A 110,360-nucleotide genomic window follows, 5' to 3' on the forward strand; every position below is an offset into this window, starting at 1 on the left:
TCAGCTGGGGGCCTCTGTTCTGCATTGCTGTGGTGGGGCTTGATCCTGTGCTCTGGATGGCATTGGACTCCTCAGCAGAGGTGATTAAAGTGGAAGAGGCTGTCGCTAGCTGTTGTTTAGGTGGTCTGGGTGTTGCAGTGACAGCCAAAACATAAGCGTTTGTCTGCAGTGTGTTAGTCTTACTGTTTGTTGTCAGTCCAAGAGTTGTCTTTGAAATGTTTGTTTTTTCAAGCAACGAATCTGCTGTCGTTACCTCAGCGGGATCCACTTTTTCTGCCGTGAGTGTCCTGTTGATTTCTGCTGTTGTGTTTGTTTTCGTTGCTGTTGTTGCGTCACTGACCACTGATGTAGTTGACACTTCTGTGACTGTGCTGATCCTGGGCTTTGTTGTGGTTACGTCTGGAGTTGCCATGGTGGAACTCATATCCAGTGAGGAAGTCAGCGTTGATGCAGCGAAGACATGACGGATGCAAAGACCCACAGAAAGCAGCAACCAAATCATTGTCTGTGCCTGTGTAGGTTTGGAGCAGAGATGAAGGGAGAACCAAACGTAAGCACACAAAAGGCAGGTTCAGTTTTTTGTTTCGGTTTCTGAATTGCTAAACACATACCATTTTTCAACTACAATCGTAGCTTTTTGTAAATGAGAAGGTTCATTCCCATCAAAATCCTCTTTGGGAAACCTCTATATACTAATACTGTGAGCTAGGCGAGGTGTTGAGTAAAAACAACAGTAAAATAACTTACCATACCTGATCTCTCAGCCTTTCATCTCGCATTGTCTTCCACTGTCTACAGAACTTCTGCTTGCGCAGATACTGCTCTAGCCTTCCGGGAACCACTGGCACTGGGGACCAATCATAGCTCAGAGATGACACAAATCAACTTCCCATTTGATTGTCATGGTGACAGCCAATCACATGGTCGGAGGGTAAAACAGGATGTGGGTTGTCCAAACTCATCGCAAATATCGCATCATAGCATCCGGTTGACTCAATTCAAAACAGTGGATTTCCAAATGTGTTACTGGAACAGTGACCTTTTTCACAATTCTGCTGAACAGGGTGAATTGTTGCATCATGAAAGATGTGCAATCTGCACCTTATAGAATGGCAGAACAAAAGGTGAAAAGTTTCTCACTGATGTTATGTTAATGGGGATTTAAAATCTCATTCACTCCGCTGTCAGTCCAGTTATGTCTGCATTCTTTACTCACACCCTGACTAATCTCTTTTTTATGTTTTGTCCCTGACGTGTTGCCATAGGCTGCTGCGTCTGTATTTAATTGAGGATTGTCTTGGATTAGTGGCCTCAGCTTCAACTAATCTGTTTTAGGCAATGACACCCAGAGTGTGTGGTGTGTGCACCATCTGTAAGGTCGAGGGAAAGGAAGAGAGAGGAAGAGAGGTAAATAAAAGGACAGCAGTATTCCTGAAGCACAGAAATGGAGAGCCAAAATGACAAGGAACTAGAGAGTGAAGAGGAAGAATGGGAATCACCTCCACTAGAAGCTGAGCTAGGGCCAGGGACAGAGATGGAGATGGATGGACAGGGGGCAGGTGAGAGTGACATGGTGGACTGGAGTGTGTTCCTCACAGGGGAGGCGGTGGCCGAGGCACAGGGGGATTTAGGGCCCGACTGGGATCCCAATGAACCCGTGACACCGCAGCAGGTCCTGAGACTAGCAGGATACACACAGGGTGAGTCTACGGTTGCCATAACGATTGTGCTGATGTCAATTAAGAGTACCCTCAACTGTCATAGGTTCTACATAGGTTCAATCTGTAATAAAATCTTCTCAAGAACGTATTACTGTAAAGTACTCACTACTCTAAAAGTAGGTGTTTGACTTTCTGGACTCTGCTTTTGGACACACAATCACTTCTGTAGAGACAGGTGTTTAGAACTGCAGTTTGTGCTGTTGTGAAACAGTACAAATATAGCTGATATGCAAACAGTATGGAAGCATGGTTTTATAAAGTACAGCTCATAGTTTGTAGTTGAAGACTAGACTACAGCCAAACATAGCAGCACATTAAGAGAGAGAGCTGTGTGTATCCTTCATCCCAGCATGCAGATTCCTCCAGCTGAAAAAACTGCATGGAATGAATATAGTCTTACAATTATTTACTATAAAGGTTACTGCTAGATTTTCTCAAATTAATTTGGCTCTGTAATGTGTCATCCAGCCCTGTGAGGATTTCTCTGCGTAGACACATAGCACCTCGCTTACTTATCAGGGACTGAAAGCTACCACAAAAAGTGCATTCACTCAGCCGATGGTACTAATGTAACGTAAACGTAAAGGTTGCAGACATGAAGGTAAAAGACTTGCAGACTAGCATGAGAATATTTTATTGCTCACATACATATGATACAGAAGTCATTTAGAGCTACATATAGTTCCAAAATATGTTGGCGTTTTCTCCTTTGCCTGGAGAACCTTTCAGTAGCCGACCAACTGCGTGATTGATGATTCAGCACAGACAAGCCACTTCCCTAAACCATGCCCTCTAGTGGTGCAGTCTTGAGCTTCATGCAGAAGTGTACTTGTTTTAAAGTGCAGGTTTTAAACCCCATGAATGATCATTGTCTGACTAATGTGGAAGTGATATTTGGTATGCCTGCAGGTTGTCAGTGCCCTCATGGGATCAGGCATAACATCATTAATGCAGCAATTGCCCAGTGATGAGCTGATGTGCTAACGTATGTGTATGTTTTTTTTTTGTGTTTGTCATTATGGACAGACTACTTGTGTTGTCCTGAGGAGAATATTTACAACATCAGCTTTTCACGGTTCAAAATCAGGGACATGGAGAGTAGCGCCGTCATTCTTGACTTTCAAAAACACTGTCCAACAGGTATGTGTGTGCACAAACTCAACCACAAACACGTAAGTTTGTGTTTGTGTTTGCAGTGTATGTGGTTGTGTCATCATGATTTGCTTTCCTTCATGAGATAACCCAAATATTTTGGAAAAAGATCCCTTTTTCTCTTCGTACGAACTGTCCAGTGTGTATGTATATTCTCTATGTGTAACCTCTATGTTTACAGGTATTTTTAAAAGGATTCCTCTGTCTGGAAACAAATGAAAGATCACCCAAGTCTACAAGTTATATAATATATACACGATTTGTTTTTCTAAAGAGGTGACTTTACATATGACTGAAGTCTGTGTGTTTAGGTTCCAAAACAGATGATGATGTTGATGATGATGAGATGAAGAAAAGAGATACACTTAAAATGGCAAACTGTAGTCATTGTAATCATTAGCAGTTCTAATGTGGTCATCTGGTTCTAATGTGCCCTCTATCCTCCCTGTAAGAGATCAGTGCCGAGCAGCAGCAGCAGCCGCCCAGGAGATTTATTCAGTATCACTTTTCCCCTGCTTTCCTCAGCCTCAGGGAGATCGGAGCCACGTAAGTTGATATGGTATATTAATACAGGAGACTAATCTCTGTGTGTGTGTGTGTGTGTGTGTGTGTGTGTGTGTGTGTGTGTGTGTGTCCCTCTTGTCCTCTCAAATGCACTTACATTTTTACACAAATATACTTTTGCAGTCTATGAGACCATCAATGAAACATCTTTAGATGGACAAATCAACTACCTTCTAAGATTCTACTCATCTATCTCTTCAACTTCCCAAATGAGTCTCGCCCAGCCTTTTATAAGGAATCCTGAAGCACCGTGTTCATCTTCTTCTTCCTTTCTTACTCCCTCCCCCTCTCTCTTATGCAGGTTGGAGTTCACAGTGGGAACTAAGGCCGTAAACAAATTCCGGCTCATTGAGAGGCATTACTTCCGTAACCTGCTGCTTAAATCCTTTGACTTTGAGATTGGGTACTGCATCCCGGACACCCGGAACACCTGTGAGCACATCTACAGTTTGCCTGCGCTGGAGCCAGAGATGGGTAGGTCTTTAAAAAGTCAGAAGAAAGTAAATGTTCTAATACTTTGTTCAATGTTTTGTTCTTTGTTAGATGTCAAGACACAGATGTGTGTTTTGTGTGTGTGTGTGTGTGTGTGTGTGTGTGTGTGTGTGTGTGTGTGTGTGTGTGTGTGTGTGTGTGTGTGTGTGTGTGTGTGTGTGTGTGTGCTTTGTTCCTAGTTGGAGAGATGATAGCAAGCCCTTTTGAAACACGGTCGGACAGCTTCTACTTCGCCAATGACAAACTGATCATGCACCACAAAGCCGAATACTCCTTCTGCCCGAAGCAAGACGGCATTATAACAGAATAGTACTTCCTGGCAATGGAAGCAAGACGGCATCATAATAGAGTAACTACTTCCTGGCGATGGTTTGAAGGGTCTGAGAAGGGAGTCAGAGACACGAGAGAATTGAGAATGGCGAACACGCTCCTTGATGTTGTATTCTCCAACATAAGCATCTAAAAACATTTGAGCTTTCCTGGTATGGGTGAATAACATTGGTGTTGCTTATGTAGAAATTTCATTTCAAGACCACCTGTGCAAAAAAAGTTTTTTGTTGTAACTGGTCTTGTGGCTTTAATGTATTCATCATATTAGATTAAAATACTAGTTGATCCACATGATCTGTTCCTCCTACTCAAGTACAATGTCAAGTTTTTAATATGAATTCTACATTATTAACTATCTACATAGCCTGATGCATCGTTTCATACCTCTGTATTGTTGACCGCTGGGTGTCCGTTAGGTCAATCTCACTTCACCTATGCGTAGGTGTGTGTATGTGTGTGTTTACAGATACATAACTCCAAATCGGAATGTGTTTTTTGTTGTTGCGTATTTTAGTTTATTTTTAATCCCACAAAGGGAGGGGTAGAATCTTGTGTCATCAAGTGGGGGTATTACTCTCATCCTCTGCGGTTGCAACGCCCATGATCTTTACCACCACTGTATGTCTGCCTGCAGCCTGATGTGTATTCTCCAACAAAAGCATCTATAAACATTTGAGCTTTCCTGGTATGGATAAAATCAACATTGGTGATGCTTATGTACAAATTTCATTCATGAATTATCTCAATAAGACCACCTGTACAAATAAAGGAATGATTCAAAAAAAGTTTCATTTAAGTTTCATTATTTTGTTGTAACTGGTGTTGTGGCTTTGATGTATTCATCTTAGATTCAAATGCTAGTTTATCCACATGATCTGTTCCTCCTACTCATCTCCACTGCCTGTTTCCTGAGAGTTTGATTGCCTATATGGTAATGGCATTTTGGCCTTCATTAAATGCTCTTCACCACTGTTTGATTACACAAACTAAATATTCTAAACCCACACACTTGTTTAAAGATGGAGAGTGTTCTAATATTGCCCTGAAAAGTAACTGTCAGGTTCACTATACTTGTGTACATGCACTTGTGTTCATGTATGTGTGTAGATGTACTTGTTTACATACTTGTGTAAATATTTGTGTACATATACTTGTGTACATACTTACATGTACTTGTGTACATACTTGTCTACATGTACTTGTGTAAATACTTGTGTACATACTTACATGTACTTGTGTACATGCTTGTGTACATACTTGTGTGCATCTAATTATTAACCACTATCTGGACAGCATGGACATCCATTGACTCCTCTCCCCCTACAATAAGTAATCATTCTCATTATCAGCGAGTCAGATGAAAAACATCAGATCTCTCAAACATACTGTATAATATATACAGTGTACAGTACTGTATATGATGGGATGGCTACAATTTCCAACAGTGCTAAGATTATAAAGAAGCTCTTACTGCACAGAAAGCGGGAAGGCAAGGTCAGTTTGCAGTAACCTTTTCTACCGAGCAACCATCTGTGTTTTGATTTACTTGTAGAGGAAGCTCATTGAGTCCCACTGTGCAGTATAAAAAAAGAACACGCGCAGAAAAGAGGGGTAATTCGCCCTCTTCTTTTTAATCCTGTCTGCTTCCCTCTCCCATCCTCTTATACAAATATGCATAAACATCCTTTCTCGGATCAGACACACACATTCATTCTCTTCAGGGGGTTGTATCCTGGTAACGACACAGAAAAACACAGACACTTACTCACACATACAGGGACTGATCACCCTATCTCACCCTGGACTGACTGCCTCAATTCAATGGAGAAAAGAAACAGTTTCTGACCCAGCCTCTCTCTCCTCTCCTCTTCTCTTGTCTTCTCTTGTTTCCCATCCCCCAGGCTTCCTCTCCACATATGCTACTCTTCTCTTGTCTTTCGTCTCATAACCTCCTTCATCTCTCATTAGTCAAGTAAAGATACTCATCTTCTTGTTCCTCTCCCTCTTTCTGGACATAATGGAGGAGTTGTAACAGACTCTCTGGTGTTTATGACTCATAAAGTACTCCAGCTGCTTGTGTTTCAGAGTGGTTTATCTCTGTGTCTTTTCATCATGCACAGTCTGTCCATTCAATAGATTGATAGAGTGTGGGGGCTGTGTGCGTCTGTGTGTGTGTGTGTGTGTGTGTGTGTGTGTGTGTGTGTGTGTGTGTGTGTGTGTGTGTGTGTGTGTGTGTGTGTGTGTGTGCCTAAGTAGTGTAGGATACATCTCTTCACCAGCGGAGAATCGACCGTTTTAAAAGTAGGGGATTCTGGGAGAGGGAAGTAAGTCATTTTCCCTCGCAAAAATTTCAAATCATAATGAAGTTACTACATTAATTTCCTTAAAAACAAGAGTATGTAAATAATATCAAGTTTTTAATATTAATTCTACATTATTAACTATCTATATAGCCTGATGCATCGTTTCATACCTCTATATTGTTGACTGCTCTTCTTTTAATGCAGGTAACATTAGTTACTTGTACGGACTTTGAATTTGTTTTCTTTTCACTGACTATGCATAGGTGTGTGTATGTGCGTATGAACTTCAAATCGGAATGTGTTTTTTGATGTTGTGTATTTTAGTTTATTTGGTAATCCCACACAAATAAGGGGGAGGGGGACGAGGGGTAGAATCTTGTGTCAGCAAGTGGGGGAATTACTCTCATCCTCTGCGGTTGCAACGCCCATGATCTTTACTACCACTGTATGTCTGCCTGCAGCCTGATGTGTGAGTGTGTGAGGGTTTAATGTGTTCCTCTGTATACATGTAGAATATGAATTTGTGAATATGAAACGGTAAGAGTGTACCAACTAGTCAGCATTAGCAATCACAACCCATAAACAGAAGTGATTTTCAACAGAATCATTCCAAAACTAAACCTGTCTGTGGCTGTGTGTAGGAGAGAGAGAGAGAGAGAGAGAGAGAGAGAGAGAGGGACCTGAGGGACAGCCAGTAAAGCCACAGAATGCCAAACTAACTGTATGTTTGTTGTTATTTTTGGAATATTCTTTTGTTGATTTGTTGATTATTTTTGTTCAACTCTGTTTTTTATTTTTGTCCTTCTGTATGTGTTTGTAATATGTATGTGTTGAATCAGCTTTGGCAATAGTGTTAAAAAACATTCATGCTAATAAATGCTTTGAGTTGAATTGAGAGAGAGAGAGAGAAGGAGAGAGAGAGAGAGAGAGTAAGAGGGAAGGAAGAGAGCAAGACAGAGGGAGGGAGAAGTAGAGCCAACCACTTTGCTGCCAGGAATCCATACAGCCTGAGGAGAAAGCCAGTGCATCCCCGTTACTGGAGGTCTTATATGAGTATTGATCTGGGCCCTGCCTAGTCTCCTGGGGCAAAACGCAAATGGAAAACAGAATCCTATAGCGTCTGCTGAGAATTTGTTGCTGAGAATTGTCGCCTATCTTTCTGCAAAATCGGAACTCTTCAAATATAAATTATGCTGTAACTGGGGAAATGTCCTTTACCGTGCCAAATATCATTGGTGATGTGCGCATTGTGTTGGCCAAACGCAACTATTTCTCTTCATAAGGAGTTTTCGTGACAAATCGGATGTAGCCTACTTCTCTATAATTATTTGACTACCCTTTCCCACAAAATGATCCAGTGCGCGCTTTCTGTAGTCGGACTAATGCTTCTCAGCATCTCCGCGGCGATCCCTGCCCCAACTACGGACAAGTACTCCCGTGGAGTAGTGAGTATACACACCCGCTTGCCTAAAAAACAGCTGATTGTACACGAACCTGAACCATTCTGTGGGAATCGATGATTATGGTGTTGTATAGGCTGGCTTTGTATTCATGTTGTAGTCTATAGTCGAACTCCTACAATAGATACATTAAAGAACAGTAAGCTTTAAAAAAAAAAAACTTTGATCAAGAAAGTATGAAGCTTTTCACCCAACTAAGTTATTTTTCTATTATTTTCACCGTAAAATATTCATTTTTTTGGAACAGAACGACATTCTGCAGAGGTAATCAAAGTAATGTGTGTGATGATAACCGTAGGAGTATAAGTGTTCTTTGCCCTACAAATAGCATTATCTATTTCGAAATATCAAGCACAGACACACCTCAGTAGCCAATGTTGACAAAATAATTTGTACAGCAAAAGTCTATTTCGTGCAATGCTGAAAGTTATAGGCCTAGTTTACTGCATGCGGTATGTTTTCAATGTTTTTCATGTCAACCAGCTGCCAGAAAATTGGGATTTACTGAAGTTAGACACTGTCGTGCTCTTAGTATGGAAATACAGGCCTACCCAATGAGAAAAAGATTCCATTGTTTCATGGTAGTTTTACATCATTTGTTTGTAACTTTATAAAGAAATTAGTGGAGGTTTGCAAGTTGATCAGTTTTAAGTCTCCCACACTTTAAATAACCGCCACTCTGAATGAAGTATACTGGCCCATTATAAGATTAGGCTGTTTGAATTTTGAATTTTAATTGTAACATTCATCTATTCAAATGCATTATAGAGCTTAACATCAACTGAGCTTCTTGTATACGTTGTGGGCAAGCAGTTTGGCAAAATAGAGAGAGAGAGAATGACCTGTGTGTATCATTGTTACCTAATCATGTAGTGACTGCATGACTTCATCCCTGACAGTAAACCATAGCAAAGCATGAGGTAAAGGAGATCTCCGAAATCATTTTATTGATTGGTCTGGCTCTTGCCCTCTTTGGATGTGACGGCACCCAAACAATGCCACATGAATGCCCCAAACACATGAAATGAAGTCCGTTGAGAGAACTCTGATTTCTCAAGTGATTTCTGCTGGGCACTGGGGACAGTGACAGTGACTGAACCAGCAGCCTTGTAAGGAGATCCACTTACATGAGGTCATAGATGTATGTGGTCTGGCCTATATTTCATGCCAAACATGGCACAGCAACATCCTACGTTCTCCTATTCTATGATCTATTTTTCTGTTTGTAGGACTGGTTGAGCCGCTATGGCTACTTGCCCCCTCCAGATGTACGGTCAGGGAGACTCCACACCAAGGACACCATTGAGAGAGCTCTCCGAGAGATGCAGCGCTTTGCTGGGCTGGAGGAAACAGGAACTCTGGGTAACTGAAATGACCTGCTCAGAGGTCTGGGACAAGGAGGCATTGATTAGCACCATAGGCCCGCACCTGGATCAGGGGTGTCATGTTAAATCATTGATTAGCACCATAGGCCCATACCTGGATCAGGACGTCATGTTAAATCATTAATTAGCACCGTAGGCCCACACCTGGATCAGGGACCTTATGTTAAATAATTGATTAGCACCGTAGGCCCATACCTGGATCAGGACATCATGTTAAATAATTTGAATCAGAGCAGAAAGGAAAACGTATCAGATTTCTCCTTCCGTTCTGTTTCCAGTTTTAAGTCCCATGAAATCGTCTTCCAATGATGACATTCATGTGTGCGTTCTTCTTAAAGTCAGTTGTGAAGATGATGCTCTCTGTCCACATCTGATCTCAGACAGGGCCACCTCTGCTCTCATGGACAAACCTCGCTGTTCTTTACCGGACATCATTGGCACTGAAGACCTGCTGCGGAGAAGAAGGAGAAGGAAGAGGAAGAAGAGATATAGTCTGACAGGCCTCAGTTGGCCTAAAACAGAAATTACATGGAGGTGTGTGTAACTGCCTCTGCAAAGTATATATGCAAGAAGAACCTGGTTTTGGGTGTAACTGTCAACTTGGATTGGAATCACTAGCAAGTAAAAATATTGTTTCGGGAATTGTCCCGTATACATAGGCAAGCCAACATAATACATTAGTGAAGGATATTCTGTTTCATACCATTTGTCAGGGTGTAAACTAGGACCTTTACTGTGTTGTATGAGATTTAACGTAAATCTATCAAAAGGGTGACAATTTACACCACAAAATGAATTATTGTGTTGTTTGAATCTGTATATCAATGTAAGAGCAAGGAAAAACCACAAAGACATCAATTCCACTCAAGCAAGCAAGCATTTTTGTAACTTAATAACTATTATTCACAAACGGTGCATTGTTTTTCACTCCATGTCTCACTCTCATCTTCTCTGTTCACAGTGTGCTGAACTTCCCGTCCCCCTCTCGCTCCCCCTGGCTGCGTCCAGAGCATGTGGAGATAATCCTGACATATGCCCTGCGAGCCTGGGGTGACCACATACCCCTGCGCTTCTACCTGCTCCACCCAATACCGAGTGGCTCGCGCCAGGATGTGGACATCGAGGTGTCCTTCCCGCGCGGCTACCATGATGACGGATACCCCTTCGACGGCCGTGGGGGAACGCTGGCACATGCCTTCTTCCCTGGGACAGGGGACATGGCGGGGAACACACACTTTGATGATGGGGAACACTGGAGCTATGGAGGTAACTATGAGTCTCATAGACTTGCATGTACCAACTGTGGATAATGTCATAAATCGACACACGTTGCATATTTTCCTAAATATCCTTATCCCTCATCACTTATAAGCTATATGGTTGATCTCCACCTCCTCCCTCTGTCAGATGTTAATGGAACCACGGACCTGTTTGCGGTGGCCGTCCATGAGTTTGGCCATGCATTGGGTCTCTCCCACTCTTTCACCGTCCCCTCCATCATGAGGCCTTACTATCAGGGCTCAGTAGGGGACTTCCGCAGCTACACACTACCCAGAGATGACCAGCTGGGGATCCAGGCTGTCTATGGTACATACACGCATACACACACGTGCGCTAATGTGTCTGTGTTCCCTTGTGTAGAAACAAACGCCTACACACATGCAGCCACTCACATAGTACACACACATGTATACAGTTGTATTTATTGAGGACGGCATTCAGTCTATTGTAACAGTAACGCTGGTTTGTGTTGAAAGGAATTGGATATGACATGAGTTGAATTGTCTTTGAAGGAAGAAGTGTTTTTACACTGCCTACACCTGTGATGCCAAAGCTGCCACCCATTCCCAGTCTTCTGCCTCCGAGACCATCTGATCAGTAAGGATGAAACTCGCCACCTCATTACACAAACAGAGGACGATGATTATTGTGATACAATTGAAAGTTGAAAGAGATAATAATGGCCATGCTGATAATCTCCCCAGTCCAGTGCCTGCCCTACCTGATCGCTGTGAGGGAGGTTATGATGCCATCGCCAATATCAGAGGAGAGGTCTTCTTTTTCAGGGGTAAACTTAAGTTTATTTAACTGGCTCAATCAATGCAAACACATTTGAACACCTACACACAAATACATCTATACACACACATACTCAAAGGAATACATCATATTATTCTTTCGTGGTTTTCTCTCTCTTTTCTTTCTATCCCTCCCTCCCTCTGGTTATCTCTCTCTCTCTTACTTTCTTTCTCTCTCAGGTAAATTCTTCTGGCGGGTCCAGCACTCAGGCTCTCTGTTGTCCTTCATCCCTGCATTGATTGAAAACTTCTGGATTGGTCTTCCTCCCACTATGGAGAGAATTGACACTGTCTATGAGAGGGCCAATGGACACATTGTTTTTTTCATCGGTAAGGAAAAAACAGGAAGTTCCTTTACCATACGTACAGTTTGTACTTTAAACCATGTGTGAACCTAAACATGTGTGTTCAAACTTACCCAACACATGTATGTGTTTGTAAACTGTGTAAACATGCGTTTTCTGCCTCTCTCAGGCGATCAGTACTGGGTGTTCAAGGACAGGACAGCCCTCCCTGACTACCCCCGTCCCCTGGCTGACTGGGGCATGTGGAACACGGCAGGGCATCTCCCGACCAAACTGGAGGCTGCATTCGTGTGGGCCCACAATGGGAAAACCTACCTGTTCAGTGGTGGGGAGTTCTGGAGGTTTGACGAGGGGGGTACAGGTATGAGACAGGAGGTGGGGTACCCCAGATCAGCTTCACTTTGGAAAGGGGTGCCTGCAGATCCGGATGACATCATCAGCTGGGGGGATGGTAAGACTGCTCCCATAGGTAGTGAAGTTCTATATGCTGGGGAAGGGCAGGTGGGGGATCAGGGAATGAAAAAATGTGCACTACCAAAATAATCATTATTGGTCAAACTTCCTGAAGCTGGTATCGATATTATTATTAATATTCTAGCCTTTTGACTTCTTCACACCCCATAATGTTTTTCCATTGTGTTTTAGGAGACACATATTTCTTCAAGGGCTCCTCCTACTGGGTGCTTAAAAGAGGAGGATTGGATGAAGGACACATCAAGGCTAAATCCACTGCAGCTGATTGGATGAGATGTGACCCTCCAGTTACAGAGCTCACCCCCACAACCAAGGTGTCTGTGCCCTGCTGCTGTTCCAGAGGCCTGGCTCGCACCACCACAGCCCTGCACTGGATCACCACACTGCCCCTGGCTCTCATCTGCCATATTGTACTATCTGGATTTTAAGCAAGACAATCAAGACAAGCAGACCTATATATCTTCTAATTCAAATGTAAACAATGATATTGCGGACTGTTGAATACAGACACCAGCAGATATGAGACAATAACGACCATTTTAGGATGACAAATATCCAATAAAATACCACCTCATATTCCAACTGCGAGAATCTGCACACTTAAGTTTGTCCATTAGATTAGTTTAGATTCAACTTTATTGTCTTTGTACAGAGAACAGGTACAAACCCAATGACATGCAGTTAGCATCTAACCAGAAATACAAAAATACAGTATTATTTACAGAGAAGTGCAGAAGAAGAAAAGCCATTTATTCGAGCCAGTGTTTTGGTTTGTCCGTTCTGGGCTACTGTAGAAACATGGCGGTGCAACATGGTGCACTCTGTGGAAGAGGACCTGCTCCCTATGTAGATACGAAGGGCTCATTCTAGGCTAACGAAAACACTACGATTCATGTTTTCAGGTAATAATACAGTACACTAATAAAAACATAATTATGAATACTATATTCCATTTCTTAAAATGGATGCCACTAAAAACGACATACTATACTTTTAAATATGCAGAGTATGAACAACGTATATACAGCTGGTTATATGTAAAGTAATATTATTTCAACAGTGTTGGTGGTTCAGACTGTGCAAAATATAGCATAAGTGAAGAATACATAGTTGTTAAAGTAGAGTATACAGTGCAGTCATGAGTGTAATGATGCTATTAGAGTGCTAGTGTGGAGTTCAGCAGGGTCAAAGCCTCTGGAAATAAGCTCTTCCTGCTTCCTATTGGTGCGGGAGCGGAGGCTCATGTAATGTCCACCAGAAGGGAGGAGGGTTGCAACATGACTAATTCAATGGTTAGGATGAGAGACATCCTTGACGATGTTTCTCGCCCTGCCAAGGCAGCTCTTGTGATTAATGTTCTCAATAGTGGGTGACTGCGTGCCTGTGATGTTTTGGGCAGTTATCACCACTCGCTGGAGTGCTTTATGGTCTGTTATGGAGCAGTTGCCATACCACACTGAGATGCAGTTTGTGAGTAAGCTCGCAACAGCAGTAGATGTCCACCAGAATCCTGGGACACAGATGAGCTTTCTTAAGGCTCTGTAGGAAGTAAAAGGGCTGTTGTGCCTTTTTGACCAAGATGGAGGGCTTTCGGTGAGACACGCTCTACTACAGCTTTGTTGATGTAGATGTTGGTGTGCGCACGGCTCAGAGCCTGCCTGAAGTCCATGACGATCTCCTTGGTCTTCTGAGTGTTAAGCACCAGGTTGTTGTCAGCACATTATGCAGCCAGTGGCTGAACTCATCCCCGTAGGCCGTCTCGTTGTCGTCTCTGATCCGACCTACCACCTAGTGAACAGGGAGTACAGAAGAGGGCTCAGCACGCAGACTTGTGGCACCCCAGTGTTCATGACAATAGCGGAGGAGGAGATATTGTTCAACTTACCAGACTGGGTCTGTCAGAAAGTTGTCAGAAAGTTGCAGACCATGACTGCTAAATGACTAAATCGAATCTAAATCTAAAGTCAAGTTGCAGAGGGAGTCCAGTCATAGTGGGCTGTGCTGATACTAAGGTGACTGCACTTGCAGATTAGCTTGGAAGGGATCAAACTGAGCTCAATGAGCAGCATTGTTATGTACAATGTATAAGTGTCCTGGAGAGTCAGACCAAAATGGTGTGCTGATGGTGATACTGACAACATTATATGAGACAATTAAACCCATTTATATGGTGCTATCATGTCCTTGACTGGCTGCATCCCTTATGCAAAGACCCCCTCATAAATACTTGACCGTCCTCGACAGCCTGCACCTGTAGACATAAACTGCACTCCCGGGAGGATTTCCAAAAACCGACCTTTCTGCTTGACCCTACTGGACACTCGTCTCTGCACACAGGTCTTTCTGCCTGACCTTACATGACACTTGTTTTTGCCAAACTGCTCCATGTTCACCACACCACAGTATTACAACCATTGTATTTTTCTACAGAGCACTTCATTCATTGGCCACAAAATTACTGTTAAACTATTGGCACATTCAAATAAGTCATGTTGTGACATCCACCAGAGTTCCACACTTGGACAAATTAATGATTGATGAATGATTAACTGACTGACTATTCCCTGACATGGGGTTGTTGAAGGATACACATGTCTTGAGTAATTATAAGAAAGAAAAAAGAAAACATTCATTAGATTTCCAATGCATCTTCACACACGCATACAATACTGATAATATTATCTTACTATCAAATTCATATCATCGCAATGGAGTTGGGTAACATTGATTTATACGACATACAGCCGCGGAAAAAATTAAGAGACCACTTCAAAATGATCAGTTTCTCTGGTTTTACTGTTTATTGGTATGTGTTAAAGTAAAATGTACATTTTAGTTTTATTCTATAACCTACTGGCAACATTCCTACCAAATTTCAAATAAAAATATTGTCATTTAGATCATTTATTTGCAGAAAAATGACAATTGGTCAAAATAGCAAAAAAGATGCAGTGTCTTCAGATCTCGAATAATGCAAAGAAAACAAGCTCATATTCATTTTTAAACTACACAATACTAATGCTTTAACTTAGGAAGAGTTCAGAAATCAATATTTGGTGGAATAACCTTGATTTAAAATCACAACTTTCATGTGTCTTGGCATGCTCTCCACCAGTCTTTCACATTGCCGTTGGGTGACTTTATGCTACTCCTGGCGCAAGAATTCAAGCAGCTCGGCTTCTTTTCATGGCTTGTGACCATCCATCTTCCTCTTGATCACATTTCAGAGTTTTTTTTATGGGATTCAGGTCTCGAAATTGGGCTGGCCATGACAGGGTCCTGATCTGGTGATACTCCATCCACACCTTTACTGGCCTGGCTGTGTGGCATGGAGCATTGCCCTGCTGGAAAAAACACTTCTCAGAGTTGGGGAACATTGTCAGAGCAAAAGGAAGCAAGTTTTTCTTCCGGGACAACGTTGTACTTTGCCTGGCTGAGGTTTGTAAAAGACCATAAGGATTGAACCAAAGCCGACTGGAGGGTCTCCTAGTTCGCCTTCTCTGATGAGTCCAATTTCACAGTAGGTGCAAGACTCTGTGGCTTGTAGGCCTCTCCAGGTCTCTGTCTAACCATCAGACGACCATGTGTTGGGCAAAGCTGAAAATTGGACTCATCAGAGAAGACGAACTAGGAGACCCTCCAGTCCATTTTGGTTCAATCCTTATGGTCTTTTACAAACCTCAGCCAGGCAAAGTACAACGTTGTCCCGGAAGAAAAACTTGCTTCCTTTTGCTCTGACAATGTTCCCCAACTCTGAGAAGTGTTTTTTCCAGCAGGGCAATGCTCCTACCACACAGCCAGGCCAGTAAAGGTGTGGATGGAGTATCACCAGATCAGGACCCTGTCATGGCCAGCCCAATTTCGAGACCTGAATCCCATAAAAAAACCTCTGAAATGTGATCAAGAGGAAGATGGATGGTCACAAGCCATGAAAAGAAGCCGAGCTGCTTGAATTCTTGCGCCAGGAGTAGCATAAAGTCACCCAACGGCAATGTGAAAGACTGGTGGAGAGCATGCCAAGACACATGAAAGTTGTGATTTTAAATCAAGGTTATTCCACCAAATATTGATTTCTGAACTCTTCCTAAGTTAAAGCATTAGTATTGTGTAGTTTAAAAATGAATATGAGCTTGTTTTCTTTGCATTATTCGAGATCTGAAGACACTGCATCTTTTTTGCTATTTTGACCAATTGTCATTTTTCTGCAAATAAATGATCTAAATGACAATATTTTTATTTGAAATTTGGTAGGAATGTTGCCAGTAGGTTATAGAATAAAACTAAAATGTACATTTTACTTTAACACATACCAATAAACAGTAAAACCAGAGAAACTGATAATTTTGAAGTGGTCTCTTAATTTTTTTCCGCGGCTGTATATTGTTTTATCAACTTCAAGGTTGCAATATCGACACCGGTGTTCCTTTGTCAGTTTAGTTAAGGCTAGAGGATAGACCAGCAAGGCATACCAAGTTTCAAAATAGAATCAGGTTGTACAAATATCTTAATTTACTACATTCTGTGATGGCTAAATACATACCAGAAAAATAAACAAAATCTAAGTGCTCCCAAAGTTATGCACAACTTCGGTGCCGTTGTAACATCATGAACACCCCATAGACTTGTAGTCCAAGCGCATTGCCTTGTGGGTCATTTCATGGCTTTCCTATGGAGGTATGTTTGTCTTCATTTTACGGTGGTGCGGCCACGATTAGGGACCATGCTGCTATTGGTCAATCTGCGATTTCGACTTCCGGCTCCAAAAAATATGCGCATTTTCAGCGCTTGCATGTCAAGAAACACAATTACTAGGTTTCACTCGATTCACTCGATAAAATGGTACACAATTAGCATTTTCAGCGCTTGCATGTCAAGAAACACAATTGGTATGTTTCACTCGATAAAATGGTACACAATTAGCAGTTAGGTTTCAGTCGATAAAATAATAATAAACTTTTTTTCATTTAGGAGACAAACTGCCACACAACTAGTAGGGAAGTTTCAGTCTTGCTTCAGCAGGGAGACGAACCTACAATCTTCTCGTTTCTAGACTGCTTCTAATTACTAAACTGCTTCTCTACCTCCTAGACCACTGTCGGTTGATAGTGAAGGGATTATTTATTTGGTATTTGTGCGGCCCATAAAATTAATTATTATTTATTATTATTAGTTAAGGCACTGGTAATATTGGCATGGCCCATACATACACGTACCAGTTTAGGCAATGTACAGCTAATATTGGCATGGCCCTTACATGAACGGACCAGTTTAGGCACTGTACAGCTAATATTGGCATGGCCCTTACATGTACCGACCAGTTTAGGCACTGTACAGCTAATATTGGCATGGCCCTTACATGTACCGACCAGTTTAGGCACTGTACAGCTAATATTGGCATGGCCCTTACATAAACGGACCAGTTTAAGCACTGTACAGCTAATATTGGCATGGCCCTTACATATAGGGAGCAGTTAAGGCACTGTACAGCTAATATTGGCATGGCCCTTGTATAGACGGACCAGTTTAGGCACTGTACAGCTAATATTGGCATGGCCCTTACATTTAGGGAGCAGTTAAGGCACTGTACAGGTTATATTGACATGGCCCTAGTTAGCAGGTAGATTTCAATCGATAAAATAATAAGTAAGAATCATTCGTTGACATTTACATATTGATATAGCAGACGCATCAGCAGGGACACTAATTGACACACAAGTAGTAGTGGAGTCTTAGGCATCGTAGCAGATGCTTCAGCAGGGAGACAAACCTACAACCTTCTCATTACTAGACTGCTTCTTATCACTAAACTGTTTCTCTACCTCCTGGACCACTGTCAGTTGATAGTGACAGAATCATTTATTAGGAATTTGTGACGCCCATAAAATTAATTATTATTTATTATTATTAGTTAAGGCACTGTACAGCTAATATTGGCATGGCCCTTACATGAACGGACCAGTTTAGGCACTGTACAGCTAATATTGGCATGGCCCTTACATACACGGACCAGTTTAGGCACTGTACAGCTAATATTGGCATGGCCCTTATATATAGGGAGCAGTTAAGGCACTCTACAGCTAATATTGGCATGGCCCTTACATATAGGGAGCAGTTAAGGCACTGTACAGGTTATATTGACATGGTCCTAGTTAGCAGGTAGATTTCAATCGATAAAATAATAAGTAAGAATCAGTCGTTGACATTTACATATTGATTTAGCAGACGCATCAGCAGGGACACTAATTGACACACCTGTACAGTGCCTAAACTGGTCCGTACATGTAAGGGCCATGCCAATATTAGCTGTAGAGTGCCTTAACTGCTCCCTATATATAAGGGCCATGCCAATATTAGCTGTACAGTGCCTAAACTGGTCCGTGTATGTAAGGGCCATGCCAATATTAGCTGTACAGTGCCTAAACTGGTCCGTTCATGTAAGGGCCATGCCAATATTAGCTGTACAGTGCCTTAACTAATAATAATAAATAATAATTAATTTTATGGGCGTCACAAATTCCTAATAAATGATTCTGTCACTATCAACTGACAGTGGTCCAGGAGGTAGAGAAACAGTTTAGTGATAAGAAGCAGTCTAGTAATGAAAAGGTTGTAGGTTCGTCTCCCTGCTGAGGCATCTGCTTCTACACCTAAAACTACACTACTACTTGTGTGTCAATTATTGTCCCTGCTGATGCGTCTGCTAAATCAATATGTAAATGTCAACGACTGATTCTTACTTATTATTTTATCGATTGAAATCTACCTGCTAACTAGGACCATGTCAATATAACCTGTACAGTGCCTTAACTGCTCCCTAAATGTAAGGGCCATGCCAATATTAGCTGTACAGTGCCTAAACTGGTCCGTGTATGTAAGGGCCATGCCAATATTAGCTGTACAGTGCCTTAACTGCTCCCTATATGTAAGGGCCATGCCAATATTAGCTGTACAGTGCCTAAACTGGTCCGTGTATGTAAGGGCCATGCCAATATTAGCTGTACAGTGCCTAAATTGGTCCGTTCATGTAAGGGCCATGCCAATATTAGCTGTACAGTGCCTAAACTGGTCCGTGTATGTAAGGGCCATGCCAATATTAGCTGTAGAGTGCCTTAACTGCTCCCTATATGTAAGGGCCATGCCAATATTAGCTGTACAGTGCCTAAACTGGTCCGTGTATGTAAGGGCCATGCCAATATTAGCTGTACAGTGCCTAAATTGGTCCGTTCATGTAAGGGCCATGCCAATATTAGCTGTACAGTGCCTTAAGTAATAATAATAAATAATAATTAATTTTATGGGCGTCACAAATTCCTAATAAATGATTCTGTCACTATCAATTGACAGTGGTCCAGGAGGTAGAGAAACAGTTTAGTGATAAGAAGCCGTCTAGTAATGAGAAGGTTGTAGGTTCGTCTCCCTGCTGAAGCATCTGCTTCGATGCCTAAGACTCCACTATTACTTGTGTGTCAATTAGTGTCCCTGCTGATGCGTCTGCTATATCAATATGTAAATGTCAACGAATGCTTCTTACTTATTATTATATCGATTGAAATCTACCTGCTAACTAGGGCCATGTCAATATAACCTGTACAGTGCCTTAACTGCTCCCTAAATGTAAGGGCCATGCCAATATTAGCTGTACAGTGCCTAAACTGGTCCGTGTATGTAAGGGCCATGCCAATATTAGCTGTACAGTGCCTTAACTGCTCCCTATATGTAAGGGCCATGCCAATATTAGCTGTACAGTGCTTAAACTGGTCCGTTTATGTAAGGGCCATGCCAACATTAGCTGTACAGTGCCTAAACTGGTTGGTACATGTAAGGGCCATGCCAATATTAGCTGGACAGTGCCTAAACTGGTCGGTACATGTAAGGGCCATGCCAATATTAGCTGTACAGTGCCTAAACTGGTCGGTACATGTAAGGGCCATGCCAATATTAGCTGTACAGTGCCTAAACTGGTCCGTGTATGTAAGGGCCATGCCAATATTAGCTGTACAGTGCCTAAACTGGTCCGTTCATGTAAGGGCCATGCCAATATTAGCTGTACATTGCCTAAACTGGTACGTGTATGTATGGGCCATGCCAATATTACCAGTGCCTTAACTAATAATAATAAATAATAATTAATTTTATGGGCCGCACAAATACCAAATAAATAATCCCTTCACTATCAACCGACAGTGGTCTAGGAGGTAGAGAAGCAGTTTAGTAATTAGAAGCAGTCTAGAAACGAGAAGATTGTAGGTTCGTCTCCCTGCTGAAGCAAGACTGAAACTTCCCTACTAGTTGTGTGGCAGTTTGTCTCCTAAATGAAAAAAAGTTTATTTATTATTTTATCGACTGAAACCTAACTGCTAATTGTGTACCATTTTATCGAGTGAAACATACCAATTGTGTTTCTTGACATGCAAGCGCTGAAAATGCTAATTGTGTACCATTTTATCGAGTGAATCGAGTGAAACCTAGTAATTGTGTTTCTTGACATGCAAGCGCTGAAAATGCGCATATTTTTTGGAGCCGGAAGTCGAAATCGCAGATTGACCAATGGCAGCATGGTCCCTAATCGTGGCCGCACCACCGTAAAATGAAGACAAACATACCTCTCCTATGACGTTCAAGTTAGCCGCGCGCGTACACCGTAGCTAGCAACGTGTTTGATAATTACATTTCTTGTTTTTAGTTGTGGCCCTTCTGTATTATCGGGAACAACATCGTTAAGTTAGTGAGCGAAGAGCCACCCTTCATTCTCTCTCTTTGTAAAACAAAAGAGGTAAGTTTGCTAAGGTGCGTTTCCAACGTTACTCGTTGATTTTCAGTTGCATTTTACTGAAGTTACTAGCTAGCTATCCTAGTTTGCCAGCTAGCTAGTAAATTGCGTTGCGATCTTGCCAGTCCAGGTAAAAGGCATTTATGTTTTCTTATATATAATATAGTTCTAATAAAATTCAGAATTAATGAATCCATGGGTGATCGTTTAATTCCGTTTAAAACTCTTGTGACAGAGGACAATGAATAGCACCACACACTATCGTTAGCTATCCGCTATAGCTACATTAGTGGATAGCCAAGAATCGGCCATGTTATTCCTATTTTCTTCTCAGTGCTTTTGTTTCGCAGGTAATTGTTGTTTGTATGGTATATTAACAATTTGGCGTCCATCTGATTATTGAGGCCATCGCTGTTAATTTGGACAAGTAAATATATCAGATGATGCATATATGAGTTACCAGCTAGCTCATGTCAGCTAACTTCTCTAGTTCTTCTAATAAATCGGCGACAGGCTTCTTAGCTAGCGATTTAACAAATGCCACCTACAAATCTCAGAAGTAGAAGATGGATAGCTAAGTGAACTTGCTAGCTTTGCGTGCCATATGACGAAGTTATTTGAGGTTACCAGGCCTATTTTCATTGTAAGCCACAAACTAGCTAATATGTTGGCAGATACTTATTAGCATTAATATTAGCTATCGAGTTAGTTCATGTTATAACGTTACTGAGTCGGCTTCTGAACATGTAAGTGAGCTAGCAAATCGACAGGTTGGCTATGTCGGCCGTGGTCATATAAGTGTCTATGGCTCGATGCGATGTATTAATTCAATAATGTATCAGTAAATTACTTGTTTACGTTGGATGACGCGTGTCACAATGATGTGCGTCTAGCAATATCTAAAATTGCCGATCGGCCTTTTTGTTTTTTATTTTCTCAATTCGAGGTTTGTGTCGTCGACAACGACTGTTCATAAGCGTACTGGATCGGTACCTTGGGATAAGTTATCATCAGTGGCTGCCTGATTAACTTTAGACAGCAGTCATCTAGGCCTATGGAAGACTAATCTAGGTGTTGTAGGACATTTTAGGTTTGATTTGAGTGAAGGTGGTATTCGTAGTTTTGTAATTGGGATATCCATTTGACAGGGGTGTGTTTTTCATGCTAATGCCATTTGGCTGAGAGGTGATTTATACCAACAGCATGCACCTTGAGTCCATGTGGTATTTCACTTCCAGGACTAATCAGGGGGAGTTAAAAAAATGCAAAAAACTTTGACCATTTCAAGAACCTTGACTGGGCAGGTTTACAATGGCTAAATACAACTCCTGGCAAAAAGGGGAAATATATCTGTATGGTTTTGGCTACCCAACAAATGCCTATCGCGATTTCAAAAGATAAACTACGGCAATCATTGCGTAAGAAATAAAGCAACTTTATTGTAATTTAGGCTGCATGTTAATGTTCATGAAATATGAAACCTATAAACTAGTCTGTGCATCCACGCTTTTTCATAAAACATTTATGTGAAATTTCTTTAAATGTTTCAATTGAAATCAAAATATACATTAATATTTGTTAAATAGACTGTGCCAAACAGTTGCAACTTGTAGCATAAAGTGCTCCAAATGACAATTGTCATTTCCTTGCTTCCTCTTTTTCTTCTCTCTTCTTAGTTACTGGTTGTGCTCCTAAACTTCTCCTCTTCTTCTTTCCCCTGGTCTTCCAGAGCAGAAATGTATAACGGGATTGGCCTTACCACTCCACGTGGTAGTGGAACCAATGGCTACGTGCAGCGGAACCTGTCAACCGTGCGTGCCAAGCGCCCACGTGAGGACCGCGCGTCGGACGAGAAGGACCGCGAGCGCCTGGACTGCCAGCTGAACCGCCAGCCAAACGCTGACATTCTGGAGCACCAGAGGAAGAGGCAGCTTGAGGTCAAGTGTGCTGAGTTGCAGGACATGATGGAGGAGCAAGGGTGAGGTGTAGTGCTAGCAATGCCAGATTCAAATCTCATGGAGCGATATCAATCTTCTATATCACATGTTGCACTGACCCTTTAAATGACTATATCCCTCTTCAGAATGTAATGGGACCTAACCTTGTCCATACTGATGCTTCTAAAATAAGACGCCAGAGGCTACACTGTTGGATTATTATGATAGAGTTTATTTAGTATTACTTTTATTTGTTATTAAAATTAAGAGAAAATCTATGGAGTCATGTAGAGATTGGGTGTCTCGTACCAGTGAGCAAAGGGCATCGCATAGCGTTGACGCTGACCTGTACTTCTTCCCTCAGGTACTCTGCTGAAGAGATCGAGGAGAAAGTGAGCAGTTTCCGCATGATGTTGCAGGAGAAACTGGAGCCTGCTCCCTCTCCCACAGAGCGTCCCAAGTAAGTCCTCTGCTTCAGACACACATCTCAGTAGCTCTCCAAGTTTAAATCTATACAGATAGTCAAGAAGCCTTCTCTAAATGTCCTGTCTATTCTCTGATTGTCTTTTGTGTCTGTTGTCCTCCCTCTAGTGTGACAGAGACTCATGCACTGGCTGCTGCCAACCAGCAGAAGAACGACCGGCTGAGGCAGGCCTTTGGCATTGGCTCCGACTATGTGGACGGGTCCTCCTTCCATCCCGATCGCAAGGAGCGGGAGAAGGAGAAGAGGGAGCAGGAGAAGGAGAAGAAGGAGCTGGAGAGACTGGAGAGGGAGAAGCAGCAGAAGCAGAAGTACCAGTGAGTGAATGAATGAAAGTGTGGGGTGGGGATAGGGAATGAATGAAAGCACACACAGAGTTCTTCTTATGGTTTATGTCTCTCACTCCATGCCTTATTATATCTATGTATTGCTTTGAATGATTTTGATATTCTTTCTTAATTCTGTCTTTTCTAGACTGATAGAGCCATCAGACGAGTCAGACTCCTCCCCTGAACGCAAACAAAGTCATAAGAAGAAGAAAAAGAGAAACAAACACAGAGAAAGGTGAGAGTGGTGAATACATGGAGGATAGTGTGCTTGCTTTGGCTGTTTTGACTTGCCTGACCTTTGTTTTGCCATGTCTTTTACTGTTTCAGCTCAGGGAGTCCCTCCCCATCTCCCCAACGTGGGAAGAAGAAATCTCAAAAGAAGAAGAAGAAGAAAAGGTTTCTTTTTGTAGTCCATGTTTAGTTTCTTTTGTTCTTTTGACTGCAGTTGCCTTGTGTAGTTAACCCGTGTTTATCTGTGAGACAAACCACAATTATTTCAGGAACAGAAACTGACCGGCCAACAATTATCCACTTTAAATGACACCTGCTCATAGATATTACGTTGCATTTTTTTAACCAAAACATACTGTTAGCTTGGCACTGATGAAATATATTATTGTTTACTCAGCCAACCTCTTTATTGTGTCGTAGGGCGGAATCTGAACAGGAACACAGTAACAGGTAAGAGACCTGTGCCGGACACCTTCTTGAGCTGTTGGAACAGCTGTGCTTTGGGAGTTTCCATTCCTGCACTTTTTATTTCTTATTTAAAATAGTATTTATTGTTACACTAGGTCTCTATTGCTCGTAGCTTGATTGTTCTCTCCTTTGTACGTCACTTTGGATAAAAGCATCTGGTAAATTACTGAATGGTCATTTTGCATTGCTTTGTTTGCCATTCTTTCCCTTCAGTTCTTCTGATGAGAAGGAAACTTCAAAGAAGACGAGAAAGAGGAAGACAAGTGAAAACGAGACTCAACCTCCTCAAAAGAATCGTAAACGGCGCAGTGCGTCATCCAGCCCTGCTCACAGGTAGCACAGCTCTCTTATGCAGACTTAGTTCTTAAGTCACAGACCTTTTCATACCAGCAACAGCCATAGTGCTCAACATAGGTTCAGCAATTAAGTGTTTCTCATTCAACGTCTTTCACAGAAAGAATTTGTGAATGACCTGTAGCTGTGCTTTTGAAATGTATTTTTCTTCATCTTTACCTCATGAAACATGAACCTTATCACCTGTCACTGCCATTAATGTATAATGAGTAGTTCTTCCTATCGAACCCTCAACTCCATTAGTGTATAATGAATAGTTCCTATAGAACCCTGAACTCCAGGGTATTTTCCACCACATATTCTAGAATGTACGTCTTTCTGTTTCTGTAACTAGCCCGTCTCCTGCTCCACTGAGAGAGCGACAGCAGAACCAGTCGGGCAGAAGAGGTGAGGAGGGGCGCAAGGAACGTTCCCCTGACAAGATGGGGAGGGGCCGCAGTGAGGGGACTCCCCCAAGAAGAGCTGGGCGAGAGGTAGGGTCATCGGTGTTGTGTCTGGACATGCATGTTGTCATCTATGGCAGCCATATCTAGCACTTCATGAGACATGCTGGATAATCATGACCGCTTGTGTCCTTTTTTTAATTCTCTCTTTGCTTTCTTCTCCCAGAAACCACCCAGGCACTTCAGTCCCTCTGATGGAGAGAGGAGAGAGAAAGAAAGAGGAGGGGACCAGGAAAGAGGAAAGGAGAAAAAGACCAGGCACGACTCCTCCTCTCCTTCCCGGGGCAGAGATGGAGCTCAGCGATCCAGGAGTGGGGAGAGGTTGAGAGGACGGGACAAGGAGCAGGAGAAGCAGGAAAGAAAGAGAAATGACAACTCCTCCTCCTCTTCCCTCTCTCCGTCTCCAAGACAACAGAAAGGCAAGAGCCGCGATGAGGAGCGTAAGAGAGAGGAGGAGAACAAGAAGAAGGACAAGCCCCAGAGGCGACGTGAGGACTTGTCTCCTTCCCCGGAAAGGGAGCCTACCAGGAGAGGGCGGAGCAGAGAGAGGGAGCGAGGGAGTGGAAGAGACAAGGAGCCATCTCCCAAGGCCCCATCTGACCGTGAAAAAGATAGGGAGCGGGGCAGGCAGAGAGATGGGGCGAGGGGGAGGGAGAAGGAGAGCTCTCCGCTGCCCAGAGGGCGAGAGGGTGACCGAGAGAGGGAGGGACGGAGGGAACGTCACAGCCACTCTGCCACCCCCCCAAGACGCTCTCCCCTGGCAAATGGGAGACCACGAGAAAGGGATCGGGAAGATGAGCGAAAGAATGAGAGGGCCAGGGAAAGGGACACTCCCAAAGAGCGGGAGCGAGAGAGTGACCGAGAGAAAGAGAGGGGGAGGGAGAAGGAGAAGGAAGACTCCGGCCACAGCAAGAATCGTCCCCAGGAGAGCGCTGCAGACAGGGACAGCACAGCAGGGGCAAGGAAGGAGAGAGCTGTAGACGAACGGGGCAGAAAAGAAAAAGAAGCGAATGAGAAGAACCGAGAGAAGGTGAAGAGGAAGAGTCCTGAGAAGGCCAAAGCCAAGCAGAAGCCAGGGAAGAAGGGCAAAGCCAAAGAGAGCAGCAGTAGCAGCAGTAGCAGCAGCAGCAGCAGCAGCAGCAGTAGCAGCAGCAGTGATAGCAGCAGCAGCAGCGATGACAGCGACAGCTCATCTTCCTCTTCATCTTCCTCCTCATCTTCTGCCTCCTCCTCTGACGGCAAGAAGAAGAAAAATGCAGCAGAGAAGAAGAAGAGTGGCCCCTCGTCGGCCCTAGCTCCCTCCGTGCCACCAGCTCAACATGAGAACGGGACCAGGGACCGAGGGAGGGAGAGGGAACATCCACACATGCCTACTCGAAAGGGCAGCCCATCTCCTCCGGCCCACACGCGCGATCAGAGAGAGGAACCCAGGGACAGGAGAGGCTCTCCCTCTCCTCCCCGTGCTTCACAGGACAGGGCAGGAGTTAGGCGGCCCGGCCGAGAGGGGGCCCAGGAGCGAGGCACCGCAACAGAGCTGGACAACCACAGCAGGGACAGACAGAAGGGGAGAGAGAGAGAGAGAGACCGGGGGAAGGAGAGGTACTCACCCTCAGAGATGGAGAGTGGAAGCCCCCCACCTCCAGCTCCACCCGCAGTCCAGAGAGGGCGCTACTCTCCCACCGAGCCAACCAGAGACGCGGCCAAAGCCCAGAGCAGAGGGCGAGTGGAGGGCTCCGACAGGGACGCGCACCGCCCCGCCGCTGGGGAGAGGGAAGGGGACCGAGACAGGAGGAGGAGAGTGTCTCCTGAAGTGCGCACCCCACCTCGGCAGTACCAGGATCCCTCACGCGTCCGCTCACCCAAGAGAGTTTCTCCTGCTCGCTCACCGCGCAGAGAACGCAGCAGAGAGAGAGGGGGAGATCGGGAGAGGGATAGGGACAGAGAGAGAGACCGGGAGAGGGAGAGAGACAGGGAAAGGCAGAGGGACAGAGAACGAGATAGAGACCAACACAGGGAAAGAATGAGAGAACAAGAAAGAGAGAGGGATAGAGACAGAGACAGGGACAGAGAACGAGATACTGACCGTAGCAGAGATAGGCCAGTGGCCAGGAAGAGCAGTAGGTCTCGAAGCCCAAGGAAGCCCAACAGCCCCCCATACAGGTGAGTTGGTTGACACCAACAGTACCTTGGGTAGAGATCTATGATTTACACAATGTGGTAAACACATGTTAAATTAATTAAGTAAAACAAAACAAAATCACAGGAGTCATGCGAATTTGTCACATATTGGAGAGAAATACATTTGATGGCATTATAGGCACCATTTTCGCCCATGTGAGTGGCTATGGTAGCTGTGTCTAAGAGCATTTTGATTTGCCTGTGCCAAAATTGATAAAACAACAACTCTGTAAATCTCATATCAACACCTCCTGTTTAGCTGTTTTAAAGTAAATACAGTTTGCAAACATTGAAGTGATGCATCCCTGTGCATTGTGAAACAAACTGAAAATAAGGTCCCTCGTTGTAGACAGGAGACACAAACTGGTCATTGGAGCAAAACCTAGGATAACCATAAAACCAAAAAGGCGCAGTAGCCTATATACTTTGTAAATTTTGTGATTGCACAGGAGATTTAATGGTCATGAAATCGATCAAACCTAAACTACAGAAAAGAATAAGAAAAAAACTGAAATCCTGCAAAGAATGGAATATTTAGTCCATATTTCACCACGGTAGTCTCCAGCCATGTGAGGCTACCCCTTCACAGGCAGTGGCAAAGGATGGCTGACTTGGAGCCAATGATGTTGGCAGCTATACACTTTTTCATATGGAGTGGTTGCTGTTATAAAACCCAAATCTTGAGCACCTTGATGAGGGTGCTGTGGGCTTTCCTATACAGCATAAGAATCAAGATTATACAGAGGGAATTTTTCCAGATTAATGATCTGTTTGTTTGAGTGTTTTCCTTCTTCTTTTTAAGGTCCCGTCGTTCTCCATCTCCTCGGTACCGGCGTAGAAGCAGTCGCTCGCTATCAAGAGAGCGGGAACAAGCGAGGACCCGAGAGCAAGAGAGGGAGAAGAGAGGACGTCCCCAGGCCAAAGCACCCTCCCCACCCATTCGCACCGGGTCAGCCTCGTCTTCATCGTCCTCCTCATCCGACTCTGACTCCGACTCTGCTGCCTCCGAGGGTGGAACAGGGAAGGCTGGAAAGGAACAAACCCTGAAACCTGACTCCGAGAGGGAGATGGGAAAGACTAAGGAGAAGGAGAGGGATCAGGACCGAGAGACTGATGAGAGGACAAGGTCCAGTTCTCAGGAGAGACGAGCTCCCTCCAGCCAATCAGATCACAAGGCACAAGGCAAAGAGTTGCCCTCTCCAGCCCCAGCCCCGTCCCCGGCAGAGAGCAGGGATTCCAGAGGAGGACGCAGGGGCCAATCAGCAGTAGCGCCGTTCCCCCAGCAGACCGCGGCGGAGCAGCCAATCACGGCGAAGAATCCTGTGAACGGCCAGCCAGGGATCGAGGAGAAGCTGAAGAAGAGCTGGCAGGGGAGCTCAAGCTCGTCGTCGTCTTCATCTTCGTCCTCGTCATCAGCCTCCTCGTCATCGGACAGCTCAGACTCCGAGTCGGAGAAAGGAAAAGGGTAAGGGCTTTGCCATATGTGTCTCAGGAGCTGAAATGATTTTCTCACACCCTGTTCATTTTTACGTTTTTTTTTATCCCCACTTTCAGAGCTGCTGCCGCTGCACCACGCAGGAAGTCTGCCTCCTCGTCTTCATCAGCCAGTGAGAAAGAGGCCAAAAAAAGGTAAAATTGATTTGCACCCGCAATCTCCATTCTCTCTGTGGAACCAAACCATGTCTAGCCTCTAAAAGAATGTCTACAAGTAACAACTGCCAGCCCCTGTAAGCAGCACCTCAAGTCCAGTCTACTTCCTAAATAACCAGAGCCTGAGTCTGGGTATCATGAACGAGACTCCTGCAGGCACGTCTGTAAACATCCACCCACCCTCATTCAGCACCTTGTGATTGTACCCTGGGCTCAGAAATGAACATGCAGTTCATTCAGTGAAAGTTTATGTAATCGATAAGTCTCCAGATCATCAGTTTACTATCAAAGTCTGCATATCTAGAATACGCATGATCTTGCAATTGTTAACCACATTTTTGAGTAGTTGAGAATTGTATTGAGAGTATCGAATATACAAGCCAGACGCAAAATTGCATGAAAACAGACATTTGTCTTAGAGATGTTCCTGTGTTTATTCCCTCAGCCCTAATCGACCAGAAAGGGTGCCAGCTGATTCGCTGCGAGACTCCCGCTCACTCAGCTATTCTCCTCCAATGAGAATGCGCCGAGGTGGCCCTTCACCTCCCCCCCGCAGGTCAGAAGCCCATTTAACCTTCTGTGTTTGACGTTGTGTTCGAGTGCCACACCCATTTCTGACTCCTTCGTCTCTCTTCTCTTCTCTTTATCAGGAGTGGAGGCAGGAGGTCAAGGAGCCGGTCCCCCAGTAGTAAACGGAGAAGATGAGTCCAGTCCTACCAGTCATCCCCTCACTCCTGTCCCGTTTCATGCTTCTGGAAGCTCTTGATGTGCTAAACTGGACTGTGCCGCCTAGCCGTTTTGGGGTTGAGAATGGGTGGCTAATAACGACATTAGGGAATTTCCTTAGTGATCTGTGATGGTTCAATTCACTTTTGTATTATGGTGACACATGTGAACAGTGCGAATCAAAACTTGGACGCACGCACACACAAACACACACACAGATATTTTTTTTTCCTCTGACCTTTCATTGTTATGAATGTAGATATGACTTCTGTAATTTGGCTTTCACTGAATGGACATTGTGCTGTACCCATGACTGAGTAGACCTGGCAACCCTTTCTGTTCTCTTTGTGAAGAATAATGATTATTAAGTAATAAAGATTCTTGTGTCTCTTACATGTTTCTTTTCATGTAGTTTGATTTGTAATTTCTTACTAAGTCCAAGGACATAGCTGTTGGGAATATGATGAGGTTGATTACACTAAGGAAAGCTTATTTGCCCAGATAAATGTGGAGTATGGATGCCTCAAATTCTGCAACATTGAATAAAATGTGCAACTTCAAAACGATTTCAAAACATTAAAATGCCTAGACTTTTAACATCAATGTCATTCTGAAGGTATGATCAAAATTTGGATTTAGAAATAATTTGTTTTAGTTTTTTTAATACTTCTAATTTGTTGTATTTGTCCTGTGTCAAATGGTCCTGTTAAAAAAAATGTGGACTGGCACATATTAAAGATTCTTAGTGTTACTATTATTATAGCATTATTCGTTTTAAGTATATTCGGCAAAAAGTGAAAGGGATCCTTGTTCCATCCATCCACTCAAGCTTCTTGAAGGTCTCTAATTTACTTTCGGGAACTGACGAAGACATCAAATCCCACAATTCAAAGCAGCCACTTCCGTTTGCCTCCGTACAATTTGTGCGACGGTGTTTGAATGGAGTCGAGCGTCCATACTAAAAACAAAAGCAACTCTAACTGCAACAATGGGGCCTATTGAGGTACATTTTCATTTTAAGATATTTTAAGGTTGCTAGTTAGTTATTACAATCATGCAATCCTTTTGGAAGGAGATCATTTGTCGATGGAACAGTACTGTTATCTGACTAACGATGAATGCTAGCTGATAAATGTCGCTTTTTACAATCTTTGCAAATGTAACTTTTAAATGATGGATATTCGCTGTGTGCTAAATATAAAGTGTACATAACGAAGTGGTTACGTTGATGTGTCTAGAAACTATGGTGAAATGCTACCGACTGACCGTGGCCATTCTCTCCAACCTATAGGCTACTGACCAATACAACCCTTTTGTGATTATAGCTTCTCCACGTGACGGTGTATTCCCAGAGCTTCTCTCCCTGTGGACGTTACTTAGCAGTAGGGAACAACTATGGAAATATTGCAGTGTTCAGGTACTGTGATGACTCCAAAAGTAAAATAAAATAAGCTTCACCGGCTTTGAAATCTCTTTTGTGAACTTCCATGCTGCAAGTCGTTATGCCTTTGTAATAGAACTAGTCAGTCAATGTCAGTCGGGACCTAATGAAAGCTTGTATTGACTCTTTGATTTTTTGAAATGTAGTCTAACAGCTGCCCTCAGTCCAGAAGCAACAGAGCTCAGTCAGAAACCAGTCCTCACTTTCACAGGTGAGTTTCCAATCTCCTGTCACCATGTCAGCATTCTACTGCAGAAGCTGTATCAGTGCATGTCCTTTTGTCGTATCCATTATACAATCACTTCACACAATCTCCATCCTGTGGTCTTCTCTTTGTTTCAGCTCATGAGGGCCCAGTGTTTTCTCTGCTGTCCACGGATAGCCAGCTTCTGAGTGCAGGGAATGGCGAGGTCAGCGCCTGGAACTGGTCTGAACTTATCAAAAGGGTAAGGCTGGAGCAGTGTTTTTATCTTCATAGTAATGTTGAGAGAGAGAGAACACGGAGCACAAATGTATGTCCATGTGAAATGGCTCTTAAATGCAATTGTACATGTTTTCGGAGTTTGCACGCCATGTTTTGTACTTGATCTGCGTTGAGTTAGTTTTCTTACAAAATGTCTGTCTGTTTCAGAAGGGAGCACATATCAGACAAAGATACTTTAATGTCATGATTTTTGCACAAAAACAAAACTGTATTTGCATCTTCCCTTAGTGCAACCTAGTCAATGCTTAGGCCAACGCCAGTCTGTCTGGAGTAGAATTTGATTTGCATCATTTCAGAGTCAGACGTATTTAGTTCCACCATCAGTATGAGAATTGAAAAATGTGTAAGCACTGTTTAACTGAATGATATTCAGAAGCTCTCCCAGTTATCTTGTCTTTCAATGATGGATGCTCTCAGTGAGTCACCATCAAATGATGTTACAGTTGCCTCAAACCAGACCAGCAATAGCTGGAAGAAGGTTGCCCTAACATTTCTCTCTTTCTCCCTCCCTCTCTCTCTCTCTCTCTCTCTCTCTCTCTCTCTCTCTCTCTAGAACTCAAAAGCTGTTTGGACAAGAAGGCCTAACTACAAGTAAGACAATGCTTAATGTAGTTGTGCAGAAAGTTGTGTATACAATGTACTAGATTACTTCTGCTGTAAATAGCTTGTATAGAATATTTACATTTTTTATGAAAGTTTATAGTTTATGAAATGGTGTATACTATTTAAAAAAATAATGTATATGTTTCACCATGCTGTCATATGAGTTATTGAGCTTTCTTTTTTCCAGAACCAGTCTAGAGATTCCTGAAATAAATGCCATGGCACTCGGTCCTAAAGTGAGTTTTTCATAGCATAATCGGTTGTGGGTTGCCGTGTGTTGAATTAAAAATTAAAGTGTAAGTTCAGCCCCAGCGCTGAGCTTCTCTCTGACCACTGCATAATTTAGAAAATGATAAAAAGTGAACAAGCGGCTGAGGGTGGGGTGCTAAACCCCTGTGAATGATGAGCTAAAATGAGACTCACGAGTGGGGGGGGGGGGGGGGGGGGGGTCAATATTAACACTACAATTGATGTCATCACAGTTCAGTAATATATTTAAGTTTTTTTTGTGCACGTACATTTTAAATAGCCTTACATTTATCAAGTAGCATTCTATGGAGAAAGTAATGTGCCTGTTATTTACCATGTCCAACTTTGGATTGGTATGGAAGTGTCAGGTTTTAAAGAAAACAATGCCTTCTGTCTCTCTCCTCTTTGTCCCTTTCTCACTCTCTCCCCCTCTATCTCTCTGACTCCTTGCTTCTCGCTTTTCAGGACAACAGCTTGATTGTTGGTGGTGGAGACAATAACATTCACATCATGGACCTAGAGAGTGGCATCTTTAAGGTCTGAATGCAAAGTCTCTCCTCTAGTATTCACTGAGACCCACTCCTACCTGTGCACACCCACACTGTGTCTGTCCCTGCCTTGCTCATACACACACTTATGATTCTGATTGTGTTCATATCTCAGCTGTCCATGCACATCACAAGTAACTTGCCATCTCACTGATTCTGATTCTGATTCTCCCACCCCTTCCTTCTGTCCAGTCAGTCTTGCAGGGCCACAGTGACTACATCCATTGCCTGACGGTGAGGGAGAGGGAGGGAGAGATTCTGTCTGGAGGGGAGGATGGTGCAGTGCGGATATGGGGTGATTTATCAGCCTTCTGACTTATCAAGTGGTTCTGACTTCTTTTTTAATTTTTTAAGCATCTTATGTCAGCTGACTAGTGCACACTATTCACTAACCAATACCACCTCCTCTTAGATTCTAGGACGGCACAGTCCGTACACTGCATCGAAGTTCACAAATATCAGGTACGATTACTTGTTGGATCATTGGATGATGTTGCGGTTGAGGAGTCTGACGATAACCATATTTAATGACTTGTAGGTTGAAGATTAACCATAGATGATTGTTGATGTCTCGTGTGTTTTGGAATTGTAACAATGCCAGAGAAACAAACGTCACTAGAGAACAGAGACTAACTTTGTCCCCCTCCCCATCTTGGCCTGTATGTTATGACAGGAATGTGCCCGCCCCCAGCTTGGCAGATGGATCAGCTGCCTGACCACAGACTCCGACTGGATGGTGAGAAAAGGGGGGGATGGGGGGTTTGTTCGCTGTGTCCATGACAGACAGGCTCTGTTCATGGGATGGGGGATAGAGGAGATGTGTGTGTGTGGGGGGGAGATTAATAAAATCTTAAAGAATATTTTCACTGAAACCATAAACACCCCCCCCCCCCCCCCCCCATTTATTTATATCTCTGTCTGTCTGTCTGTCTCTCTCTCTCTGTCTGTCTCTCTCTCTCTCTCCCTCCCTCTCTCTCTCTCCTTCCTCGCCTCTTAAGCTCTGCGGAGGAGGCCCATCCCTATCTCTCTGGCACCTGCGCTCCATGTCTCCTACGTCAGTCTTCCCCATCGCCGGTTGCCAACGTGATGCCATGTTTTACCAGGACATGGTGAGGATGTATCTGCATACTATTTAAAACCAGTACAAACTATGCCATACCATTAGCTTAATTTAGCCTCTTACTATTTGTATGCATTCTGATGGAGGATATTGTTTTTTTTTGCCCTATATGTTTTATGTGTTGATGCCGGGATGTATCTAAGCCTTTTCCCCTTTATTTTTCTAGATCTTATCAGTGGGTGAAGGGCCGTATCTGTACCATTGTTTCTTGGGAGGGCAAGTCAAAGCTCAGATTCCCTGCACCTCCCCGTCCCTGAACACTCTGGCTCTGAACGTCCACCCCTCTGAATCCCGGGTGAGTTTGTATGTCTATGTCAACATCAGACTGCTTTTTGTAATCACTTCATGGCTCATGACTGAAATCTCATATCTCATTACAGGTTATGACACTGGGGGGCAGCAGTGACCATATTGATGTTTTCACCAACTTGTCCTACAGAGCTTTCTCCTTGTCTTTCTAGAATCTTGTCATTCCCCTCATACATGACCGTCAATTTGGGAAGTCACAGTACCCTATTTTTATATGTAATAAAATACATTTGTTTCCAGAGTCTTGTTTGGCACTACATATCTGTGCACACGCATAAAGCTTGATTTCTGGTCAAAGAAATCAATAGGCTGCTAAGTAATTTTGTATTTATTCTTGTTAATGACCATCTAGTAATTATATTAGATTCCCTTCTTCCTGCGAACAGAGACAACATGTATCCTCTTATGGGACCTTCTCTACAGCCTCCTGTTTGAAAGACTGCCATTTAACATGTTTGATAGCCTATTACGAATACATGAACAAACCCAATCCTTAGGAGGTTGAAGCCGAATCAAGACCACAGTTTATGTAAGGAAATTTGAGACCACTAGTAGAGTTCGCAATCGGGAATTCTGGAGGAGTAGGAGGGTGCATTTCCGGCCGTCAACGACTTAATCCCGGGTGGTATTCCAAGTACGTGGTTTAGTGAGGCAAACCTGGGTGAGTTAAATCAGAGTAAGTGGTAAGGCTCCTCATAGAAGAGCCCATTGGCTTTGTTTTGCTAGGAGAATATAGCCATAGGGCTCTTCTATTAGAAGGTTTACCCCTTTGAGTTGATTTACCCAGGTTTGTCACTAAACCGCCTACTTGAAGTACCCCCCTGATGGATTGATGGTAAAGCAAGTTCAACCTGATGAATAGATTAGAGATTAGGCTACACAATATGTTAATCAAAGAAGATTGTCTAATAATCTGTGCTTCACACATATAGGACACAGCAAGGGAAAAAATGAAGTTTGCTAGTCCTATGTAAACTGTCTGCAACAGGAGACGGTTGAGAAACAACAGGGGAGGAGTTGAGAACCCATGAAGATGATAGTGACTCAACACTCAGGTGCGGCGGCCAGAGGCGGTGCCCGGTGAACCGTCTGGTCTTTCCAAGACTGCGTACTTTCCGAAGACTAGATCCCAGGAGCCCAGTCGTTCTCGTGGTCGGTAGGAAAACAAGATCAGCGACTTTACAGATCCCGGTCACTTGGAACCACGACGCCCTTCAAGTACGTGGTTTGTTATCGGTTTATAATTGCTGGCCTGTTACAATGTTGTTTATTGTGATTCAGCATTCTTTCTTCATAGGTTGTTCGGCTCGTGCTGTCATACTAGTTTACTGAAATACTTAGCTGCCGATTTACGAGTCTGACTACAAAGGTAAGATGACCGTTGCCGCTGGAAAGCAAAAAATGACCAGGCCGTTAGTAGACATTTGAACAAACAGCAACGTTAGGTTGTAGATAAAGTGATAACACCGCTAACGCTCGATAGAGTACTTGTCTACTTCAGTTGAAAATCAAAACAAAACGTAGCTCGCAGTGGCTAGCAATACCCCGGCCTAGGTTGGCAAGCACTTTACTGATACAATGAAATTACTTTACGGTAAGCTAATATCGCAAGTCATTTCATCAGGTTTCTATAAGTAGGTAGGCTACACTTACTAACCCACTGGTAACGAGTAAAGAATAATTGTGCTGTTTACAAGTCTTCTTTTAATTACAAAACTGTTTTAGCTGTGTGTGACTTATGAGTCTTTTGCCGTAGCCTACGTAACTGTCGTTGGTTTCACTTCCAGTATTTTTTTTAAGCAATCGGGCGTAGTTCATCCCAGCCTCACTTTTGGAGACTTCCTCTTGCAAGTTCGGAAACACCAATGTTTTTACAGTAGTGTTTTTCTCATTCTGTCTTGTGTTCGATGTGTTTTCCACCGATTGACCGGAAGTAACAATACTTTCGTATCTGTTGTGAAAGGTTTGTGTCCAACTCTTGGTTTTGGCAATGCATCCTCGCGTGTGGTGTGCGTTTCTTAATTTTGACTGTATGTTCAAGTCCAGAGACGGTAGCCTTCCACGGTCAATATCATACCGCTTACCTATCATGCCTGTGCATTCAGTCGTTAAATGTGTTAGGTGTGGTCCGTTTGCCTTCAGCTATATTTAATGATTGAAGGAAGGGAGAGGGTGCACGCAGCGCTCCCAGCGATGGAAAAGTTTAATTTAGTAGCGCAGCTGTTGTTCAGGGGGACAGCGCACAGGCACCGAGGACCATAGGACAGCATTCAACAACGAAAGTATTAAAAAGCCGAGGCCTCTTAGTTTAAAAATAAATTGCGGATAGCTCAACGGATCATTCCTTAACCTGCTTGGAGTTCATGTTGTTAACTCTCACCTCTACAGGTTTGATTTTCGGCAAGGACGCCAGCCTGACTGTTCACCTCCTATGAAGGACATAGGGCAGGGACCTGGAACCTGTTGAGGAGCTGCCCACCAATAAACACCATGAAGAGGATGTTTGCTCTTGTGACTCAATTCCACATGTCAGAGATGGCAAGATGAGATTTGGTGAGAGAGAGAGAAACAGGCAGTGAAACTGGCAGTATTGGTGTCTACAGCACTACAGATTTGTTGTCCAACTGAGTCTTCAGAAGAACATACTGAATATTGCCCTGCCCTGTAAGCATAAGTGAATAAACACAAGCTGTCACTGCTGCCCGCTTGTCAGTGACCTCAGTTCAACTCATTTTGCATCCATAACTCAGTTGCTGGTCAAGAACCCCCTGTCAGTCTGATGCTGAATGTGAACACACAGCAACTTAGGATCACTAACTCTTGTCTGGAAAGGCTGTATTTCCACATCAGATTAAGGGGAGACATTCAACCTGGAGCAAGCTGGAACATGCCTGCGTGAGATTGGATTCCTACTAATGTGGGAAAGAACTGCTGCGCAAGACTTCAGTATTATCTGCAGATTTGTAGAAGATGATATCTGAATGAACTTAAAAAAACCCGCTTATTGTCGGTCATTTGTCACTGGATGGATGTTTAAACTGGAATTTGACAGGAGCTGGTGTTCTGGGTTTAGCAGAGAGGATGAGCCACCCTTTTCTACAGTTGAGCTCTGATGGAGCAACCCGTCCATCACATTGAGGTCATAGGGAAAAGGACATAGAGACACAAGGGGAACTTGGCTGGGCTGCTACGTCGCTTTTAACAAGGAAGGACAGCACTGCACAATGGCTGGGAAGGACTATCATCATCTCTTCAAACTGCTCATCATTGGAGACTCCAGTTAGTAGTGTTTTTGTTCCATGATTTGTCTCTGTTCTGTTAGTTTTACATGTCCATATACAAAATGGTTCTGCTTCTGAACCTGGCACAAGGTATTTACTTCTGGAATACTATAGATGGTGTGGTTAGATCCATGTAGTAACAAGATTTGGGGGTCTTCTAACGCAAGATGTCCAAAGACATTTGGATTTATTCCATGTGTTTGCCTCTCTGTCAGTAACCTCTGTATCTAGTCATAAGGGGTGGGTCAGGTCAATGCTACCATGTAGTGGTAGCCTTCGCTTTTGTCCTATCTGTCATGAGTAGTTCATAGGAAATTGGTCCAGAGCGTGTTTTTCTTTTACACAAGTCCCACTGGAAACTCAGTCATGCAAAGAGGAAGTCGAAAGGGCTGCAATGAGGCCAGCGATCCCATTTGCTCCGCTTTCGCAGCTCTGTTTCCGGTCCGAAAACTGGTGGGAGCCATTTTCCTTTATATACGGCTAAAATGTGAGAGGAATTGGCTCACACTTTCTCTTTCCAGTAAATTAACTATGACCTAATGTTCTCCTTTAAGTGTTTGTGCAGTTGGTAGAAGGCTTTTGTTGACAACTACTTCTAGGCCATACAAAACAGAATATGATGCTGCATGTCATTTCAAATATAATTTCGTCCTGGCCCATGTCTTATGACTTTATTTGGACTAGTTTCCATCAGCTGTCTCCCTCATGTTTACCTATCTGGTTAGAACATTTTCACTTTCGTTTTAATGCACGGATACAGTAGTTCTCAGGAAGAATGCAAATGTACCAAAAGCGCTTCTATGCAAGATGAAATAGCGCTAACTCTCATCCACTCTTCCTTCACATCCATTTCTCTTGGTCTCAGATGTTGGGAAGAGCAGTCTGCTTCTGCGCTTTGCTGACAACTCCTTCTCGGGTAAGCAAACCCTGTGTGTGTGTGTGTGTGTGTGTTTGTGCGTGTGTGCGTGTTAGTAATGGGAGTGTGCTGTGACTGATGAGTGTACAGGGTGTGGTTATAAAGTTTCTTGGATAGAAAACCCTGTTTCTCGAGTAACAATACAAATTATGTTTTAAGTCTAGTTTTAAGATTGAATCACGTAAATGTTCATTGTCTGTGTTTACTTGAATCTAGTAGACACTTTTCCCCAAACTATCTCTAGTAAAACACATTGAAGGTAGTCTGGGAAATGGCAACCCATTCTGCTTTTGTAACTTAAGCGTAGTAAGCCCTGAAGACATCCTCCTGTGTAGGAAAGAAATGGTACAGTGGTGCCTTCAAAATGGTTTGGGATGGAAGCAAATGATGGGAGAAATAGGAAAGTATTTTGTTTTACTTTGTCCTGTGGTAGATCATGCTGCTCCCTTAGGCATGAAGATCTAGGAGTATTTTTTAAGATCCAGGAGTATTGTTTAAGATCTAGGAGTATTGTTTAAGATGCCCTGTTAAACTGTAATTCCCTGTGAAACTACATTTTGAATGCTGATACTGTGAAGGGGCCTAAAGCAGTATTACATGAAGGTGCTCCATCAGCGTACATATACTTTATCCTGTAACATCAGACAGGATGGAGCAGTTTGGTAGTTGAGTTCACAAATCCATTCAGGAGCACCTATTGCAGTTTACTGTAGGTGATCATGTCCGTCACTGCTGCAGCCTGCTGGATTGGTGCTTGGGAAGGTTAGCTCTGTCCTCTCACACCACAGCTGTGGCCACATGTGTAGCTCTGTCCTCTGAGACTACAGCTCTGTCCTCTGAGACTACAGCTCTGGCCACATGTGTTTCTCTGTCCTCTGAAACTACAGCTGTCATCACATGTGTAGCACTGTCCTCTGAGACTACAGCTGTCATCACATGTGTAACTTTGTCCTCTGAGACTACAGCTGTCATCACATGTGTATCTCTGTCCTCTGAAACTACAGCTGTCATCACATGTGTATCTCTGTCCTCTGAAACTACAGCTGTCATCACATGTGTATCTCTGACCTCTAAGACTACAGCTGTCATCACATGTGTATCTCTGTCCTCTGAGACTACAGCTGTCATCACATGTGTAACTCTGTCCTCTGAGACTATAGCTGTCATCACATGTGTATCTCTGACCTCTGAGACTATAGCTGTCATCACATGTGTATCTCTGACCTCTAAGACTACAGCTGTGGCCACATGTGTAACTCTGTCCTCTGAGACTACAACTGTGTCCACAGGGCCAATGGGCAGTGGCAAGTAAACAGTTGGAAGGGCTTGTGTCACACCGTGAGTGTTCCCTGTTCATGCATACTTAGTATAATTTGATCAGGTCAAGGTGAAGTAATGGGCCAAATGTGCAAAGATAGACGTATGCTGAATGAGATGTCTGCTGGTCTTCCCCTTGATTTCTGCAGGCAGCTACATCACTACGATCGGAGTGGACTTTAAGATCCGCACTGTAGAAATCGACGGGGAACGAGTCAAGTTACAGATCTGGGATACAGCTGGACAAGAGCGATTTCGGACCATCACCTCCACGTAATCAATCAAATGCTAACCCCTCAAGTAGTTAACTGTTGCCAAGGCAGGTGCTGACATACTGATGAGAGTTACTAACGCTATAGAAAGACAGCACTCTTGCAAGTCATATTTCCAACACATCCCTCCTTACACGGTGGAAGTAAAGTAGAAGTGTTACCATAGAGTAAATAAAGTATTGCTGGGGCCAGTAGTAGACTTTAGTTACTGGCAGGTGATTTTTGTAGACCTCTCCCAGGATGTGCATACATGGGTGTGTTGATATTACTAATGCCTTCATCCTGTTCCTTTTTTTCTGTTGACCCCCCCCCTCTCTCTCTCTCCCTCCCCCTCGCTCTCTCTCCCAGGTATTACAGGAACACCCATGGTGTTATTATTGTGTATGATGTTACAAATCCTGAATCATTTGTAAATGTCAAGAGGTGGCTGAACGAGATCTCCCAAAACTGTGATAATGTTTGCAAGATCATGGGTAAGTCTGTGTATGTACTGCACAATGTCCATAAACTGCCGCCACCCTCCCCCACCCACAACCCACAAAGCTCTCTGAATGCCATGTGAGCTCCATTGGTGGCTGGTTGCCAAGGCAGGGTATCATATTATACTTGTACAAGATAGCTCTTTGACGTTAATAGGTCCCTATGGTACACACTATGAGAACATGTATTTACCCAACTGTAATTTTGAGGAACACTATACCAATGTGTTCAGAAACTCACTTCTTGTTTAAAGGACAACATGACTGCTGGAGTGGAGATAAGAACAATAGGAACCTTAAACATGTTCTACAGGTGTCAGAGCAGCTATAATCCCAACTTGGTTCTTGCTGTGTCCATAAAGCGGGCTCACAGTGAACTGTTTCTGCTTCTGGAAATGGAGGGGGAACTCTAACAATCGTATTGTGAACTCTTTGGGGCCGCCTGGTGTTGTGTTAAATCCGTACCTCTTCTTGATCTCCTCAGTCGGGAACAAGAGCGACGACCCCTCCAAGAGGCAGGTGGAGACTGGGGATGCACTGCGCTTTGGAGAGTCTGTGGGGGTCAGGGTGTTTGAGACCAGTGCCAAGGAGAACATTAATGTAGAGGAGGTGAGTGTCATAAGAGGACAGACATGCTTGCATTGGTCCTGATGAAAATGCATTCAGCCAGTCATTATTGGCCAGTGTTTAGCATGTAATAACCACGTACCTGTGTTTGCGCATCCAGTGTACACCCTGTTTAGCACACTTCTATTTATAGATAGTTACTTTTAAAATGCCACTTTAGTTCCCAGTTTAACCGCAAGGTCAGTTCCTTATTATTTACATTGTTCTGTTACATAAAACAAATGTTTTCTTCTATCTCGTGATGCGTCTGTGCCTCTGTGTGTGTGCCTCTGTGTGTGATGTGTTCTCTTGGCTGTTTCACTTTGCAGATGTTCATGGCTTTCACTCACATGGTCCTGCGGGCCAAGAAGCAGAGCCAGAGCCGGGCGGAGAGAGAGAGGGAGCGAGAGAAGGACACGGTCAACATTAACTCCCACCGGGACCGGGAGCGAAGGAAGAGAGGGAAGAAGTGCTGCTGAAGGAGTGGGGGAGAGCTGCAGCGTTCTATGGCCCAGTATGAATGACAAACCCATAACATTGCACTGACCGAGGTATCGGAGGGGGAAAACTACTGCTAAGTGCCGAAATGTCACTCTGGTGTTTTGCTTTTTATGTCTGTCTTTCTTGTCTTTTTTTTAACTGAAAGGGAACCGTGTCCCATTATGTTTCATCGTTATTAAATTTGTCTAATCAGCGATGTCTGTTAACATGTGTTAAGTGTTCTGCTGTGATAACCTAGTGAGTTGTCAGTTTTATTTTGTAATAAATAAAAACTGTCAATTTGACTGTTCGTCAATTGAAATGAGATGTCAAGTAACGCATTAGCAATAAAGGAGTCTTCTAACTTGGTCTCCCATTACATCTTCCTTTTGTGCTTCTAAGAGTTGTTGTCATCTGTAAACTAAAACACTGATTTTGATTCAGACAGACCCGTGTCTCTGTATGGTCTCATCTGAATCCTGTCAAATATCCGGGTGCTTCCCCAGGTCAATCAGTACATAACCAGTTGAGTGTAGATATATGTTTGTATTTTGCTAAAGGCAAATCAATACCTGACAAAGGCAGGAGATTAATATGTTGCATTTTAGTTCCCTTGTAGGACATATTGTAAGGGATTGAGTTAGGTAATGCCTCAAATCAGACCTTTATAATGCACTGCAGATCATCCACCATCAGGCTCACCACTGACCACTACAGAGAGAAAAGGATTATCTGTAAATTGTTTAAGAGTTGAGCTGGTATTTTTCTTTAAGTTATTAGGTGGCATTACATCAGGTGGTCATTTGGCATCTTGGGAAATATTCTCTTAGCTCATAATGGCGCATAAAGTTCAAGATGGGTCTGAAGACACCTTGTACGGTAGAAATGAAGGATACCCGAACCAACAAAATAATTCATGTGCAATTTTATTGGATGCAAGCCTGATCAAATACAAGCAGGGAGGAACATGCTTCTCTGTGTGTATTCCTCCCCTTGGCCTTGGTCAGAGTACAGGCGCCTCAGGTCCGCTATCCATTCTCCGCTGGTGAGAATCACGTGGGGTTCCCCGGTAAGGCCCGCCGCCCCGGTAGGGCCCGCCACCCCGGTTCTGATGACTACCACCTCCTCTTCCTCTCCCTCTATATCCTCTGTGATGATACGTGCCTGTTGAGGGGTCTCTTTGTTCCACCTCTCGGAAATTTCTATCTTGCCATTGGCCACCCTGTTGCCCCTCATGATGTGGGCCTCTCCTCCTGCCTGGCTGCCAATGACCACGGCCATGTAGCCTTTCCGGGGACGATGTCCGCCTCTGGGCCTTGACATCATCTGCGGTGGACTCAGTCAGTTGTAGTGCTTGGTCTCTGGTAAGAACTGCTTCGGCAGTAGATTCCTGACTTTTCACAGCAATAAACTCGCCAGCTTCAACTGTTTTCACTTCCTGTTCCCTTGAGTCACCACAAGTACCTGTATCCACACATGTTCCATTCAAAGCTATTGCGTCACCCTTCACACTGTTACTCCTCTCAGAAGCAAGGGAGAGCTTAGTGAAATCTTGCGTGGCTTCAGGTATCCCAGCATGCACCCGACCACCTCTTCCCCTCCTGCCTCCTGTGTTATGACCCCGCCCTCTCCTGCCAGAGTTGCCCCTCCCCTTCCAGTGGCTGTGAACCTGCGGGGCGTGAGGGACGCTGTGCTGAATGATGGATGGTTGGGTTTCCAGGGGGCTGGGAGGAAGTTCAGAGGTGCTGCTGGCAGCATCGCTGGGCTCAGAGGGACCCTGTGGTAGATGACAGAAATACTGAGTATTGCTTGCTATATGGTGGAAGAGGAAAACATTTAAGACTGTAAACAATGGTTGGAGCCTCACCTCATTAATATGAATCAGGAATCTGTTGGACTCCACCTCTGGGTCAATGATCCCACCCCTCCGACGCTGACGTTCCAAAATCCTCTGAAGTTTCACCCATTTCTGCCGAAACTCTACTGCTACAACCTCTTTTGCTATCTGCATTTGAAAGAGAAAATAAAGACACACCAAGTTGTACATGTCACTTGACTCATCAGAGGTTATATATTGTGAGGTGACCAGTACAGATAAAAATCAGCCAGACAGACTAATATCTGCCTTCCACAATTATGATGGTTATTAAAAGATTGGTTTACTCCAGTCTCAAGCTAAGCAGGAGATCAGTCATGCTGCCTGAAGCTATTTATGGAGGCTAAAGCAGATATACTTCATTTTAATGCACTTATGAATTGTTCTCATTTTTCCTAGCCACAGGATGATTCCTAAACAGCTCCTTGTGGTTGCAAACACGCCCATCTGCTAACAGTGCCACCATGTGGCTGAAAAACTGCTGCACGAGAAGGACAACTCATGTATAATTTGAACTTTCACCTCTGGAGATGCTGGCGCAGGAGCCGACAAAAGGGAATCTACGTCACAGGCTAGTGGCTCACGGCACACAGGACATACCACTGCCAGCTCCTAAAAGAGCAAGGACAGAGAGAGAGAGAGAGAGAGAGAAAGGGAGAGAGAGGGACATGATGTGATGAAGTGTTAAGGAATGTATCCATCTGACTGGCATTTGGCCGACCATGGGCACCATCTCTAAGTAAAAGCTGAATTTTAACTGCCCAGTAATTCCAGGTATGTGTGACCTCGGTCAGAATGGATGACTCACTTTCTTGTGACACTGTGTGCGAGTGCACATTTTTAACTATTAAAAGAAGAACTTTCTAGACTCATGGTCACCGCTCACCTCCCCATCCATCCTTCCCTGACTTTTGTCTTCCTCAATCTCCTTCTCCCTCTCCCTCAGCTCCATCTCGGAGTGGCTGACGTAACGGCCCAAGCAGTGGGAGTGGAAGTAGTGATAGCAGGAGGTCTTTGAAAAAGCCTCTCCATCCTGTGAGACAAATACAGAGTTATTGATTAGAGGAGGAGGAGAGAGAGGGTATACACATGTTTGCCAGGAGCTGATGTAAGGTGTGGTGTGGTGTGTGGGAGAGAGAGAGAGACTAAAGAAATCATAATACTGGACCGTAAATCCATAAAGACAGATGACACAATTCCCATGGGGAATATTACTCTCCGTCAGGATCTCTTTGGCTTTCTGTGGGGTGCGAGGAGAACACAGGTGGTCTTTAAATCCCAATGGGAGGATAATCTAAGGGCGGACAAACTGTAAAGTATGGAGAAAGGCAAATCTGACAAAAGTTTGAGAGAGGACTGACCTCAATGACCTGGTACAGTACTGGTGCACCTGGGCAGGACTCTGCCTCCGTCTGCAGGCATTTCTGCACACTGACACAACCACAGAGGAAACATATTTACTCACAAACCTGCTCCTCAGAGAGCACACACACTGACATTACAACAGAGGAAACATAATTACTCACAAAATTGCTCCTCAGAGAACACACACACTGTTTAACATTTCAGACATCAAGAAGTTCTAGTCAGCTGATTTTGAAGAATGAAGTTTACCTGAGCAGCTTGTCATCTGACAGTCCTCGAGGGTTGTGTATGCTTATAACTGGAGCAATATGAGGGTACTGCAAAAGAGGGAGATATACACATTTTTGTATGTTCACAGTTATGAAAGATTCTCATATAAACGAAAGGGACAAGTTTACAAGTAAACAAAGAGTAGATTATAGACAGAGAGAGATAAAAAAAATCTTTGAAAAAGCAGACACAAAAAAAACTATATGGACATTTAATCAGACTACATTAACACCCCTTTCACAGACGTATAATGCCAGTATACATAAGAATGCAAGTGGAGAAAAGAAATGAAGAGAGAATGTACAGACAGACTAAAGACACATGGGGACTGTGCCAGTATACATAAGAATGCAACTGAGAAATGTGCACAGTGGCAAAAAAAAAGCGAGCAGGATACCTGAGGAGCGAGAGTGAGGGTAAGCGTGAGGCGGACAAACTGAGAGACAGCATCCTCTGCAGTGGAAGGGTAGAGGACCAAACTCACCTCCCACCCTCTAACGAAGACAGAAATGTGCAGTTCATTAGGGCCACACACACACTCACACAAAAATACATACACATAAACAATGAACAATTTATATGGTGCAATCGTTTTTTTTTTTGTATCTCACCCGTTGTCTTTCTGGGAAACGTTCAGCTCATCTAGGTAGATTGATTGCAAAACTTCAATCTCAGAAAGAACACTGGAGGAAAGAAATAGGATTCAGTCTAAAATATTGACACCAGACTTTCACTAGCTCAGACAGCGCCAAAGAGCAACTCCTATCATGTAAAACAGTAACAAAAGCACTTCGTCTTCATAGAATTCTTACATAGTAGCAACTGCAGGATAGAGGTCGTACACGACGTCTCAGCTGATATTCAGCCCCTACTTCCAACACGCCTGTACTATATTACATCAGCATTCCATTGTACCAACTGACTTAGGCACGTTTGTTTACAACCAGTGACAGACATGAGACTGGTAACTAATTGTACTTTTGAATACATGCCTTACTGGGGTCTATTCTCAGGCTCGTTGTTTCATAAATGGTATTAGAAAGACAACTGAGGGAATGCTTACTCGCACTCAACCTAACGTTGTCCGATGCATCAATCATGCACAGCACATGTCAACAACGACTACTCAGTTAAAAGTAGCCATGCCTAACATTCAGCCCCCTCCATTTTATAACCAGACAGTTTGATTTCAGAGAGCAAATCTTGCAGTCGGATATACAATTATTAATAGCTTCATTGTAATAATAAACAGTTACTGTTTCGACTTGGTTGGTTAGCCTCATACTATTCGGGCCACTACACATTTTCTCGTGAACATCCTTCTTTCCATAGTCGTAAAACCTTTTGTTGCGACGTTAACAGATTTGCTATCTAGTGTATCTGTTTCTGAATATTGACACCAGTCACCAATCTTTTAAAGTCAAAATCCATATTGTCTGCTAGTTAGTTATAGCTAGCTGTAAAGTTAGCTAACTTGCTAGCTTTGTAGTTCACCGGACAACCACAGCCAAAACTAATGCAACAAATGGTTAATATATAATAGTTTTCAAACACTGGCTCTTATATTACTGCTACTATAAAAGATGTGTTAACGTGATGTAACAGTCCTGAATAATTACTCACTCGTTTTCAGCAGCCATCTTTCTTGAATGGTATGTTTGCTAGCTCATTGCAGATAGCTGTCACACAAGCAACCACAGCTGTTAAACAGCACACTCTTGTGTTACAACAAGAGCAGAGAGAGTATTGAGAGACCAAATGCCATATGTAAGCTGGCCTGTTGGCCATTAAATATCACTTCCAGCGAAGTCTAGAAATTGCACTCGCATTTTTTTCACTTGAACTTTGAATGGTGTTTATGCTGGAAATAATAGCCTGGACTGGACATTCCTTTAGACTCTAAATAGCAGAGCCAGATTCAGTAGAGGGTTGACTACGAATTTGCAGTGGTGCTGTCATGACTAATTTAATCAATTTTATGTTATGTATATAGCAGATACCTTTACTCACAAATAGAGAGAAACCGTTCCAAAATACCATTCCAGGTTTTTGCTAATTTAGGTGTGTCGCACAACAGCAATATTTGACTGTAAAATCTTAAACTAGCAGAGCAACAAAATCAGTCAAGTTGTAGTCTGTTAACTCATTTGCAAATAAGCATCACAATCAATAGACAGATTGATTAAATGATCAACCAATGGACGTGTTTTCTTGTGTTTGTTAAATCACAGGGACAAACAGGCTAATTCACATGTGATGTCCTCATTTCGTCCTCTTCAATAGTAAAGTGTTTTGAGCTGCAGCCTAGGGGACCTTATCCTAGTCTCCTTATCTTTCTTTTTTGCACAACTGATGTCTCGGCATAGGGTGAAGGCATATTGACTATGGAGATGTCAAACAATAAATGTATCAACAACATATTAGTAATTGATGCACATTTACAATGGTAGTTCAGTGACTTAACTGAGTGGACGGCATTCAGTGTAATAGTTTGCCACATCTTGTTTCTATATTTCTGATCTGGTTGGTGTGAAGAAGATACCAGGTTGGACTCCCCTGCACACCCACTTGAAATTTACTTCATGTTTTCATGGAAGCCAAACATTCTGGGCATGCTTTGCACACCCACAGGACATTTAGTTCGCTTTCACAGTCCTTCAGAGTATTAAAACACTCAAATTGATAATTTTTTTGAAAAAGTTGTTTAGAAGTGGTGAGAGGAGTCCAAGTGGCTGTGAACCAAGTTTGGCTTCCCCTCTGCAGCACTCATGTAATTGCAAGCCTGCTATAAAGCAAGAAACTTACGATGTGACATCTGTCCTATCACCAGTCACAGTAAAAAATAAAATTAATTTTATTGCACAGATTCTCACATCTCAAGTCGTTTAATTCTGAGGCAGTCTGGCTTCTGCTAGGAGTTGTCTGTGTTCTACTAGCTGTTTTACTACAAGAAATCAACAGCCAGTCAAAATTCAGAATACTGTTAGCCAATCAGAATGAACGATACTTTCAGCCAATCAGAATCTCAGATATTGTCTGCCAAATTAGAATTCAAGACATCTACAGCCAACCATACTGCAGGATGCTATCAACCAATCTGAAAGCAGAACGCAAACATCTTATAAGAGTATAGGATACTGCCAGACAGTCAGTCAGGACTTCAAATAAAACAGGGGATAGGGGACAAGGTGCTGCCATGCAGCCATTAATTTAAAGGTTCACTCCTTGATAATAATCCATTAAACTTCTCATTTAAATTCTCCTCATGTTCCTCGAGTTGTCTGTCCAACGTGCACTCAAAAAAGCTCTGGTGTTTGTGCACAGTCCTGGCTCTGTAAATGGAAAACAAGCAAAGTCTCTTGGACTCACCAATACACCATTCCAGGCAATCAACAATGTTGTTTCAGGCAACAATCTGTACCAATAAAGGACTGAACCTGTTTGCATTCTTCATTCTGACCCCCAACGACCCCTAACATTTCTTTATCAGAATGGATGGATGCAATCCATCCACTGTATATAAAGTTATTGATGCAATCTATTTCACTTCACTAACACATAGGCTGGCAGATTTAGTAAAAACACCACAACACACATATATTTCCTTTGTATAAACATTTACCTCCAACCCCTCAGGTAGATTACCACATGATTACCAAAATGTGTGTGTGTGTGTGTGTGTGTGTGTGTGTGTGTGTGTGTGTGTGTGTGTGTGTGTGTGTGTGTGTGTGTGTGTGTGTGTGTGTGTGTGTGTGTGTGTGTGTGTGTGTGTGTTACTCAAACCGTGAGCTGTATTGTGAATGAGGACGTCATCTGCCACTACCTGAGAAAGTGACTGCGACAGATGCTGAGACAAGCTCCAAAATGCCTTAACATAGGTTATTCGACGCAGCAGGTTACTCTTGCGTATTTACCACGGTAGAAATCAAAATGTAACTTGATCGCAACGAGGCGAAGCACATACAAGAATCTGCATCGGTGTGTAGCCTGGTCATTAACCGAAGAACAGTTCCGTGGGGAGGTAGCCTAACCTGTGCTGCTGAGGAGCAGTGTTCATCTTTTCACTTGTAACCACAACAGTGCCTGTCATTGCACTGCAGAATTGCAAGTGCTAGACACATAGGAGAAGGAAGTGAAACGTTCCAAATAAGCAGTGCAAAAAAACATAGTTTTGCTCAACAGTAGCACAACGTCAAATTAAACGCGAAGAAGGCACGATGGGAGGATTTCATTCCGTACCTGAAGACCAGAGATACAGAGAACTCGCCGACAAGACTGGATGTGAGTACGACATAACGGATACATGCTGAATCGTCACTTAAAATGTTTGTAGGCAGCACATACGTAGGTTGTCGTTTGGTGAAACATTGAATAATGGTAAGTTGCAAGCCTCAAGGTATGTTATACCTGATGTTAAACTTTACTTTACCCTATGACCAAGTCGTCTAAACCCAGTTCCTGAAATTAAAGCTCGGGTGTGCCTGTAATATAGAGACTCTATTTTTAACTTTAAAAAGGCTTTTGAGTCCTACGTAGATCCCTGTCCGTGACAAAGAAAAGCTAATGTTTTTGGGGACATACTTGGCCATCACATATCTTAGAACCATTTTTTGTTTCATAAATACATTCTAGTGCTATATAGTGTACTGTTGTGATGGACATATGCGCTTCTATTGGTGAGATGAATAATGGATAGACTTTTTTCCACAGGAGCACTTTTAGCGGTGTTATACAACACCAGAGAACGATTCTTAAAAATGCATGATGCTGAAGTTTGCTTCCTTACATAAACACATCTACTTTAAAACGCAGTCTCTTGATTTTATGGACAAACTCCGACTTCCTGCTGTATCATGATCACCTGCTGTCATCTTACATCTTTCAGCCGTCGCCTTCAAACAGAAAAAAGGCCAAAAGCAGAATTCTGAATTTGACATGGCACACTGAAGAATTTTCTTATAGCTTGTTCCTCTTGACCATTTCAGAACCACCTGTTTTTTTTTTTTTTTTTACACCTTTATTTGAATAATTTTTCCCTCTGAAATGGGCTACCTGCCTCAGCCCCAGCTGCATGTGTATTTGTATGGACAACTCCAAACTTGTTTGCCTCTGTGGCGTGTGTAAAGAATTAACAGCTTGTATCCGACATTGCATGTTTCAGAACCAGTATTTCATGCTGTGTGTTTTCTTGTTGGCCTTTGCGTCTTTCTTTGTGAGGTGTAGCTGTTTCTGTCACTGAGTCTGAGAGTGTGTGCACTACGCACGACTTCCATTAGTCATGTTCTTCTCCTTATCTCCCCTCACGGGTCCTCGCTGTGAGCCTTGCCAGCGTCTCTCTCTGCATTAAGATGTCACCAAGGTTTATCTCAGGAGGGGAGCTGCACTGTTTGGGATTTTGTTTGGGCCAGAGATGGGGTTTAAAAGATTAACCCTCAAGAGGGGCAAGGCTTAAGGTTTTAGATCTTACCTCCCTTCATCAACAGCAGGGCATAATAGTCCTCTCCTGTAGAGATGGATGTAGGGGGTATCCCTACTTGTTCTGAGCATGGCTTGATCATCTGTTGGTCACATATTCGCAGTGGCGCAAAAAGTGGGTATGCGCTGTATGCGGCGCATAGAGGCGCCGCACCATGGGAGCGCCAAAGCGATGGTAAAAAAAAAAAAAACATGTTTGGGGTATTTTCTAGCTGCTGTTGTGCGTTTCTAAATCATTTCTGCATTTCCTTAATTTTATAACATTTTAGAGGACTAAACAGGCTAGAGTATAGGCGCCTTATCTCTTAAGAATCCATAATAGAATTTTGACATAGAAGAGGGAGCTGAGGCCGTGACCGCTAAACACACAAGCAGTTCAAACTAAGCTACGAGTAGTGAGTTGGTTGGATGGAAGATGGATAAAGCAAAAAAGCTGTTGGGAGCTTTGGGAACAGAAAAAGATAGAGGAAAAAGAAGACATGTCAGGGGATGCGACAGCAATTAAATAAGTGGATGGTGAAAGGCAACAGGTAGGTTTTAAGGTGACTTTACGTTTGTGCTTGGAGGCTTGCAAATAATGTTAACAGACTAGCTAGCAGGCTAGCTAGCGTTTGCTAACATAGGAATGTAGCAGCCAAATGGGGGTTTATGGCTAGCTTAAGCCTCATGAGTTAGGCTGATGATAGCTACACTTAGATTTTGGTTAAACCCCTACTGTACCAATCCCATGACACGTCTCAATTTTATTAAGGCAAAAATAACAACTGGTAAATATAAGGTGGCAGACGGGCTCTGGTAGCATTCACAGTAACTAACAAGAAGCTGGAAACGTAACTCTGGTTTCCATGCTTACCATTAACCGTTCATGTTAGCTGTGCTGTCAAACATACAGGCTATCTGTTGGCATGCAATACTAGATGAATGGGCAAGTGCAAAGGCACGGCGTGTTTATTATTTAGTAGCAACTAAAGAGCACTCTAGAATATTTTGGTAGCAGCATTGTTACACATCATCACCTTTAAAGATCTTTATTTGCAGGCTTACTCTTGCGTTTTAAGGCATTATGTTGCAATGGTTATCATTATAATGTTAATGTTTGCAACTGTTTATTATTTACTAATATACATATATATATTTGTGTGTGTGTACAGTATACTGTATGCACCATAGCGTACCATTACCATTATGGTAGGCATGCAGTGACTGATATACTTTAAAATAAACCTTTATTATTTAAAGCCCATACATGATGATGTCTGGCACACTTATTTATTTATTTGTTTAAGAAAAGAAAAAAAACGTGTGTGTGTGTGTGGGGGGGGGGGCGCCAAAATTGTTGCTGCATACCCCCCTGACACTGGGCAGTTGCACCCCTGCATATTCGACATAGGTTTTGGCAAAAGTATTTTGTAATCATCCCATCATCGGACTTCCGAGCCCTCTCTTTTGCTCTCTTCTCTCCTCTGATCGAATCCCCTTAAATAAAGAACAATGCTGTTGTCCATCCTTACCCACTGTGTGAAGTACACATTATACCCCCTAGTGTTCCCTCCTGTCTGTATCAGTTTACCTGAAGGTTGCTTTGTGTAATAAATGGCAAGGCGCCAAAGGAAAGCCTGACTTCTCCTCCATTCACTACCCTATTAGCACTGATGTACACACTGTAATAAATATAGTGTCCATCCATATGTTTTCACATGGTGTTAACACTTTTAAAGAGGTATTAGATATTGATATATAAGTATAAGATATTCTCACTGATAGGTAGAAATTGCAAAACTGAGGAAAAACACCCTCTAGAACAGGGGTGTGCAATTAATTTCCCCAAGGGGCCACACAAGATAGTGGGACTGTTGTGGAGGGCCGGACCAATATGCTGAACTCAATTCTCAATATGCTGAACTCAACTCATTCAAATGTCTCAGTGTTAAAGGTCTGCCCAGACGTCACACATGGCACACACAAGAGCAAGCTTGCAATGCAATAGTATAAGTATAGAAATGAATAGTAATATCAATTTATATCATTTAACGTTTGATTCCTAGTTTACCGTTTACCTCCGCGGGCCAGTCAGGGACAGCCAAGGGGCTGCAAATGGCCCTGGGGCCGCACTGTGCCCGGGTCTGCTCTAGAAGGCTCAACAGTGATGTCTGGTGTCCTAGACCCACCCCACTCCATACTCATGAAGGGTTAGAACGCAGTGATGTCTGGCGTCCTAGACACACCCTCCTCCATACTCGTGATTGGTTAGAACACAGGCTACCAGAGATACACCCCAAGATACACCTCATTAGTGACCCCAAGTAGTCTGTGAGCACCACAGCCACTGGCTCGCTATATCTGCATCCTCAGACACCTCCTTTAAACTTTTGAGTGACTGTCCTCGAAAACCAAAATCCAACTAAAGGGTTGATTTAGCTACAAAGCCCTTAAACACCTATCCCCACTGGTCTTGTGTGTGCTTAACAACCTCATTGCCTCGCTTCTGCTACAAATGTTTCATACTTTATCTTTTTCCTTTCAAATGCTTCCTCATTCCCTCACTAAGTGGTTCTGGGTCAGGCCATTGCAGTTTGTCTTTACCCACCAACAGACAGAATTTCTATAGAATGGGCTCCAACAATAAATTCAATGCCCAGAGGGCTCTCTAGCTTATCTTCTCAACATCATGCCAGTTCATCCATTGTCCTTGTTTTTCTCGAGAAGCTGCTACTGCTCGTCTAGTTACATTAATAGCAACCCGACTGGAGAAGCCAGTTCTGTGACATATTTTAAAGTTTGATCCTGCGGTGGATTTGTAGTCATGTATCCCATTGATATTTTGTATATTGTTTGCATGAGACAAACTGCTTTTGAACCTCAACAAACCCTCCAGGGGATTCATTCGGCCATTTTGTATCACTGAACGCAGCAGAATGACCAGTTTTAACTCTTCCAAATCACCCAAAATATATCTTAAAAGCTTCTCTTTGTGGTGGGAGACCTTGTGTGCCTGGCATTCATTCAGGTGGGGATCCTCTACTATGACATATAATGACATTCAATGCTTTTCTGAACTGGTGTCATATTACAGCATTATGTAATACCTTGTATTGTGATAGATGATGCGGCCAAATTTGATTACTTTAAGAAGTTCACAGTCCTATTTGAAACTAAATAGAAAACAGCCAGACCTTTATTAGCCAGTTTAAAAGGCTTGCATGACTCACACTTAAATCCCTGGATGTTCTTCAGCAGTTCACAACAAAGCCCTGTCTGTGTGGTGTTCCCTAAGGCCTGTGTCTTCCTCATCACGTGTGCCTCTTTTCTCAGTTTCTCTCGAGCAGATTGGGTGCCTTCACAACCGTTTCAAACAGCTGAGCCACAATGAAGACACACTTCGGTAGGCAACCTCAGTTTTCTGAGTACACTGACCGATTCCTATGGTTTTTGACATAGCCTTTTCATGCACACTTCAAAATATCTGAGGGTGAAATATCGGTAAAGTTAGTACAGATAATCAATGTTCATTTTCTCATTTTTTCAATTTTTTCAAAATGAAAAATATATAATGCTAAGAGATTTGGATCTGAATTAATATTTCTTGTTTTACAATCACACTATACAATTAGTGAATCATGGCTATTTTAGTCACTGACATTGTCAAAGCTGTTGTGTCCAAAAATATACTCTGCACTACCAGAATATAATTTGCTGTGCTTGTAGGAGAGATGACTTCAGTAAAATCCCAGACCTGGCCTGCAATCCCATTCAAGCAGAGATTATAGAGGCCTTCTTTGACAAAAGGTAGGACTGTAGGTGAGACAAGGTGCTTTTCCTGATATCTATTGACATTGCATATCTGTTCCTTCTGTCATTCATTGATACGGGTGAAAAGACATGCCCATATCAAGTCATGTGACAGAAAAATGTATATTATTATTGAATACTCACATTATTTTGTGATGCCTTATGCAATGGCTATGTCATTAAGGCAAAAATCGTCTGCGTTTATCAAGAGTAGCACACTATATGTCATTTCATCTCTCTCTAGAAACTTCCAGTCCCATGGCGTGGGGACTGTAGAGGAGATTGGCTTTGAGGAGTTCCTCACGATCATGGCCTACTTCAGACCGCCATCACTGAATATGAGTGAGGAACAGCGCGAGGAGCTCAGGAGAATCAAACTTCGCTGTAAGCTCCCTGGCTGAGTACCGGAACATTGTTGTTTATCATTGTGAAGGGCATTGGCAGCTACCACTGTGTCCTTGTAGAACAAGTGAATTAGAGATTTACAGATATTTTAGAACCAACCAGGAAACATGTTTCAGAAAAATCACCTCTCTGTTTCCCCTTCAGTTTTGTTCAACATGCACGACACTGACAATGATGGAACTATCACCCTGGAAGAATACAGACATGTGAGCCGACTTCCTCATTCTTGCTTCCCTGATTGTTCTGATAGTGTGCGTTTGTGTCATTCTGATAAGTGCAAATGTGAGCACAGTGACCAGCCCAGAGTTGGGGTATCTCCACACAGGTGGTGGAGGAGCTGCTCTCCCGAAGTGGTGCTCTGGGCAGAGAGACAGCCAAAGGCATCGCAGACGCAGCCATGCTGGAGGTGGCTAGCATCTCAATGGGTCACATGGTACAGTGACCTCAGCTTGACCTCTTCTGAAATAAAAGGCTCATTTCAGCATCACCATTCAGGACCTTAATTAAGCTCAAACACTTGTTTATTCTTTTGATTTAGGAGCCAGATGAATTCTATGAGGGGATCACTTTTGAGCAATTTTTAAAGGTTTGCAAATAACTTTACCTGATTCCTTTCAAACCTGTGTCATGTGAAAAGACTTCAATTACTTGACTAGAATTTTCTTGGATAAGGATACAACCGTATGCGTTTGGATCACTGCTCATGGTGACAATACTTAGCTATTTATTTCAGCTGTCATGTGGTAAAATCATAATTTACAGGATCATATTGCCAGAGTGAGCACCTATAGATACTTCCCTTGTTTACCTTCCTTATCTTCTGAATTAAGATTCACCTCATGTATACCACACCTTAAAACTCTGTTGCCGTTATTAACATGAAGTCTTTTCTCCCTAGATCCTGAAGGGGATTGAGATTGAGAGCAGAATGCACATCCGATTCTTAAATGTAGACACCACTGTCCTCTGCAAGTGAACCCATCCCTCCTCCATGACAGTGGTGTAGAAGACTGTTGCACGAAAGTACACTTCAGGCTGCAGCAAACTATAGCACACTATATGCACACTATAGACTGAGATTATCCTTCTTTGCATTATCCAAATGTGTCAGACTTGATAGACGGTTATCTTTTAGTGGATATGACCACTATTTGTTAGATCTAGTCTAGTAGATGAGTACAACTTGGAAGGAATTTAAAGAAAATGTAATCTGATCCGGTTGAAAACAGATTGAAAGTTAACTCCATCACTATATTATGATCTTGCCTTGCATGTACATATTTCTATACATATATTATATATATATATATAGATAGATATATAGACACACAGATTGCCTTAATATAATAGCACCTGTCTTCAATGGTACCACCAGTTCGAAGTCTTGAGGCTCACTTAGTTTGAAACTTGCATTTTAATCAGTATCCTCTAGGGGGTGCTGTTGTTCTTTAAAGATTCTGACTGGCCACTTGACAACATCCCACAAGTAGGGGGTTAAATGGAATTCCAACCTAAACGGAATCTGGGGAAGCAGAGTAGCATAAATGTATGCCAATGCGACATGATGTGAACTGAAAGATATGCTGCTGAATGTCTTCGGAGCGTTGGAAAGATTCGAAAACACAAAAGCAAAGACAATGACTTAGCAGCGCTGTATAACAGTGACTAGAGAAATCTGCAACACTTAATTCCAATGCATCAAATAATTCAATAGAATCCACTTCTATTCACATTGGTTCCCCACTGGCTCAATAACAGCATAGCCAAAGAATGACTGTATGCTTTTAAAACTGACTGGTCTCATTAAAAATGACACCCAGGTTTTATATATGCATGCTTGGTCATTGCCATGCATGGCCATTGCCTATTCATATTTTGAAAGCAATACCAAGTCAGTTCAGCAATTATCTATGCAACTATATACATGTAGTATGATAATCTATGTGTTAAATACACTATTGAAAACTGATATACTATATCTAAGGTTTCATACTGACTAATCATTCAGGATAACACATGACTGTATTGAGGCATTGTCTGACTGTGCCTATGAAGAGTTGATCCTTTGAACAGGAAGGAGATTGATGTTAAAACGTCCACACCTGTTGTGTGATCATATGCCAATACCAAGTGGTATTAAATGCAATGAAATGTGAAATGCAAATCTAATGTGTTTTTTTTTTACTTCAGCATTCCCAGTATGAGGTTGTGCTGTTATGATTAGTAATGTTATTATTTGGAAACAATCTTTTTTGTGTGGGTTTGTGTGTTTTACTTTTTTGGAAGTATATTGAAGACATTCTTGCCCGGACACATTACGCTAAGTACATTTTGGTGTGTCAACCCCTATAATTAAGAAAGAATTAGATCCCCTTTTTTTAGGATCTCCAGAGCTGCGCAGCCCCGTTATGCAACTAGCCAGATTGATTACTGAGCAAGAAATGAATTTACAGGGTGGAACCCATGTACTTGTATGTTTATTGATTTTTCCATGTTTAATGGCCTATAGCTGGACATACATTTTGTGTCATTGCAGTATAATTTTGCACATTACACATTCCTAGATCAATCATGGTCAAGCAATGTTTGGTGGCATAAAGATCCTTTTCATGTCTCCACCTCATCATTCCACCACCACTACACAATGAAAACAACAAAACAATTCCTTTATAAGTCATTTAGCATTTCTGAACTAATTCCAGTATTAGATCCAAATCAATTGAAAGGCTCAAGCATATCCTATTGGAAACAATGTCATGACCTTTCAACCCACACAAATGTTTTTTTTTGGCACTTATTGTCCAATCCATGTAAATGCTGCCCCCTGCAGGTGACTGAGGGATCCACTGCATTACCTCATTCTCATCCCAACTGCAGGTGGAGTTTGGACCGCACCCAGGAGAGTTCAGCAATAGGGTCATTATTTCTGTGGGAGACCTCCTTAGCATTTTGAATAATTTACTGACCCTTAATATGTATTATGCAAAGGTTTAGTCCCATGGCCTACATTGGTTTTGGTCACTGCAGTCAGAGTTTGGGCCAAATCCAGTTATTTCAGACAGTTTCTAAAAAAACGAATTTCTCCATGGTGCAGTGTGTGACTGATTAGCCATCACTATTTATATATATATATATATATATATATATATATATATATAAATAAAATAAAAAGCCTTCACTAGTTCAAGACTAAAAGGGACAGCCTTGCCACACCTGGGAGTGTTCAGTTTCAGCTGATGTAGCTTTTAAGACTTTAGGTTCCAGAATGTGATGATGCAATTCTTCAACTAGAAGCGTTGTAACCTTAGATCGACAAAAGGAGGTGTGATTTTTTCCATGCCAGTTTCCCTCCCTGTATCTCCATTGCTACTGGAGGAGCTCAGGTCCTTCTGGTTCTCTGCAGGCCTTCTCTGGTCTGTAAGAAGCTTATAGCCACTACCCAAGTCCTGTCATTAGTGTAATGTCCGTCATTTAATAAACTACAAGTGGGTCAAAGACTGGGATTTACAGAAAGATTAAAAGCAAACTTTGACCCTCCTTCTAATCACCAGATGGGCCAGGAGTTGGAAGTCTTACCAGACCAAATTGCTTAGCCAATCAAGTTAGACTGGTCAGATCAATGGTTTTTACTCAGGTTACCTTCACCTAACAATGTAACTCTGGACTCCAAACAGAAATACAGTATAAGAACATCGCAGACATAGTCTTCCAGAAAATTCTATAATGAGGTGATTAGAATGTCTTTGGCATACTGTAGTTAAGCTTTAACAAAGAGCTTCAACCCCCCCCCCCCCCCCCCATCCATCCAATTTTATGAGACGCCACGCCAAAAAAGTTTACAGGCAAAGGAACAGCTGCAAGTCCAAATGCCAGGGGACCGAATTCTTTGCCGTAACATTCTTCAAACCTCGCATGTGACACTTGAGGTAAAAAGCAAATGCGCACAAGTGCAATTTTATAATCAATCTTTATTGTATTTAGAAATTTTGCGCAACAACATTTTTTGTCTTTCTTGACTCCGTTCACAAGGGGCAGGCTGAGAGGAGCTCAAGCTGCGGCTGTGCCCGCTGTGCCACCTGTGCCCACTGTGCTGCGCAGGACGAGCTGATAGGGAGGACAAACATAAAGTGCATGTCAAAGTTCTGTTCTGCTCTTTTTTTTTTTCTCCTTTTTTTTTTTGATAGAAAAAATGTGAAAACAGAGTGCAGGACAATCACATCCCCGGAGCTCGAGGGGGAGCTGTGGGGGGCGGGGAAAGCATGGCGATTCTTTAAAAAAATTCAGAGATAATAACATAATAAAAAAAAGAAAACAACAAAGAAAATGAAGAACAGTCTGCTGGGAATCTCCTCAACCGAGGGTGAAGGAGGACTTCCCTCCGGGGGGGTTTCTCCTGCCAGTGGGGGCCACAGCAGGTGCAGGTGCAGGGGCGCCAGAGCGCTCGGAGGCCTCATCGTTCAGGTCCTCCTCCACTTCTAGGGAAACAGAGCAATTGGTGTCAGATCCTTCAGTGTGCGCGTGTGCGTGCGTGCGTGCGTGCGTGCGTGCGTGCGTGCGTGCGTGCGTGCGTGCGTGCGTGTGTGCGTGTGTGTAATTCAGGCAAAAAATGTCAGCTTAAACTAAAATTAACAATGACATCAAATAAATGATTTCCTCCCTTCAAAAATACTACCATCCATAGTGTCTGTCTGTATTTGTGCGTATTGCTTGAGTTAACATCAGTGTGATGTCATGACTGCACTTCTTTTCTTCTTCTCTGCCGTTCTGTTCTAGTTTCCGCTCTAAAGTCACACACTATAGCTGGCCCATCAAACTTTTTCTCCACATTACTTACACACATGGAAAAGAACTTGTCAAAGTAAAAGGGATCAAAAGTTAGGGACTTAAGAAAGTTATATAGAAATAAATAAGGCATCCAGTAAAAAGTTACGCATGGTGTTATTTAAAATCATGAAAATGATAAGTCACATGTTCATTTGGCTACTCAATGGGAACACAAATTTGTGGTTTGCTTTCGTTTTCACACATAGAAATGCAGGGAAGTGATGTCGTCTATAAAAAGGCTTTCATTAGGATAATAATTTTCAAATGGGTGTCATGCTGTGTCGTTAGAGAAAGGAATGTTCAGCTCACTGCTGATCTTGAGACAGCACATTACTCGTGCTCAAGACATGTGCACCAGTGTGCCAGCGAATTAGACACTTCACAGAGATATTCAGGGCAAGTTTTTAAGGGAGCATCTGCATGTATAGCATCTGCAATATATCTAGTCCAAACATAACATGATGACAGAATCATAAGGAGCAGATTTAAAGATGATGTTAAACTCACCATCATTGGGCTGCTGTGGCTCTCCAACCTGAAAAACAAAGTCAGAGCGGTGTCATTTTGGGAACTCATACCAGGGACACCACCATGCCCAGACACCCACATGTTATCTCAGCATTTTAGATCAGGGAACCAGCTGGTAGTGTGACCCAGATTTCAGAGAGCCTACTCAGAATCCTGGCACAAATATTAGAACTATCCAAACTTTAGTTTTTATTTTAGGAGTGTATCTACAACAGTCCTATAAGCATGAAATATATTGACGCCACGAGGGCTTTCATGGACTACAAGGGTGTTTCATCATCCAAATACATCACAGACGAGGAGTTCAATTACTGTGGTTTGACTAAACAAGGACATTTGTCTGAAAACCAAAAAAACACATCAACTAAAGTCCACAAGGGAATTTCCTCACATGTTATATTAGGAATCACTTCACCTACAGGCCAATGTACTCAAAAACATTAGAACAGTTTGAATCTACACATATACATCTCAACCTTGCTCATTAACATGATCTGTATCAGGTGAAACAGGCCCATTCTATACAGTGGCAGAGCTATTACAATGGGACCTGCTGCAATATTCAAAAGCCTAGGGGCTTTTACAGCCTGCTATCCTGGAGGAGTTAATGCAGTCTGGTGTAAACCAGCTCCCAGTGAAGACAAGGCCACTGATGGTTGGAGCAAATAGATAGATAGATAGATAGATAGATAGATAGATACATTATGTATCCCGAGGGACATGTAATGGGCAGGATGTCTGCTCACTTTGACGTGGTTTCTAGAAGGTGAGGGCTCAGGCTCGGGCGCAGGTGGTGGTGCCAGCTCAGTGTAGATGGGAGATTGGGGGCAGCGCCTCAGCGGAGCGGACGACTCTCCACACAGAACCCCACTGGCCTCCCCTCCTACACACACACACACACACACACACACTTAGTTTACTGACACTTTATAACACAGCAGACACATGCACAGCTCATGCTAAAGCTTAAATATCCCTCTTATGCGCACACACACACACACACACACACACACACACACGCGCATCCAATCAACCTACATAGCCAAGCTTCAGTAAGTGCCCACACACACACACACACACGTTTATGATGGTCTGCTGTAGACCAGTCATGTTGACTTCAGCATGTCTCTGATTCATCTTGCAGAGGGCCCTTCTGCAGTGCTCTAATTTCCTTTGTGAGCCAGAACAGCCCACTAACAAACAAGATGACTGGTTGTGTGCTCATCCAATCCAACTCCCAAACGCCACATCCTGCCTGAGGTGCAGCACTGCTCACAAATCAGCCAAGACGCTATCCAGACAACCGCAACCTAAAGACTAAACAAATAAGCACCCATCCCCCCACCCCCTGTCTGTCTGTCTGTCTGTCTGTCTGTCTGTCTGTCTGTCTGTCTGTCTGTCTGTCTGTCTGTCTGTCTGTCTGTCTGTCTGTCTGTCTGTCTGTCTGTCTGTCTGTCTGTCTGTCTGTCTGTCTGTCTGTCTGTCTGTCTGTCTGTCTGTCTGTCTGTCTGTCTGTCTGTCTGTCTGTCTCATGCTGACACTGTACAGTTTGTCCCGCATATTGATGTCTTTAAAGTGGTGCAACCCCCTACAGGAATACACACACAGGACAAGGACGGAGGAGAACATGCACAAGAGGCCCCATTCACATATTGACCCAGCCCTTGACTAATGAAGTTAACTTATTGTGAAGCAGCTCTGGCTAAACAATCGTCTCCTTCATGCTACCTCCAACATCAAGTCCAGTCAGTATGTTATCTTCTTCTCCACAGTATCAGACTCATCCCTCACATGACTTCTGCCTGTTCTGCAGCCACAGGGGTCAATATGCACAACCCTGGAGGAAAGGAGAGGCTGCAACGTACTTGCCAAGGCAAATTGAAGCAATGACTAAAGCAAATGTGCAAAGCAAACACCCAAGAAAATCTCTTTAGCCAAATAAGTACAAGAGAGGGGACACTAGAACACCTCTTTTTTCCCAGCTTCTCTTACCATCTTTACTTTAACAGGCTAAACCATAGCTCTCTTCCCGTTACCACAGACCCATTTAAACTCAAATGACAGTCTATACTCTATACAGTCGTCACCCTTACCATTAGTAGAAGTCAGTCAAGTATGTGTTTGCTCATCTCCTTATTACAGTGAAGGCCTGTAACCCTGTAATTAATACCTGTGTGCTGGAACTTCCCCAAAATATTACCTGTTCTTGCACAAAAACAACACAAACCCTCAAGAATATTCCTATATACCAAACTTCTTTCAACCTAATTCCAGGACTACTTCCCTACTCCTCCCCTTTACAATAAAAAAGAACAAGAGCTGACATAATTACAGGACCAATGCAGAAGGCCTGTGAAATGCCAACTGAGATCCATACAGGAAGTTCAGAGATGAGTACTACCTGATGACCTGCAGAGCAGCAAGAGACAGGTTGAGTGGGAAGAGAGATACAGTATGTGGGGACAGAGGGGAAGTAGATGTGATCATAACAAGATTAGAATACCAGTGTGGCACCAGAGGAGGGCAAGAGTGCCAGATAAGGGCAAAACAGGAAAGGTGTAATGCTTGAACACCAGCAGTTAAAGGTACCAAGGTACCAGCAAACAGAGGTACCAGATCAGGCCATACAGGTTAGGAGTATTGGGTGTGGGTTCTGTTTGTGAGGGTACCAGGTGGGTTGTTCCTGCGGTGAGCGTGGGGGTCATCCGGTCCAGCAAAGATGTTGGAGACCATTTTGTTCTTCCGGGTAGGTTTCTCCTCATCTGAGCCGAAGCTTATGTTTGAAGCTCCGCCGGGAGGTCGCAAAACCCTGTCAAGACCAATAATCAATGATCAATACCCATCTCACAGCCCTAAAGCTCAGCCTTGAGTCTCCAGCTCGGCCTTTCAGTGTTGTGTGGGAGAGGCATACCAGAGTGGTTACACTGCAAAAGGATACACACATACCAGTACGTGAGCACACATAGTGCACAAGACAACACACCGCATTAGCTACTGAGCCGGATCCCTGACTGGAAGGTCTGCTTCCTTAAGCCCCTCCGCCAAACGCACACAGTTTCAACCTACTGACTGAAACCGACCCCTGTCTGCATGTTGGTCAGCAGCCAATCAGAAATTCCCAAGCGCTTAGTCGCAGGCTGGCTATCATTCCATACCGTCCACACACGGAAAACAATGGATTTACAGAAAGAGTAACAGTCTTTCGGAACCGACTGAATATTAGACAAACGTGGCGACTTGAATGGTGGTGAGTCGACAGAGGACATTTTTGCGACCCCTCCCCTTAGCCCTCTTTTTTTTAATACAGCAGCTGACGCTTCGCAGCTGTCCGAATAAGGCATGCCACAACTTTCCACCATATCACAATGTCGATCAATTTATGTGAAGAGTAACGGTACAAAATCGTCAATGTGATACTGGGAACAACTGTTTTAAAGCCTGATTAACAGTAATGCAAAAAATCGGGTCGATCCACCAGATGAGAGCTCAAGCTTTTCCAGTCGGGAAGCAGAAAAAGCCATTTTCGAGACCCCACCCCACAATGTAACGACAAATATTTGTATACAGCAACACATCTCGCAAAACCAACAAAAAATAACAGGACGACTTCATCCATATTCGATCAATAGTTTTAAGACGGACAGGATCTGTAACATTAAACTATCGGTATAGCTTTAATAGCGTATGACTTTCTGTTAGCAAGCCAAGTCAGCTTGCTCGACCTACATCTCAACTGCTGAAGGCTGTTTCTCAAGCCAAGTATGGGGAAAAGGTTAAGACACCTACAATTACCAGATTAGTTAACGTTAATTTATCTAACAAACATATCTAGAGTTAACAAGATACATCTATGAAGTAGACGATACGGTGGCACCTGAAATATCCTATGGCTAAAATGACACATCACTAGGTTAGCTTGCACCAACGTTATATTTAGGATAAGGTAGGGTGTCCCGTAAATATAATATAAAGTGTTGACTAGCTAACGTTTGATCTTTGTATTCTTACCCACTAACGTTAACCAGGAGAACTGGCAACACCTTTACTCTCTACGGTTAAAACTCTCAAAACTTGTGCCCATTATATAATTTACAGAAGTAAAAAATGTTGAAAGAGTCAGTGGCATTTTCAAGCAGATTCAAACTGTTGATCATGTAAACAACACTCGGCAAATAATCCAGGTTTCTTCGATTAAAATAGGCTAACATGTCATATGTCAGTCGAGCATTGAGTGTAGCTAAAACGAAGGTTAGCAGGCCAACATTAGTTAGCCAGCATTGACGGGTCAGTTGGACTGAGGATGGGCAATATTCAGGACATCACCAGCTAGTTAACGTTTTACACCCCAGGTTTCATTAGCTAGTTATCAAAGCAGACATACTGTAACTCATTGAAAAAACTACCTAAGTACAGTGGGTGTTTAAACCATACCTTAAAAACATGTCATATTAATCTTAATTTATTGGCCACTGGCAATAGACTACTTTCTCATTTAGTTCCGAGAAAAAAAATCACAAGTCATTGATCAAAAAAGAATCAGGTTAGGTTACAGTAGCACTTGAAAAAAAATGTTTAAAAAAATCGGTCGCTGGCTGTGTTATAATTTTCCCGATGGTCAGCTTTGTCCAAACAAAGGTAACGTTAACGTCCTTCAGGCCGGCTAGCTGACATTAAAAATAGATGTTAAATCAGGTTTGCATAAAAAATAAGGCAAAGCAAAAGACTAAGTTGTAAGCCTAACCACTTCTCATCTTCGGAACATATAAAATCTATTTTCTGACGAACAGGCCTAAAACTTCAATACACCGAAAGTCAAGATCCTTAGCTAATTACTTTGCAATACCGTTAACGGTACTTGTCTTCTGGAGTCAAACTCAAAGGATAGCGTGAGCTGTGGCTACCATTTTCTTTTGTTTGTTTCAGAATTTCTTTATTTACCTGGAACTACTTTTTGAACCCGGTTCCAATCCTTGGAAGGTGGTGGTGGTTGTCATGATGTCAATCACTACGTTGTATAGCTCTTTAGTCTATGAATTAGCTAGCTTTTAAACTGCAAATCCGTTCTCCTCAAATTCCGCATGGACTCCACCCGACTTCAGCTTAAATGTAATCTGAGCACGGTAATGTAACTTTGCTCCAACCTACATCACAAAAGCCCCAGCCCACCAGAATTCCAGACTATTTGGTTGGTTCAAACTGAGGAATACCCTCTGCGATTGGATAAATAACCTGTCGTTCAAGGACGCCCGCCACCAAACTCAAACATTCTAGAGCATTTCTCCAAAGGCAAGGCACGGCGCAATTACGACAAAACGATGCTTCTATGCAATTTGACATGAAACGCAGCCTAACCTATGTCTACAACATTGCAGAAAAGGGTTCATAGGCTATATGATGTGTGATTGCTGAACGCTACCAATAGAATGTCTATCACTCAAAAATCAGTCAGCAAGGTGCCTCCTCTCCCCCTGATACACATAGCCTACTTATATCTCATTATGATAGTTAACATAAAGAGTAATCTACATTCACTAATGAATAATGCAACGTGTCATTTTGTTTGATCCACATTGATGTTCTTATTCTCACTGATAAATGTTCCTTATGCCAAATCAAGAAAAGAAACGTTACTGATGAGCATATTTGATGATGTCTGTTAATTACATGTATCAGTAAGCGACTATACACATGTTGATCTGAATTTGATACAGACCCAGGTGCAAATGTATTAAGTTCACTTATGTCTAATCTCACCATATACATTTTTTCATATTATGAAAATTCATAATTATTAAATGTATTATTAGATTGGAGTTAATTAATTTCCCCCCATATATTGCACACCTCTCGAAGTAACTCGCTTGTTAGGTCACTGTCCAACTGGAATTTCTGTGTAACCCTTCCAGCATGGGCCCTAAGATTCCCCCCTCCTTCCTCAGGGGCAGGACTATGTGCAGCAGTTCAACCCCCAAAGACTAAAGAGGGGCGCTGAAAGGGTGCCCCACTTCTGTAGCACTGGCATAACCGCTGATGACACATAATTACCTGAATAATTATGGAGTTACGTGGGGGTTGTTTCAAACAACAAACAACCTCAAATGTCATGAAGGGCAAATAAATCCATAATGAGATTAGCTCATCTTAAACCAAAATTCTAATCTAAATGTAGCGGTCATGGAACTACAGGAATGCCACAAAAAGCCAATACAAACAAAAAGAAGTCACTGAGAGTATGACTACTCTCACAGCAGCTTCTGGCCATGGTTAAACATACATTTGAAGGCATTTTGGTAACTATTCTATGTGGACCTTTTATAATGATGCTCTTCCTTCTTGTTGTGTTTGTGTGTATCTACTGTTGTTGTGAATCCCATATTTTGGCATGCAATTACATTGGTACCCGAGATTTCGTACAACTGTGCCGCTACACAGACCTGCCGACTCAGAAAGCTGAGACAATATAGTTGAGGTGATTTCCCCCCACTTTCTCATTCTCATTCCACTTTGTTTTTTTTACTTTGAACTTTATTCTCTTGAATCAGAGAATTCACTAACCTTTTCACTATTCCCACTTTACTACCTTTTTGTATTCAAAGCGAGACAAATTGCTCAGCTTTCTTCTTCGCACCTGCAACTTATTTCTTTGTGGGAAACAACAAATTGCTTTTAACAATATTACAGACAATTCTCCATGCAGCACAGCCAAAATCCTCAAGAACAGTGAAGCAAAACTCAAGTAAACGGTCAGCTCTGATGATCTTTCCTAACGAACTAAAGAATATTCCTTATGCTCAGGGATACAAATGTTTGTGCTGACCAAGAGCTTTCGGGTCAAGGAATTAAAATTAGATTTAAAAAATGAATAACTTTATTTAAACAAGAAATGTATTCCACAATACAGATACTCATCTTGGGTTAAACATCTTTGAAGTCTTTTTGTTTGTTTGTTTCTATCCTAATCCAACCAGCTTTAATACAAGTTCAGTACTACACATGACCGTTACAATATATATATTTATATATAAAAACAAGATATAAAATCTTCTGAAACAGAACAGAAAGTTTGGATGAGGAGCCACTCTTACGCTCAGGGAATGAAGCAAACGGCCCAACTCCCACCTGTCAGACTTAAAGGAGTTTATGGCTTCTAAATCGGTATGCAATCTTCTGAAATTCACTGCAAGGCTAATCATGACATGAAGACTGTCAGGAAGCAAATCAAACAAAGGACTGGACAAGCTTTTTGATCAAAAGTTGTTTTGTTCTGTCTCCATAACATCATGTCATATAAATACTGTGTGCTGGTAAATAAATCTCTTCTGTCTACGAGGGGTTAAGTATAGGGACCACTCATTCTCCACCCACTACACACTGATCTTTTACTGATCAGTGTTGCATTCCACCAATAAGATTCAGATTCATTCAATGACTGTCACTGAGAAATCCTGGCCCATGTATTGTTATCCATTCCAAATTATACATGGTTGTGAACAGAAGTTAGGGTTCTACAGCTCCATTCATATATATGTGTGTATATATGGCAAAAAGTGTATTTGATCATTTATTCTTGTCCAATGTAAGCAATGATTGTGTCCAATTACGTCCATACCTCGTCAAGCACCCTCCTGTGTTCTAGCCTTTTACATAGCACATCACATTGTTTCCCATTTAATGAATGTAACACTAGTTCGACAAAATGTTGTTTCTATGTCCAGCTTTGCCTTATTTGAAGCCCTATTTAGTAATAGTGCAGAAATCAGTACAAACTTCGATTTGGTTCGGGGTAAGAGGATAGTGCAAATGTCACAAATGTATTGCAAATGGCCTGACCTAATTTGTCAGTCAAGGGATTTGGTGTGTATAGCGCCAACCACCTCCACCTCAGTAATTAAAGCATTTGCAAGCTATACCATGGTATGAAGTTAAATTAAGAGACCAGCAGAGACAAATGTAGCAATATATGCTCATTGTGGGGTGTGCAGTTTGGACAAAGGGATCAGCAAGCCCATGTATACTTAACTCTTCACCTGTCAGCATAGCTTATAATAGATAAGGCTGGATAGGACTACTGTACAGATGAAGCTTTTTGTTATGCAATGATCCAATGAGATGGCAATGTGACAAACATATGACTGAAGTAGGAACACTAACGAAGCATGGACACACAGCAGAGGAACCCATGCCTACTTGCTTCCCCTTGGCCTCCTCACAGTATAAAACACCAAAACACCTGATATCTAACTTCTAGTAAAAGCAGACTGTGCCAGGATGCTGGGCTTGGAACATTATTCAGCGATACACCGTAAAGTTTTCTGATGTAGTATTGGCTTAGTAGAAGTAATTTATGTACAAAAAGGAGAAGAAAAAAAAGCTCCAATATATAACAGCAGATCTGTTCAATTGTGAGATGGTCTATTAAAGTGTGGGTTCAGTTTGAACATAATGTTGGGAAAAGTGAGGAGGTGGCGCTGAACAAGTGGAGGGGTGGGGAAGAGGGACATTCTTCACCCCTTTAGAAGAGGCCTCCTGTCTGTTGCTGAAAAACATCAATTGTGTCTTCATCTTCCATTTCCAGCTGTCAAGAAAACATTAAATCAGTTAATGTATTTTCAATGTCTTAAAAGTGGCTTTAATTCTTATCTAACCTTCAAATCCCCACTTTCAGTAGCTGCAATGGTCAATAAAGGCCTAGTCCACATTGACATCTACTACCAATGGATATTTCTTCCCTACCTCCAACTTTTGTCATGAGCTCATGTTGTATATGTTATACTACATGTATATATACATTATGCCAAATGTTATAATCTACGGACACAATTTCAAACAAAGAATGAAGAGTATCTACCCTCTTTACAAAATTACCCTTAAAAATGTTATTTCTGCTCAAGCTCCAGTATTTGTGCATGGCATGGTATAAGTGATCTGTGTGGGTGAGACTGGTCACTGGATTGAATTACCTGTGAAGGCGTGTCTGTCTCATTTATGGGCTGTCCATCAAACCGGAAGCGAATTTGCCTCATGGTCAAACCCTAAAGTAGCACACTCATATATTTATATATGAACTTAACATTTGCAGCAGTTTTTAATTGATACAATTAAATTATATTGTTGTTTTCATGCACCAGGTGACAGGGTTGTGAGCAGGTAAAGAATGGAGAGAGAGATGCATACAGCATTGCATAGAAGCAAGGCCGGATTAACCATTAGGGCAACTGGGCACTTGCCCAGGGCCCATGACATCAAAGGGGCCCTTGACAACGTTGTTGACAAATATCACGTTATGAACGCAGTCCTTGCAGCGCATGGCGATGTCTGTTGTGCCTCCGTTGGTATAGCATAAAACGTGAGTTGTATTAAAACATAGCGTGTGTAATGTGTAGCTATTTCATTCCGTTTGTTAACCTTTCCTGCTGTCGGAGGCTGTCTTGTAGTTGGAGATTGCAGGGGAGTAAAATGCTCCACGGCCGAAGTAGATTAGCCTACATGTTTTCAACTTTGGGTTAATTCCCTTTCCGTTACGTCTGCTGCTGGTTAGTAAATACAGACAGCAGGAAAGTTTAGCAAAAGGAATGAAATAGCTACACATTACACACGCTATGCTTTATTAGAACTCACGTTACTCACATACTGGTTAACACTGTTACAGCACATAAATCTTTGTCGCTGCATCCAAACAATGCGTCACCATTCTCCCTCCCTGTACGTGCTCTTCTGAAAGGAGCCGCACCATTTTACTAAACGTTCTTGCAATGTCAATCATTTGATTTAAATATACTTATTGGCCTTATTGTGCACGCTTGTGCGTTTAACAGCACTTGTTTGTGTGAGAGAGCATTTAACTGTTGATTCCTCAGTTTAATAAAGCCAGGCTATTCATTAAAAAAAACGTACGTCAATGTGGCATTAGTACTATGAACAGTTGAGATTGATTCCTTCTGGCTCGGTTCGGATTCGAAAAAAACTAATATTTTAATGCCTGTCGGACTGGGTCCGGGCTCGGTTACTATTCTGTCGGACCGGGCCGGGCTCGGACAGAAAAAATCGTCCCAATCCATGCTCGAATGCTCATGTATTTGTATTTTTGTACAATCCGGGTCAGAATTTTAAGTTTAATAAGGCCATAATCACTGCTGTTGATGTGCAATAATTCTCATGGATGCATGGAGCACTTTATTTCAAGAGTTCAATATTTCTGCATTGCAGTTCAATTAAGTTATTTTTGTTTAAAGACAATAAAGAAGTGTTTTCCTTAAACATTGTGCCCATTATTGTAATTTCCAAGAAGGTATAACTCTGAGAATTCCAATCACATTTGTTTTAAATATCGTCTAATTATCGTTATGGTCAAAATGAAAAAAAAATTACGAGATATTCTTTTTTGCCCATATCGCCCACCCCTAGTGTTAATGAGAGAAGTTTTAAAAGTAAAGATAGGTCATTAGGCCTCATAATTGTTTGTGTAGTCATGAGCTCAGTCTTTAAGGGAGGCCAGTTGTAAGGTCCATTTGTTTAAATAAAAATAATAAGGATATATAGTAGTGAAGTGATCAACATCAAATGTTGAATTGTGATACAATAAACATGATCTTGACTTTGAAATTACATGCAACAGTGTAGCCAATGGTTTACTTTTACTAAAAACACACTAATTGCCTGCTTCATGGTTGGTGATAATTTCACATTTTTGCATTTTTAAAATGTTCTAAGGCCTACCTAGCTGTTTGCTGTCAAGATAATTGAAACATTCAAGGGGGCCTTGAGCCTTGTTGCCCAGGGCACAGAAAATTGTTAATCCGGCCCTGCATAGAAGGGTGTACCCTGAGAATCAGATTCAAAGGAACTAACCTGTCTTTCACAGTATGCCTTCATCAGTTTACTGAGTGGTGTGTGTCTCTTGATTTTGAACTGCACTACTGAGCCATCCTGTCCAGCCACCTTCAGATTGATGTGTTCATTATTTTCTGTCTTCACTCCCTCCTGCAAAATACAAGCATTCACACGTGTCAAATGCAATGCAACTGGGACACCAGATGCTTTCCCCAATGACACTAACAGTCGCAACTTGCCATTCTTACATTCCAACTCTACATGTATTTTAAATTAGCTCTGGTCAGCATAAAAAACCTATCCATTGGCAAAATAATATCGGAGACGCGTGACTTAAGAAAGCAGACTGTTTCATATTAGTATAGCAGCTTCATTATTTAGACTCTGCTACGCCGCGCAGAGCATGGACTACTGCTTATAAACAAACATCTGGACAATACCACCCACTTCTAACACGTTCTATTTAATAACAACATTTAACACTTCATCTTCATGTTTTCTTAGGATAACGAACGACTAAATAATCCAGACGCCTTCTATGTAACAAGACGAGTGCAAATGACTAACGCCATAAAGTCGGACAGTGAAGTGAAGCACTCATGTTGGCTAACGCTATATTACACAATCTTGGCTGACTGGCTTCAATTTAGCAAGCAAGCTGGCTAGCTTTGTCAGTTTACATCTTAAAACACTTTACAATTCACTAAGTGAGAGTTAAGGGGTGACAAATTAACATACATAAGACATTGACTTTGCTAATGTTGGGATATTATATTTGCATTTCCCCATATGTCGTTCACACATTACTTAGAGATATTCCTGAGGCTATTCAATTATCATTAGCTTGTTTCCTACAACAGAAAAGCTAGCTAAAATGCTAACTGCGCGCCTTTACAAGCGCGTTCACATTTCTTCCGGTGTTTCCAAAGGAGTAGTTGCAGTATTTATCCACTAAGCGGAATAACTCCCTCCCAAAGACCTGCTAGAAGTATAATTTGATTTCCTGTATATTGCATTTAATAAGTAAAAGTTAAACAGCACGACAAATAAAAATTAACTCACCTTGGGCTTTTCGTCGGCCATGGTAGCTAATTGTATTTGGGCTTCTCTACGCTGCCACACAAAGAGTCTACGTGCGCGCGCACACACGCGCGGCAATTTAAAGCCGGTCTTGCGTGCGCGTTCACGAAGACACGCGCATTCTTTACCAAATTATGATTTTATGCCTAAAGTCCATTTTGAATCCCATCCAATGTAGCTTCAGTCTCACTCATGAAAAGACTAGCCATCACTCTACCTGCATTCCAATATTGAACTGCAATTTAAGTATCTCAAAACTGTAAAGGAGCTGTTTTGGGTGTGTTTTTATGAGTCTGTGATGTCACCCAGGAGGTGTGGTTTGTTCGGGCTCTTCACGTGCACGCGCATCACATTCCATGTTTTATGAATAACATGTCATTGAACAAATCGGTAAAGGCCCTACTAAAGATTGTTGACAAAATATTTTTGACCTTCATATTATATTTTTGTATTGTTACACTGTTACATGGAATCATGTAAATGTTAACACAATGTTAACACCATTTGATTGGAATGAAGCAGGTCACAGGTAACAACCACTACAAGGCCATCTTGTTTCTGTAGCCATCTTGTTTATGACCTGGCCAAGAGGCATTTAGTTAACAACCCCCCCCCCCCCCCCCCCCCACAGGCTTCAATAGACTATTTGAAAACAAAATTCACACTTTTTTATTTTATGAAATGTTCTCAACTAAGCACCTCCTACAATTTGAATGAATAATGTAACATCCATCTGTATGGCAAGTTAACATTCGTATGTTTAGGATGAAGGATAACCACTCCAAATAATATAATTTAACATTCTCCAGTGCGTTTTGTTATACATGAAATTAGTAGCCTGTGAATACCACTGGGAATTATTTTTGTCGAAATAGCAGTTTATAATTACCTATAATGATAGTGTATAGCGGTATTTTTTGTCATTGGCTGTTGGCTCTATTTATGCCACTCATACTAAAAAAAATTGATGTATTGGCGAGAGATTTAGAGAAAAAAAATGCCGTATTTAATTTTGTTCAGGCATTGAGACCTACTACTTGAGGTCCTTCTAGTTGAGGCGGCTAGTTCGTGCTCACCAGAGCCCACTCCCGCAGTGAATTTGACATAATTCTTGCCCATTCGCAGTACAAGAGATCTTATTTCCCCAAGTATTTTTGACCATATTGACTAAATGGAGGAGGTAGATGTAGAACCAACAATTACTGTAAGTACTAATATCAGCTTTCTTATGTCCATCAATTCATTGTTAAACATTTGCCTTATCTTAACGTGCTGCTAACTAACATTAGCCCGTGTTAAATAGTAACTCACCACTAACTGTTTGAGTTACAATGTATAAGATGTGATTCTACAATTCTTGTGTAGCCTGCAATGAAACTTTAGTTTGGAACGGCAGGAGGAGAAGTTTTCTGAAAAGCAAATATGGGCATGCTATCACTGATGAGTTACTTATGCCAGCTAGGCCGTCTGATGGTAGCTGGCTAATTTATTCGTTTGTAAACTTTCGTTTGTTTGATCGGAATTAACGCAATCCTTTTCGTCGAATGATAAGTGTCGCATATTCAGCCATTGTACATAAGTGTCAACCGGTTGTGTGCACATGTCAATACAAACATCTTTTTGCAGTTCATCCCAGGAGTAAACTCGCAACAAAACCACCTTGGCTTCGTATGGGGACCCGGAGACATCCTAGTGTATGAGACAAGTCACAAAGCCGCAGGTGAGGCAGATACTGAGAGCCCTGTGCAGACTGTGTTGTCAGGCTGTGTAAAGGTTTCTTTTTAAAAACATTTGTGCTGACTATATGACAGGGCAACAACCACTGGGACCGAGCTGTCAAGATGTCCAGGTGGTGAGGAAAGATGAGGACATATATTCCCCAATTTTGCGCAAGCTTTTCAATGAGTCCCATCACATCTTTGTTGGACTACAGAATATCAGAGATGATTTACCAAGCAAAAACAAAAAGCCCCAGTAAGACCAATTTACATTTCGCTTGTTTGTATTTCTTCCAGTGTGTTTTCAAATTGAGTAAATGTCATTAATTTGCTGTGTTGTTATTCATTTTCCCGCAGATTTGTCAGTATCAGTAAAAACTATAGGTCGGTTATAAGGGCCTGCATGGAAGAGCTCCAACAAATTGCAGGTATCTCTTCCACTGTTCTAGTATGTGGACCCCATTGCAAAGCCTCTTTATGCAAATAGTTTGACTTGACAATTGTTTTAATATTTTGTGAAAAAATACATTTGTTTTGTCTCACTTCTACCATGAATCAGTCTCCCTCTCTCTGCTCTCCTCTCTAGTGTCAACGCGAGACATTGCACTTGCTGCACAGTATGGCAACCAGGTATGGAACTGATTTCCCTGTACAGCACTGCAAGCATGTGGACATGAGATGCTGCTACATTTTCTCTACATAAATTCTCTTACATAAATGACCCCACAAATATCTCATTAGTGGTAGCTTACCAACAAAGATTCTCTTTCCATTGCAGGTGTCTATTCTTTTGGCTGTGGAACTCATATGGAACCTCTGTGAGGTGCTGTTCATTGACGCCGCTCCAGGTAGAGTTCATATCTTTACCCCTGGTGCAGCGACTTATCTCTCCTTAGTTACAAAGACCATGTGAGCCATTTGCCATCCAGAAGTAATGCTGGGCTAATGTTATGGTTTGAATTGTGTTTATTAACTGGGTTGAGCTGACATCTTTGAAAGTCTCGTTCTGAATCCTATCGAGTGTTTCTCTGTGTTTCCCCAGCCGGCTCCTTGCTGCTGCATCTGTTGGACTGGGTGCGGCTCCACAAAGCGGAGGTGGATGAGAAGGCCAGGGACGTCCTGCGCTGTGAGAGTCCCACTCGCCACCAGTTTTTCTGGGATGTGGTACGTGGCTCTCCTGCTGCTCATCCTGCCTGAGCTACAGTATATCTACTGGTCTGTAGACTGATGGCAGTGCACTGGTACTATGGTGTCTCAGCATCTCTGTCTTTCACCCCTTCCAGGTAATTAGCTTTGTGCTGCAGGGGAGGATGGAGGAGGCTCGGTCTATGCTAGCCAAACAGGCCGCACTGCATCCCGCTGCCCAGACCATGTTCAAACGCATGGACAACCTACTTCTGAAGATGCCCATTTACAACGTAAGCACCCACAAGGCTTCATGCCAACTGATAGATGTTACAACACAGGATCAGACTGTTTAGATATTTAGGGATATCAGGTTGGGAATATGGTTGCAGCTTTTTTTTTTTTTTTTTTTTAAATCAACGTTAGACTCCTACGTAGGCTCTTGTTAATGCTGTTAATTCTTGAAGGTCTTGATTAGTTTACTTTATAGATTTTAATCATTATAGATTTAAAAAATTGTATTTATTAGTTTGCGCCTGTCAAGGATTTTGTAAAGGCTCTCTAACTGAAAGACATCTGAATGCACCTTGTGGCACATGTTTAAGCATCAGAACATCTCTTGTTTCTAGGTCAATAGAGCTTGGCTTTAATTCCCTCCAGGAAATCAAGTATCGTGGACCACTACAGTTATTATAGTTTAATGACTTTAGTTTACTGACACAGCACTTATAGATGTGGTCCCCTTTCCCTTGTAGCCCAGCAGCACACAGACGCTGACAGAGTTCGAGGTGAAGTGGAGGCAGTGGCATGAGGAGTGTGACGCCTGCTTGCAGGATAGCTCCTTTGCCAGCAACCCCCACCTGGAGACCATTTGTAAGGTGAGGACTGTCAAAATGTTGTTCACAGAGTACCAGGTCAGGTTTATCATCAGGTCAACCATTAGGCAGTGAAGTGGAGTTTATTAATGTAAGACCCTGTGTGGATATATACTGATTAGGCAGTGAAGTAGAGTTTATTAATGAAAGACCCTGTGTGGATATACTGATTAGGCAGTGAAGTAGAGTTTATTATTGAATACCCTGTGTGGATGTATACTGATTAGGCAGTGAACTAGAGTTTATTATTGAATACCCTGTGTGTATAAACACTGATCTTCAGATCCTGGTGGGTGATGATGACACGCTCCTGGAGCACAAGGAGCTGCTGAGCACCTGGTATCACTACGTGGTGACCAGACTACTCTACACTCACCCCACAGTCAAGCCCATCGACCTACACTACTACGCACAGGTGCGCCCCCCCTCTCTGAGTCTGAGGAAGAACAGTGCCCCATGATGTTTGAGGTTCAATGGAGTTGGGTGTGAGTGAGTGAGTGAGGGAGTGAGGGAGTGAATGTGAGTGAGTGAGTGAGAATGGGAGTGATTCCGCATTTTGTGTTTTTCAGATGTGCATGGACAGGTTTCTGGACTCCCGGAGTCCCCCTGAGCCCCTGGACAGTATTCTTCTTGCAGCTTTTGAGTTTGACCTTCACCAGGTCATAAAGGACTGCAGGTAGGCCCTCACATTTAACTAACACACTGAAGGGAACCATTAAATGAACTGCCAAATCTTGTCAAAGCAATGCTATTAATGCTAAGTAATGCTACATCCAACTAGTATTGCTGTTGTTGTCTCTCTTGGGTAAATGGTGTAAAGCAGTTATTCTGACACAGACTAGTTTTTGAATATTTCCCTGTGTATTTGCTTTCAGCATTGCTCTCAACAACTGGTGGTTTGTGGCCCACTTAACTGACCTATTGGATCACTGCAAGCTACTGCAGTCTCACAACCTACAGTATGTGCCTCTGTCAGCCAGTCTCACACTTCAGATTCATAGCAACACATCGTCCAAATAAGTTCCTGATGACAGATACATCCTTTGTCTGTGTGTTTGTCTTCAGCTTCGGCTCCAACCTGAGGGAGTTTCTGCTCCTGGAGTACGCTTCTGGTCTGTTCACACATCACAGGTGGGTGCCTTGAACTAGCTCAGCATCTAAACACAAATCAGTGTATTCGGCGTTCGTGTCTGGAAGGCTATGGGTACAGTCAGCAGAAGCACATCCCCTGGGTAAAGTATGTGTTGGGGGGATGGGGGTCATTTCAATTAGGCTTCACATCAGCAAACCCCATACCTCTATCCAATATCCAGACCTCTAAAAATGGGGTTGCAACTAATCTCTCTATCTGCACAGCCAAGAGCATATTCACTGACAGACAGGTATAATTCTCAGGTTTTCTATTCTTGTGACCGACTGGAAGCCATTGTTTATGTCTGTCCGCTATTATAATTTCTTTGCATTTCCATCAGTTTGGATGTGTCTGTTAAGTTGAAACACTTATTTGGCTAATTCTGCTATTATTAGCATTTTGTAAATCACACCGTTCAGGTTTTCAGGTCATGTTATAACCGACCAGTGTAAGCATAAGGCTGAATAATGTGCTTTGCCTGTACCAGTCTGTGGCAGCTGGCGGTGGACTATTTCGACCACTGCCAGGGCTTTGGGCGGGTGTACCTGGAGCTGCTGATTGAGCGTGTACCCCTGGACACGGAGCGGAAGGCCCTGAAGGTGCTGCGTATCTGTGAGAAGAGGCAGATGAACGAGCAGGGTGAGTCTCAGCCAGTGCACTCATCTCACTCACCTCCCATAGAGCAGTGTCGTCACAGCATGGAGTGGGATCTCTTTTGATACGCTATTGTCTTCAGAGCACGTATTTACTAACTGGGGTGTCAACAGCCTTTAAAGCATGTGTAAAGATTTTTTTGTGTCTCCTACTCTAAAACAGGTTTTGTGTTCATGACAAGTTGACGAATCCCTGACAATACAAGTGTTGACAAATGACAAACTAGCACGTTGCATATGCTCCACGTGTATTTAAAAGGTGTGTGTTGTTCTGATTTTTGACCGGGTCTGTGTTGTAGTGCGGAGCATCTGTAAGATCATGGCCAAGCGGGCGCTCCGGAACAACCGACTTGGCTCTGCCCTGTCCTGGAGCATCCGGGCCAAAGACGCTGCCTTCGCCACGCTCATTTCAGAAAGGTCCAAACACCCTGACACTTCTCACCTTCACTCTCCGCTAGCACAGATGGGGCTGGTCATGTATAGCATACATGTTCCCTCAGGAGTGAGAACTCACTGACTGTGATTTACACCCTCAGGTTCCTTCAGGACTACTGCTCCCGTGGGACGTTCTCCGACCTGGACCTGATTGACAACCTGGGGCCAGCTATGCTGCTGAGTGACAGGCTGACCTTCCTTGGTAGGCACTGAGGCATGGCCAGGGCATAGAGAGAGGAAAAAGATGGGAAATACAGAATGGCAAACCACTTCAGAAATGCATTCATTCATTCTCTCTGTTTACCTCTGCAGTCTTCAGCATCGTTTGTGCACCCTACTGGTCTCAAATAGAGTACCCTTAAAATGTCACATTATAAGCTGAGTTCATATCGAAGAGCTGCATAGTATTTCGTGGTTGAAGCATTAACACGTGATTATGTGCTGCTCTGATATGTGTAGGTAAGTACCGAGAGTTCCACCGGCTGTATGGAGAGAAGCGCTTCACGGAGGCCGCCAAGCTCCTGTTGTCCCTCATGACTGCTAAGATAGCCCCTCAGAGCTTCTGGATGACCCTGCTTATCGATGCCCTGCCTCTGCTTGAACAGAAGGAGGTTGGTATAGACACCTTTGCCTTCTGTGCCTTTGCTTTGACTGTCGTGGTTGTTCTTCTGACCACCCTGTGATGATTTTTTTTCCTGTTTTTTATTGCGCAGGTGATCTTCTCAGTGGACCAAACACATGAGCTTATGTTCTGCTTGGAGGAGCTGACCTCTGGAAAGGCCCAGCCAAACCCTGACCGACCCATGCAGGTGAGCAGGCTGGCCACCGATCATGTTTCACTGGAGCTCGACATGAATAACTCTAGAGCCTTCGTGCCAATTAATTTACCTCTGCCTACCCTAAAAATAGCCTGGCTTGGTGATGGTTAACTAGGCCACTCTCCATAGATTCATATAATTTCTCAGAAATTGGACTGCATGTTTGAGTTTAATGTGTAGGGCCCTATGATTTCCGTGATGGGAAAATGGATATCTTCGATTTCAAATAAAATTACGGGAGACATATACAGTCAATGGCGTTATAGGCAAAAATGTTGTCCGTGAGTGAACGAAACAACAACTTGGTACATCTCATATCAACCTCTTGCATGGTTTTAAAAGAAATGCAGAGTTTGACACATTGATGGTTAACTGACGCATCCATATGCATTGTGAACTGAACAGGAAATACAGTCCCTCGTTGTAGACTGGTACAGGAGACTAAAACTGCCCATTGGGGCATCATCTAAATTCATAGCATAACAAGGCATAAAATATACATGTAGACTATCATAACACAGTTACTGACTCAGTGGAAGTCTTGTAACTGGAAACCGGAAGGTGGTCCTCCCTTAAATGATTGACTTTTTTTTTTTATTGAAAATGATAGTAAATTAAATGTTCTTTGTAGTCTTATGGGTTATACTAGAATATATCTTTCACAGAGACGAATAAAACAAATGTGTGTAAAAGCGTAGTAGCCTATTTCGCATTTTTTTTTTGATTGAACATATGATAATAAAAAAATCATAATAAAAAATAAATGAATAAAACTCCAAATGAAACATAATTTGACTACATTTTTTTATTTCCACGGGCCTTAAGTGAGGAGCTGTGTTCAGAGCAGACCAGAATCAAATCGAAGAGAGCACTCACCGGCTCTTTAGCTCCAGCCAGCTGTCATCTGAAGACTACTTAATTATTATAGCACTGTTAAAAATGTTTTTTGGGTGTTTTTTTAGGAGGAAGACCTTGAGACGACAAAGATTGAGCTCCTCAGGTTGGCGTTGGCTCGGAACCTCGCCATGGCAATTGTGAAAGAGGGAACAGTGGAGGTCTGAAGCCGGCTGAAGTTCAGGCAGCGGTGTGTCTGTTATTTGTATGTTTGTTTGTTTTTTTTTGTACTGTACTTGTGTATATAGATAATAAGGGCTGAAATTGCGACATTTCCTTTATAATAAAAATGCACAATGTTTTATACATTTGTAAGAGACTGCATGGAGACTTTTTTTAAAAGCACTGCTTTAATTCCTCATGCAAACAAAACAGATTGCACATAGAATGTTAAACACCAGCAACATCACACATAATCTATTTAAAATCTATCTATTTATATGGAGTTGTGTGTGTCAAAATGTAATTATCGACACCAAATACTTTGAAAAGCTACCTGATCAAAGCCAGTGCGATCCCTTGGTACATTAGATGGATGACGGTAAATGCACCATAAAGTTGCCTTTATTTAACGCAATATGGGGGTTAAACAGGTAATAAATAGTCCTTTCCAACCTGCTTAACCTGATAATGCTACTGATGATGGCTGACACCATGGGGCAGATGTACGAACACGTTAGCGCCCGAAACTTCCAGAAAGGATTCAATCAGTCTGAGCCCCAGTTTATTAATTTGTACCACGTTAAAAGCAACTTTTGCTTTAGTTAACCTTTTTAGATCTTGCCGTCGCTGTCTCACTTCACTACAGATGCCAGTTTCATGATGTATTTGTTATAGCTGCACAAATAGTGGAGTTTTTTTGTAAGTAGTGTATAATTATTACCCTGTATTATCTTTTGGATATACATGGAAATACGGTGTCATCGAAGTCCTTTTTTTTTTTTTTTTTAAGTTGGTCAGGGATTCCATGATTGCATTCAATTGCACCCGTGGTTGAATGATACCGTTCGGTTTCAGGCGTTGCCCATACGGTTAGAGGGCGGTGACATGGTGTTGATTGCGCCTTCTGCGGACTGGCCGAGTCACTGTTTACGCTGCGCACACGTACATACATCTGCCCCTATGTGTGATAAGAAAGCATGAATAGGATCTGGTGATAAGCCTCTGATCAATGCCACACTCAAATGACTACTTTCTTCATAAGATGTATGGACTGTACCTGTGGTAGAAAATAGTTTTCCATCCATCATTGGCTGTATACTAACTGGGTAGGCCTAGTATGACATGAGGGTGTTCTCCTGTTTTTTTCGTTCAATATTTTAAATTCTAACTTTTTCCCTAAATATTAATGTCAACCATCTTAGATGGAGCTACCGGTTCAGGTGTCCTGCATTTGTCCCTTCTGTGAGTCAAATACACCTAGAGATGTATTGGATACTCTCCTAAACACTTCATTGCACTTTTACATGTTGGATGCACCTTAAGGGTGGCTGACCTGTTGTGATTAAGCCTAAATTCATAAACATCAACTTTATAACTAGTATCTATTTATCCATAAATATCAACACATGCTGATGTTAGGATGTCCATCTGGGGAAAGTTTGGTCAAGTTAGGACTCGCTCTCCTCAATACCACAGTTGCTTGGATCGCCACCACTCAGAATGAGTGACTGCAGCACACACAATACAATCACAATACTGTCATATAAATACTGAATAATACAATAAACTAGCCTTTCAATAAATAGATTACAGCCAGTACATAAAATGGTTTCATATTCTTGAGGCTGTGGACCAGATTACACTGTTAATGTAAAAAAGTAAGCAGTCCTCTAGCTGTGAGCTGTGAAGTAATTCAAACGCAGCTTGATTCAACACAGGTTTCAGTTTTCCATCTTCCATGTGGTATTCTAGAACACTGAATATCATTCACTATGCCAGAAGTGAGTCAATGACTGAAACCCTTTCCTGGTTCTCACATATTTTCCCAAAATGGCTTCAAAATACCCTCAATTAGGTATGAGGGCATTGTATGAAGTTCATTTCCACCATCAAACATGTTCCTGAAATAGTGGTTTGCCCTAAAAAACTGACTTAATTTAACAGAAACTATGATATGTACTTTTGTTTTGCTAAAAGGCATGGGCTAAAGGCATGCTGGCATTAAAATGGGCACAGTAACACTGTAGCGATCGCCAGGGTCTATAATACATTAGAAGCTCAGATGGAGTTTATAATGGGTCATAAGTCAAGCACTATTATTTAACACCCAGATTCACTAGCAAGGCCTTCCTGTCCTGCTGTAGAAAGAACAACAATTTTAACCCAATGATATTATGAAAAGTTTAAAGTCATAAAGCTGTTTTTCCGCAGTGTCACATTCCTAGCATTATCCAATGCTAACAGCAGTGACACCTTATCTGAGATGGTGTATATCACAGGTTTTAAAAGTACAAAACATCCCTTCAACAATAACGTTAACAATTACTGCAGATGTTAAAACGATAACCTTAACATTGGAGCTTCACAGGCGTATTTGAAGACACATACGTAAGCCTTTGTGGATACTAATGTACTGTTTTATCTGGAGCCTTTGAGGGCATTTACTCTTTGGTAAGATGTGTCAGGGGAAGAGGGGCTCAGGACTAATAGATATGGTATGTTTTCTTCTGACATTGGCCCATTGTGAAATGCTCAAAGGACTACATGCGGCCATTTCAGTCGTCAGGCTTTCAGACCTCTTGACACCACAACTGCACCTACCATAGCATCTTTAAAGGTACAATAAGTAACTTTTTCTAGAGAAAGAACCCTTAAATAGCCAGTGTAGCCTATCTATGAGGATTCATTTTCAGCCCTTAATAGTGTAGTCCCTGCCCATATATCTGGAGATGTTTGGATGTTTCTGGGCATTTACACAAGGAGCAGTGAAATCCAACTCAGCTGCTGTAAGGGCGAAACATACTTAGTGTACCTTGAATAGTGCCTGGAACTGATTCAGAATTGAATTCCATATAATTATGTAAATAAAAGGTTGGTTAACTCGTGGCCCCCAGCTTAACCTCTATTTTGATGGATGACATAACTTTGCCTGGTCCACTTTTCAACCAAAAGCAGAAATAAAGGGAAACTATGAGATGCTATGTTATGCTATGTACTCTCTCACCTCCAGATGGCTTGAGAGATGGTCCTCTGTGAGATCTGTGTGCTTATCTGAATGCAGGGCATTATAGTAGCATGTCCTGTTTTCGATGTTAGCTCACATTACCAGTGGTGTTCTGATCAGTGTTCAGCATGAAGCGATGCTCTGCTCGTCAATGCTGAAAGATGACATACTTAGGCTTGGCAGACCTGCACTATTTTCTTTTTCCTTTGGTCAGCAACACAATGAGAAGTACACTGGAATGACAAGGGTGACAGTTAGTGCAAGCTACGCGACACCTGGAAACACGCTCCTACCCCCACCTCCCGGCGTTCAGCTGCGGAGGTGCTCACTGGACACAAAGGGTCTCGAGCCGTAGGTCAGGGATCAGAGATCAAGGGTCATAGTTTGTCCCACTGGCTTGGCGGAGGAAACTGGTCCACCTCCCCAACCTCCGAGTACTGCCTCTCACCGAGCAGAAACATCAGCTTGAAGCGCAGTCGCACCTTCTCCTGAGTAACACACAACATGTGGTGCATGTCATAAACTGTCCTACTAGATCATATATCTGCATGATACTGGTCCACTGTATAATGGCTGTCATGTTTGATTTCTTTCATGCTCAAAGATTGCACTAATTTCACTAACAACTGACAAGCAGAATCAAAAAAAAGCACAGATAACTGCAGAGTGCATTCAGGAAAATGACAAAAGACAGAAGCGCGCTGTCTATGGTGTATGCTATCTATGGTGTATGCTATCTATGGAGTATGCTATCTATGGTGTATGCTATCTATGGTGTATGCTATCTATGGAGTGTGCTTTCTATGGTGTATGCTATCTATGGAGTATGCTATCTTTGGTGTATGCTATATATGGAGTATGTATGCTATCTATGGTGTATGCTATCTATGGAGTATGCTATCGATGGTGTATGCTATCTATGGTGTATGCTGTCTATGGTGTAATGTGATGCGCCATATTGATTTGCTGCCTTGCTGACTGAGATGCGTACCCTGAGGGGATTGGCCAACAGCATGATTTGGGTGATGGAGGGTGGAGGCAGGATGGGGTTAAATGGTGCCAGGTCTATCCCCGATGGAGGCTGCAGCTTCACCTTCATGGACTGGACAAAGAAACAGGTATGGACAAAACCACAATGATTAAAGACACTTCAGTAAGTCTTTAATGGGTATACTCTGATGTGTGTAAGTGTATATGTGTCTGTGTGTGTGTGAGAGTGTATGTGTGTGTGTATGAGGGAGAGACACACACTTGCACGCATAGACAGAGATAGTCTCCTACCTTGGGGACTGCTGCCTGCAGACTGACATTGCGGATGGGAAGAGGAGCGGTGTTCAGCCATGACAGCACTACCACCAGCACATCTGTTCTGCCTGCAGGACACTCAGTGGCAAAGTGGAGCAGCAAGCGTACCCCATCCTTATCATATGCTGTCACGGGCAGAACCTTACCTAGAGAACAGCACAAACCCACCCTATTACCAGACGACCATTACAATCATCAACCAAAGGAGACATTCAAAGAGGCCCCTTTTACAGTCAACCAATCAGTTTCAGGGGGATGTTTGATTAGACAAAGCGGCAAAATACAAATGGAGATACTAAATAACCTGATTCAAATTGGTTTGCATGATTGTAAGATGATGAGATGAAATGACAAGTTGAGGAAACTTGGCAACACTACTTAACAAGAAGTGCTGGTTGAGAGTATTTTACAAAGCATTTTGATGTTACCTAAATTGACATGAGGTTTATTGTACAAAAACCCTTCAACAGTTTTAGAGGGTGAAATAAATCAACCATACAAACCACTTCCTTCAAACACCAGCATTTGCCTTTCTGGCGTGTGGTGTTTGCAAACTCACTGGGTTTGATCGCATCCAGCGGGACGTGGAGGTTTGCCATGGAGATCTCTGGTCCTTTAGCGGGGCTGCCCTGCAGGGAGGAAGGGGTGGGAGACAGCGAGCGGAAGAGGGGGCTTCCTGGAGCCGAGCCGATAGCCTGGCAGCGGGCGACGCCCAGCACTGGCGAGCCCTGGAGCGCCCCCATCTGGAAGAGAGGGTTTGGAGCCGGGTGGACCAATGACCCAGGGAGTGCGGATGCTGCCACAAAGGGGTTGCCAGTGTTGGGCTGCACAGGCATACTGTAAAGGGGAAAACACACAGGCACACATTCCTACTGTTAAGGGGAAAACACACAGACACACATTCCAAACTCAGAGGGGGGGAATCTGTTTTCATCTGTTTACTGAGAAACTGCTACATGACAAAGACGAATAACAGAATGTTAAATGTTGTTGTCATTCAGCACTGTTATTGCAATATTGTTTACATTGTAATCCCTATCTGCAATTTTAATTAAAACATTTTCAGTAATACATACATACAATAAAACCAATGATGACAGTAACTAATATATGCTAGAGTGTTTAAACCTACCTCTTAGGCTCCCCAAAGTGCAACATGGAAAACTCTTGCAGAGTATTGCCAGAGGGGGCACTGTTTGTGAAGGTCTGAGTGGTGGGGGGGAACGCAGATACAGAGGTCTGTGCCGTGGAGAAGACAGACCCTGAAGCCTGGGGGCCAAATGGATCCAAACCAGTATCAGTGACCTGAAGGAAGACAGCCATACTGTTCTGACCTATTTGACAAGAATCACAACTGAAATCTATATTTGTTGTTCATCATCAAGTTCGACGTTCTTAGCATTATAAAAAACCCTTGTTAATAACCGTTCCCCTCGCAGTCAATGAATTCACAAGATGGGCTTGGACAGTCGCCCTTAACCATGGCCACTGTTTAATCTCTTCCATATCTACCCCTTCCTTAAAGAGACAGTAGGTGCTCTAGCAGGTGCAGGTCTCACCTGCAAGGATGTCCACTGGTGCTTGGAGAAGTCATCTGCCTTCTGTGTTTGACCCGGGGCTGGGTCATTCAGCCCTGAATAGAAACATTACGCACACTGGTCATGCAATCCCTTCTTCTCTATTGTCTACTGCCAGAAAGCTGTAACCATGTTATGTGGGTATTATAACAGGCCTTTTCATATTGTTATGAGACAAAGGACTTATTGTTAAAATATGTTCTCTACAGGGCTCTAGTAAATTAGTAATATTCATGTAAAATAGCATTGCTCTATTTAAAAAAAAGCAGTCCCATGTTTAAAAATCTAAGATTGTGCTAAAAGTTAATAAGAGGTCTGGAGTCACAATCACTAAATTAAAGAGGATTAGCTCAACATGTAGCAACAGAAGTACTGCACCTAAAGATAGCAGCTCTTCATCAAGCAGGGAGAGAGAGGCGGACTGCTTGGCGATCTGCCGACTGGGGCTCGCAGTCTGACTGACATGGCCACCCGAAGGCCCGGCCAATCTGCGAGGCGGCGGTGGGAGAACCGGAATAGAGGTGGCCATCTGTTTGGCCGGGGAGAGATTAGTCACCGGTGGGGGCGGGACTGAATGTGGAGACGGAGGATTTGTGGCATCAAGGCCTGCCAGGTCAATCAGTGTATCTGTGACTTCAGTCCCAGCATTACCTGAGCAGTCAGAGGTGGGGAAAGACTGTTAAAACAATAGGCACCAAAATGGAGTGCATTAATGAGGGTAAAGGCATTTCATAGGCAAGACACAGGACTGATGGTTGTCCACCTTCAGTGATTTGATGTCATTATATATAACTAAAAATAACTAGAGCTTAAATTATAGTGTTACATTTGTCAAATTTCAAATACCATCATAATGACGTGATCAATGAAAGTAAACACTGATTACAATGATCCCACCTACTGGCCCATTGCCAGTGAATATAGGGGGAACTCAGGGGCTGTTGTTTAGAGGAAGTAATGCTCACTCTCTGGGCCAGCTGGTCTCTGGTCCTCAATGTCTGCCTCACTGTCTGTCTGCCCGTCCACAACCTTCCTGTACAGACTAATCACCTTGGACAGTTCGTCACTGGCCTGCAATATATCACCTGTAGTGAAAAAGGTCAACTTTTGTGAAAAAAAGGTTAGAGCATGAACTAAGGAAGTAATGAATTTAGGAAATTGGTTGAAGGGCATTAAGGAAGCTAGGTGAAGAGTGGCCTATGACATGCACCCAGATTGGCGTCGTTGTCCTCTGACTCCGTGGCAAGTTTGTAAGCAGTGCGCCTCAGTTTGTCACAGCGCTCATACAGCTCCTGAAAAAATTGTTAATATGATGATAAATATTGTGAATGTGGTTGTCTTTGTTTATTGGTGTAAAATTGTATGGGTTACGACACGGAGCGAGTGAGGTTGCCTCTCACCCTGATGAGTTCTCGATCTGCCTCAGAGGACCTGTCTCTGTCGTAGTGACCTAGCATCTCACTCAGCAGCTTGACGTTGTTGCTAACTTCTTCCAGGGTCTTGATGCGCTTGGTCACTTTCTGCGCCCTGACATCATCCTGCAAATACACTCGGAATATGACACCGATCCCCTGGGAGTGGATGATGGCACATATACAGCAAAGCACCTCCTACACACTTAAGTATGAGGAGGGAGTACAGTAAGTGTATCGTGTTATGTTCATTATATCTTAAGCTTTTCAGGGGCATGTTTACAAAATATGACTGTGCTCAGAAGACAGTCGGAAAGGTGTTTTCCTGTAGCATTGCAACATGTTTCCCTTTGAGATTTCAAAAGATAGTTGTGAAATATGAAACTGTGTGATCTTTTTAGCTGCTGCCTACCAATGCCCAATGAGGAGTCGGAGGGAAAGACATTGAGGTCAAAGGTGGAAGCAGAGAGAAAGAGAAAAAAGCAGAGGATTGAGAAATCAAGCAAGACCCCAAACAAGAAAAAGTTGAGGAAGGAGGTCAAGTGCCACAAGAAGGAGATGGCCGACAGGAAGAGAAATGTGGTTGAAGAAACAAGGTTGAAGAACCTTGTGATGGGCATCCCTGAGGTGCAGAGTGCCAAGATAATGATGCAAGATATGTCTCTGGTCTCTGAGACATTGGAAGACTTCGATGGAGCAGCGGAGAAGGCCACATCATCACCATGGGCCTACGTGAATTATTTTTACTTTTTATGTCATAATTATTGTTTTTTTTTATTGAAGTTTCTTTGACTGTGTTTCAATTTAAATTCTATTACTGTTTGTTTCTGTAAAGGTTGTCGTGGTGATGGCGCCTGGTATGGCTGCCTCGTGTGATGGCCCGCACTTCTGTGAATGTTTTTATTCTTAATCAGTCATTAATTCAGTTAATTACGAATCAACTCGGTTTATTTTGATTTATTGTTAGTAACTGTGTTTGTTTTAATCTTTAATTTTTTTGTTTCGTCTCAACCCCGATTTTTTCCGTATTTTTTTGTGTTTCAATTTAAATTCTATTACTGTTTGCTTCTGTAAAGCACATTGAATTGCATAATGTACGAAGTGTGCTATATAAATAAATTTGCCTTGCCTTGCCTTGCCTTTAAGTCAAGTACAGAGGTCCACAGCTATAGTGTCATGTTCCCGTCAGTCTATGGTCTGACTCAGGGTCAGTGGCTCTGGTGTATCTCACCTCCTTCACCATGCTCTTGATGAGTCTGTTAGCCTCCTGAAGGTCCTCTGGATTCTTACTCTTGAGCAGCTCCGCCAGCAGCTGCAAACAAATCATACCTGAGTTAGTCCACTCTACTCTACTCTACTCTACTCCTCAGCCTTGAGTTAGTCTACTCTACTCTACTATTCTCCTCATACTTGAGTGAGACTACTGTACTCTACTCTACTTCTCATACTTGAGTTAGTCTACTCTACTCTACTCCTCATACTTGAGTTAGTCTACTCTACTCTTCTCCTCAAACTTGAGTTAGTCTACTCTACTCTACTCTACTTCTCAAACTTGAGTTAGTCTACTCTTCTCTACTCTAGTCTACCCTCCTTTACTCTACTCTACTCCTCAAACTTGAGTTAGTCCACTCTATTCCTTTCTCAGCCTTATGGGTGCCACACACACTGCCACAAAGAAGATGTCAGTCCACACCTTGCCCATGTCCTCATTGTCAAACACAGGGTTTTTGGGACGTGTCGGGGGAGAGGGTAGCAACATCCTGTCAGCAGGGAGCTCTGGGTCGGAGGCGACGAGTCCTAAAGAGAAGGCAGGGGGTTCACATCAAACAGCATACTACATGAGAGGTACCTGCCATAGAGGGCGTGTTTTAGCAGTGGCACACAGAGTCTCTTACCTTGTCTTCTCAGGGTCTGATAGGCGTCACCGATTTTGGTTTCACTGGGAAAAGCCACGGTCCAGCTGTACAGGATTTCTATTATTTTGGTCTTCACCTTCTCTGGTACAGAATCTCCTAAGTACTATAGACAGTCACAATCCTGGTAAATTCCTCATCTTCAATGTTGATAAATATACAGATACCTAAAAAAAGTCAACTTACCTTGGGTGAAACAGCTTTGATTAGTTCATTTAAGAATCTATATTTTGCTACTTCGTTATGAAACCTCTTCCCACAATTCTTCGTACATGCCTCTAATACCTGTAATTGCATAATGCAGAAGCCAGTCAGAGAGCAGGCAGCACAAACTGGTGGCTGTCATTGTTGAAAATGAATCCACAAACCGTTAAAGCTTGGAGTGCTTCCCATTCCTGAGGCGAATGGATTTTATGAATTAGGAGTTTCACAGCTATTTGCGGTCTAGAAAACAGGAGGAACATTGTGGGGTTAAAAATACAATGTGCAGAGTTGAGTAAATTGAGTTGAGTAAAGTTGACATGGATGAATATGAATGTTTATACCCTTCCAGTTCCTTGTTGATTTGATCACAGAAACCAATGATGTACTCCCAGTCTTCCTGCCTATTAGTTGGGTGTGTGGCTTTGTCTGAAGAGAATACAAACGGCGCCATTCAAAAACCAGTGACTTCATAGAGGGTAAAGCTCATCATATCATGCTTGCATAAATTCTCTCTCCATAGCATTGAACACAGTATTCTGACAGTGGCAAAGGGGGAGTATGCTTGCGACAAAGTAGCGACGAGGTACAGCAACGTTCCACAGGCTTTCTAGCAGTTTGCAAGATAATAAATCAATTGAACAATACATGTAGACGTAAATCACAAATTACATTTATGGGAAGACCGTGCAACTACAGTACAACTACAACTATGTGGTATCCAGTAAGCTCTGTTAATTGGGGCCAAAGAACAGATTGCTAAACCCCATGTCACCTCAAGCTTGTAGCTCAGCAGCATCATTTTCAGGCGAGACTACTGGGTTTGAATGGGGCTGGTGCTAGTTCTTAGCTTGTGATGACAGCTGTATAAGACAATGTGGCTTGACATCAGCGGCAACCTTGCGCACATTCATCACCATACCGTTCACCAATAATGTAGGAACAGCTATTGGTCTGATATATTTCTTCATGCAAATCACAGTATTGGAGAGCAAATAAACTCACTGAGCCAGGATTCCAGCGACTCTCCTTCCTGGTACGCCATAGCGTCTCATTGCGTCCCGTAAACTGTGCTCGTATGAATGGGTGGTAATAGAATGAATAGTATTTACTCTCGGTGTTGTTACATTATGTAAATCCCTATAAAAACGATTCAAATTGTACAAAATAAAAGCGTTACATTGTATATAACAATATCATTAATAATAATGAAGAGGGTAAACAAAGTTGCGGTTCTGGGTTGTATTTTGAAACAGGCAGTAGGTTTGGCAAATGTTCTGAGGTCCTCCTCTGACATTCCACATTTCCAACATGGCTGCGTTCATGACAAACTTACTCAAACCTTGGAGTCCTAGGTTCGTATTACGATTATTAGTTACCTTCAACGTAATGTTTGTTGCCCTATGTGCCTAGATATTTCCACCTTATATATGAATATATTTTGTGTGCCTTACATCCTTGTGATCTTTTGCATAATAGTTTGCTGACTGGCTAGCAGAGATAGCAATGTTACATTTACTAACCTTACCATGGATCTTCACGTTATCCACCAGTGACTGTCATCCATAGACATAATGTCTATGCTGTCAATGTAAACGTTACTTTGAGTATGAGCTCCGTTAATATCTTTCAACTGCAAAGCTTTACATGTAGGTGTGTGCTCAGCTAATACGTTACTGCACTTCTAGTCATCGCACTATCTGTTGAGAGATAAGGATTGCTGAATCAAATGTTCATAACGCATACATTATTTTAAAGGTTGACATTAGTGAGATGGACTCGGTACAATCCATATTATCTGGAGCCGGAGACGAGTAGAGACGCATATAACAAACTTGAGACTGAGCTAACGCCTGAAGAAATAAACGAACGCGATTTGAAGACAGTTCGTCCAATTAAGGCGGCGGTGTCGGGGGTCAGCAGCTCTGGTTTCAATGACCAATTAATGAAGTGAGTTTTCAATACAACTCTCATCAATACACACAACAAGTAACAAAGTTGAAGCCTCATAGTCCCTTCTCTCTTCATGCAGTAAGTTTGTCAACATGATGATGCAGGAAGGCAAAAAGATTCTCGCCAGGGAAATCATGACTGAGGTATGGAATGTGAAATAGTTTGAATCCCAATGTACATCTTGCTTGTTAATGATTTAAGTCTTAGTTGTTGTGGATTTTTTTTTCAATTGGAAACATTACCTGTAATTGGCATATGATGGCTTTTTAAATCACTGAGGCATTTCGCCATTCGCCTGATTTTAACATGTGTGCAGATGCTCACAATTATTATTTTTAAACAATGTTTTAACAACCAGTCCTTAAAACAACCAAACCTGTGGTTGGATCTAGTCTCATATAAGACTTTTTGCTTGACACCTCTCAGACTCTTGAGTCTATAAAGAGGAAGCAGGTAGAGAAATACCACAAAGCTGGACCAGCGGCCAAGATGGAGATTGAATGTAATCCTTATGCCATCTTCCATCAAGCTCTGGAGAACTGCAAGCCAGTCATTGGTTTGGCCAGCATACAGAAAGGGGGCAAATTCTATCAGGTGAGATCACTTGTACACATGAATGCTTTATCAATTCATGATGGTGGAAAAAGGACACAATTGATATGTTTGAATGTCAGGTCTTTATGGATGCTAAACCCATGACTGTGGGCCCTGGTAGGTTCCTATTCCTCTGTCAGAGAACCGGCGTCGTTTTCTGGCCATGAAGTGGATGATCACAGAGTGTCGGGACCACAAGCACCGCCGCACGCACATGTACGAGAAACTTTCCCAGGAGCTGTTGGCTGCTTTCTCAAGCGAAGGCAACGTGATCAAGAGGAAGCATGAACTACACAAGATGGCAGAGGCCAACAGAGCCTATGCGCACTACCGCTGGTGGTAACGTGCTGTGGGTCAGCTTTCAGACTGTTACAATAGACAAGCCATTTCCTGCCCCTTTAAGCAAGGGTGGAAGGTAACATATGTGCCCTTGTGTTCCCAGTGGTCAGTGCTGGGTCTGTATATACTTACACACATTTCACCCAGTGTTGCTTAGGACGTGATGCAGAGAGAGGTGTCAACTATAATTTTCAACATGACACTCTGCAAAGGGAATAAAGGCAGCAAATCCACTTTTGAAAAGGATGTGAAGTGTTTTGACATGGTGGAAAACAGGAGAAAACTACAATAATGTAATGTTTTATTGGGGCCTGGTGTGAATGCCCTAATTGTGTGCACTGAGCTTGTGGATTGCAGAAGAGAAGCTCCACATAATGGAAACTTTTTTTGTGTGTCCTTAGTACAGGGAGGGTATCTGTGTACAATATGAGGGGACGTGTTTTCTGTAAAATAAATGTTCTTTAATGAAAGGAAGTGATGTTGCCTGTGTTTAATGAAAGGGCAGGTAATTATTGTTTGTAGTGCACAACACTAACTGTTAATCACAAATTCACCTTAATATTGAATATTTATTGAAGCCAGCATTGTTCAAAGGATTCAGTCAACCGCTTAAGAAAAGTGAACAGACTTTTGTAGAAATGTGTAGAAATATACAAATCATGCAATATGAAAACTTTCTTAATATTTGTGTTCAGCAAAGCACAATTGAACATGTGAAAATGGCTGGTCCAGTGTTATTAAAAACAAATGGAATCTTCTGATAAATGTATGAAGAACAGCTCATACAGCTAACAAAAATATAAAGTACTGTGTGTGTCAACACATGCAATACATCTTTGGAAAGATACAACATAACAAATTCCTCGTTCTTTTAAAATAATTATTAATTTCTCTTAACAAATAATATATTCTTATTAAACTGAAGCATAACAATGCAAAACTTCTACCTCACAATTCAACACAATATGTGTTGCTATGTGTTTACAGAACCCAAACTAATGAAACCCCTAAGAAAGCCACTCTCCAGAGCTACTATAAACTATTCTAATTTCAAGATTGAAAGGCACAGCAACAATACTCTGAAACTATTGCTGATTATATCCCAGTTTGACAGATCCTGCTGATCTGTTAACGGACTGTTAGTGTTTAACATGAGCTTCATAGTAGAACTATTTCCTATGCCTTCAGATATACTGCATATGTAAACATTTATTTTAAAGCTGCAATAGGTTAGAGTTTGACCTCAAATCAAAGTCTGCCCATATATAAGTTTTAAGTAGTTAAAACAGTGAAGGGTCCTAACAGTTTTTCCTATGTGTTGCAGTGTAGGCTGAGATGCTAAACAATGGATTTGAATGAATTCCATCTCCTGTGAGAATATTTCCCACTGATATTAAGGGAGCATTTAAATATTTGGCAAACCATCCTTTAAAGCATCAAACCAGTTTAGCACCAAAGAGGTAATCGTCCTATGAAATAAAACATGGAAATGATATATGTATTTAGTTAACTTAAGTTAACAGTGCAAAGAGCAAAAGCAGTGTTTAGTTTGTTTAGCATGTATTCCACTGTGGTTTAAACAGGGCAACTTCTGTTTTTGTATTGTAAGCAAAAAGCAATGTCAGTTGCAGATCTGATGCTCTGTCACTGCAATGGCCATGGTCATGCAAAATCTCCCCTTAGCTTTGTGCGTCATAACTGTTTTATATGTCTGATTTTTTTTTTAAGACCTCAGACTTCAAATAGGTGATGAAATGATATTGGTGCAAATAGTATAGTGCATCAGCAAAAAAAATAAATAAATGAAATACAGTATTATCCATATCCTTCATATCTGAGTTACCAGAACCCATAGTACCTCTTAAAGTAAGCATACACTGCCAGCTTTTTAAAAGCTAATTCAAACTTGGAAAACATCGTTAAATCCAGCACTACAGACTCTCAACACTTCAATCTGCGCAAGTCCTTCTTCCAATAAATCTACAACACATTTTGTCACCTTCACATCATCCACCACTCCTCCCACACCATGCCTATGCCCACACCACACACGAGTCTCAGTCAACCACCTCGCTGTAGTAATACTTCTGTGCCGTCTCGCTGAGGGTCCAGCCGCCCGCCCGGAACTCCAGGACCTCCAGCAGCAGCAAGCGGCCCAGGGAGGTGAGGCTTTCCTGCAGCAGGAAGCCGTCTCGCAGCAGGCAGAAGAGCTCATCCATGCGCTGCAGGCTCATTCTCTCCAGCTGCTCCCCAATGCGGTGCAGTGCCAGCACCAAGCAGTCCACCTATAAGGGCAAAAGAGAAAGGGCTGTCAAGCACACTGTCATTGGTGGAACTGTTGGTTGACAGCTCAGTTAACCAATGATTACATTAATGGATGTCAGTATGCAAGTTCTGAGATATGTGCGCTGCAATGATCTCAAAAAATGTGTAGATGAGATATGCTGACTGCCACTATTATTCTAAATGTATTCAAATGTTTAGTAAGCACTTGTTTTTATTGTTGATACCATCAGAATGATCTGTTTGCATGGACAAAGGAATTCATAGGTTTACCTCCTCCTCGTTCCCGAGAGAGTCAGGCTGGGCGAGCCGGAACAGGCAGTCGTAAACTGGATGCACTAAAGCCATCATGGGCATATTATTGACCTGGGAGTGAAGACAGGAAGCATACAATCTTCATAAGGCTGAGTGCCCAATGTCTCTGAAAATGTTTGTTTGTCATCATCACTGTCTAATTGTTGTCTTGTACAATCATTTTTCTTTTGTGTTTTTATATTTGAGTTATATAAATAAACATGTACTGCTTTTATTTAAAAGAAAGGCTCATACACATCATAATCTTGAGTGATGTTTAAGCCTAACAGGTTAAGAGGTCTGTGTGCACATCAGTCAGTACCTTGAGGTAGTCAAAAACGTTGCAGATGAAGGATACATAGCACACCCACTCCTGCACAGAGCGCTTGCGGGTCTCTTCCCGACCTTTGAACTCCTGCTGAAGGCGGGTGAGGAGATTACGACGGAACACGTTGCCATTGTTCTGCTTAGCTTCTGCCTGCAGAAACACATGGACACAAATACAGTGCATTGTTTTTTTTTTGTAGTAGTAACTTCATACACACGTTAAGGAGATGCAAGGAAGAACACCTACAGTTATGTGCAAAATAATAGCAGTGTGTTTAAAACAACAGAGAAAAAGTTCCATGTTCCTAATAGCATTTATTTCAAAACATACAAAGGCACTAGGAGCAGCACACATTAAATTCCACATGAAAAACTTTTTTTTTTTTTTAAACTGAAAATAAAGAAAAAGATTATTCGGCTGTTCAAAAAAATAGCAGTATCTGCATTTTCATTTACGAACTGGAATATTTACAGTATAAACTTCAAAATTAAATGAAGATTTAGCCCCTACTTTAAGCACTGAACTAATATTTAGTTGAGTAACCATTATTTTTTATCACTGCTTTACATCTGTTTGGCATAGAGTCAACTAACATTTGACACCTGCTAACAGAAATTGCAGCCCAAGCTGACTGGACTACACTCCACAGATCTTCTGCATTCTTGGGTTTTGCATCAAAAACTGCATTCTTCAGGTCACTCCACAAATTCTCAATCGGATTGAGGTCCGGGGATTGGGCTGGCCACTTCATCACATCAATTTTGTTGGTCTGGAACCAGGATGTTGCCCGCTTGCTGGTGTGTTTGGGGTCGTTGTCCTGCTGAAACACCCATTTTAAGGGCATTTCTTCCTCAGCATAAGGCAACATGACCTCTTCCAGTATTTGAACGTACTGAAACTGGTCCATGGTGCCTGTTATGCGATAAATGGGCCCCACTCCAAAGTATGAGAAACATCCCCAAACCATTATGCTCGCACCGCCATGTTTTACAGTCTTCACAGTGTACTGTGGCTTGTATTCAGTGTTTGGGGGTCGTCTCACAAACTGTCTGCGGCCTTTAGACCCAATAAGAACAATCTTGCTCTCATCTGTCCATAGAACATTGCGCCACTTCTCTTTCGGCCAGTCAATGTGTTCTTTGGCAAACAGTAACCTTTTCAATACATGTCTTTTTTTCAGCAGTGGTACTTTACGAGGGTTTCTTGCAAATAGTTTGGCTTCACATAGGCGTCTTCTGATCGTTGAAGTACTCACAGGCAAATGAAGATCTTCTTTGATCTCTCTGGAGCTGATCATTGGTTGTTTCTTTGCCATTCTTGTTATTTTACAATCTACGCGGATGGTGGTATTCCTTTTTCTCCCACGTTTTTCTGTTTTTTTTTGCCATTTTAAAGCATAGGAGATCATTTTTAGCTGAGCAGCCAATTATTTTCTCCACTTCTTTATAAGTTTTCCCCTCTCCAATCAACTTTTTTATAAAAAGGCACCCAAAACTGCTATTAATTTCAACACACCCATTTGAACACCTTTCATTAAATTAGTCAATTACCCCGAATCAGCAGCATGCATGTCGTGTCTGTTAAGTCTGTTGTTTGGCCATTGCTCTGTTGCACCTAGTCATGAATTAGTTCCCATGTTGTATCATAATTTCTGCCAAAATCAGTACTTAAACACATTAGTGATGTGAAACTGCTATTATTTTGCACATAACTGTACCTGTACAATGGTATAGCAGATCCTCCCCGCTTCCTTGCTGAACACCTGGTCCTTTAGAGACTGATCGACAATAACACTGGATACCTTCTCCAGATCTACAGCACTGGGATCTAGGCAGAAAGAAGTGAATGTTACAATGATACTAGTTGAGGAAAAATATTCCTACCGTTGACAGTGAATGAGATACAACATTGACAACATTCTTATATATTTTTCAGAAACAAACATGCTTGATCTGATTCACCTTTGAGGGCTGTCTTAAGCAGCTTCTGAGTTTCCATGTCAAAAGACTGGATCTTGTACTCCTCCTTCCCTGAGCCCTCCATTCCGTCCACAGGACTCTTCACCAGGGACCTTGCATTTACTCAGTCTGAGATAAGGAGTCTGGAAGGAAAACAAACAGTCCATTGAAGACGTACATGTAGGCCTATTGACTGTTGGGGTGGAGGGACTAGAGCTAGAATCTGCCTTCTTCAGAAAGCTTCACTTGGGAATTAGACTGGTGCAGACAGCCAGCTGATGGTGGAACCCATGATGTATTAGAGTAATACCAAGCCTCCATTCAGGACTGAGTAAGCCAGGGAATGTGATTCCCCTGGGTAATATGTTTGGTGTTGCAAAGGACTGATGATCTGCCCTATAGATTATACACATGAACAGCCCTCTCGCTGTTGTTGGGTCATTCCTGTAGTGCATGCACACTGCTCCACTTATGCACCCAATCAGAGTGGAGTCAGGAAGATGTTTGCACTGTTTGTAAGTACTAATAATGTTCCTTTGTTATGTTTAGTTTATTCTGCTTACAGTATGTGTTTAGATAACCGGGCATTGATATTTAAATCCGTTGTACGATCGCAGGTGTATATAATTAATGCCGGTCGCGGTTACATTATAAATGTATATAATCTTCGTTAGCGAGTTAGGGACATGTTTAGTGTAACTTGTGCTGTTTAGCAGATAGAATGTAATTATAAGTGTAATAGTAAGTGATTCATGTAGGTAGTAGTGTGAATTTAGTTATATGACAAACTTGTTGATTAATGCTTTTGTGAATGTTAGGTTGTGACTAGCTGTATATTGAGAGATTCATATAGTATTATTGCTAAGTATGTTTGTATTCTGTTTCTTTGCAGAACCACACACACACACACACACACACACACACACACACACACACACACATACATATACACACACAAACACACCCTATATTCATTCCATTCATGTCAATGCCATAATAAACATCCGGTTGGATTGAACATCGTCTAAAGGTGCCATTAAAGTACTCAAACTGTCGGGTCGGATAGTCGGGCGGGTGGGAGGGCGGCCGGATAGTACGTACTAGTTAGCACTTATGTCCCGTTATAGTGCTCCAACGGCTGTGGGTGCTGAAAACAATTCATTACCACACGGTTTACTTGCCAAAGGAATGCAGTTCCATGGAGTCTTGCTGTCGTTAGTTGGCATTGTCTCTACACCACAACTGTCTCTTACCTACCGGTGTCACTGCTCAAATGCAGCAGGTGTCAGCAGACGTACAATATTTTGACTCTGTCTAATGTTATATATACACCTGAAAGGGCAAACTTATCTCTATCATGGTTCATCGTAGGTATTTTTTGTGGGAGAGACAGTAGCAATCAACAAAATGATATGCTTATCTTACACTATAGAAACTATTAAAAAACGATTCAATTAAATGCATACATTCATATTTTCATCTGTATTTTCGTCATATTTTCAATGATGATTTCTGGGTATTTTTTGTGTTGTTGTCCAATGTCAAATCTCTATCTGATCATGTGACGAGACCATACGATGTGTAGCCTAATGTTTACAAAGGGGCAACTGCTATCTGAATTATACAATAAATAAGTTGTGAAATGAAAGGAAAACACACCACAGTTAAAGTTGTATGAGTATTGATTGATTCACATCGATATGAATGGATGACATTCTAGGGTTGGGGTTAGGGTGTTCGTGGTTTTAAGTGGAGATTTCGAAAAATGATCGCAACATATTGAAAAATCCCGTGCTTACGTTGTATATGTGGACTTCAAGTTTACAAGAAAAAACAAATATCTTCAATGGTAAGACCCTTTTGTTGTGCCTCTTCTGGTAGGCTATAGCATACAATGTGAGTTTTATTTGGGCATAGCAGATGCCTATCATGTGTAATGTGTAGGCTATTTCATTTCATATTTCATATTTCATAGGCTATTTCATTCCGTTCTTTCAATGTTAATAATTTAATCTCCCTCTCGTGCGCGGTTGTACTTTTAACGGGGCTTGTTTGTGAGCCTCTGCATGTCGTAGTGGGCCAATCACGGCCAAGTAGTATCCGTCGCCATGAACGGACCGACAGAAAATTTTGCGGGGACACGGAGAGCTGTCCGAGGGCTCTGGAGAGCACGGACAGGGCGTTTCAGCTACCTGAGAAGGCGTTCCAGCTACCTGAAGGCATTCCTATGTGCCTAAAATCGTGCTGTACGGAGAAGTAAAATCCAGCCTTTAGGCATTTTAATCAGATGCACCCAAGGCCGGATTAACCATTAGGGCAACTGGGCACTTGCCCAGGGCCCATGACATCAAAGGGGCCCTTGACAACGTTGTTGACAAATATCACGTTATGAACGCAGTCCTGGCAGCGCATGGTGATGTCTGTTGTGCCTCCGTTGGTATAGCATAAAACGTGAGTTGTATTAAAACATAGCGTGTGTAATGTGTAGCTATTTCATTCCGTTTGTTAACCTTTCCTGCTGTCGGAGGCTGTCTTGTAGTTGGATATTGCAGGGGAGTAAAATGCTCCACGGCCGAAGTAGATTAGCCTACATGTTTTCAACTTTGGGTTAATTCCTTTTCCGTTACGTCTGCTGCTGGTTAGTAAATACAGACAGAAGGAAAGTTTAGCAAACGGAATGAAATAGCTACACATTACACACGCTATGCTTTATTAAAACTCCCATACTGGTTAACACTGTTACAGCACAGAAATCTTTGTCGCTGCATCCAAACAATGCGTCACCATTCTCCCTCCCTGTACGTGCTCTTCTGAAATGAGCCGCACCATTTTACTAAACGTTCTTGCAATGTCAATCATTTGATTTAAATATACTTATTGGCCTTATTGTGCACGCTTGTGCGTTTAACAGCACTTGTTTGTGTGAGAGAGCATTGAACTGTTGATGCCTCAGTTTAATAAAGCCAGGCTATTCATAAAAAAAAACGTACGTCAATGTGGCATTAGTACTATGAACAGTTGAGATACATTGATTCCTTCTGGCTCGGTTCGGATTCGAAAAAAAAAATATTTTAATGCCTGTCGGACTGGGTCTGGGCTCGGTTACTATTCTGTCGGACCGGGCCGGGCTCGGACAGAAAAAATCGTCCCAATCCATGCTCGAATGCTCATGTATTTGTATTTTTGTACAATCCGGGACAGAATTTTAAGTTTAATAAGGCCATAATCACTGCTGTTGATGTGCAATAATTCTCATGGATGCATGGAGCACTTTATTTCAAGAGTTCAATATTTCTGCATTGCAGTTCAATTAAGTTATTTTTGTTTAAAGACAATAAAGAAGTGTTTTCCTTAAACATTGTGCCCATTATTGTTATTTCCAAGAAGGTATAACTCTGAGAATTCCAATCACATTTGTTTTAAATATCGTCTAATTATCGTTATGGTCAAAATGAAAAAAAAATATCGAGATATTCTTTTTTGCCCATATCGCCCACCCCTAGTGTTAATGAGAGAAGTTTTAAAAGTAAAGATAGGTCATTAGGCCTCATAATTGTTTGTGTAGTCATGAGTTCAGTCTTTAAGGGAGGCCAGTTGTAAGGTCCATTTGTTTAAATACAAATAATAAGGATATATAGTAGTGAAGTGATCAACATCAAATGTTGAATTGTGATACAATAAACATGATCTTGACTTTGAAATTACATGCAACAGTGTAGCCAATGGTTTACTTTTACTAAAAACACACTAATTGCCTGCTTCATGGTTGGTGATAATTTCACATTTTTGCATTTTTAAAATGTTCTATGGTTTTAAGTTAAGGCCTACCTAGCTGTTTGCTGTCAAGATAATTGAAACATTCAAGGGGGCCTTGAGCCTTGTTGCCCAGGGCACAGAAAATTGTTAATCCGGCCCTGGATGCACCACAGCGGCTTCTAAACATTTCTTGCCAGAGAAACATAGTCTCCACAACATTTGGAGTTGTTAAGAAATTGACAAGCATCATTTTAGATGTATGTTTACACTTAAGCTTATTTGTTTGGCTGAATCAAAGTGTTGAATGTGTTAAGATTCCCTTATATGCCTTTTTTGCAAAGACCTTGTTGGTGATGTGTCTGATCAATTTGAGATACATGTAGGGTATACGACATACATGTAGGGTATACGAGCAAAAAGTAAGCTATGCAAGCAGCATTCTTCATCCATTTCTCATTAGATTACTACAAAGTAAATAAGGGCGTTGAAAGTTCAACCACTATACAGTGATCAATGCACAACTGCACGTGGCAGGCGGGTCGGAAAATGTATAGTCATCATCAATCTGTACTCATCCCTGACCGGTGTTAAAAGGGCATCTTTCATCGGGGGATAAAAGGGGATTATATCAGAGAAGTGCAGGAAGAGAATGCTTCTTTCAAAAAGTCCACAAATAACATCCGCATTAGTGTGTCCACAAGTTGCAAAAGAGCGATTCAGTGAAGACATTGTTTAACCTTACTCTGTGGATGTGTGTAGGGGCGTGCACTGAAAAGTAATCCTGAAATCAATCAGTCCGATGATGGTCACTTTACTTCCAGCAAAATAGCTAAACATAACCGTTAACATATGCTTGTAATCACCTGAATTGACTCTCTATACAATTAAGTATCGACAAACCATTCAATTCACCGGTAGGGAATATTAACAAAGCCCTTCACCTACAAGTCCAGGAGCTTAGAATAACATTAGCTGATATAGCGACAACTTGTAAGATGAATCCTGTCAAACTAACAAGTGCAAATTCCAAGCTACATAATTCCCTGGTTTTGTAACCAGAAACAATAACCCTGGAAGATATTGCAAACTAGCAACTTACTGTTAAAGCGCATGTTTTCAAAACAACAAGTTAGCTAGGTTGGCTACCTTTCGGAATCCTTCAAGCCAAGTTCGCCAGCAAACCCAGGTTAGGTGGGGATGCTAACTTAGCCACGGTAAGCTAAGTGATGGAGGCTAATAGGATGGCAAGCTATTTCCAACAGTGCTGATAAATATTCATTTTCAAAATGTTTAATACTTACTTAGTTGTGTACTGTCTGCAAGATGGGTATTCTCAATACAAATTGTTATAAGTAAATTATCGTGTATCACTTCCCAATCGAACACAGCACACGATGCTCCGCCTTCTCGTAGTTGACAGTTTATCTCCCCCAGTGTCTAAACTGATAAAAAAAAAAACACTCTTCGGTGTTGCGACTACTGACCAAGGCAGCAAACTGTGTCATCTACGATATTTCAAATATTATAGGACTAGCAAATAGAGTTTATACATTTCTTTATTTAAAATATATGTCCTGTTGCAATGCAAGGCAAGGCATGTATGACATGATAAATATTACAAATGCTTTGTTACAGTAGTTGTGCGTGTTTTAACAAATATCCTTATACATATGTTATTACACAAAGAGGATTATTACTATAACAGGATCAGACACAAAATGATAATTAACCATAATTAGCAAATATTTTTTGGAGCAACATCATTGGATAAATCCTCAAAGGTGGCGAAAAACAGGTGGAAGAGACAACCCAAATAAAAGACAGACTGTAGTAACCCATTTTTTCCCATTTTGCCAAAAGACACATTAACAAACATATGCTTTGAGGCAAGACAGAAAAATAAATACACATTTAATGCATCCACATTTTCTCATGTTGCCACTGCAACAGAGTTACAAAAACAATATCTGACTTGATGTATTCACTACTGTGATGAGAGTTGACAGAGTTGAATACTAACATTTTGCTGTAGTAAACAAATTATTTTGAAACAAAAGACTGGAGCCAGAGTCTACACCCACATTTCAAACAATCTAGTTTTTACCATGAGGGCTGACCGTTATTGTTTCTCTATCAAACCTCAAAAAAAAAAAAAAAAACAAGCAAGTAAAAACACACCCACCCCATCAACTGAACATGAGCTGAAATAAACTTTCATCTGTCAGAAGTAAGACACCCTTAAAGCTGGTGTTTTATCCGTCTTAACAACGCAGCTAAAATAATTTTCAGGAGCAATATAGAGTTCAATTAAGAAAAACATGAGACTCTTGCTTTGGCTTTTTCGTTGCGACAAACAGGAGAAATTCACAGGAGAAAACCCTATCATGTCAAAAAAGGGAGAGTACAGACTGAAAATGACAGACAGAGTAAACCAGTTATAAACTAGAAGGTCATTCAAGGGGCTTAGAACTCTGCCAAGGACAAGTGCCTCGCAATAGTAAACAAAGAGACAAATAATTCATGGATCCGTCCTGCGAGTCAGATCCGCATAAAAATGTTATGGATTCTTTCTTGGCCAATGCCACACCCCTCAATCAAGTTTCATGAAAATCGTCTGGGTAGGTTATGCGTAATCCTGCTGACATACGGACACTCAGACAGGCAAACAAATGGCACCGAAAACATAACCTTTTTGGCGGAGATAAATAAAGATGAAGGTGTAATAATAACTATGTTGCTTGCAATATGCAGATTGTTCACTGCAAACAAGGCCACTTGAACATGGTTAGTTACAATTCAGAAAAGGTTAAATTAGCATTTCAAGCCTTAACAACATCATGGATTATGGTGAAATGTATTCATATATTTAAGATGTTTTTCTTTTGTCTTTTTTGTTCTTCACTGTATTGTTTTGACAATCATAACCCATATTTCTATCCAGAACGATATATATCCCTTTTAAGTTTTAAACACATAGATTTTGTTATATATGTCAAATCAAGATGAATTATCTAAAGCGAGACCTTTTCAGACATAACAAACAGGTGAGTTTTTAAGTTAACATTTCAAGATGGTTCTTGGAGAAGTTTTGTATTCTACGTTTTTCTTGGCATGATACACTAGTGACAGCGAATGAATCCTGGAATATTTAGATGCACCAAGCTGCATTGATAGGACAGGTGTAACCACAACCGGTACCCCTTTAGTGCAATGCCAGATCAGTCAATATCTAGACCATGGCACTTTCCCAGTGTACGTGTTTCTGTGATCTTCGAGCCCTTACAACCACCCACCCACCAACCCCTTTGAGAGGTATAAAAGGTTCTTTAACCTCAAAAGTCCTCCAGTCTCAGTGATTCTCCTCTCAGTGGTTCTCCTTCAGTCGGATCAGGAGCCCGACAAAGACTTCATAGGAGAAGAAGGTGAGGCCTGTTGAGACGGCTGCCTTCACCAGACTGGGGTAAAGTCCCTTGAAGAAGCCCCGGACTCCCTCTTCTTTGCCTATACGCACCACACAATCCAGAAAGCCCTGGTATGTCCGGACCTGCATCACGGAAGTGGAAAACATTAGGACCACATATTAATTAGCTCTATTATAAAAATGGATTTGTTTCAGAACAATAACAATGAAAAATAAAATAATAACAACAATACAAATCTTAACACATATCTTTTCCATACATTTTTGATACTGTGAACTAAGATGAAAAAGGACCGGAGCACAGAGAGCATTAAAGGTTCATTCACACAAGTTCTTCAGAGTTCAGCTCACCTGCCCAAAATGTTTCCTGGCCTCCTCAAAGCCGGCGACCTGAAGTCGCTTCTTGAAGAGGTCGAAGGGATACGTGAAAGTTTTACTGATGACCCCAGAACAGCTACCACACATCAGGCTCTGGATGCCACCTGGTGTTGGGAATTGAGAGTGCAAATGTTAAGAAATGTGTAGAAAAATGACAAATTTGTCACCAGCCCCCCCACAAAAACAGAACAGGTGAATTTTCAACAATGTCTAGATTAGATTAGACACAAGAAGACGCAAACCTTTAAACTCTGAGTTTTGTGGTCCAGTGAGACTCTTCAACACATTATAGGAGAAAAACTGGAGGCCAGCATAGGGGAATACTGCCACTAGCGTTGGGACCAGGCCACGGTAGAATGTAAACAACCCCTCTGTCTGGTACATGGTGAACACAGCCTGCCTGAGGTTTTGATAAATCTGCAAGCAAATACAAAAAAAGACATTACTAAGTCTAATTTAAAAGACTGAAGTATGTAAGAATCATGGCACAGTGGCACTGAGCCCTGCATAAGTAATGTCATTATGATAAATTCAGTCTGCACTCTGCCCCATGTTTTATGTTCAAAGGAGACCAAATTTGCTAACTGAATTTGACAGGAATGTCCCCTCTCAGTGGTCTGTGTGCTCACCTTTGGCTCTCCTTGGGCAGCGAAGCGGGTGCGCAGAGTGTCCAATGGTTGGACGGCCACAGTGGCGGTGCACGCTGCCAGACCCCCGCACACAAAATGCACAACGGGGGTCTGGCTACAGTACAGTGTATTCTTGTGCACGGTCTCGGTGAGGATCTCGAATGTGGCAAACTGTTGATGTAAGCAGACCACGGACAACATTCTCTCAGTAATAATATCATGACAAGACATGGTTATGTTTCACAGTCGACAGGCTTGGGGCAAAGTAAGTAAATGGTCTGAAGCTCACAAATTCTTACTTCAAGCATGACTTGCATTAGCACCTCCAGATTATATCTGAACAACACATTCTCTCCTGCAGTGGCGCAAAAAGTGTGTATGCGCTGTATGCGGCGCATAGAGGCGCCGCACCATGGGAGCGCCAAAGCGATGGTAAAAAAAAAAAAAAAAAAAAAAACATGTTTGGGGTATTTTCTAGCTGCTGTTGTGCGTTTCTAAATCATTTCTGCATTTCCTTAATTTTATAACATTTTAGAGGACTAAACAGGCTAGAGTATAGGCGCCTTATCTCTTAAGATTCCATAATAGAATTTTGACATAGAAGAGGGAGCGTGAGGCCGTGACCTCTAAACACACAAGCAGTTCAAACTAAGCTACGAGTAGTGAGTATGGAAGATGGATAAAGCAAAAAAGCTGTTGGGAGCTTTGGGAACAGAAAAAGAAAGAGGGAAAAGAAGACATGTCAGGGGATGCGACAGCAATTACATAAGTGGATGGTGAAAGGCAACAGGTGATTTTAAGGTGACTTTACGTTTGTGCTTGGAGGCTTGCAAATAATGTTAACAGACTAGCAGGCTAGCAGGCTAGCTAGCGTTTGCTAACATAGGAATGTAGCAGCCAAATGGGGGTTTATGGCTAGCTTAAGCCTCATGAGTTAGGCTGATGATAGCTACACTTAGATTTTGGTTAAACCCCTACTGTACCAATCCCATGTATGACACATCTCAATTTTATTAAGGCAAAAATAACAACTGGTAAATATAAGGTGGCAGACGGGCTCTGGTAGCATTCACAGTAACTAACAAGAAGCTGAAAACGTAACTCTGGTTTCCATGGTTACCATTAACTGTTCATGTTAGCTGTGCTGTCAAACATACAGGCTATCTGTTGGCATGCAATACTAGATGAATGGGCAAGTGCAAAGGCACGGCGTGTTTATTATTTAGTAGCAACTAAAGAGCACTCTAGAATATTTTGGTAGCAGCATTGTTACACATCATCACCTTTAAAGATCTTTATTTGCAGGCTTACTCTTGCGTTTTAAGGCATTATGTTGCAATGGTTATCATTATAATGTTAATGTTTGCAACTGTTTATTATTTACTAATATATATATATATTTGTGTGTATGTACAGTATACTGTATGCACCATAGCGTACCATTACCATTATGGTAGGCATGCAGTGACTGATAGGCTTTGGGCGCCAAAATTGTTGCTGCATACCCCCCTGACACTGGGCAGTTGCACCCCTGCTCTCCTGTGTTTGGAGGAAGTGAGCCCGCATCTTTGAGGGTGCGTCTTAATGCTGCAGTACCTGCACTGCTCCGAAGCAGATGGAGAGCAGCTGGGCAGGAACATGCCCCTTCCAGAAGGCAGGGAGGCCCTCCTCAGTGAAGATGACACGGCTAGCCTGCAGCAGACCCCAATACTTGCCCTGTGGCCGCTGGGAGGACACCTGGGACGACACCTGTTCGATCTGCAGCTGCATGCAGGAATCACGAAATCATCGAAATGAGCATCAGGATATAAAGAACTTGTAGATCAAATAAAATCGGTGAATGCTGCAGTCACAGCATGCATATCTTAAGCAAATTGCTGTGTAGTGGATGGCAGAGTTCTCATATTTCTTCGGATGTATATTCAATAAAGAACATTCATAAAAGTCCCTTTCCTTTTGGATTTTTTAAGTTTAGCAGAGGGGGGAACTGATCCAAGACCAAGGCGGGACTGTTCTTACTGTAAAGCAGACACTGCAGCTCTGAAATTTTGGGTGGAAATACTGACTCATTCAGAGGCAACACTCATAGAATTAGGAACAAACCAACAATTACTCAATATCTTCAGAGCTCGGTATCACAAAGTAGACACTTTACAGTTCAATGCCAGACAACGCGGTTTGGTATTTCTACCTGGAATCTGATTTTGATGACGTCCAGTGGGCTTATAAAGGCGCGGGTCACCATGCCAGCTGCGGATCCAGCCAAAGCTGCCTCCTCCGGGGTGAGCACGACATTGCTGGAGTGTGGGTCATAGCCAACCATCCCTTGCCTGGCTCCCACAGAATATCAGCACTGGGAGAAATTAAAAAATGTTCAACTAAACACAATATCCAACCACTCCTGACGGTAACTTTTAAGTTGTATTTGCGTTACCGGTAGCTTAACGTTACAACAGCAAAGTTATCACGCAGCATTACATTAGCGTTTAAATACGAGAAAGGTAGTTCCTTAAGGAACCGTACATCAAAACTTGTCTAAAACAAGTTCCTTGGGTAAATTACGTGCTTACGGTTCTGCGTCTAAAACGACCCTAAATCAGCCTTTAGGTAGGTATTTTTTTAAAACATTATTAACGCATGAACATGAACCAATTGGGCAAGCTATTTCAGTGTAAGTAAGCTCTATTTAAACTCTTTGACAGATCACACGGCCTTTCATTTAGCAAGCCAGCATTAGTCCTGTAAGTCACCTCTGTTAGTAGCATTTTCGTATGCGGTTAGATAGCTAACGTTAGTTTGTACACAAGTCACTCATATGATCTTGCTACCCTGCCCGACAATGTCACACCCACATCATGTCGGCAAGCTACTTTCACGTTGGTTAGCAGGAGAAATTCAAACATGCTTAAATTACCTAACGTAAATTGTGCACCACGGAGATGAGAGGCTAACACAGAGGGCCCTGATAGTAAAACCAGTAGAAAATGTGTGGTCCAAGTCGACAAGGCGGTTATTTAAAAACATCCATTCATCTGACTTAATCTGCTTCACTTGCTTGATTATATACGGAATAAGATACTGTCAAATCAACTATAAACTTAAGGGGCAGGGACAACTCTAACCACCAGCCAGTCTGCACACTGAAGTCAAGGGCTTTTCAGTCTGCGCAATTTCCTTACTGACAAGACCTTTCAAAATAAAAGCTCGTGATAGAATAAAAGTCAGTAAGCTGATCAATATGATGACAGAACCCTGTCTTAGAATTGCATTTGCATCCATGTACATCAAAAGAGAATCTTGTTGACGGTGTTTACTTCATGACTATGCCGTTGCAATGCATGGAGATCTGCATGATGACCATGTCTTTTGACTGTTTAGGGACATAAAAAGTGATGTTGTTTTGGACATACACTGTAATAAATACATCACATTAGTTGTTCAGTGCACCTACTGAGGCAGAGCAAGGTGCTTAGGCCACAACGCATGGATTAAAAAAAGGGACACCCATTACACATGAAAATGTATCTATTACTGTACAGTTAAGCTTTAGAAAGCCTCTGCTAAATGAACACATGTAAATGTAAAACAAACATACCATGTGACCTATTTTTTTTCTATAAAAGTGCGATTACATTAAAAAAAACATGACTTCAAAGACTTTTTAGCACAAATATTTTATTTAATGTAGCGAACATCATTATACACCAAAAGTGTAGTATTATGGGTATCAATAATTTCTTGTTTAAGAATGTATTGAGTGCATACACTACTTAATACTGTAAATACTGTAAATACAGATTTATACCAAGCAGAGAGTTAAATACAAACTATGAGTTGCATGGCAAACATGCTAGAGTTTAGACAGTTTTGCAACAGCTGATTATTTATAACATAAAAGCACAACCAAAGCATACATTCTTACAAGTTACATCAAAAATGAAAAGAAAATACAGCAAATTTGAACAGTGTAAGGAATTAAAGTATAGAATATGAAAAACAAAACAGCTGCTCAGACCACCAAACGTGCTCACCATCATCTCCCCAATAGTAATCTTATCATGGTAACCAAGGAAAGGTCCACATCCTGGCATCTCTCTAACACCTGGGGTCAGGAAATCAACTGAGGTGTAAGCGACAGCTACCAATTGTAGTAGGGGAATGGGGGTATAGGCCATTGAGAACCATATCGAGCAAAGGGTCAGAGAAACCTAGTTATCATATAGAACATCAAAAGGTCATCAGTCCTGTTTGAATTATAAGCCTAGTTCATTTACATTAAGAGCCTTGGAGATAACTTAAACAGTATATATGGCTCGAGTTGGAGATGCCTGTGGTGAAGACCTACACTGTTGAATCCTGAGTATGTTCCACATGCTTCGGTACTGCTCTTTCCTGGAATAAAGACTCATTGCTGCATCAACGACAAGAAACATTGTTATTTTTCTTAAAGCAGTGATAGTATTGAGAACATGGTTTGCTGAATATTCTATGAATAAAAGAGAGAATGCCAAAAGATAGCCCCAAAGTCTTCAAAAAATGCATGCAGAATGTATCGGAAGTAGACTACATCACATAACTTTTCTCTGAGTCCTCATTGAATCAATCCCTTTATAAAAGGGGAGTGTAAAGATGGGTCTGCATACTGTATCTTCGTAAAGGTGGATCTCCTTGGGGATTTTTGTTTAGTTGCAGTCTACTTCAGGTTTGTTGCAGAAGTATGATCATATTGCATATTTACACACATTTAAACACCACTGTTGTTGGTGTTGTTACTCACCAGCATTTTGATATGTTGTGATTACAGTATGATTGTTTCACATACATT

The 110,360-nt window shown here is 42.2% G+C and overlaps 15 protein-coding genes across 17 annotated transcripts; 8 read left to right on the top strand and 7 right to left on the bottom strand.

Moving 5' to 3' along the window:
- Positions 1-1,444: 1,444 nt before the first annotated feature.
- LOC308379848 (protein unc-119 homolog A-like) lies at positions 1,445-4,239 on the top strand (the record flags this gene model as incomplete). The annotated part of the gene is made up of 5 exons (XM_080857110.1): positions 1,445-1,700; positions 2,748-2,861; positions 3,326-3,419; positions 3,739-3,911; positions 4,109-4,239. 5 exons carry the CDS (start codon positions 1,445-1,447, stop codon positions 4,237-4,239), a joined length of 768 nt encoding a protein of 255 aa, XP_080713236.1.
- Positions 4,240-7,911: 3,672 nt separating this feature from the next.
- LOC308379486 (matrix metalloproteinase-25-like) lies at positions 7,912-12,692 on the top strand (the record flags this gene model as incomplete). The annotated part of the gene is made up of 10 exons (XM_080856647.1): positions 7,912-8,007; positions 9,252-9,384; positions 9,788-9,941; positions 10,369-10,673; positions 10,815-10,994; positions 11,201-11,285; positions 11,393-11,475; positions 11,666-11,815; positions 11,960-12,241; positions 12,436-12,692. 10 exons carry the CDS (start codon positions 7,912-7,914, stop codon positions 12,690-12,692), a joined length of 1,725 nt encoding a protein of 574 aa, XP_080712773.1.
- An 8,200-nt stretch (positions 12,693-20,892) lies between these two features.
- On the top strand, positions 20,893-30,218 carry srrm2 (serine/arginine repetitive matrix 2). The gene is made up of 14 exons (XM_080856643.1): positions 20,893-21,037; positions 22,764-23,012; positions 23,336-23,431; positions 23,563-23,769; positions 23,927-24,016; positions 24,109-24,177; positions 24,433-24,462; positions 24,694-24,813; positions 25,169-25,307; positions 25,444-27,437; positions 28,258-28,920; positions 29,010-29,084; positions 29,551-29,661; positions 29,756-30,218. Exons 2-14 carry the CDS (start codon positions 22,771-22,773, stop codon positions 29,808-29,810), a joined length of 3,891 nt encoding a protein of 1,296 aa, XP_080712769.1. The 5' UTR covers positions 20,893-21,037; positions 22,764-22,770; the 3' UTR covers positions 29,811-30,218.
- Positions 30,219-30,750: 532 nt separating this feature from the next.
- thoc6 (THO complex 6) lies at positions 30,751-34,791 on the top strand. Its single transcript, XM_080856648.1, has 13 exons — positions 30,751-30,834; positions 31,157-31,248; positions 31,419-31,483; positions 31,615-31,718; positions 32,310-32,347; positions 32,547-32,595; positions 33,074-33,145; positions 33,349-33,451; positions 33,569-33,618; positions 33,830-33,892; positions 34,155-34,265; positions 34,443-34,571; positions 34,657-34,791. Exons 1-13 carry the CDS (start codon positions 30,820-30,822, stop codon positions 34,735-34,737), a joined length of 972 nt encoding a protein of 323 aa, XP_080712774.1. The 5' UTR covers positions 30,751-30,819; the 3' UTR covers positions 34,738-34,791.
- An 881-nt stretch (positions 34,792-35,672) lies between these two features.
- LOC308379493 (ras-related protein Rab-35) lies at positions 35,673-42,288 on the top strand. Its single transcript, XM_080856654.1, has 7 exons — positions 35,673-35,803; positions 36,974-37,864; positions 38,732-38,782; positions 40,249-40,372; positions 40,720-40,844; positions 41,335-41,459; positions 41,786-42,288. Exons 2-7 carry the CDS (start codon positions 37,810-37,812, stop codon positions 41,933-41,935), a joined length of 630 nt encoding a protein of 209 aa, XP_080712780.1. The 5' UTR covers positions 35,673-35,803; positions 36,974-37,809; the 3' UTR covers positions 41,936-42,288.
- A 588-nt stretch (positions 42,289-42,876) lies between these two features.
- rnf25 (ring finger protein 25) lies at positions 42,877-47,161 on the bottom strand. Of its 2 annotated transcripts, XM_080856646.1 has the most exons (10): positions 47,071-47,161; positions 46,059-46,130; positions 45,845-45,941; positions 45,427-45,494; positions 45,174-45,243; positions 44,981-45,052; positions 44,699-44,845; positions 44,335-44,424; positions 43,804-43,941; positions 42,877-43,713 (listed from the first exon to the last, which is right to left on the bottom strand). In XM_080856646.1, exons 1-10 carry the CDS (start codon positions 47,085-47,087, stop codon positions 42,940-42,942), a joined length of 1,545 nt encoding a protein of 514 aa, XP_080712772.1. In that variant the 5' UTR covers positions 47,088-47,161; the 3' UTR covers positions 42,877-42,939. The 2 variants fall into 2 exon arrangements, with proteins under 2 accessions (XP_080712772.1, XP_080712771.1); XM_080856645.1 differs by having other exon boundaries at positions 44,699-45,052.
- Positions 47,162-49,664: 2,503 nt separating this feature from the next.
- Positions 49,665-56,092, top strand: tescb (tescalcin b; the record flags this gene model as incomplete). Its single annotated transcript, XM_080856655.1, has 8 exons — positions 49,665-49,728; positions 54,235-54,304; positions 54,628-54,708; positions 54,956-55,095; positions 55,261-55,322; positions 55,442-55,549; positions 55,655-55,702; positions 56,015-56,092. The coding sequence occupies 8 exons, from the start codon at positions 49,665-49,667 to the stop codon at positions 56,090-56,092; spliced, it is 651 nt and encodes a 216-aa protein (XP_080712781.1).
- Positions 56,093-59,082: 2,990 nt separating this feature from the next.
- jpt1b (Jupiter microtubule associated homolog 1b) lies at positions 59,083-65,561 on the bottom strand. The gene is made up of 5 exons (XM_080856656.1): positions 65,407-65,561; positions 63,138-63,277; positions 61,215-61,351; positions 60,448-60,475; positions 59,083-59,591 (listed from the first exon to the last, which is right to left on the bottom strand). Exons 1-5 carry the CDS (start codon positions 65,460-65,462, stop codon positions 59,467-59,469), a joined length of 486 nt encoding a protein of 161 aa, XP_080712782.1. The 5' UTR covers positions 65,463-65,561; the 3' UTR covers positions 59,083-59,466.
- Positions 65,562-67,318: 1,757 nt separating this feature from the next.
- Positions 67,319-72,426, bottom strand: LOC308379496 (small ubiquitin-related modifier 2). The gene is made up of 4 exons (XM_080856657.1): positions 72,361-72,426; positions 71,317-71,448; positions 69,429-69,500; positions 67,319-69,043 (listed from the first exon to the last, which is right to left on the bottom strand). Exons 1-4 carry the CDS (start codon positions 72,379-72,381, stop codon positions 68,981-68,983), a joined length of 288 nt encoding a protein of 95 aa, XP_080712783.1. The 5' UTR covers positions 72,382-72,426; the 3' UTR covers positions 67,319-68,980.
- Positions 72,427-73,442: 1,016 nt separating this feature from the next.
- On the top strand, positions 73,443-80,195 carry nup85 (nucleoporin 85; the record flags this gene model as incomplete). Its single annotated transcript, XM_080857129.1, has 19 exons — positions 73,443-73,582; positions 74,005-74,098; positions 74,190-74,352; positions 74,454-74,524; positions 74,683-74,726; positions 74,875-74,944; positions 75,139-75,260; positions 75,380-75,514; positions 75,977-76,099; positions 76,380-76,511; positions 76,666-76,772; positions 76,972-77,055; positions 77,162-77,227; positions 77,716-77,867; positions 78,181-78,298; positions 78,418-78,518; positions 78,776-78,927; positions 79,030-79,125; positions 80,097-80,195. Exons 1-19 carry the CDS (start codon positions 73,550-73,552, stop codon positions 80,193-80,195), a joined length of 1,962 nt encoding a protein of 653 aa, XP_080713255.1. The 5' UTR covers positions 73,443-73,549.
- A 3,376-nt stretch (positions 80,196-83,571) lies between these two features.
- On the bottom strand, positions 83,572-85,335 carry LOC308379850 (ADP-ribosylation factor-binding protein GGA3-like; the record flags this gene model as incomplete). The annotated part of the gene is made up of 4 exons (XM_080857112.1): positions 83,572-83,682; positions 84,186-84,296; positions 84,476-84,645; positions 85,059-85,335. The coding sequence occupies 4 exons, from the start codon at positions 85,333-85,335 to the stop codon at positions 83,572-83,574; spliced, it is 669 nt and encodes a 222-aa protein (XP_080713238.1).
- Positions 85,336-85,627: 292 nt separating this feature from the next.
- LOC308379984 (ADP-ribosylation factor-binding protein GGA3-like) lies at positions 85,628-90,743 on the bottom strand (the record flags this gene model as incomplete). The annotated part of the gene is made up of 13 exons (XM_080857261.1): positions 90,608-90,743; positions 89,947-90,031; positions 89,770-89,845; positions 89,588-89,686; positions 89,384-89,507; positions 89,182-89,285; positions 88,720-88,800; positions 87,477-87,614; positions 87,287-87,368; positions 87,042-87,161; positions 86,455-86,727; positions 86,059-86,132; positions 85,628-85,804 (listed from the first exon to the last, which is right to left on the bottom strand). Exons 1-13 carry the CDS (start codon positions 90,645-90,647, stop codon positions 85,628-85,630), a joined length of 1,473 nt encoding a protein of 490 aa, XP_080713387.1. The 5' UTR covers positions 90,648-90,743.
- Positions 90,744-90,913: 170 nt separating this feature from the next.
- mrps7 (mitochondrial ribosomal protein S7) lies at positions 90,914-92,958 on the top strand (the record flags this gene model as incomplete). Its single annotated transcript, XM_080857154.1, has 5 exons — positions 90,914-90,957; positions 91,361-91,552; positions 91,635-91,698; positions 91,982-92,149; positions 92,271-92,958. 5 exons carry the CDS (start codon positions 90,914-90,916, stop codon positions 92,490-92,492), a joined length of 690 nt encoding a protein of 229 aa, XP_080713280.1. The 3' UTR covers positions 92,493-92,958.
- Positions 92,959-94,545: 1,587 nt separating this feature from the next.
- Positions 94,546-97,436, bottom strand: mif4gdb (MIF4G domain containing b; the record flags this gene model as incomplete). Of its 2 annotated transcripts, XM_080855790.1 has the most annotated exons (5): positions 94,546-94,773; positions 95,045-95,137; positions 95,388-95,543; positions 97,111-97,220; positions 97,355-97,436. In XM_080855790.1, the coding sequence occupies 5 exons, from the start codon at positions 97,434-97,436 to the stop codon at positions 94,546-94,548; spliced, it is 669 nt and encodes a 222-aa protein (XP_080711916.1). The 2 variants fall into 2 exon arrangements, with proteins under 2 accessions (XP_080711916.1, XP_080711917.1); XM_080855791.1 differs by lacking the exon at positions 95,388-95,543.
- Positions 97,437-102,757: 5,321 nt separating this feature from the next.
- Positions 102,758-107,870, bottom strand: slc25a19 (solute carrier family 25 member 19). Its single transcript, XM_080856969.1, has 6 exons — positions 107,727-107,870; positions 107,132-107,299; positions 105,536-105,706; positions 105,149-105,323; positions 104,880-105,010; positions 102,758-104,651 (listed from the first exon to the last, which is right to left on the bottom strand). Exons 1-6 carry the CDS (start codon positions 107,856-107,858, stop codon positions 104,472-104,474), a joined length of 957 nt encoding a protein of 318 aa, XP_080713095.1. The 5' UTR covers positions 107,859-107,870; the 3' UTR covers positions 102,758-104,471.
- Between the last annotated feature and the right edge of the window lie 2,490 nt (positions 107,871-110,360).

The sequence above is a fragment of the Sprattus sprattus genome (genome assembly GCF_963457725.1).
Source record: "Sprattus sprattus genome assembly, chromosome: 18".
Taxonomy (NCBI): Eukaryota; Metazoa; Chordata; class Actinopteri; order Clupeiformes; family Clupeidae; genus Sprattus; species Sprattus sprattus.

Excerpts from the sequence above, each read along its gene's own strand:
- srrm2 (XM_080856643.1), top strand. The coding sequence starts at position 22,771 with ATGTATAACGGGATTGGCCTTACCACTCCACGTGGTAGTGGAACCAAT. Across the intron at positions 24,463-24,693 it reads GAACAGGAACACAGTAACAG|TTCTTCTGATGAGAAGGAAA; the intron begins GTAAGAGACCTG and ends CTTTCCCTTCAG. Across the intron at positions 29,662-29,755 it reads CCTTCACCTCCCCCCCGCAG|GAGTGGAGGCAGGAGGTCAA; the intron begins GTCAGAAGCCCA and ends TCTCTTTATCAG.
- thoc6 (XM_080856648.1), top strand. Across the intron at positions 31,484-31,614 it reads ACCAGTCCTCACTTTCACAG|CTCATGAGGGCCCAGTGTTT; the intron begins GTGAGTTTCCAA and ends TCTTTGTTTCAG. Across the intron at positions 33,619-33,829 it reads TCGAAGTTCACAAATATCAG|GAATGTGCCCGCCCCCAGCT; the intron begins GTACGATTACTT and ends ATGTTATGACAG.
- LOC308379493 (XM_080856654.1), top strand. The coding sequence starts at position 37,810 with ATGGCTGGGAAGGACTATCATCATCTCTTCAAACTGCTCATCATTGGA. Across the intron at positions 38,783-40,248 it reads TGCTGACAACTCCTTCTCGG|GCAGCTACATCACTACGATC; the intron begins GTAAGCAAACCC and ends TGATTTCTGCAG. Across the intron at positions 40,845-41,334 it reads TAATGTTTGCAAGATCATGG|TCGGGAACAAGAGCGACGAC; the intron begins GTAAGTCTGTGT and ends TGATCTCCTCAG.
- rnf25 (XM_080856645.1), bottom strand. Across the intron at positions 45,244-45,426 it reads TCAGATGACAAGCTGCTCAG|TGTGCAGAAATGCCTGCAGA; the intron begins GTAAACTTCATT and ends TGGTTGTGTCAG. Across the intron at positions 43,942-44,334 it reads CTGCGCCAGCATCTCCAGAG|ATAGCAAAAGAGGTTGTAGC; the intron begins GTGAAAGTTCAA and ends TTTCAAATGCAG.
- jpt1b (XM_080856656.1), bottom strand. The coding sequence starts at position 65,462 with ATGACAACCACCACCACCTTCCAAGGATTGGAACCGGGTTCAAAAAGT. Across the intron at positions 63,278-65,406 it reads GGTTCAAAAAGTAGTTCCAG|GGTTTTGCGACCTCCCGGCG; the intron begins GTAAATAAAGAA and ends TGGTCTTGACAG. Across the intron at positions 59,592-60,447 it reads GCCACAGCAGCCCAATGATG|AAGTGGAGGAGGACCTGAAC; the intron begins GTGAGTTTAACA and ends CTGTTTCCCTAG.
- LOC308379496 (XM_080856657.1), bottom strand. The coding sequence starts at position 72,381 with ATGGCCGACGAAAAGCCCAAG. Across the intron at positions 69,501-71,316 it reads AGGCATACTGTGAAAGACAG|GGTTTGACCATGAGGCAAAT; the intron begins GTTAGTTCCTTT and ends GTGCTACTTTAG. Across the intron at positions 69,044-69,428 it reads AGACAGACACGCCTTCACAG|CTGGAAATGGAAGATGAAGA; the intron begins GTAATTCAATCC and ends TTTTCTTGACAG.
- slc25a19 (XM_080856969.1), bottom strand. The coding sequence starts at position 107,858 with ATGGTTGGCTATGACCCACACTCCAGCAATGTCGTGCTCACCCCGGAG. Across the intron at positions 107,300-107,726 it reads TCATCAAAATCAGATTCCAG|CTGCAGATCGAACAGGTGTC; the intron begins GTAGAAATACCA and ends TCCTGCATGCAG. Across the intron at positions 104,652-104,879 it reads CCAGGAAACATTTTGGGCAG|GTCCGGACATACCAGGGCTT; the intron begins GTGAGCTGAACT and ends TCCGTGATGCAG.